Source organism: Tiliqua scincoides, chromosome 3 (genome assembly GCF_035046505.1).
Source record: "Tiliqua scincoides isolate rTilSci1 chromosome 3, rTilSci1.hap2, whole genome shotgun sequence".
Lineage (NCBI taxonomy): Eukaryota > Metazoa > Chordata > Lepidosauria > Squamata > Scincidae > Tiliqua > Tiliqua scincoides.
The window spans coordinates 13,790,077-13,934,255 of NC_089823.1; the positions used below are offsets into that span (position 1 = coordinate 13,790,077).

The 144,179-nt window shown below is 45.2% G+C and overlaps 1 protein-coding gene across 1 annotated transcript; it reads left to right on the forward strand.

Moving 5' to 3' along the window:
- The first annotated feature begins 4,637 nt into the window (after positions 1–4,637).
- On the forward strand, positions 4,638–68,994 carry DEUP1 (deuterosome assembly protein 1). Its single transcript, XM_066621880.1, has 12 exons — positions 4,638–4,699; positions 10,357–10,528; positions 13,409–13,504; positions 16,657–16,791; positions 20,804–20,917; positions 23,697–23,951; positions 31,981–32,126; positions 33,903–34,008; positions 40,719–40,916; positions 53,384–53,583; positions 65,656–65,941; positions 68,662–68,994. The coding sequence occupies exons 1-12, from the start codon at positions 4,647–4,649 to the stop codon at positions 68,833–68,835; spliced, it is 1,935 nt and encodes a 644-aa protein (XP_066477977.1). The 5' UTR covers positions 4,638–4,646; the 3' UTR covers positions 68,836–68,994.
- Positions 68,995–144,179: the final 75,185 nt, after the last annotated feature.

Consider the following 144,179-nt stretch of genomic DNA (forward strand, 5'->3'; position numbering starts at 1 on the left):
TTGCTGTTATTTGGTGCAGGGATGGAAGAGTTTGGCTTCCTTGCTTTTGGGAAAGACACTCTTATCTTGGGTTACCAGATACGAAGGAGGACAGAGTGCCTCCATCTTTAATCATTGTATAGAAGAGGGAATTCTGGCAGGTGCCACTAAGCATGTAAGGGTTTCAAAAGTTGCACCTGCCAGAATTCTTTCTTCTATACAGTGGTTAAAAGTACAGGCATTCTGTCTGTCCCCCTTTATACCTGGTCACCTTGAATTTGGGGTCTCAGTGCTGTCGTAGGAGTGCAAGGGCTGCTGTGGTTGGAGGCCTCAGGATTTTGGCCTTCTCAATGGACTAGTCCTCAGTGAGCAGCTGAGTAGGGGGGGACATCCACTAAAATTGAGTGTTGGGCGGGTTAGGACAGACAAAAGAAAATATTTCTTTACTCAGCGCGTGGTCGGTCTGTGGAACTCCTTGCCACAGGATGTGGTACTGGCGTCTAGCCTAGACGCCTTTAAAAGGGGATTGGACGAGTTTCTGGAGGAAAAATCCATTATGGGGTACAAGCCATGATGTGTATGCGCAACCTCCTGATTTTAGGAATGGGTTAAGTCAGAATGCCAGATGTAGGGGAGAGCACCAGGATGAGGTCTCTTGTTATCTGGTGTGCTCCCCGGGGCATTTGGTGGGCCGCTGTGAGATACAGGAAGCTGGACTAGATGGGCCTATGGCCTGATCCAGTGGGGCTGTTCTTATGTTCTTATGTTCTTATGTTCACTGCCTTGAACCACTATATAGGAGAGGGGATGCTGGCAGGTGCAGCTCAACGTGGAGGTTTGAAAAAGCAGCACCTGCCCTCATTCCCTCCTCTACACAGTGGGTAAAGGCAGAGGCACTTTGCATCTGGTCACCCGATGCTGAGAGTCAGTGCTTGTGTGCCTGCCACGGTGGCAGTGCTTTCGAAGGACTCCAGTGGGAAGGCTCTGCCTCCCCCCCCCTGTGCATCCCTGTTGTGTGTGTGTGGAGTGGGGACTCTACACTGTCGTCGGAGCGCAAGGGGTGCTGTGCTTGGAGGCCTCAGGACTTTGGCCTTCTCAATGGACTAGTCCTCAGTGAGGAGCTGAGCCTCTGTGTGTGTCTGTGTGGGGTGACCAGGGGCAAAGGGGACCAGAGGGCAGCCTCTGCCTTTGCCCCCTGTGCAGGAGAGGGGGTGCTGGCAGGTGCTGCTCAGCGTGGAGAGTTTGGAAAGCTGCACCTGCCACCATCCCCTCTCCTGCACAGGGGGCAAAGGCAGAGGCGCTCTGGTCCCCCTCCTCTTGGCCACTGCTGCAGCGAGGCCTGACTTGGGCAGCAGCAGGGATACTCGCAGACTCCAGACTAGCAACCCCGTTGCCAGGCAAGCGGAGGCCGTGGCCCCGCCTCCCTTCTTCCATTGGTCCCCGCATTATCAGGCCCCGCCCCCTCAAGGCTCCTCCGACCCTCCGCGCTTTGAGGCGCTCCGAGAGGCGCCGCCGCCGCCGCCGCCTCCTCCGAGTTGTTATGGCGACGGGAGAAGCCTCGCAGGCCTCTCCTGCAACCGCTGCGAGGGCCGGCGGGGGCGGGCGATGGGGAACGGCGGTCGCCGAGGCGGGAGGGCAGGAGGGTGACTGGGCTGCTGCTGCTGCCGCCGCCGCCTGTAGGCGCCCGGCCCACCGGAGAGCGCACGCAGGGAGCCGCCGCGCGCAGCAGCAGGCGCCACCGCCCGGCAGGTAACCGCCTCCCTCCCTCGCCCGCCTGGCCGGTCTCGTTAGACCCCGACCCCGGCCTGGCTCCTCTGAAGTAAGTCCCATTAAGTCAGTGGGCTTCCGCCTGAGAAGGGTGGCTGGGATGGCGTCCTCACTGGAGTCTGCCCTGCTTCACAGGCAGTCATACAACCCCTCTCTTCTGGGGTGCCCGTCCTGCCTGCCTGCTCTGCACGTGCTCAGAGGCACTCTTGTCCCCCCTGCCTGCTCTGCACGTGCTCAGAGGCACTCTTGTTCCCCCTCTCTTATTGCTCCACATGTTCCAGGGCATGGAAGACAGGGGCTGGAACTCAAATGGAGCTCTTTAACCCCCCCCTTCCAACCCCCTATATCCTTTTCCCTTTCACACAACACCAGAACCAGGGGACATCTACTAAAGTTGAGTGTTGGGAGAGTTAGGACAGACAAAAGGAAGTATTTCTTTATCCAGCATGCAGTTAGTCTGTAGAACTCCTTGCCACTGGATTGGGGAATGTTCTTTTTCCTCTCACACAACACCAGAACCAGGGGACATCCACTAAACTTAAGTGTTGGGAGAGTTAGGACAGACAAAAGGAAGTGTTTCTTTATCTAGCATGTAATTAGTCTGTGGAACTCTTTACCACTGGATGTGGTGATGGCATCTTGCCTGGATACCTTTAAAAGGGGATTGGACAGGTTTCTGGAGAAAAACTACATCACAGGTTACAGGCCGTGATGGGTACGTGGAACCTCCTGGTTTTAGAAGTAGGCTACCTCAGAATGCCAGATGCAAGGGAGGGCACTTGGATGCAGGTCTCCTGTTGTAAGGTCTCCCAGGTAAGGTGTGCATGTACAGAAATAAATGTAATAATAAGTAGGATGCAGAAGTAGGAATGTTTTTTTATAAATTGAGAGCAATAGGCCAGGATTTCTGTGTAGCAAATGAGTCTGGCCCCAAAAGCTAAAGGGCTCATCAGCACATGTGTGATGCACTCCCAACTGAGGATGAATGGGTAAAGCAAAATGACTGGCACCCCAGGCGCAAACCATATGAAGATGAATTCTGAACCAGCGGGATGCAGCTCCTTGCCCTATCATAATCTTACTCTTCCTTCATCTTTAAACATCACTGTCAGGTTTTTGGCATCCCAGGCTTGAGATTGTTATTAGCCAGGAAGTGGCAGGAGGCCCTGATATCTGGGCCTGCTGTGAAGCAATCAACATTGCATCAGCTGTGCTGCTATCAACTGTACCTGTTGCAGGTGGGAGTCATGTGACTTGGGGAGAGATGAGTGCTGGGTCATGTAGGCTATGGAGGAATGGTGCAATGCACCACTGGACAGCCAATCAGAGTGGGTCACAAGACTATCTTGTGACTCTGAGGTCGCCCTACTCTGATTGGCTGGCCCTAGTATATATGGGGGCAAGCAAGGCTCCACGTGTGTGTTGTGTACTGTGCCTCTCTGTATCTCTGACTTCTGGACTGTATGACTGACTACTCTTCTGCCTGCTCCTTTTACCAGTACATGCTTCTGCACCAAACAAGCCTGTGTCTGCTGACCTGACAGTCACTTTGAGTAGGAAGCAGAGCAACTTTAAGAGCCAATCTAGTGATCAATATTCAGAGAGATAGCTGTGTCCTACCCAGTCCTATCCAACTTTCCAGCACCAATGCAGCCACAATGTAGCCCTGAAGCAAGGGTACAAATGTTCCCTTACCTTGAGGAGACCTCCCCACAGCAGGATGCATCACATACCTTGTTGGCACTGCTGTATCAGTGCTGGAAATTGGATAGGATTGGGCCCTTAATCCATTACAGCAAACACAAGTCTAATGTACTGCAGGATTCTGTGGTGTTCATGATCTATATTGTGACTTACATTGCAGCGCAGAGCTGATGCCATGTACCATGTTCCCATTGTGCCTTTTCCCATGACACAAATCCAGAAGTATATAAGGTTGTGTACTGCCAACCGTGTTTGAAAGTACAAAAGGTTGTTTAAAATGTGTTAAAATAGTAATCTATGTGCAATTATCATGAATATACTATAGTAACTCATTTTTGCCCAGCCCACGGTATACGCATTTGATCCCTGTTGCGTATATGCAACATTGAGCCGAAATGGCTTAAATAACTTATTATACTTATTATATTACTTACTAATAATACTATATCATTAATAACTTTGCTCTCTATATAATTGCTGTCTATTCTACCTAATGTTCATTATAACTTGAAAGTTTGCATATCAGTGCAGTAAGATACAATAATGATTTCAGGCCTAATCCTATCCAACTTTTCAGAATCAATGCAGCTGCAAAGCAGCCCCAAAGTAAGGGAACAAACTTTCAACTTACCTTTACTGACCCCCCAGTGCAGGATGCAGTGTATGTCCTATTGGCATGGCTGTATCAGTGTTGGAAAGTTGGATAGGATTGGCCCCTTAATCTTTTCTTGCTTTGGTGGCAGTGGTTTAATACGTGTGGCCATACACCAAACAGCATACCATGCAAGTATACTGGCAGACAGTAAGCAGGTTATGTATCATGTTTAGCAACGTAATGAAAGGTAATTATTTTATCTCTCTTCTACTTTGCTCAACTTCTAATCCAGTGTAGATGATAACATTGGCTGGATATTATAGCCACCTGGATATTGCAGGTGACTAGTTAAATCATGTTGCATATGCACCCTCATTTTAAGTTATAACTTGTTCTACAGTTGTTCTGAGCCATGATCAGCGAAAGTAGGCTGGTAGAACAAATAACTCTTTGCTCGCCTTAATGACTCAGGCTTGTTTACGCCTGGTAATCTTCCTCAGAAATCTCTAAACAGTCTCTCCTTTTAATGGTGTGTCTGATTTTTTTTTTTAAAGAGTAAATAAAAAGCTTCCCCCTCCCCTCTTTTAAATAGATCCAATAAATGCTCAAAATGGAGAAGAAGATAGAAGCACTGCAGGAACAAATGATGACTAGGTAAGGTGATGGTTAAAAATCTGCTAGTAGTTCTTGATATGTGTGTTTGTTCAAAATAACATAGAATAGTTTCAAGATGTTAAAATGCTTTCATTTTTGTTGCCGCTTCTACCATAACGAAGCACCAGGCCTGGATGATCCCTGGGGCATCTGTCTGACAAAGACAACTCATATGTTCTCTAGGGATGGGTTGCTCTGCTCTGCAGACAGCATACGAGGGGCCAGAGGTGTATTTAACCACTCAGTCTGATTCCTGCACATGTTGTCAAACTGTATAATAAAGGGGGTGCTGTCTGGCACAAAAGGTTTCACTATTGAACTGCAGAGGCTTTCAGACGCTCTATCTTCATGGAATGCTTTCCAAGTCAACTTGACTGCCTGGGACCCCCTAAGCATCTTCTTTGCAAACCTGTTTTTCATTAGAGAGGATTCTGGGGCATATTCTAGGGCAGGGGTCTCCAAACCCCCGCCCATGGCCAGATGCCTTCGGCCAGCCTCTGGTCCCCTGAGAGCCTCTGGCCACCTGACAAAATACGACGAATGAGCACAGCCTCCCCAGCCCTCCGAAAACAGCCTTGAAAGGCCTAAAAAACATCACTTTCTGGTTTTCCGGAAAAACCAGAAGTAACTTTGTGTGCACTCTGAAAGCCTTAGAAGGTTTTCTGAGGTCAAGGAGGCCTCCCCATCCCTCAGAACATGCTCTGGGTGTTTCATGTGATGTACTGGTTCTGAGGTATTTACTTCTGTATATTTAAGTAAGCTGCTTGGGACATTAGGGAATGGGGGTCTGATTGAATGTGTGCTTTATTTCTGTGGTGGTGCTTAGAGAAATCCTGGAAATTTAAGCCCATTCATTCATTTAGGGCGCAATCCTAACCAACTTTCCAGCACTGGCATAGCTGTGCCAGTGGGGCATGTGCTCCATTCTGCAGTTGGGGGGCAGTCATGAAGGCTTCCTCAATGTAGGGCAATGTTTGTTCCCTTACGTCGGAGCTGCATTGTCCTTATGTCAAGTGCTGGAAAATTGGTTAGGATTGCGACCTTATTCATTCAAGTTTCATCTCTAATGTGTTTATTTAAATTTTATATTTAAAAAATTTTTCCCGGCCCTTGACACTGTGCCAGATATTTGATGTGGCCCTCTGGCTGAAAAATTTGGAGACCCCTGTTCTAGAGCACACATACTCTGTTCACCCAGGGCTCTGCTTTACTGATCTTACTGAGGAACTCTAATCCTGATCAGCTTCATTCAGAGGAACTTCAGAGTTCCCTGAGACAGTTTGAGAACCGCAGCTACAACACAGGTGCTCTCTAGAAGCATGCTGGAGGATGGGGCCTAAGAATTGGGTGAGGAAGGGGCCTTTCTCACAGCCCCTTGTAAATTGACACTGGTTCTGTGCCTTTCCAGAACATGCATGAGAGGGCAGATGGTAATGTTTATATAACAAGCACAAGGCATCTCATTGCTTCTCTGTTTATTGGATAGGTGCAAGAGGTGGGTTTTTTGGATAGATACGTTATTGCAAGAGGAGGGTTTGTTGTTTTTTGTTTTTCTTAAAAACACAAAACACTGCATTTTGTTTTTAGAATATCCGGATAAAAACACAAAACACCACATTTTGATGTTTAAGGTATTTTTCCATAATTTAAAATAAATAACTGTTCCAATTAGAAATAATACTGCATCTGCTGACACTGTATCGCCTATATCACCTACCTAGTTCACTTTTAAAGTGCTTAAAATTAATAATAAAATGAGAACTTGGAATGCAAACACATAACACAGCTTTCTGCCTTTCAAATTACAAAATCTGCAAAAAAAAAAAGCATTTTCAAACAACCTTAGCTATAGCATTACATTCAAAACGCCAATTATGGAATCTCCCTTCTCCATCTCAAACTTTTGAAGACAATTTTCATTTCCTTAGAAGTTGTCTAGTTAAGATTTGTGTCCTTCATGTTATGGAGCTAAGAGCAAATGGCTTGCTCAAGTCACCCAGTATGTTTGTAGCTGAAGTGGGGTTTGAACTGGCTCATAGCTTGTGCTTTCATCCATGATGCTAACAGTGTAATGGTCACTGCTGAACATGGCCTTGACCAACCTTTAAATTTATTCTTCTCTAAACAGGATATAATCTTTAAGTGTCTGTAAATTAAGCATGAAAAGTGGCTCAGAAGGCGGAATAAAATCAAATAGTCCCAGCTCTATTGATTAAACAGTGTTTTCATGATCTATAATCTTATTAACCTCAGTGGCATTGCATAGGTTTAGCTGCTGTCTGTGTGAAAAGCTAAATAGGATCAAATGAGAAAATAATGTGAAGTAGCTGTCCTTGTTGTTGGCATCCTTCAGTCTCGGAAGACTATGGTATCGCGCTCTTAATAGTGGTGGAACAGAGTGTCCTCTCCAGTGCGTGAAGCCTAGGTAAAGTAGATATGGAGGATAGACTGTTACCCATGCAGCAAATCCCCCCTCTCCACGTCGCTGAAATGGTCCAATGGAAAGGCAGAGGCCAATACGGTTGGTTCCAGCGGCGTCACAGGAGTTGCCAGAACGTGACTGTGTTCAGCCATGAAATGCCTCAGGGACTCCGGCTCCAGATTTTGCCTCGAGGTTGACTCCTGAAGCCTTTTCCATAACTGGATGTAGCCACAAGGCAGTGGAGGTTTGGGATCAGAGTTTTCCTTCTCTCAGATGAGCTGCCTTCCCAGGCTATTGAGTCCCATCTACCCGGTCGCTGTTTAGTTGCCTCTTACAAGTACAGCCAAACTGAGGGCCTATTCTTATCCCCAGCCCCCCGGGGTAAGTAGCTGTCCATATACCTAATATCTTAAGTAGCCCCTTAGGATCAAGGCAGCAGGAATCCCAAAGAGGTTCCAGAAGACTAGAAGGAAGGAACTTCATGCTGTTATTTCAAACTGAGATAAATCTGTTAACCATAACCGCAACACTTGACACTGAGGAGTTTAAGCTTCCATTTATTAGTCAAGCCATGAAGCTGTAATGTGACTTACTGCTTTAATGAAGAGAGCAATTCTAATTGACCCACATTTCTTGTTGAAATGACTTTGCAAAACAGAAGAGGCTTCTATTGTTTAAACCCTTTGGTGTGAATAACCTTCCTAATTAGGAAATGTTATGATCTGGAAATTGCACTGTAAAATGCTCACCCCTGTCAAAAGAATCTTGTTGAAAAGATTTTTTTTTAATCATTGCCTAATTAGAGTACTTCAGGAGTTTCACTGCAAATGCATAAGATTAGTGTGAGATTAAGAAGACACCTCAGGATTTAAATTTTAAAAAAACAAAACAAATCTGTAGTGATTCAGCCACTGACCCTATGGTTGCTGCTTCTTTCACATTGATTAGCTTCATTGCACAGTCCTATGCGTGTTTACTCAGAAGTAAGCCCAGCTGAGAAAACTTGGGAGGCATCTAAGGGAACCAGTACACAAAAAGCTTTTGGAGAAGTTGAGAAGCACAAACATGTGGAAGGAGGGCCAGTTAACAAGGGTATAGTACAGAAGGGTAGCCTGCTCCTTAAAGGGCTGGCCTGGCCTCTGCTTCTCTCTAAGGCCTGAGCAGCTTGAGCATTGGTGAGCAGAGCCCCTTCTGCCTGCACTGCCCCTTAGCCAGTTACTTCAGTTACTGTTGTCACTACCACATCACTGAAGACAAAGTGGTCCATCCCTCCTAACCTGCTCAGCCCAACGTGCTCCAAATCCGAACACTGAAAATTTACAGACAAGTTGACCTAATGTCAGTGGCGTCACCAGGGTTTATGTTACCTGGTGCAGGAGGCCAGTGCATCACCCCCATGATGCACCTCCACCCATGCAATGGGTGGGGCAACACACCAGGCGGTGGGCATTGTAATGCACCATTGCCCCACCTCGCTGGTTTTGTGGCTATATCTTCTGATCGAATAAATAACTTTCAGCGTGGTTTGTTTCATTGCATTCTGCCTGAAATTACACATTGAATGATACATAACATGATTCAAAAATACCAAAATTTTAAAAATTTGGGCCAGTAGTGGTGTCAACCTCCCATGCGCATCACTTGGTGCGGCCCACACCCCCCTAGCAGTGCCCCTGTCTAATTTCACTAGTGTGAGAACTGCTGCAGCAAGCTGTGGCCACCTTTGCTCTAGCTCTGGAGGAATTTTCTGCTGTGAGTCAGGAAATTACCACAGAAGCAACTTTGGAAGCAGTAGAATAATCTCAGCAGTGATATTTTCCTCAGGGAAGAGTCCCGTCTTTAACCTGCATGAGTGCTTGAATTCGTGTCCTTCAACAATTCTGCTGTCAGATTTTCATAGCAGACCTTGCCTGAGCACAGCTTATTGTTTGACCTGGTGCACAGAGTATCCCCATCACTGTTAAGAGCTTAAGGCCCGATCCTGTCCAACTTTCCAGCACTGGTGTAACCACAATACAGGCCTGAGATAATGGAACAAACATTCCCTTACCTTAAGGAGGCCTTTGTGACTGCCTCCTCACCACAGGAAGCAGTGCACACCCCATTCGCACAGCTGCACCAGCACTGGAAAATTGGATAGAATGGGCCCTAAGCTAAGGAGTGCTGAGAAAAAAATGCTCCAGAGTTTTGGTTCAAGGACCCAGCTTCATTTTACTTTGCTCTTTAGGGTAGCGCTTTCAGGTCTCCACCATCAGGGCTGTCAATCAAGGCACAAGGCTGGATGCCAAGATGCAGGTACGCCTTGTAAGGTGAAACCGTGCGGGCGGTGAGCAGGTGACTGGGTACATCTAATCTGACAGCAGCTTGATCTTCTTGCTTAAAACAAACGGTTCAGACTGAAGAGTGAGGCCAGAGACAGGCTTTGGCAGATCAACCTCTGCAGAGGCTTGCAGGTCAACCTCTGTCGCCGGACAACCATTTAGTATCTCCTTCTGTCCTGCTGTAATGGTGGCATCCAAACACAGTGGACAACAGCCCAGGGACTCTTTCTTTTGCCAAGCTACTGTAGTGATGCAAAGAGTCAGGGTCAAACTTATATGATACTACATACTGAGATACTTGATTTTTTTAAACCACATCGGTCCCTCATAGATTGGGTCCACAGTTGGCGTGGGCTTTAACCCCACCATATCATAGTCCCTATCTAGGTTGGAGTCTCTTGCAGCTGTTGTTTGCCTTGGGTAAAAGCTCCCATTGGCTCCAAAGGTAACACAGGAAGTTGCCTTATACCGTTGCCTTATACCGTGTCAGACGATTGGTCCATCCAGCTCAGTATTGTTGCTACTGACTGCAACCACTCTCCAGGGAGGAATTTTCCTGTTCCCAGGGATCTTTGGCAGGCAAAGCAGACAATCTTCCACTGACCCATGACCCCTCCCTTTTCGATGGCAAATACCAACCACAAGTTCAGAGGGGAATTCAGCTTGGAGTCATATACTGGACACAGTCTCAAGCCATGGGGGTCCCTACGTGGCTGCTATTTAGTCCGAAGAAACACGCTTGTCAGCCTTAAGCATGCGCTTCACATTTAGTCTGAATTATTCCAAAGCTGAAGGGATAAAAACCAAATAAAAATCAACTTGTTTGAGAAAAGATGTGCCATGACTTAGATAAGAACATTTACTTCTGTGCTGTGCTTCACAATAAATAAATAAATAAATGTGTTTATTTTTAGATCTAACCCATGCGATGCTGAACTTCAAGAACTGATGCGTCAAATTGACATAATGGTAAACAACAAGAAACTAGAATGGGAAAAGAAGATGCAAGCTTTAGAGGCGAGGATGACTATCCGGGATCAAGAATTAGCAAATGCCCAAAACAAATTAGATCAGAAAGGTCAAGAGGTACTGTATACCGTCTGTTGCGTGAATACAGCATTGAACTGGAGGAGCTAATAAATGTTTTCTGGGTATACAGTACTTGTTTAATATAGCTAATCAAAGTGCAGGTCAAGGCTACCATCCTGTATCTATTTGTGCACATCGTCCCTTTGAAACCAGTGGCACTGAAGTGCCATCCACTGGAGCCTTTATACACAACAGTGGCATAGCTACAGGGGGTGGTGCGGTATGTACTGTGGATGCCGCAACGTGCCGTGTAAGCATGCCCTCCCACTCGCCATCGGAGCCATTACAGGCAGCGACAGAAACACGCTCCTGCACTTTGCTGTTGCTGCCTGGAATGGCTTGCTTACATGGCACGTTGCGGTACCCACAGTATGCACCGCACCACCCCCTGTAGCTATGCCACTGTTGTGTATAAAGGCAGCGAGTGGGAGGGGCTGCTTATGCAGCAAGTTTCTGCACCTGCAGTACTTATTGTGCTACTGCTCCTCTAGCTATGTCATAGATACACAGTGAGATCAGAATTGGATCTCCAGCTTCCATGCTTTCTCAGTGTGTCACATCAACTGGGAAATTTAATATTATTTTGAACTCTGCAGTTCAGAGCACTTTTGCAAGTCTGAGATCCATGCTCAGTCTCACTGAGTTCGAGGACTCTCATAGCAGTTCGAGGAGTGGGGGATTAGGTAGACCTCAATGCTTTGTATGTGTGTACGTGGTATACCCTAACCAAAAAACCAGGATAGGGCTATGCAAGTTGGGGAGAGGGATAGCTTGACCCTCCTTCTCCCAGAAAGGATTGCTGTGAAGTGCACACACCCTCATTGCTCTGAGGTGTGTCTGAAGGGATTCCTTTGCACTGTGCAATAAATAGTCATATATTCTTTTAGGATTTGACTTGAACACGGCTCATGTCTTTATACAGTGGCTTAGTCCAAAGTTTTGTGATACACCAGACTCTGGCTGCAGACCTATGCACACTGACCTGGGAGCAAGTCCCACTGAATTCAGTGAGACTTACTTCTGAATAGACATGTCTACACTTGGCCTGTGAGTGCTGGAGGCAACTCTGTCTGTGCATTGGAGCTTTGGCATACACAAGGAGACTTTCTATCAGGGTGAAGGTCTACAGATGTACTTTGGATTTAGTACATCATTTGAAATAGGATGATCCCTTTGGCTATTTAACTGTGTAGCATTAGCTGAACTAGAGATGAGTGCAAATTCATTTTTGCAGCTAGTAAAATTGATAGAATTTGTAGTGTCACCTAAAAAGAAGACATAAGATACATTTATTAGATTGCTACCCATGCTTGCTGTTCATATAATCTTAGTCATACTCTTACATCTTCTTCTCAATATGTCATTCTACGCCTTCAGGACACAAGCCTCAAACCAGTTATTAAGGAATGGTCTCTTTGAGTATGGTCGGACAGTTTCACTGTAAGATATTTAACAAGTTCAGACTTAATCGGATATAAAAGGGTAATATAAAAAGTGGAAACATTTCAGGAAGTTCACACTTGCCTTTTATGATCAAGCGGCACTAAAATACTCACAGTTTCTCTCAGATAATGGAATCTGAGTCTCTGCTGAGTGATAAAAAGTCACATTCATACGATTCTTCATAAACAGAGTAGTATGTCCTCTGTCCTCTCTGATTTAAATCTAATGTTACATGCAGAATAAACTAAACACGTGTTTTGCATTGTTTATCTTACTTCTAAGATAGAGGCTTTTATCAATGAGCTATTTGAGGAAAGGACACCGGCTCACTTTCTGGTCTTTGAGATTTCAGCTTTGTATTAAAGGGCTGTATGCACATAGTCCAGGCAGTTGCATTAGTTCTAGGAAGTGCATGCACAGGACCAATTTCTGTGCATGTTTTCCCATCCCACTAATGATATGCATGGGGAAGGCTGCTTCTATACACACAGTTTGAATGTATTCAGGGCAATTGTAAAACAGAACTTTTCACCTAGCTGCCCAAATGTGCAGGGAGTGCATGCAAACAGGGAGCCATATAACAGATGAAAATTCCCTATTTATCCCCCTACAAATAGAGGTTCTGCACAACCCATTCTGTCTTGTAAAACTTCACCAACATCACCCATGAATTGTCACATAATAAAGAATTCCTCAGTCCATTCCCATAGAACAATCAAAGAAATGCAAATGTTAACATGCATTAAACTTCTGTTGATTTATATATCCTTCCCTAATGATGGTGAAAGTTAATTTTATGGCTCATTTTTAATAAAGGGCGCAGTCCTACTCCCCCCCCCCACTGTTGTAGCTGTACCAAAAAAGCATGTACTATTTGGGGGGGGGGGGGGAGAGATCAGGAGAGATCAGGAGGCTTCTGAGGAGAAGGGAAATCCCCTTACCCCTCTGTAAGCCTCCTGCTCCCCAGTGGATCTCCGTGGACCTGTGCCAGCTCTTTTGCTGGCACAAGTCCAAGGAGGGAAAGGGGGGGGAGACAACCGAAAGGGAGGATAGGATCTGGTGCATGCCATCACCACCAGATCTGCCCATCCCTACTCTGCCTCCTTCCTTCTCAATTTTGCCCCCTCCCTACTGCTGCCTTACCAACTCCAGCAAGTGTGACAAGGTCCAGTGATGTCCTGGAGCACTGCTGTCTGTTGCGGCAGTGCTCCCATAATGGCCATCAACGCTCACTCCATTGGCAGCCATTTTGCAATAGGGGAACTCAGTTTTGCTGTCACAAAGTACTATGGTCAGTAGCCCAATCCAGCATAGGATTGGGCTGCCCACTAACGATGTTATTATCTTGCTTTATTATTGTTTAGTGATGGTATTTTTGTACTTTTGGTTTTTTGATGCTTTGGAGAATTGAAAATATGCCCATTTCGAAAACAGGTTGGGTTGCTAAGACAGAAGCTGGACAGCTTACAGAAGACAAAATATGAGATGGCTCAGAACTATGATGCGCAACTTCAGGCTCTGAAAATTCAAGTAAGGAAAACCACAGGTTCCTATTTTACATTCCTATCATTAGTTCAAGGTTAGTTCTGTAAACGTTGGGCTGTTTTATAATTAACAGTGACTGTCTACTCCAGAGGTGTCAAACATGTTTCATACAGTGGGCCAAATATCATATGTGGTGTCTGCTAAGGACCAGAAGTAACATCATTAAACAGGAAGTGATGTCATTAAGCAGATGACAGTCAGAAATTAGCACTTTATTCTCACAGAGGAATTCATTAGTTGCAAATGACAGAAGAGAAAATATGCAAATCTTGATCATATTTTCAAGATTGAGGGGAGCCCAATCATCATGCTGGGAGAGCTCAATTATTAAGCAGGCCACCCTTTCAGCTGTGCCGCTTCTTTTGTGGCATCACTTTGCAGCTTAGGTGCTCCAATAAATGATGGCAGAAGCAGTGTGCTGAAAGGGCAGCCCATGTAATAATTGGGCTGTCCCATCGCCTTGGCAGCATATCCCTTTCTCTCCTGTCTTGATCTTCCCCTTGTCCTGTTGTGTGAATTGACTTCTGAGGTCTTCTTCTATCTCTCCCTCCTATAGGTTTCACAGAAGTAGTGTTTCTGAAAAGGTGGCATTGGGAGAGCCCAGTTATCATCAGGGTTGGGGTGGAGAAAGAGCTTCTGCAAGGTGGATCTGGCAGTAAGGGATTTTTTTTAATGCTGGAGGTAGTGATGGAACCTCTGACAGCATTTAGCTCAGTTTTCTTCCTGTTGCAAAATGGCTGGGCAGTCATAAGGGCCTCAGACCGTGTTTTGCCAAATTCCCTTTTCAAACTTGTTCTAGAGAACATATGCCCACTTTTAGCTAATTAATTCCTCTGGCTCAAATACAGCTGGCTCTAGCAGCATACAAAACTACCACTGTACCCCAGCACCAACAGGAAGGTAACTAGTAGGTAGCTTGCCTGTGGGTCTTTAGGGTCTCTCCTCACAGTCCTCAGAGCAGCAGCACTCCTAGGAACAGCAGCATCCCCTCAGCTCTCCACCACTTAGCAGTCTCTGTTCACCTAATTTGCCAGCCGGTCAGTTAGTCTATTATTCAGTTCATTAGTCAGTTAGCTAGTTCGTGAGTCAGTCCACCAGTTCGTTGTTCATCCACCAGTTTATCGGTCCATCAGTCAGTTTTCCGTCTTCATCACCCTTCTACTACCCACCAACTTTCCTTTCTCGCTTGCTGCTTTTATCCTTGAGGACCTCGTTGCTTCTAGTGGCTGCAGCTGTGCAGTACACCCACTGCTGAAAGCCTAGGTTTTGCTTCTTGGGCCTGTCTGGGCAAAGGGCCTCTGTTGACATCACACCCTATCTCTTCAAGGAATCTTGTGTGTTTCCACTTGTTGTTGGCATCCTTTAGTCTCGGAAGACTATGGTATCGCGCTCTGAATGGTGGCTCTGGAACAGAGTGTCCTCTCCAGTGCGCAAAGCCTGGGTAAATTAGATATGGAGGATAGACTGTTACCCATGCAGCAAATCCCCCCTCTCCACGTCACTGGAATAGTCCAATGGAAAGGCAGAGGCCAATATGGTTGGTTCCAATGGCGTCGCAGGAGTTGCCAGAACATGACTGTGTTCAGCCATGAACTGCCTCAGGGACTCCGGCTCCGGATTTTGCCTCGAGGTTGACTCCTGAAGCCTCTTCCATAACTGGATGTAGCCACAAGGCAGTGGAGGTTTGGGATCAGAGTTTTCCTTCTCTCAGATGAGCTGCCTTCCCAGGCTGACGAGTCCCATCTACCCAGTGGCTGTTTAGTCACCTCTTACGACAAGTACAGCCAGACTGAGGGCCTATTCTTATCCCCAGCCCCCAGCGTTTCCACTACAGACTGCCATTATCTGAGTTGTTCCTTCCTAAGAAACACTGCTTATGTTGTCTCAGCTACTCTGAGGCTGCCATCCTATATACACTTTCCTGAGAATAAACGTCACTGAGCAAAATGGGACTTGCTTCTGTGTAGTCATGCATAAGATTGCATTGTGAGCCTCTGTCTGCCATTGGCTGTGTTACTCAGATATCAGAGGGAGGCAAGAATGGCAAAGCATTTGAGCAAAGAGGAATAGATCAAGCAGGGGTCTAGGAAAGAAGTATGAAAAGGCCTAAGAAAGCAGCAGACCGAGTGAAAGCCTAGAACAGGAGAGCTGGGAGTAATCTAGAATAATGGAAGGCACAGTGAGAGGAAATGTTAGAGAGAAGAGGCAGAGGGGTGCACATAATCAAGAGATGCAGAAGCATTGAATATATATTTTCATTTCCTTCTTACATTTCATAAGCACCCTGAGCGCATCGCTAATCTGTAATAGAGATGTGCACATTTTATCAGCCTTTCTGAAAGCCTTCTGCATGCCTAAATTCCTCTTCCCTTTTTCTTCATTGGCATTTCTTGCCTGGATAGGATCAGCAGGAAGATTCTGATAATGACTCCTATTCGCTTGCCCACAGTTTGGCCGTAGTAATCCTGCCATGATTGTGAATAAGCTTTGTCATTTGTGGAACTGAAGCATTATCATGGGTTTTTGTGTTTTAGTTATCCAAACCTCCGTACTGTTCCAATCTGTTGAAAATAATCTCCCTAGCCTTCTGAGTAAAATAAGTTACACCATTTTCAAACGGCTCTAGTCATGGCTTCAGTAACATAGCTTCTATGAAGAGCCGCTATTTGGCTCCTTGTGCGTTCAAAGAAATTAAGTTATTGCATCTCTAACAATGTCACATTTTCATTTTAACGGAATGCTGCTTTTAATCTACATGATGTTTCCAAGGCTGTGTGAAGAATATAAACCAGTTAATCCAGCATCTGTTTCTGAAGAACCGTAAACACAAGATGGCACTAAGCAAATGCAAAACAATTCTTACAAATATTGGGCAAGCAATTTCTTTACCCAGCAGCTTGAAACAGCTATCAAGTCAATCCATGTTTAACTGTGCAATTAATTAACACCACAAGCTATGTGAAAACTCAGCCTTGTTCGTCCTTAACCACTTAGTTGAAATAACTGGGCATGTTTTTTTTGTTGTTTTTTTTACAGAAGTTGGCTAATTAGTATTGTTAAGCTTAACTGCCTTTGCCAATTATGTCTTCAGTACTGAGGAAGAAATAAAATATCCCTGACATTCATTTCATTTTCAGTTTTCCAAGCTGACACAAAGCTATGAAAAATTGCAACTGCACCAATTAAAGCAAAATAAAGCTTATGGGAAGGGAATATGTACAGAAGACCAAGAAGCACCTTGTCAACTGAGCAGTTTAAACCAGAAACTGGAAGTAAGTATACTTATCTGCAGGACCTTCTTTTACCTCATGTTTGTCTCTGTGCTCTGAGATAATCTCAAACCAAGATATGCTATGTCCAAGCCTGCATATGCCATGTGGTTGCACAGGCTAGGACCTACTCGCCTGCGGCACCGCAGCACCTGTGGAACTCGCTTTCTGGTTAAATGTGTCTTTGCATTTTGCAAAATGGGTTCTCAACCAGAGGGCCTTTGATTTTCCCAACTCAAGAAGATTTGATGGAATTTTGGTGTTGTTTTTGTGGCATGAATTTTTGGCTAAGAGGTGGCCTAATAAATTTATTGGCCTAATAAATTTTTGTTGAGGATGCCTGATAAATTAATTTTTCACTAAGGGCACAATCCTAATCACCTTTCCAGCACCAAGGTAAGGGAAATGCAACTCTGAGGTAAGGGAACAAGCATTCCCTTAACGAGGAGACCGCCTTGCCTGCCACCCAACTGCAGGATGCGGTACATGCTTCATTGCCACAGCTGTGTCAATACAGGAAAGTTGGTTAGGATTTGGGCCTAATATATGAATGACAAAACCTGTAGCACAAGTGGGTAAAGAAAGGAGTAGGATTTGTTCTTTGACTGTAGGGCACATTAGAGAGGCACTTTGCATGGCAAACAAGTTGGCCACTACTGCATGAATATCTCCTACCTATTGAGTCTTAACACAGTCTTTTTGAGAGTTAAATGTGTCTTGAGAACAGTGTTATTTCCATAGTGTGCATACAAATTACTTTGGCCCTGCTTTCACCTCTGCTCAAACAGATGTTTGAAAAGCATTCAAAACCCACTGAGTCTGTTCTTCAGAGGCAAAGGTGGGATGAGTGTGCTCACCACAAGCAGCGAATATTCTTTCAAACCACCTTCTGCTCTCTGGGGGGAAAAATTGTCCTTTAGTTTAAATTTAGTTTGCAATGATTGACAATAGCAATACGGAGTAGAAAGAATTTTATTTTTTATCTTAATTTACTCATTCGTATTCCATTTTTCTTTAAATACAAGCCAGCCCTCTGTATCCACGGATTCAGGACCCATGGATTTCACTGGTCAGCCCAACTCCTACCTCCAGAGGCAACTGGATCTGTGCTTCTGTTGCCTGCAGAGGGGTTTTTGAGGCCTTGGAACAGGGAACATAAGAACTGCCCCACTAGATCAGGCCATAGGCCCATCTAGTCCAGCTTCCTGTATCTCACAGCGGTCCACCAAATGCCCCAGGTGGCACACCAGATAACAAGAGACCTGCATCCTGGTGCCCTCCCTTGCATCTGGCATTCTGACTTAGCCCATTTCTAAAATCAGGAGGTTGCACATACACATCACAGCTTGTAACCCGTAATGAGTTTTTCCTCCAGAAACTTGTCCAATCCCCTTTTAAAGGTGTCCAGGCCAGATGCTGTCACCACATCCGGTGGTGGTGGTGGGCAAACATTTTGGCTGGCAGGCCACATCATCTCTCTGACACTGTGTCAGGGGCCGGGGAAAAAAGAAGTAATTCACATTTCAAATTTGAATATATTTACATAAATTTACAAAAATGAATACATTAGAGACAAAACTTATATGAATGAATGAATGAATTTTACTGAGCTTATTTACACATGAGAACTATGAACTCTTTGCCACACACCTCTTCCACAGTAAAAACATATAGACCAAGCCAGAAATGCATGGAGACATAAGTTGGAGAGGGGAATTGGGGGGTTAAAATAATGCTCAGGGAAAAGCAGAAAACACATGGAGACTATAAATAGCCTTGCTCTAACTCAGCCTGCAGCTCATGTGTGTCACGGGCTCCAACCGTCTCCAGTGGGCCAGAGGCTCATTAGAGACTGGGCTTCCTGTGAACTGGATTGGGGGTCCCTGAGGGCTGCAAATGGCCCCTGGACCATGGTTTGCTGGGGTTTGCTACCTTGTTTTAAAGGTCAGACCTTTATAATCTTCTGAGGCCTGGGGAAGCCATGGGCGCACAGCCTCCGTGGACCTCAGAACACCTTCTAGAGGTGACAGGAGCATAGTCTGAAGCATAGCTCCTGTCACCCCTGGAGGGTTAAAGGTACCAAGACCCATGGATTTGATTAGCTGCAGATTTGATTTCAGGAACCAAACCCCTGCAGATAACGTGACCAGCAGGAGCTTCCTGTTGTTTCCACCAGGCTGCTTGAAAGAGACAAGGGTTCTGAAGTAATTATTGCTATTTCCGTCCTCCTGGCAGAAAGAGTTGAATAAAGTGACCTTTTCAAAATCAGCCTCTTCCTCTAGTCAATATGAGGGAATAGGAAATAGCAATTGTGTTTCTCTGTTGCCTGTAACAATGCAGAGAACATCTGCCTTGTTTACTTCCCTCTGACATTGCTGTGGAAGAGTTCAAGTGAAGACCTTTACTGCTGGTATTAATGTGAGAGTATGCTGCTGCTGTTTGAAAATGTAGGCTTGTACACACTGGGTTTCATGGGATACACTCATCATCCGGCATCACTAACATGAGAAGAGCCCTGTTGGATCACCCCAAGAGTCCATCCAGTTCTGTTTCCAGTAGTAGCCAACCAGATGTCTCTGGGAAGCCCCTAAGAAGGAAACCTTTCCCAGATTGCTTGTCCCCGATATCTGGTATTAGATACTCTAAACATGGGAGATCCAATTAGCTATAGAATTGCTTGTAGGAAGGAACCTACAAGAATATGAAGCCCAACCCGCTGGTAATGCAGACAGTCTACAATTGCAACATCACTGACAGATGGCTATCCAGCCCCTGCCTGTAGATCTTGAACAACAGAGAATCTACTTCTTTGCAAAGCAGACTGTTCTGCTGCCAAAAAGTTCTTAACATCAGTAAATTCTTCCAGCTATTTAATTGAAATCTCCCTTGTTGTCATTTAAATCAATTTATCTGGGTTCTACCCTTCAGAGCAGTTGAAAACAGATCCATCTTCCAGATGACAGCCCCTCAGATACTTGTAGACAGTGATCATGTCACATGTTAGCCATCTCTTCTCCTCACATGTCTTCCTGTGCTGACCCTGCCCCCTCCCAGGCCTGATCTGTCCCTGTTCTGGCCTTCCACCCCAGTTATATGCCCTCCTGCTGCCCACCCTCAGCCCCTGCACCACTCTGTACTTACCCCTGCTAACAGCCAGAGCCTTGGATGCAGCTTTGGTGGAAGGCGCAGGTCTTCCTGCTGGTGCTGCTTACGCTAGAGAGAGTCATCACAGACATGCTTTAAGGCACATTTGCAACGCTCTAGGTGGGTGTAGCAGTCACTGCACCAGCGGACTGGGTAAATACGAGAATTGCACTCTCACTTTTATACCATCTGAGCTTTACCAATGCTGCAACCTGGAGTGCTCTCAGACTTTCTTAAGGCTTATCCGAATTAAGGTTTATCCTCCATGCACTTACCTAATTCCCTCTAAAATAATTTTAAGTCATTTTCTCTTACAGGAGGCTCCCAGGCTCCTATTTGGATCTTGGATCAAGCCTACACCCACTAAGAGTTTACACATGCACTTAAATGCACAACTTATGCCAGTAGGGGCTGAAGTCTAATTGTAATAGTGGGAGAGGAGTAAAATGGGGCAAAACCACGGGTAGTACGGGTAGGTGGCTTTAGGAGTGCCCCCCTCACATGGTTTTGATTGCTACTGTACTTCTCCTTGTGCCATTGTTAAATGAAAAAAGTTTCAATTGAAAGCTATAAGCAGTACTAATAAAATCTAATACAATCTTAAGTGCTCCCAGTGTTTCACTTGAATAATTATTTCTATCAATAAATTTACTTACAACAGCATGTTTTTCCAGTTCTTTTCTTTGTGTTTTACCGTATTCTTTTATTCCCTCTCCCTCCCTTAGATTTGCCTCTTGTGAGTAATAAATATGTATTGTTAATTACCAAAAGAGTTTTTATACTTGAAATAGCACCATTCCATCTTTTTAGGATGTATAAGCGGAACATAGACATTCTGTGATGTGATTTGTGCTGCTTTTTTGTTTTATAGGAATTTAAAGCAAAATCCAGAGAATGGGATAAACAAGAAACACTATATCAAAACCATCTAGTTTCCTTAGATGCTCAGCGAAAATTGTTGTCTGAGAAATGTAATCTCTTTCAGGTACTGTTATTTCTGTTTTGAAAGAGAAATTAATTAAATGAACTGTGAGGTTTGGATAAATATTTAACTAAAATCACATTGTTTTCAGAATCTTTTCTAGATCTTAGAATTGATTATATGGATATCATTGCAAATCCAGTGCCCCAGTCCTATCCCTCGCCAGTCTACATAATACAGAGGCACTGACAGAGTGTGCACTGCATCCTATGGTGGGGGGGGTGTAATCAGAAGGCTTGGGACAGATCAGTAAAAATATCTCTTACTTACCTCCCTGTAAACCATCTGGCCACCAATGAGTCCCCTTGGACCTATGCCAGTTATTTAGCTGGTCTGAATTCAAGGAGCCTCATGGAGCATGTTAGGCTAGAAGAAGGGGGATTGGATCCTAGCATGTAACTGCCACTGAGATCTACCCCGTGCTTTCCCCACCCCATTCCCTGCCCCATTCTCTCCAAACGTCCCATGACTTTCCCCCACTACCACCTTACCTGCTCCAGCGCAGCCTGAGTGAGCTGTTGGCATGTTTGTGGGGCTGGTGGTCCCACAGCACATGACAGTGGTGAACCTTTTGTGAGGTTCACTGGTGTAAGCCCCAGGTAGAACGTTAGCAGCCTATTCATATTGTAGAGTAATCTCCACTGAGTTTGGAGACGTAACAAAACCAGAACTCGGTGGTACCGTGTTCTCTCTACTTGATACCATTAAATAATTTTCCCATATTGGTAAATAAGCTATTACGTAAAGTATAGAAGTATCTCTCAGCAAACCCAGCTCCAGACTGATGGAAGCATAGCAGGAAGTCTCTGGTGAACACCCTTCCACTTTGTGGGACCCCTTTCTCTTTACTTTGGCAGTGCAGTTGGTTTTTCTTTAACTGGGCTGTCAGTGAAAAGATTCATTACATTTGGCTTGCCCCATTCCAGTCTACCACATCTCTGCATCAGGGATGACTATATAAGTCATATATTGGACTACTCCCAATACAGAGAGACAGCAGAATTACCTGCTTTCAGAGTTGGTGTGAACAGTGATTTTTTTCATAAAAACATTGAAGGTGGGTTGTTATGTAGCCAAGTAGTTTTTTGAGTCATACTCAAAGGAGGAATGTAAAAAATGTCCTGCCAGGTCAGGTCAAAAGGCCATCTAGTCTAGCATTCTGTTTCCCACAGTGGTCCACCAGCTGCCTCTGAGAAGCCCACAAGTAGGAGAGAATTGGTGGGTTTTTTTGAAAAGTTATTTTTTTTAAAAGCATGTTTCTATAAGGAGGTTTTGCAAGACATCATTTGAAAGATACACACTCCTTGCCACCTTGTTCAGACCCTGTCATGCAAAAATATGTTACTATAGGCCAAAAGGTCCATTGACATCTGTACACTTGAGGCCAAACTAGGCATGATGATTAGCATGATGGTGAGCATGCTGCCTTATACCAAGTCAGCAATTATTGGCTCATTCACTACTGCCTATGTTCTGTGCTGGCTGGTAGCAGCTCTCCAAAGTCTTGGATAAGGGTCTTTCCCAGTCGTATCTGGGGTTGCTCAACATCATTAAACCCAGGATCTTTTACTGTAAACTATGTGCTCTACTACTGAGTTACATCTCTTCACTGGCAGACCTGTATATTGGATCACCACCAATTCCCTACAAAACAAGGGTGAGGTAGAGATTTCAAGCGTAGTATGGATAAGCAAGAGACCACTTTCCCAGTTTTCCCAGTTTTTCCCTAGAAAGAGAAAAACATCTGGAAAGGAGCTACTTTGAGAAGAAAAAAACAAAGGGTACTCAACTCAGCCATCCTGCCTACTCATGCTTCTTCCTGTGCCTCCCAGTCTGGATCATGTCACTGTTGCATCCAGCTGTGTCCTTTTATATCCCCTTTCATTGTTTATTTGGGGCTAAAGGACAGTTAATATCAGATAGTAAGAAAGTTTTAATGTCAATGGGACAACACAATATGGCTATATATAGTTAAACACACATGACCTTTAGGCTCTCTCTTAGATTGTTTAATTGGATTATGTTCCATTCACCAAAATGCCTTGCATGTCTTTTAAGGACAGCAATGCACTGGTGACTAGTTGATTAACACCAGACACAAAAATGATGTTACTATGGTAATTATGTTTCCAGAGAACATTAGGCATCTGCATTCCCCACATCAAAAGCAGAATGCATTAAATCAGACAAAACATGAAAATGTGAATGACCCAGCCCATTATTTTCTAGCTTGTTCTTCTCGATTTAGTACTCCAAAACTCAGTAATCCCTACCGAGTGCCTTGAAAAAATAAGGTGTGAGAGAAGGCTAACTGTATCCCAAGTATCAGAAGTATCTAATACATTTTAGGGTGTTTAAAGAACACATCTCTGTGACTTTTTTCCCTGTCTCCTCATGCAATGCTCTTATTCCAATAAAGGTCATTGTACTTGTGCTGGTGTTTCCTAAACTTGCCATATTTTTTTTGTTTTTTTTAATTAAACTGAATGCAGACATTCCTAGACTATAAAAGGATTACTTTAGAATACTAGTTGCAGGGGAATAGTGGTGGGAGAGGTACACCATTGTCAGACACTGAATTTTAGTACCCTTCTAAGGCTGCAATCCTTAACATGTTTTCCTGGGAGTAAGCCCCATTGGACACAGTGGAACTGAGTTGTCAGTGCATAGAATTGTGCTGTAAATTTCTTCATAAAAACCCACAGATGCAGATTCACAGAAGAGAAGGCATGCTTCTGGCCAAAGAAACAAATTCCACATAGCCTGTTTCGTTGTTTTCTAGAAACAAGCGCAGAATTGTCAAATCCAGATTGGCTGTCAAAAGCTGAAACTTGGAGAGGATGGTACCTGCAGCCAATGCAAAACAGAGCACCTCGGCATTCAGCAGGATGTTTTCACAGAGCACACTGGCAAGAGCGAACTCTTTATGGAAAAACTGAAGTCAACTGTGAGTGAAATAGCTGTAAGCAGGAACAGACTGCAAGAGGAAAACCTAAAGCTTCAACAGGAAGTGAAAACGTACCAAAGGAAGTGCCAGGTAAAGAACCAGCAACTGTCATAGTCAGGGCCAGTCCAAGACCTCCTGAATACCTGAAGTGATGTGCCAATCACACATCAGAATCATCTGATGTGACATGTGAGTGTGCAAATCCATTAATGCAGGGGTTCTCAAACTTCCCCCTGTTGCAACCCACCTGTTCTGTAGTGGAGGACACTTCAACCCACCTCCTTCTCCAGTGCCAGTGGTCCAATTGGGAGCCAACCAGACACGAGCGGTTGCGAGGGTCCAACCCAGGATCTACTGGACATCAGGTCATGACCCACAATTTGAGACGCCCTGCATTAATGAGAAGGTGAAGTCAATCACTTAGAGTGTATTAATGTGGCAGGCAGTTACATAGGCTTGGTAGAGAATAGAGGGCTTGGTAATACCTCTGTTATGCTCATCAGTGATTTTATGTCTCTTCTTTCCCCCAAAGCAACTCACTCATGAAATAACAAACAGATGAAATAATGATAAACGTTACAAATGCAATGCAAAATGTGGATGAGAAACTTGTCTCCTGTTAGCAGATCTGTCCTGTGAAGCAATGTGGTCTTTGCATTTCAAGCTACAAGAATTTTCATATGTTTCTGTGGAAGAAAAGAGGCATGTAGGACCAGCTTGTTGTCAGGGATCACCCTGGTTGGAGCCTGATCTTTTTAAAAACTGCTCCTTTGTCTCTCATTACTCTTGCTGTGTCCCTGATCTGTGCCATCTGTCTTTTGTTCTTCTATATTTCCTGCAACTGTGTGAAATCTCTACTAAAGATCACTGTGTTGCCTGCCAAGTTTACAGCAAAAGGGTCTTTGCTCAGCTGTTTTTTGCAGTCAGATACAACAGAAGGAACAGCAGAAAGAAAAGAAATAGCAGTTGCCTAAAACATTGTCTGGTACAGATGGTCAAAGAGGCTGAGGCTGCAACTAGATGTTACGGCAGACCTGGGGCTGCCACCAAAAATAGCAGCAACTCCTCTCTTCCCCATAAGTTCAAGAAATACAAAATATGTGACTAAGGACGCAATCCTAACCCCTTATGTCAGTGCTTTCCAGCACTGGCATAGCAGTTCCAATGGGTCATGTGCTGCATCCTGCCATTGGGTGTCACCCACGGAGGCCTCCTCAAAGTAAGGGAATGTTTGTTCCCTTACCTCAGAGTAGGGGAACAAAGTAGAGTAGACCTGGTTAGGATTGTGCCCATAATATCATGGCATTGCAAATTCCCTGGCTTAACTTCATTGCCTTCTGTTTCCAGGGCAGGAAAAAAAAAATACAGTGCCCTGTCGTGGCTTTGGTATCTATAGATGTTATAGATGAGGGTTAACAAGCTGAAATTAAAGCCAGGCAAGACAGAGAAGCTATTAGTAAGGAGATTTACAGCCCAGGAATTGGATTGTCAACTTGTTCTGTATGGCAGTGCACTTCCCTTGTATTCACAAGGATTGGATTCATGCTCTTAGACCCTAGATTGTCTGTGAAGAATGTGACTTGGAGTACTTTGTTGGCTTTCTTGAATGAGTCAGACCATGCTGTGGCTACCCATGCACTGGTGAACATAAGAACATAAGAACAGCCCCACTGGATCAGGCCATAGGCCCATCTAGTCCAGCTTCCTGTATCTCACAGCGGCCCACCAAATGCCCCAGGGAGCACACCAGATAACAAGAGACCTGCATCCTGGTGCCCTCCCTTGCATTGGCATTCTAACATAGCCCATTTCTAAAATCAGAAGTTTGCACAGCCACATCATGGCTTGTAACCCATAATGGATTTTTCCTCCAGAAACTTCTCCAATCCCCTTTTAAAGGCATCCAGGCCAGACGCCATCACCACATCCTGCAGCAGGGAGTTCCACAGACCGACCACACGCTGAGTAAGGAAATATTTTCTTTTGTCTGTCCTAACCTTCCCAACACTCAATTTTAGTGGATGTCCCCTGGTTCTGGTGTTATGTGAGAGTGTAAAGAGCATCTCTTTATCCTTCCCATGCATAATCTTTTATGTCTCAATCATGTCCCCCCTCAGGCGTCTCTTTTCTAGGCTGAAGAGGCCCAAACGCCATAGCCTTTCCTCATAAGGAAGGTGCCCCAGCCCCGTAATCATCTTAGTCGCTCTCTTTTGCACCTTTTCCATTTCCACTATGTCTTTTTTGAGATGCGGCGACCAGAACTGGACACAATACTCCAGGTGTGGCCTTACCATAGATTTGTACAACGGCATTATAATATTAGCCGTTTTGTTCTCAATACCCTTCCTAATGATCCCAAGCATAGAATTGGCCTTCTTCACTGCCGCCGCACATTGGGTCGACACTTTCATCGACCTGTCCACCACCACCCCAAGATCTCTCCCCTGATCTGTCACAGACAGCTCAGAACCCATCAGCCTATATCTAAAGTTTTGATTTTTTGCCCCGGTGTGCATGACTTTATACTTACTGACATTGAAGCGCATCTGCCATTTTGCTGCCCATTCTGCCAGTCTGGAGAGATCCTTCTGGAGCTCCTCACAATCACTTCTGGTCTTTACCACTCGGAAAAGTTTGGTGTCATCTGCAAACTTAGCCACTTCACTGCTCAACCCTGTCTCCAGGTCATTTATGAAGAGGTTGAAAAGCACCGGTCCCAGGACAGATCCTTGGGGCACACCGCTTTTCACCTCTCTCCATTGTGAAAATTGCCCATTGACACCCACTCTCTGCTTCCTGGCCCCCAACCAGTTCTCAATCCACGAGAGGACCTGTCCTCTAATTCCCTGATTGTGGAGTTTTTTCAGTAGCCTTTGGTGAGGGACCGTGTCAAACGCCTTCTGAAAGTCCAGATATATAATGTCCACCGGTTCTCCCGCATCCACATGCCTGTTGACCTTTTCAAAGAATTCTATAAGGTTTGTGAGGCAAGACTTACCCTTACAGAAGCCATGCTGACTCTCCCTCAGCAAGGCCTGTTCGTCTATGTGTTTTGAGATCCTATCTTTGATGAGGCATTCCACCATCTTACCCGGTATGGATGTTAGGCTGACCGGCCTATAGTTTCCCGGGTCCCCCCTCTTTCCCTTTTTAAAAATAGGCATGACATTTGCTATCCTCCAATCTTCTGGCACTGTGGCCGTTTTGAGGGACAAGTTGCATACCTTAGTCAAGAGATCTGCAACTTCATTCTTCAATTCCTTAATAACCCTTGGGTGTATGCCATCAGGGCCCGGTGACTTATTGATCTTTAATTTATCCATGAGGTCTGAAACATCTTCTCTTTTAACCTCTATCTGACTTAACTCCTCGGTTAGGAGGGGCCGTTCGGGCAGTGGTATCTGCCCGAGGTCTTCTGCCGTGAAGACAGATGCAAAGAACTCATTTAATTTCTCTGCCATCTCTAAGTCTCCTTTTATCTCCCCTTTCCCTCCCTCACCATCCAGAGGGCCAACCGCTTCTCTGGCGGGTTTCCTGCTTCTAACATATTTGAAGAAGCTTTTATTATTCCCCTTAATGCTGCTGGCCATGCGTTCCTCATAGTCTCTCTTGGCCTCCCATATCACCTTCTTACATTTCTTTTGCCACAGTTTATGGTCCTTTTTATTCTCCTCATTAGGGCAAGACTTCCATTTACGGAAGGAAGCTTCCTTGCCCTTCACAGCCTCTCTAACTTGGCTGGTTAGCCATGCGGGCACCCTCCTGGATTTAGTGGAACTCTTCTTTCTTTGCGGTATACACCTCTGCTGGGCCTCTATTACTGTTGTTTGAAGCAGCCTCCATGCACTCTGGAGAGACTGGACTCTTTTTACCCTCCCTTTCAACCTCCTTCTAACCAGCCTCCTCATTTGAGGGAAGTCCGCCCGTCGGAAGTCAAGGGTTTTTGTTAGAGATTTGCCTGGTATTCTTCCCCCAACGTGCACGTCAAAACGGATCGCAGCATGATCACTGTTCCCCAATGGCTCAGTAACGTTTACATCTCTAACCAGGTCCTGCGTACCGCACAAAATTAAATCCAGAGTCACCTGTCCTCTGGTGGGCTCCGTGACTAGCTGATCTAAGCCACAGTCATTTAGCACGTCAAGAAATCCGGTTTCCTTATCGTGACCAGAACACAAATTGACCCAGTCAATATGAGGATAATTGAAGTCCCCATATGAATATGAATATGAATATGAGGATAATTGAAGTCCCAATATGAAGATAATTGAATATGAGGATAATTGAAGTGGTGACATCGGAATTGGACAATTTTTAATGTACTCTGTTGTGAGGCTGCTTATGAAGACTGCCAAGAAACAGTAATTAGTACAGAGTGCAGCTACCAGACTGTTGACTGGAACGAGAGATCATAATCATGTCACACCCCTATTAATTGGCTGCCTGTACATTTACAGGCACAATAGAAAGTGCTAGTAATGATCTACAATGATATAAGCAACTTAGGATCTTAATATTTGAAAGACTGTCTTTCCCCATATCAATCTTCCCACCCTGTGAGATTATCTAGGGAGACTTCATTGAGAGGGCCATCAACTTTGGCAATGTGACTGGTGTTGCCTCATAACAATTCCTTTCCTGTTGTGGTCCCCAGCCTGTGGAATTATCTCGTGACAGAGGTTAGAACTAGGAAGATTGGGTCTCAACTGTTGAGGACAGTCTAGACTTTTTGTGAGGTGTAGCCAGGGTTGATGTCAGAACTCATCCAGGCCATTCTTTTTTATCATAATCCACACAATTTTGTTGCTAATCTGTTGTATTCCAAGGTTTTCTGCATTTCCTGTTTGTCTTCCTCCTCTCCTCTTCTAGGGCAGTTTTTTGAAGTTATAACACAATTGCTCTAATGGTCTGGATGGGCAAAACACTATTGATCCACCTGGCTTGTCCTGTCATTTCCAGGTTGTCATTAAATATTCTGTATTCTGTTCCATGCTCCACTACTTTTAAGCAGATCTATTATTACTTCCCCCAACAGTATAGCACAAGTGCGGGAAGTGATCTTGAGCTTGCATGCTTCTCTCGCCCCTCTTCCTCAACCTGAGGAGAAGGGAACAGCTGGGTCAGGTAATCCCACTTTTACATAATCTGCCCTGACTCTGAGGGTAAACTTCCTTTAAAGATATATTTTGTGAACAAGACCACTTTGGAACAGTCAGTGGTACACTGACATATGTAACAGTGATGTTCAAGTGAGGCAAAAATAGAATGGAGTTATCCCTGTGGAACTGTACAAGAGTGGCTTGCTTCTTTGCTCAGTTGCAGGAAGGATCATGGCCTACTCATTCCATGTAGCTAGCTCCATTTCCCTAGGGGAATTGTCTTCTACCATTTTAAGAAGACAATTCTTAAAATGCTTTGTCTCAAGGCAGGCTTGCTTTCTGTGCTCATAGCAGATCTTTTTGAAGTTGTGAGTCACCATGACTATTTCGGAAGCTTTTAAAAGCTTGGCATTTAAGTTTGAAATGTACTCAAATAAACGGAAGCTATAACTCACACACTTACAAAACCTGAACCTCTGATGCTGAAATCTCCAACATTTATCTATCTGTTGTTGATGGATGGTGTAGTTGTTGATACAATTTAATTTGTTGCTATCAGATGATATGCCTTGCGTTGGGATACCATGGTTGTCGCATATCATAGGAGTGTAATACATATCTTCAAGTACAGTGAATGGATTTTTGATTCTGGGGGTCAGGGTGAGGTATCTACAGACCAAACTGATCTAATAGTCATTTTCCCTTCCCCCCACCGAAACCATAGGAACGATTGTTCTGTGAAGGGGTGTAAGGAGTCTGTAACGGATAAATCTCAGCACCAAACTATGCTTTCCGGGATTCTTTTCAAAAAACCATGACAAACTGGTACAACACATAAAGTTAGTTGTAGTGTATGTGAGTTGAATGTTGTATTTTGTAGCTGAGAATAGTCTCAGGAAGTTTTCAGACAACAGGCCCAAGACCTATATGTTGGATGGTGACCAAGATTTGTATGTACAGGCTGTGGTTTTCAGCATGAGGGAAAGCTTCAAGGAATCGCTGTTGCGTGAGGCTTCTGAGCTAATTGCCTGGTGATGATGTCATCACTGGGTGCTGAAGCCTTGCAAGACCCAGCCTGCAAGGCAACCAGCCATGGTTGTGGGAGAGAAACCAGGAGCAAGGAGATTTAAAAGGAAAAAAGAAAGGTTCAGGTGGGGATGCAGAAGAGGCAAGAATGGAAAATGGGAAGGGAGCCAGGAATGCAAATACTGGAATGCAAAGAAGTACAACTGGGAGGAAGGTGAAGAAGAGAGCTGGAACATAGTGGAAAGGAGGCAGGATGGAACTGGGGCAGGACGTGGAAGGTATGTTATAGGAGGGGAAGAAAGGTGGAGAAGGCTGGAGGGGGAGGCCAAAAAAAAGAGAGAAGAAGACAGAAAAAGAAACAAGGAAGGGAGAACCCCTCGGTCCTACCCTGTTGGATGTGCAGGGTCAGATCCACATGGTCCAGAGCCAGCACTCACGTGGACCTTTGCTCCAAGGGGCATGCTCATATTCCCAAGCAGGGACATCCAGGGAAACCAAGCCTGGGACCTGAACAGAGACTCCATTTCAGCTAAGCTAGGGTCTGTGCCCCAACAGGTGAAAAGGAATGACAGTGAGGGAAGCCAACAGTCCAGGGCGCTACAATTCTGCTCTTGCTACAGGGCTGCCTTTGCCTTATTCACTTCTGTACATATTCCCCTCTAATAATCCCCTCTTCTGCATCAATTTCAAGCTTATGTGTCTCTGTGTCTCATCATCAGCCCAATCCTATCAGTGCCTAATTCCACTGGAACAAGCATTTTGGTGGCTTTAGGCGCTTTCCAGCTGTTACAAGTGCAACACACGGGAGTGCACAGTCTAGCTGCTGCCACAAGTGGTAAGCAGCTGTCTCCACATATCAGCAGCCACCAGATGCCCACCAGCCAAGTGTGCACAAAGGTTGAAAGGGAGGCAGGGGTGGATGGAACTGTGTAGGGCGTGGGTTGAACAGGGTGGTGATGGGGGCAGGGGGGATGGTGAATCAGGACCAGGAAGGGGGCAGGGGTGGTTGCAGCTGGGTTCCAGCCTCCTTCCTAGACTTCCCAGGCCTCAACTCCCTTCACAGCCTCAATTACCCTACTTGGGTCCATATGAACTTGCACCAGCTATGAAGCTGGCACAGGTTTGAGTGGACTTGACAACCCGGCATGGGCTTATCCCAGAGCAAGGGGAAAAGTACCCTGAGGAGGCCTCCAGAGACTGAAACTCCCTTGCAAGATACAACAAGGACTACAGTGGCAGCACTGCATTGCCATGCAGGGAGATACTTAGGATTGGGCTGTCAGTCTTACAGCCCTCACTATGTCATTCCCTAACCCCTCTGGTGTTGGGCTTCCTAAGTGGGATGAGCAAGGGAGGGGCATGGTTTCCTATAACCATGACACAGAATAGCATTGAGAACCTAACAACCTGAATCCTATGCATGATTACTCTGTTTTAATCCTGTGTGGGCAGCAAGACCAGGTGAGATTGGAAGTGTAAGATCCCTGGAAATTTCCAGGGCCCCTCCTTGGGCTCCCAGGCCCCCTTTTTGACCCTGGACTCAAGTACAAATTACCCCCTGCACACACACACAAATGGACCCTGGTGGGTATGCAAGGTAGAGTCATCCCTGCAATAACACATGAACTTCAAAACTCCTTACTTGGTTGACCATCTTTTGAATGACACCAAAGTGTCAAAGACATGAGAGACTGTTCTAGCAGGGATATGTGCTTTCCGCTTTCCTTTGTCACATTATTTTGTAGCAGGCTATTTTTATTTTTGAATGACTTTTTTGAAGAGAGAGACTTGCAAGTAAAAATTTTTGGGAAAGAATCCAAACAGAAGGAGAGTGAAATTAAATTTAAAAACTGTGTTTCAAATAAAAGGTTTCCTTACCTTCGATGGAATGTTAGAATTAGTGTCCATGCCAGAATGGTGAATGCTATGCAGCCATGGACTTTCAAGCTGTTGCTGGATGAACTATTTTCATTGCAGTGTTTCAATTTCTTTAGAACATCGAAGCCAGATTTACAGAAGTGAGGAACGAACTGCAAACACGCAATGATCTCGTGAAAATGCTTGAACTGGAATGCCAACAGCTGCGGAAAGAAGTAGCCAAAATTGAAGCGTATAAACATAAAGAAGAAAATCAAGTGAAGTATGTTCTGGAGGTGTTGCCCTAATTCCTTTGCATCTGGCAGATCTTCTAGAGCAGAGGTTCCCAAACTGGTGGATCACGACCCACCAGAGCAACCTGAAGAGGGCCATTCCTCCTTATGAGAAGTGGCCCAGAAATGAGTGCCCAATGGCGCCACAACAGTCATGCCACTGCCAGGACCAAAGGGCTTTTAAACCTACCTGGGGGATTGTTCTGGCCTCCGGCAGGGTGTAGGAGGCTTACAGCCCCCTCTGTGGGCCTCCCTGCTGCTGCAAATAGCAACCTGAAGTGGCAATTTCCCTTTGGGAGCAAATTCCTGCTTCATAGGGGTGGTTTTTGGAATAAAATTAACACTTGGAGAAGTCCCCCTCCCAGCATTCCCTGGTTCCAATCGGAATTGACCTGCTCCATATCAGCTGTATTTAAGAAAAAAGAGGTATTTCTGGTTGGAAGCATGCCTCTGTGACATGTGCTCATGAAGCTTAAACCTCAGGCAGCACTGCTGGGAAACAGGCTAGACCAGTGTTTCTCAAACTGTGGGTTGGGACCCACTCGGGACCCATTGCTCTTAACAATGATAGTCAATGGTGCATACTCCCAAGTAATTTTGGACAGGATTACAACCTTTGGGATGTTTGGGGAATTTTTTTTTTTTTAAAAAAGATCAGCAACTGCTTGGGACTGTTAGGAGTGTTCTTCTTTATTTTAAATAAATTTTTAAACTTATACTTGTAAATTTTAAATTTACTTTCTTAATTAGATTTGATTTTGTCATATGGAGGTGTTAAAAATTCTCCTGCTTGATAATGTCACTTCTGGCCATGATGTCACTTCTGCCAGGTCCTGAGATTGTCATTCTAAAAAGTGGGTCCCAGTGCTAAAAAGTCTGAGAACCACTGGGCTAGATAAACCAATAGTTTGATTTAGTATAAATCTATCCAAGTTTTAATAATCACTACATGCTTAGCAATGTGCCCATTGTCTGATTCATGGAATAGTCTTAGGCACAGTTCAATGGGTAGTTCTCCTGCACATGCCCCTTTGAAACACAAAACAAGGCTTTCACAGCCTTATCTGGCTCTGTGAAGGTGAGGGGCATGGCCACTTTACACCAGTGTTTGGGAAGACTGCAGAATTTAGTGTTTTGTGCCCCCCCTCCAGGAATGCCAGTGCTTTGAAATGAAAGGCCCATTGAAATGAATGGGAGCATGCAAGAACTTCTTTTGTCATTCACAGCTCAAGATTATTATTATTATTATTAACCAAAGTTTACCATTCCGATTAGCAGCAGATAATTGGCCTATTGTGTGACTGCAGCCTGTGTGCTTGTTTTTTTTAACAGCAAATAGCTGCTCCTGATTAATACTGGAACCACAGCAGGCAGGGTCTTTAACCTTCTCTCCCTGCCACAGTCCTGATCCAGACCAGCTCCCCCCACCCCCCCAAAAATAAACACCTTCTCAGAAAGGAGTCAATGGGAGCTTTCTTCCTGCCGCACACGGCAGCTGCAGGAGTGGGGGTAGACTCCAGATTGGTACCCTGGCAGGGGCAAAGGATTATAGCTCCCTTCTGTCTGGCTCATGTCTTAGTCCCCCAAAATAAGAGTTTGTAAGAACAACTTTGCAGAGTGTTGTTTAATATACCTGATCATCTTTATTTTCTTTTACAGAGATGTACTGTCCAACATGGTATTTACTGTTCACTTGCTCTTATTTGGATTTCTTTTTTTAAGCATGAGAGTGGGATTGTAATGTTGTAATGATTCTTGCTTTGAAGGCCTCAGATGACTTATGCACAATGTATCAAGGACTTGGAAACCAAAACAGCCCAGATATTCATCTTGGAACAACAGCAGGAAAATCAACAGAAAGAGCTCCATCAGGTATTTTCCCCTAGAAGTATTTTGAAATTGGATTGTTCCAAAACAAATTGGAACACGGTTAAGGCAAAATTATGATCTAGGCTAAGGAAACACATTGATGTGGCATATCCAGAGATGAGACCAGAAAGATGCTTTCTGCGCTAATTGTGTGTCTGGTATATATCCAGCAATTTGAGACTAGTTACTTCAGGTTCCAAATCAGTAGTTTTCAGTCTTCCTATTCCCAGCAAACTGGCATTTTCTCAGAACTGGAACCCCTTCAATCCAAGGGGAAGACCCATGGAGAAGGCAGGGAAGGGGAGTTCACTCAGGGCAAACCATGATATCCCCTAGCCTGCCTGAACCCCTCATACTGGGGAAACTTCAAGAGGCAGGTTCACCACTGCCACTCTAGCCCAAGGACATTGCTCTGTCCCTCTTTGTCTCTGCCCCTGCTCTGTCCTCTCCAAGGACTCCCTTAAGGGTCCTGCAGTAGAACCAACACTTACAAAGTTGCATAAAGGTCCTTTAAGGCCTAAGGCCCTTTGGAGGAAAGATACAGAGCCAACCTACCTAAGTAGCTGACACAGGCATAAATTCTTCAGTGAGCTCAAGGTCTTTACTGGAGAAACATCTGAGCCCTTCAGATCACACCATCCAACTGCATTCCTTTGAGTCCTCTTGACAGACTACGGAGGCTCTGCCTCCAGTTGAATCTGTGTGTCTGATAGGTTACTGACCTGGAACAGGATGGAATCATAACCACATCAATTTGTATCATGGAAACGCAACATGTTGCAGATAATTCTGAGGCCGCACATCCAAATTGAGCGAAGTATGGTTTCTGCAAACTTGTTTGCTTCCAAAGCAGAATTGGAAAACATTAATTGAAGTCTGCCTGGTTCTGATGTAATGGAAAACTATGTTTTGGCTAAGGCTGCAATCTCAACCAACTTTCTAGCACTGACATAAGGGCAATGCAGCTCTGATGTAAGTGAACAAACATTGCCTTACCTTGAGGGGGCCTTCATGACCACCCCCCAACTGCAGGATGCAGCACATGCTCCACTGGCACAAATATGTCAGTGCTGGAAAGTTGGTTAGGATTGCGTCCTGGTTGGCAACCTTCAGTCTCGAAAGACTATTGTATAAGCCTACAGCACCCGGTATTCCCAGGCAGTCTCCCATCCAAGTACTAACCAGGCCTGACCCTGCTTAGCTTCCAAGATCAGATGAGATCAGGCATGTGCAGGGATTGCATCCTTAACTATTGCCTAAACATGAGAGAGAGAAAGAAGTGGAACAGGCCAGGACTGGGGAGGATTTGTGCACCCAAAGCACATGCTGTGGCTAAACAATGGTTTGGCTTTTACATGTGATGGACAAGCAATGGTTTGGCCCTCAGTCCAAGGAAAAGACCCATGGAGAAGGCAGATGAGGGTAGGGGAGTTCACTCAGGGCAGACCGTGATCTCCCCTAGCCTGCCAGAACCCCTCTTCCCAGTATGAGAACTTCTGGAGGCGTGTCCACCACTGCCACTCTAGCCCAAGGATGTTGCTCTATCCCTCTCAGCAGGTTCCAAGGACTCCCTTAAGGGTCTGCAGTAGAGCCAGCACCCCCAGCCTATGCTGTTGGAGCCAGCACTTACAGCACTTGCTTTGGGCTCTCTTGCTCCTTCCTTTTCCTCCTACATCCTCCTCCATGTTCCAATTCAGCCAGTGCCTCATCAGAATAAAAGCTGAAATTGTAATGGCCAGAGTAAGGCAAAACATTCTGCAGGGACTAAACTATAAAATACCTTACATAATTAAGAATTCATTTGCAATTACATTTTATCAGAAGTGGTTAAGTAATTATTGTATGAACTCTGTGATATGTAGACTGCATCCTATGTGCAGGTGTATTGTCATAAGAGTTGTAAACTGTCTAAGGGCTAAGGGCCCAATCCTTAACTGTAAACTGTCTAAGGACTAAGGGCCCAATCCTATCCAAATTTCCAGCACTGGTGCAGCTGCAGTGCAGCTCCAAGGTAAGGAAACAAATGTTTCCACACCTTCAGGAGGCCTCTGTGACTACCTTCCCACCAAAGGATGCAGCACATGCCCCATTGGATAGGATTGGGCCCTAACTCCCTTCTTCTCATAAGCATAGGAACGTGCTGAAGATGTAAGAAGAGGAATGTACAAGTACTGTATCCATTACAACTTCCATTACTGATTTTAGAAACAGAAGAAGCTTCCTTATACTGAGTCAGACCCTGGGTTCATTTAGCTCCACATTGTCTGATTGACTGGCAGCAGCTTTCCAGAATTTCAGAGTGGGGTCTTTCCAGCCCCACTTCAACATCTCAGGTATTGAACCTGAGACTATGCAGGCAAAGCAGGTGCTCTCACACTGATTTCCCACCTCTTCTCATTGAGGAACTCAGAGAATTCTCTAAGAATTCTTTCCGGCACTGACATAAGGGCAATGCAGCTCTGAGGTAAGGGGACAAACATTCCCTTACTTTGAGGAGGCCTCCGTGAGTGACACCCAACTGCAGGATGCAGCACACGTCCCATTGGCACCGCTATGGCAGTGTTGGAAAGCACTGACATAAGGGGGTTAGGATTACGCCCTAAGTCAGAGATGTCAAAACCATTTCATACAGTGGGCTGAATAGGCATTCGTGGTGTCAGCTAAGGGCCAGAAGTTATGTCATAAGCAGGACATGACATCTCTAAGCAGGTGATGACCAGAAATAAACCCTTTTTTCTTACTTGGGAACTCATTAGTTATAAATAGAAGAGAAAATAGGTGATAGGTGCTCTGCAAAGTGACACCTCAGCAGAAGCGGTGCTGCTGAAAGGGTAGGCTGCATGATAATTGAGCTGTCCCAGAGCCTCAGCAGCCTCTCCCTTTCACACCCTTCTTGGTCTTTCTCTTCCCCAGTCCTGTTCCTCATCTTCTGAGGCCTCCTTATTTCTCTCCCTCCCAAAGCCTTGGCAGAAGTGGCACTGCTGAAAGGACGGGGCTGGGATAGTCAATTATAATGCCGTCCCCCTTTCAGCAAAGACCAGCAGAAGTAATGCTACTGGAAAGGTGGCCAGCATGATAATTGGGCTCTCCCAACACTGCCCTTTCAGAAGTGCCACTTCTGCCAATGCATCACTTCACAGGTCAGCAGCTGATGATGGTGGTGGGAGAACCCAGTTATTACGTGGGCCAGATAAAGAGCTTCTGTGGGCTGTATCCAGCCCATGGGCCTTATGTTTGATACCCCTGCTCTAAATAATAATAATAATAATAATAATAATAATAATAATAATAATACAGGTATTTATATACCGCCTTTCTTGGTCGTCAGATTTCTCCTCAGACTTTATTCAAGGCGGTTTACAAAGGCAGGCTGTTCTAAATCCCCGTAGGGATTTTTACAATTGAAAGGTTCTATCTTTCAAGAACCACAACATTTCAGATGTATCTTTCTGATCTGGTATCACATTCTGGCCTCCAGTTTTCCTTCCACGCCAGCTGACAAGCAGCTCCTTCATCTCATATGGAGGGCAGCCAAGACGCTTCTTCGCTCACACCGAAGAGCAGGTGGAATAACTCGGCTGCTCTAAGGAATCTGAGCCAGGTTTCCTGGGGTTTTAGTTTGAAAACCACAGCTTCAGGTGGATGGGCAAGCATGGTACATTGTGCCAACTGCAAAGAGAGCCTTGACAACATGTGAAGGAGAATGAAGCTCTTTCTTTCCAATCCAGTCTTTACATGTTACCTCTGCCTTGTAGGTGCCACTATAAATCCCCTCTCCTGTGGTTGTGTGGACAGCTTTGAAAGTGGTCTGAGCCTCAGAGTCCTCTTAAAATGTGCCAATATTTAATTGCTGTGCAGCGCAATCCTATCTTGTGCTGGAACAGGCAAGCCAGGAGGCTTTCACTATATCCAGTAAGAGATAGGGTGCCAAAGTGGCTCAGCCAGAGGTAAGGGGAAACTCTTCCCCTTACCCCTGGGAAAGCCACTGCAGTCCCTATGGGTCTCCTCAGACTTGCACCACCTCCGGAGGTGGCACGAGTCCAAGGAGAGCGAAGCGGCTTGAAGCCGTTTCACGCTGCTTGAGAACAGGGGTTGGGATCCGGCATAACAGAGGATCCCAGTCCTGCCTCCTGATCCCCACCCGCCCCTGGGACCACCCTCTGCCTGCCCTCCCCCCACCCCAGAACACCTCCCTCCCGCCTCCTCCCAAGCTCAGCCAACACAAGGCTCCATCCACAAGCTACCACAGAGGCTGGATGCAGCCTTTATGTGCCAGCGCACCTTGCGCCCGAGGAGGCGCAAACATGCTTTACGGCACGTTTGTGACCCTCCTAGGCTGGTGCAAGGGAATCCTAACTCATGGATTCCTTTTACCCACTCCTAAATCTCTCATTTGAAGTAGAACTTTCTTTTAAGTAGCTTAGAATTGCAACTTCACTGTTCTATCCTCACTATAAAGCATGTGTATAATACCTCTTAATCCTGGTATTTATAGCCTTCCAAATCTCCAGTGATAGTGAAGAAATGAATTGTATGTAATCGTAAAGAAATGCCATGGAAAGATCAATATAATGGCATAAGAAAGCAAAACACAATTGAGGGTAATTCTGTTGGCTTAGCATTCAAAAGGGTAATATTGTTCAAAGTTATTTGAGAATTTATTGGTATCTCTGTATTTGTTATTGGCAGGAAAATTGTGGAAAACCACAGTCTTCTTCAAACTCTTAGGAGAGAGCTGAACAGTACAGAAAATGTGACCTTCAAGGTTATGTCTAATAGCTTAGAGAACAACCCATTAAATGACACTGGCAGCTTCTTCTCTTTGAGAGCCTTTTAAAAAAAAATGCCGTATGAACATTTCATTATTTTGTCATAGTTTCTCTTTTGCAGGCTTCTCAGAGTGTTTTCCAATAAAGAAGACCCAGCTGCAAACCTTCACTGGGCAGTGAAATGGGGGGTAGCCAGAGAATCTTGTGCACCACCCTGATTGTCCAATCTGAGCTACCCAACACAAAAGGCTGCAGAGGTGCCAAAAATGGCTGCTGCAGCATCCTAAGTGCACCAGGCAGCCACCAGACGCTGTAGCCAACTATATATGTAGAACTGTAGCCACCTGTATATCTCCCCACCTCTCTGAATTGACCTTGGACAGTGATGAGGAGCAAACTCTAAAGTTTGCCACCAATATTTGCCACCAATATTTGCCACCAATATTGGTTTTGTGCAAGCTCCCCTGGCCCCTTTCCACTATCTTCACTGCAGTGAGTGCATGAACTGTATAATGTCACAGAAGACCCTGCATTCCAGTAATTGTGGGATCTTTCTTTTCAGGTGTTCCCCACCCTGAGAAGTGCTGGGGGAGGAACAAGGCCTGAGGCCCACTCTTAATCTCTTCTTAGGGTGAATCCCTAGGAGTGAGAGAAAGCAGTATCCAAACAGGTTATATTGGTATAACATTGTGTTTTTTACGTTACCAGAGTACAGCCATTGGCACGGCTCATCATAAGCATTGTCTTTGCTGGCATAGGAGCCCATTAATGTTTTTCTTTTGAGTTTTCGAAGACAATGGATTTTTTAAAATTTTGTATTTTTGAAACCCTTTACAAAACTGATCTTCAAATCCGTTTGCTGTATAATAGTTGCACTGCAGTAAAACAGGCTAGGGATTCAGAGTACACAGCTAGCTTTCTACCTTATCAACCACTTTCTCCTTGCTATTAATTTCAATTTAAAATATAACAATATAATAATATAAAAAATTTAGACGGTTGCTTCCACTGAAGTTGACAGACAACTTGTGTTAATGTTTCACTCCAAGCACCCATTCACATTCACATTTAAATAGGACAGTATAAATAAAAGTGTAAACTAAAAGCAGAAGAAAGTAATAAAACTATGTAGTCCTTGGAATCCTAAGATATTTTGAATCTCTTCATTATCACTAATGTGATTGGAAGGAGACCTTGGTCTAAAATGCAGTGGTGCCCAAAGTAGTGATCTGATGTTCTGGCCAGTAGTGCAGCCGGGGGTGGGTGGCATGGTAAGTACAGCAGGTTCCTCAATGTGCCATGTAAGTGGCCCCTCCCATTTATCATTGGAGCCATTCAGGGCATTGACGGCAACATGCAGGCACCCACCAGTGAGCGCGCGCACATTGCCATCGCTGCCCCAAATGTCTGATGGTGAGTGGGAGGGGCTAATTCCACTGCGTGTTGCAGCGTCTGCTGCCCTTACTGCAGCCCCCCTGACTATCCTGATGGTTCTAGCTCCTCTTATTTTTGTGTGTGCCCATTGGCGCGCACACATCCCGACCCACCTCCACTGCCACCGCTTGGCTGCCTTGCCACCCAGTCGCTTCTTTAAAACAGGCTGAGCAGAGCATACTGGGCATATTCTGCCTGGCCCATTTTGAAGGAGAAGCTGGATGGTTATGGTGGTAACCATAATCATCCAGCTTCTATTTATTTAAAAATGGGTAGCAGCAGCAGCAGCAGGGCAATTCCAGAGCACCCCATTCCCTTTGCCTCTTCCAGCATGTTTTGAATAAGCTTGTCAAAGCAGCCACTTCACCGGACGTCCCAGGTGGGCCAGCCCCACTTGAAAGATTTAAAACATTGGAACCAGAGAGCCCCAGAAGTTAGAGGTAGGTGAAAAATGATACAATCCAAAATGCTGGCTCTCAGTTGCTCTTTTTTGGACCACGTTTTCTGCAGATAAGGGACCATCTTTATCGAGAAGAGCAGTTCCATCGCTCTGAGGTGGAAAGAATGAGGACAGAAATCTCTGACCTGACAGAGGAGCTTCATCAGAAGGAGATCACTATAGCAACTATCACGGAGAAAGCTGCTCTTCTGGAAAGGCAGTTACAAATGAAGTTGGAGATAAAAGAGAAAATGTTAGGAAAACAACAGGTATGCAAACAGAATAAAAAGTGGCTCAGGTCATTTGGTCATTGCAGAGATTAGCACCTATTGATGGCACAGAAAGCTAGTGCCTTATAGAATATACGGAAAACAATCTGGCCAGAGCAGAAAATCAGGCAATTCCTTCAAATGCTAATCTTACTATAATATACCAAGGACTTTATATTATAACAGTGCATTGAAACCTTTCCAACCTTCCAGTCTGAGTTTCTATCTAGAACTGTAAGATTACAGTTTTTCCTAAGATACGTAACTCATCTAAAAGTCATTTTAAGACTATTTGGATGTAGCATCAAGAAGTCAATGTGGTGTAGGAGTTAGAGGGCTGACCAGTGAGACTTTCATTCAATTTCTCCCTCCACCAAGAAGTTCACTGGATGGTCTTGGCCCAGTCACTATTTTTCAGCCTAACCTGCCTCACAGTGTGATTGTGAGGATAAAAGAAGGAACCATGTATGCTGCACTGAGGGTGAGTGTCAAGGAAGAACACAGGGAGAAAGCTGGCTGACTGTGGAGAGTAGTACCTAGTGGTTAGTGTGTGCACACCCCTTCCTGCTCCTCACTTTCCCTTCACTGAATCAGCAGTTGAACAGGGAGAACCTTGGGAATTTTTGTCCACTGCCACTATCCCAGGCTACAGAGACAAGGCATGGGGAGCATCTGGGAAAACAACCTCTCCAAGGACAGCACAGAACTCCAGAATCTGTATTAAAAGTTAAACCCACAATAGCATCAGTTGTGCAAAGAGGCATGTCAGCATACTGTAGCAGCATAGCTAAGGAGGTTTAGGAGGTAGCAGCTGCACTGGGCAACAAGCTTTAGAGGGGCAATAAGCTGACCTTAACACTAGTGACCAAAATCGTGAAAAACTTGGTATGTACAAATAATACCATTATGTTATATATAACTGGAAAGGTAATTTAATACTGAATACAATGACAAGCCATGCTGAAATATCTATATTCTATCAAAAGTTATGGCCAATTAACCAGAAAACTTTTTATTTATGTATCTATTTATTTAATAAATTAAATTTGATTTTGCCATTGAGGGGGCAGGCTACAAAACCTTCTTTGATGCCAGGTAGCAGATACCTTAGCTATGCTAATGCCCCATTTTTCACTGTTTTAAAAGCCTGGGTATGACTTCATTGCTGGAAGTGACATCACTTCTGGTGCATCATTTTGTTCTCAGCACCTTTCATTAGCTGTGCCACTGGCCTACTGATTTAACCATTAACATGGCCCAGGCAGGCAAATAAGTCAATATGTAGCTAGTTAATTAAAAATCAAAAAGAAAAGGAATTTTAAAAAAATGTGTGGAAGGTGGATAGCAAATGTACAAACAGGCTGATGAAAAATGCCTGAACTTGGCTGAATGAGCACAAAGAAAAAGAACAGTAATCAGTAATACCCAGCAGATGGAGATGGGATGCTACTTAAGAACAAAACCCACAAGCCCCCCAACTTATCATACTTCTACTCACTGGAAGTTTGCAATCTAGCTTTGAATAAGAAAAGCAAACAGAGAACAGAGCATAATAAAAATTAATTCCTGATGCTGTAGCTAGGATTACAGGTTTGATAATATCATCAAGTTACTTGATTGGAAGACTGACCCCCCCACCTGGCCTCTCCATCCCAACCCTTTATCAGGATAGACAGGTTTGCTGCCCAGTTGGTCTATATCTACACTTTCTAATACTCTAGACAGCAAAGAATTTATCTGAATTCATGTTTAAAAGAGTTGTGGGGGGCAGTTTTGCACAGGGCAACCCCCAGTGCTCGTGCATGTTTGAGATGATCTTCACACACAAACTCAGCAGCATTGGACTACTAAGCAGGTATGGATCTGGCCAGCACCAAGATGGAAGACCACCTTGGAACTCTATACATGGAGAAAAGGTGGGCTACAATGATAATAAATTCAAATTCCTCACCTCAGCAATCTGGGACGCCACCATGTTGAAGTAGCTCTTACACACTGCTGGGAGCATGTGAAAGATGTGAACAACAGTCTAGTGGTATATTTTGCAGGAGCTCATGATGACATAGCCCCCCTCCCCGCTATGCCCACTAAGATTTTTTTTTTTAAATCAACTTTAAATTTTTTCATCTGAATGTTTATTCTCCTGTTGCTTATTTCTCCTTTGAAACTCATTATGCTGCATTTAAAGACCTAGCTCATTTCATCCCAAATTCTTAGAGTGGGTGGCAGTAGTTTAAAGCAAAAGTATAAAAGTTGAAAAATGTAATTAGAAAAGATGCCACATAATATAAAACATGCATTAGAGTGCTACCCATGTATGTTTACTCAGAACTAAGCTCCACTGTGTTCAGTAGGGCTTATTTCTGGGACATATTACATAGGACTGTAACAATGTACCATGAATTACATATTGTTTCTCAGGCAGCCCCTGGGAAAGATTATGTCCTAGATTATGTCTGGGGCCTAGACCAGCCATTTTCAACCTTTTTTTAGCACACTAGAAGCACACTAAAATTTTAGTGTCAAGGCACTAAAATTGTCAAGGCACACTCCCAGTTTTTTACTTACATTAAATTACTACATTGCAATTAATTTTTAATTAATACAATTAAATCATTACATGACAAAGGGCACAATCCTAGCCAGGTCTACTCAGAAGTAAGTCCTATTTTGGTCAATGGGGCTTACTCTTAGGAAAGTGTGGTTAGGATTGCAGCCAAAGACTGGGGCGGACATTGGGGGGGAATGTGCCTGTGGGACTTACTTCTGAGTAGATATGCCTAGGTTTGGGCTTTTGGTTGTACTCTTTTTCTCAAATACAGGAGCAGGCAATTGGCACTTCTGTCTCCTCCTCTCCCCCACCCCACCTCCTCCCACAGGCACATTTCCCCCATCTCATAATTGCAGTTAGCACCTCTCCTACTGTCCCTCCCCTCACCTTCCAAAGGTCCAGAATCACTTTCTCCCTCCCCCCATTACCTGCCCTGTATTTCAGGAAAAAAGTGTGACCAAAAGCCCAATCCTAGGCATGTCTACTCAGAAGTAAGTCCCATTATAGTCAATGGGGCTTACTCCCAGGAGAGTGGGGCTAGGAGAGGATCCTGAGAGCTCAGCCCAGCTCAGGCATGTATAAGAACATAAGAACAGCCCCACTGGATCAGGCCATAGGCCCATCTAGTCCAGCTTCCTGTATCTCACAGCGGCCCACCAAATGCCCCAGGGAGCACACCAGATAACAAGAGACCTGCATCCTGGTGCCCTCCCTTGCATCTGGCATTCTGACATAGCCCATTTCTAAAATCAGGAGTTTGCACATACACATCATGGCTTGTACCCTGTAATGGATTTTTCCTCCAGAAACTTGTCCAATCCCCTTTAAAGTCATCCAGGCCAGATGCCGTCACTACTTCTTGTGGCAAGGAGTTCCACAGACCAACCACATGTGGAGCAAAGAAATATTTTCTTCTGTCTGTCCTAACTCTCCCAACCCTCCATTTTAGTGGATGTCCCCTTGTTCTGGTGTTATGTGAGAGTGTAAAGAGCATCTCCCTATCCACTCTGTCCATCCCCTGCATAATTTTGTATGTCTCAGTCATGTCCCCCCTCAGGCGTCTCTTTTCTAGGCTGAAGAGGCTCAAACGCCATAGCCTTTCCTCATAAGGAAGGTGCCCCAGCCCCGCAATCATCTTAGTCACTCTCTTTTGCACCTTTTCCATTTCCAATATGTCCTTTCTGAGATGTGGCAACCAGAACTGGACACAATACTCCAGGTGTGGCCTTACCATAGATTTGTACAACGGCATTATAATATTAGCTGTTTTGTTCTCAATACCCTTCCTAATGATCCCAAGCATAGAATTGGCCTTCTTCAGTGCCGCCGCACATTGGGTCAACACTTTCATTGATCTGTCCACCACCACCCCAAGATCTCTCTCCTGATCTGTCACAGACAGCTCAGAACCCATCAACCTATATATGAATTTTTGATTTTTTGCCCCAATGTGCATGACTTTACACTTACTGACATTGAAACGCATCTGCCATTTTGCTGTGCATTCTACCAGTTTGGAGAGATCCTTCTGGAGCTCCTCACAATCACTTCTGGTCTTCACCACTTGGAAAAGTTTGGTGTCGTCTGCAAACTTAGCCACCTCACTGCTCAACCCTGTCCCCAGGTCATTTATGAAGAGGTTGAAAAGCACCAGTCCCAGGACAGATCCTTGGGGTACATCACTTTTCACCTCTCTCCTTTGTGAAAATTGCCCATTGACACCCACTCTCTGTTTCCTGGTCTTCTACCAGTTTCTCAGTCCATGAGAGGACTTGTCCTCTAATTCTCTGACTGTGGAGTTCTTCAGCAGCCTTTGGTGAGGGACTGTGTTAAACACCTTCTGAAAGTCCACATATATAATGTCCATGGGTTCTCCCGCATTCATATGCCAGTTGACCTTTCAAAAAATACTAAAAGGTTCGTGAGGCAAGACTTACCCTTATAGAAGCTATGATGATTCTCCCTCAGCAAGGCTTGTTCATCTATGTGTTTTGAGATTCTATCTTTGATGAGGCATTCCACCATCTTACCTGGTATAGATGTTAGGCTGACCGGCCTATAGTTTCCCAGGTCCCCCCTCCTTCCCTTTTTAAAAATAGGTGTCACATTTGCTATCCTCCAATCCTCTGGCACCGTGGCTGTTTTGAGGGACAAGTTGCATATTTTAGTCAAGAGATCAGCAACTTCATTCTTCAATTCCTTAATAACTCTTGGGTGGATGCCATTAGGGCCCGGTGACTTATTGATCTTTAATTTATCAATGAGGGCTGAAACATCTTCTCTTTTAACCTCTATCTGACTTAATTCCTCGGTCAGGAGGGGTCGTTCGGGCAGCGGTATCTGCCGGAGGTCTTCTGCCGTGAAGACAGATGCAAATAACTCATTTAATTTCTCTGCCATCTCTAAGTCTCCTTTTATCTCGCCTTTCCTTCCCTCACCATCCAGAGGGCCAACCGCTTCTCTGGCGGTTTTCCTGCTTCTAACATATGTGAAGAAGCTTTTATTATTCCCCTTAATGCGGCTGGCCATGTGTTCCTCATAGTCTGTCTTGGCCTCCTGTATCACCTTCTTACATTTCTTTTGCCACAGTTTATGTTCCTTTTTATTTTCCTCATTAAGGCAAGACTTCCATTTATGGAAGGAAGCTTCCTTGCCTTTTACGGCCTCTCTAACTTGGCTCATTAGCCAGGTAGGGACCCTCTTGAACTTCCACTGGGCCTCTATTACTGTTGTTTTAAGCAGCCTCCATGCACTCTGAAGAGATTGGACTCTTTTTACCTTCCCTTTCAACCTCCTTCTAACCAGCCTCCTAATTTGAGGGAAGTCCGCTCGTTGGAAGTCAAGGGTTTTTGTGAGAGATTTGCCCAGTATTCTTCCCCCGGTGTGCATGTTGAAAAGGATCGCAGCATGATCACTGTTCCCCAATGGTCCAGTAACATTTACATCTCTAAGTAGGTCCTGAGTACCGCACAATATTAAATCCAGAGTCACCTGTCCTCTGGTGGGCTCCATGACTAGCTGCTCTAAGGCACAGTCATTTAGCAAGTCAAGGAATCCAGTCTCCTTTTCATGACCAGAACACAAATTGACCCAGTCTATATGAGGATAAATGAAGTCCCCCATGATTACAACCCTGTCCCTCCTTGTCACCTCCGTGATCTGTTTCCTCATTTCAAGGTCCCCTTCCAGTTTCTGGTCTAGAGGACGATAGTACGCCCCCAGTATTACATCACTCCTCAGGCCTCAGGGTGCATCGCGGCACATTAGTGTGCCGCGGCACAGCGGTTGAAAAACGCTGGCCTAGACATTAATATATGCCCTTAGGCAAATGTCTCAGTTTCCTCCTGTTGAGCCTGATGTTTCTTTTTCACAAAGGTCCTTTGAAAAACGTTTCAAAGGTAGCACCTGACCTGATTATGTCACCTCTCCTGCTGTGAAAGAAGTCCCAGATCTCCATTCCACTCAGTTTCCTTTTAACTATATCCCTGCATGTGCATCACCTCTCAAAGAAGAGATGAGAAATCAGGGATCTGTGGGAGAGACGCTATTATCAACTTGAACTTATTCAACTGCCTCATATGTCAATTTGTCCATCTAGCTCAGTACTGTCTTCTGGCAGTGGCTGCCCAACCAAAACTGGTCTTTCCCTGCTGTACTTAAAGATGCCAGGGGTTGAACTGGATACCTTCTGTGCACAGAGCATGTCCTCTACCATTGAGCCACAACACAGTCCCCAAATTGAATACTGTATATTTTTCATGGGTGACGGCGCTTCAGAGATTAACAGAAGGACTACTTGCAGCATCTGTCATACTATTATTTACTGTATCAGTCGTAAGAAAGCACCCTGCAGGTATTCAGGGAGGCAGTTGCAGGCATAAGAGGTGGCAAGGAAGAAAGGACAGAGTCATTTGAGGCAAAAGGGGACCTTTGGAAGGTTGATGGTGGTGCAACCAAAAGAAAGAAAGTCATGGGCAGTGCAGTGGGATATAAGCAGACAGGTAGGAAAGGATGAGGCCATGGAAGACTTTGAATGTAAGCGCTTGTGCTGGATTCTCAAGCAAACAAGACCAGTGAAGGGATTTCAGGAGGACTGTTTCATGATTATGAACAAGGTGAATCACCTTAGCAGCAGAGTGTTGAAGAGAGATGTGGAAGCCAAGATGGCCAATGGAAGACCAGCAAGGCAGAGGTTGCAGTAGTAAGACAAGAGACAATCATAGTGTGAACTAGAATTTTTGCCAAGGGACCAGAGGAAGAGTCGAATTCTTGCAAGATTTTGAAGGGAGAAGCAACACAGTTTGCCAACAGATTGAATGTGGGAATCAGAGGTGAGACAGGAGTCAAAGATATAGCCAAGCCTATGTGTGTGGTCTGTGAGGTGCATGGTGACTTTGTCAGTGGCTAAGGAGAGGTGCAAGGGAGGGGAACTTGATGAAGGGAAGATAAGGATTTCAGTCTTGGATATATAGAACTTTAGATGATGCTGCTGCATCCAATCTATGTCAGACAGGCAGATTAAGATACAGGATTAGAGAAATGGAGAAAGCTCCGGGGTGGAAAGATATTGTCTTCATAATTGTGGTACTGAAAGCAGTGGGATTTGATAAGGTCACCCAGGGACATTGTGTAAAGGAAGAAGAAACCGAGGCAAAGAAAAGAGCACTGAAGCACCCCAACAGAGAGAGGAAAAGAGGAGGAGTTTCTTGCTGTGGAAGTGTTGAGTGATTAGACAGGTAGGAAGTGAATGTTTGAGGAGAAAATCACAGAGGCCTAACTGCCCAATCCTGAACAGTGTGCACTGGCTTACCGCTGGCGTGCACTGTTGCAAAAGTGCCCTAAGGCACATTTGTGGACCCTACCGCAGGACAAGCGCTGGTGCTAGCCCAGTGCTAGCTGGTGCTGGGTTCATGCCAAGTGGCCACCAGAGCTCTGCCGCTCAGCGGTCATGCAGACCGCCAAGCAGTGGAGAGGTAAGTGGGGGCATGGAGGGAGGCGGGGAGAAGGCATTCCAGGGAGGAGGGAGGCAGAGAGGAGGGGAGAGGGTGGGAAGAGGTGTTCTGGGGAGGAGGAGGCAGGGAGGGGGAGGGGAGGAGTCGTTCCAGGGAGGAGGGAGGCAGAGAGGAGGGGAGAGGGTGGGAAGAGGTGTTCTGGGGAGGGGGAGGCAGGGATGGGGAGGGGAGGAGGCGTTCCAGGGAGGAGGGAGGCAGAGAGGGGGGAGGAGGTGTTCTGGGGAGGGGGAGGCAGGGATAGGGAGGGGAGGAGGCTTCCAGGGGGAGGGAGCAGGGCCAGTGGAGTAAAGCTCCACCAAATCCAGAGCCTCCAAGCTGGGCTCACTTCCCGACACGGAGGCTCTTGATTCTCTGCCAACCTTTGGGTCAGCAGAGAATTGAGTAGCCCAATTGCGGGGATACTCGCTTTATCTGGGGGAAAGAGACAAAAGTCCCCTTCTCCCAAGGAGTTGCCATTGGCTGCCTGGAGTGTGCCGGATGTGGCAGTAGCCATTTTCAATGCCACTGCAGCCCCGCACCCCAGGCAGCTCAGGATTGGGCTGTGGGTCATAAAGAGGGTTGAACAACAAAGAGTGAACAACTACACAGCCACAGCAGAGAGGTCCCAAAGAATGAGAACAGAGTGGAGACCTTTTGATTCAGCAATTGAGGGCAGTAAGGATTGGTGGTTTTTGTGAGGGCAGTTTCCACAGACTGCAATGAGTAGAAGCCAGATTGGAAGTGGTCAAGAGTGGAATTGGTGTCAAGAAAGTTAAGGCAGCAGGTGTGAGCAGCTTGATCTAGGAGCTTGGATACCAAGAGTAGAAGTAGTTGGACAGAGAGGATAGGTAAAGGAATAGCTTTCTGAGAATAGGGGAGACAGTGCTGTGGGAAAGGAGCCTGAGGAGAGGGACAGTTTGATGATATGTAGGAGAGCAGAGATGACTGTGAAGGAGCTGGCAGTCAGGAGTCAAGGGGATGGATTCGGTGGAGCAAGTTAATGACTTCAGTGAGGATAACAGAATAGTATCAAGTGAGACGGAGGGGAAAGAGGACAGGACAGACCATGTTGCAAGGAGGCCCATAAGAGAGAAGGAGATAGAGGTGGCACGATCAGAAGGGACGGTTTCAGTGTTGTAGTTAAAGAAAGAAGCAAAATCTTGTGCAGATAAGATAATAGAGATTCTCAAGCACGTTGATAGCCAATCAAGCATATTGTTTCCCACGCATGGAGGATTCAGATTTATATTGATCTAGCAACAATTTTCTCATTTTTGAGAGGAGAATTCTATGGAGAGAATACACAGCAGCACTTTCACCAAACTGCAATTCCCAGAACTCTTTGAGGGAAGGCATGACATGAAACTGGAAAAATCCAGAAAAATCAGGAGTGAACCCATATCCCAAACCTGCCAGAAGGCGATTATTATGTCCCCTTCTGCACTCACGTAGACACTTCACTACCTCCAATGCATGTTGCAAAATTGTTCATAGGGCTAAATTTGTGAATTATGAAAGTACCTATAGTCAATGGTGCTTCTCTAAAGCCGTTTGTAGGTTACTATGGCCATGACTTAAAATAGAATAGTATAGCCTGAAACAGAACTTTTATTGGGGCAAAGTATGCAGATAGAATCTTTTTAACTTGGAGGTGAAATGCAGACTCAAAATACAGTGAACCCTCAACTTAACAAACTTCAATTTAACGGACTTTGGAAATAACAGATATTGTCTGCTTATTTAAGAACTAGTCATGTATATTTTGTGTATGTGTGTGTCCATTGTCATAGTTGTTTAATGGACTTTGGGCACTATTGAACACCCTTTCCCCCTATTAGTCCATTAAATTAAGGGCTCACTGTAGTACATTCATCTGCAGCACTCACAAAGTTTTGGGCACCATACACATAGTCATATTTTTAGTCTATTATTTGATAAAAGTACCACTGATCAGATAAAGTGCAAGATTCGGCAAAAAATGGTTTTATCTGAAGTGCATTTTAGTTAATGCAACTCTTGCTCTAAAGACTGAATCTGTTGTACAAGCCATTTATGAAGGAGACTTTGGATCTGAAGTAAATGGGATTAAATCAGTTTTTTTAAAAATTCACGTAATCCAGTTTAAGTATATCGTGGATTAGGTTATTTGTTATTCAAACTGCTTGAAGTTCAGATCCAGCATTTTATTGTAATTGAATGATAATGGGGTATATGAGCACAGAATTCAAGCTATTTAACTCCCACAGAGGTTTGAGAAGTTCACTGCAGTACAAAGTAGATACATAAACATGTATTTTATATCCTGTCCTATGAAAAATAATATCTTCACTACACTGCAAACTTGCATTGATTTTTTACCAGTTTAATGGTTATGACTTCCCCCAAAGGATCCTGTGAAGAGTAAATTGTTCAAAGTGCTGAAAATTGTCTGTTGGAGATTTCTGCCCACCCCCACTGCAGCCACCAAAACTGTCTGGGGAGAGGGACTTGATAGAACTGTTGGGTAGTTGCTTTTTAAAAACAAGGAGAGAAAGAGAGAGAGAGAAGGGCGGATGGGGAGAGATACAAACTTCCATTTATGGAACTGGGCTGGAGTGTCATTTTCAAGAGCGGAGTTGTCTGCATACTCTTAATTAGTGTAAAGAAGTATGGGATTTTTTTTATTCTTCTTAACCAGAAGTCAGAGCAGAGAGGACTAGCAGTAATTGACCATCCATTGAAGTTGCAGTATAGGAATCCCTTATTTTCAGAACTGAATAAAATCCCCTCTGGTTCAAATCTGAACTAGGATTTGAAATTGGTTAGCAAACCGTGGTTCAGCCTTAGCGTCAAACCATAGTTAACATTGGCTTTGTTATAACATTTTACCACAGTCAAGACTACTGGGTAGGGCAGGAGGTGATGAAAACGTGTCAGAGAGGTTCCAGTGAGAGCCTGTAGATCACACTCTTGAGCCAAAAAGAAGAAATTTTTAGCACCATGTCTGCACCAGCCTGTTAACTCTACCTGCTAATGCCCTGCACCCAAGACCCAGTTTCCCTATTTTTGCCACCCCATACCTCTCATCTGACGTTACTTTCCAACCTAACCCACTATAAGATTAGTAGCACATTAGATGTTATTTTTCAAGGATGTTAATCTTTTTTAATCAACAAAGTTCTTTAGCATATTAAGCAGTTCCCTGTTGGGTACTGAGCACCCAGTGGTTGATCTGAAGAACATTTTCTGTGTATTTGTGCAGTTTTGCCCTCTCACTTCTAATTCTAAGGATATAACAACAGAGCTGATGAGTATAGTTAGTTATACTTTTCTTTTGTAATTCAGCAAAAGTGCTTCAGCTTGAACTTGGAGCTCCCTGTCTCACAAGTGGTTCACCATGCATTTTAAAGGAAGGAGCCAATCTCCATGGGCATCCTTTGTGCATGTGGATCCACTGTCTTCATTAGAAAGAACAGGGATATCTGTGTGTGTGTGTGTGTGTGTGTGTGTGTGTGTGTGTGTGTGTTCCCATTTATCATGGGGTTGATATTGTGTCATCCTTATGAGCAAAGGGCTATGTGCACAGAGGTACTCTGGGAAACTGGTTAGCAATTTAACAAACTTCAATTTAACAGACTTTAGAAATAACAGACATTGTCTGCTTGTTTAAAACTGGTCTGGGACATCATCTCTGTTGCAGAATATTATACATTACGTGATTTGTTCAATAGTAGGTGCCTCCATAGAGTTGTGGTTCAAAGTTAATTATTGGAGTTCTCCTATCTTGGTCAGACCAGTCTGGGAAAGATGGGGGATCCCGCTCAAGAAGGAGTCGACCAGCATCTGGTCCTGCCTCTTGATGAGGGGGGAAGGAATATTCTGAAGGACATGGAATGCCCTCCTGCTGTCCTTAGGAACAGGAACATGCAGGTAAGTATAAATAAAAATTCTGGTTTTTTAATGGTGTGCTTAACATAATGTGTAGATCTTTAATGCAATGACTTGATACAGACTTGCAGTTTTCTGTTGTCAGACAAATAGGATTTTGACCCCTGTGGGTTTCCTTCCCAGTGCACATTTTTAAAGCCAAAAAATTCCTAGGCATTCTCCAGCCAAAATCAAACATTTACAAGTCCCAACGATTTCCACAGGAGAGAGACGTGAGCACACAAATCTATTCCATCTTAGTCAGTGGGACTTTCCTTGGGCTGGATCCTGTCTTCTGCTTAGAGCAGCCTCTTCCAAGATTTGGCTCAGCAGCAGCCGCTCTTTGCCCAGTACAGTGAAAATAGTATTTAAAATACTTTTTTTTTTCTCTTTGAGACCATTACATCGTAATTTTTATATAGAGATTTTGAATGGTAATGTGGTAATGACTTCAGCATTTTTCTACATTTTGTGGGAACATGACTTGAGGGAGCGCTGCAGCGGACATATTTACATCTCTGGCAGCGAAGGATCTTTTATTCAGGGACGTGCGGTGGGTGGGGGGCACATGAGGCACGCTCTGCTCATGGGTTGTGAGTGCTTGAGCAGCTCACATGGTGGAGGTGCTTTTTGAAGGACTCCAGTGGGGGGGCTCTGCCTCACCTGCCTCCCCACCCACTCCACATCCCTGCTTTTATTCCTCTGTAAGACTCTTAATCCAAGAATGCTCAGTGATTTAAAAAAAACAACGGTCACTGCCTTGAACACAGGGTTCACTGAGCAATTGTAATATGATATTTTTGTGTTATAAAGGCTATTATCCTTCCTTGCCTGTTTGTTTCGTTTGCTGTTTCTAGAGGCAGTTCCACTGGCATTTTCATTTGCTATAAATGCTATATGATTACATATGGTAACTGTGTCGCACAATAATGCCTGTTTCTTGGCTGAATTGCATGAATTCAATTATGACAGAGTTGTAAATAAACTGTTTTGTTGTTTTTTTTTAATTCCTCCAGCAGATGATAGATTTTTCTAAAAAAGAACACAGACCCGATTTGGATCCCATGGATAAGTTGGAGCAGAAGAATGAAAGGTTATACAGCAAACTTGTCAAATTGCCAAAGGACGCCGAAATACCCTTGCTAGTGAACTCCATTACATACTTCGGAACAAATCATGCCAAGCAAGGCTCAATAAAAATGCAAGGAAAGGAAGAGAGGTACATGACTGTGCACAAAATAACTATACTTTATCTCTTCGTAGCTGTTTTCCGGTGTCTTCATAGGAAGTAGGAAAAATGAGTTCTGTGATTAGCATAAGAACTGACCCTGCTGGAGAAAACCAAAGAGGCCAACTAATCTAGCATTCTGTTTACAATACTGTTTCCAACCAAATGCCCCTGGCATGTTTGCAAGCAGGACATGAAAGCAACAGCCCTCCCCTCTTGTTTCTCTGACCCCCAGAGCCTGGCAATCAGAGGTATATCGCTTCTGAATCTGGAGGCTTTGTTTTCAGTTATCATAGAGCTATCTTCCATGTATTTGTCTAATCCATTTTTAAAAGCATTAAATTTAGTAGCCATCACCAAATCTTATGACAGAGGTGTTTGTTTAAGTCTTATGCCCCTGTTTCTGAGTCAAACAACACAATTTCCAAACACCTGCCGTGAAAGAGAATGTCATATGTTAATGTGCCTAGTGTGTAACTCAGCTCCCAATCCTATCCAACTTTCCAATGCCAATGCAGCCTTGCCAGCAGGCCATGCACTGCATCCTGCTGTTGGAGGACAGTCACAGAGGCTTCCTCAAGAGAATGGAACATTTGTTCCCTTAGGGCTGCACTGTGCAGGAAAATTGGACAGGATTTGGCCCTCAGATTTGCAAATAATGCCATGCATTTATCTTTGAAAATTCACAAAATATGACAGAAAGGAAACCGAAAAGCTAAGGCTGCTGAAAGATTGGTGAATGGGGCCAGCACTGGCATTTGGGTATCTTGGAGGGAGATCCCCTGTTCCATGTTGCTTCTCCTTATTTGCTTAAGTTTTTGGCTGGTTTATGGCAAGAAGGAAGGGATATAAATATCTTAATCCATTTCTGCCCAGCCCACAGATGTACACATTTGAACCCTGTTGCATATTTGCACATTGGTCAGAAATGGTTTAAAATAATATCCCCAGTAATTGGGCTCACTCCAGAGAGGAGGAAGGATATCAGAGGGTGCCCTCCCCCCACTTTTTTCCCCTTCTTGAGGCAGCTACTACCCTTTCTGGGACTGTCTATGTCACCCCAGAAGAAACCAAGGGAAAGTCAAGTGCATGTGTTGTTTGGTGGCCTCATTGGATCACCACAGTCCGATAAGCTCCTGATCGCCACTAATCAGAGAATGCCAATAAATGTGTTTTTGATCACATAGGGATCATTTAGTGGACACATCTTCCATTCTGTGGCATTTTTTTTAAATTGGCACTTCATGATATTTCTTAGGTGCCGAAATTATTATTGACATGGGTCAATATAACTGACATGGGTACAGTCTTTGTCCTTACAGTTTGACAGTTGCAGTTCTGTTCTGTACAGCTCTATAGGGTCTCTAAGGTCAATTACAAAGGTTGTCAAACTGTTATTTAATGGTGGCAGTAGTTGTGCCTTTAGTTTGGAGTAGGATATTAGGGCCCACTGATAGTGTCTTGCTCAGGACCCACACATTCTGGTGTTTGACCTGGTATCTTGCAGGAACTCATTTTGACATAATATAATTGCATGGGGGTGGGGGTTTGCTGGCTTCAGTCTGGTCGCATCCTCTCACACAACAACAAATGTTGCTTTAAAGGGTCTCTGACCTTCAGGATTGGCTTTTCTGGTGGGTTCTGGCTACTTTGGAAGTCCCAGTCTGTGCATCACATAGCCCTTTGGATCTTGGCCATTGTGCACAAATCCCCTGGATGCAGTTTACCTTGAAGTGCAATTACAGAATCTGACCTGAAAGAGCTAGCATTTAGACACAAGTGATCTTTAGAACTAGGGCTTTCTTAATCTTCGGAGTGATAAGAAATAATTTATTTCATTAATCGCATGGCATTTAAAGTGTGACTTGAGATCCTCTGCAAAATGCCATGACCCTAATACGCAGGCAAATTATAAAAATTTGTTCCATGGGCAACAAGGCCTCTGTGCCAGGATGTTGTCAAATTCTTCTTTATCCCTGGAACTCTTGGTCAAGCAGCACATACAGAGGGAACTTGACTACAGTTGCTTTTCTAGAATGACACTTTAGGGCACTGTTGTTTATTGGAGGATCTCTGAAGCACAGTTCCAATTATATCAATTATTGCTGGGGCAAACCATTGATGCTGAGCATGTTGCCATTCTTCCCGTGTTAAACCAAGGGAGCAGCCTGTTCTATAACTGTCCAGGAACAATTATAATGTGGCCATAATGAGTTCCATGACCTGAAAGAAAATGCATCATTGAAGGGCTTACTCAGCTCTAGACCTCTGCCAAAAAGAAAAATAGTCCTTGTCCCTATTAAATTGCTCACCACTTATGGGCTTCTTCCAAACCAGAAAGAGTAGAAGCATGTGGAAAAGAGAGAAAGCAAATCTCACAATAGTTGAATGCATTGATACTTCCACATTTATTGTCATTCTCACAACTCTATCAAGATCAGACTCATAGTAAGTACAACAGACCCTAATTTTACAATAGAAATCTTTTGGAGACATGGAGACACCATTGTATTGTGAAAATATTGTAGTGTGAACCAAATAATGCTTTTTTTTATTTCAAGACCCTGAAAGTTGGTGTTTGTGCCTCAGAACTAAGCTATTTCCCTCTGTTAAAGGTGCCTATTGTGCTCTTTTGGGAACATGGTTATCAGTTTACACAGTGTTGTAATTATAAAGCACAAATTACAAGGCTGTATCCTTTCCTCATTTCACACAGCCGCAACATTAAAAATGCTGTTACTGGCTGAGGGCCCAATCCTGTCCAGATTTTCAGCACCGGTGCAGCCACAATGCAGCCCAGGATAAGGGAACAAACGTTCCCATACCTTGAGGAGGCCTCTGTGACTGCCTCTCCACCACAGGATGCAATGCACACCCCATGGGCATGGTTGCACCGGCACTGGAAAATTGGATAGGATTGGGTCCTGAGAACTACCTAGAAGGTTTGTGTTTGCATCAGCATTTACATTGGCTATATTCTTCCTTCCAAACATACAGCCATGTTAGAAACACTGCTATTGGTGGAGACATTACCAAGCACATGTATTTGCATCACTGATTGACTTATCGATCACCCACAGCTCCTGTGGGTGGGAACCATGAACCCATAATAATGTGAATAACCTATTAAATAGAGAAGTTCGTTTTACTATGGAGAGTCTATTGTAAGGTGTTTCTATAAAATGAACCCATTGTAAAATGGGGGTCCACTGTAATAATATACAAATGGGTTAATAAAGAGGATAGGAGAACACCTAAGGCTGACCCTTCCATGACATGAATGAGCCCATTTGCATGGGGCAGGAAAATTGGGTCCCAGGTAGAGGGGTGGTGAACAGATGCCTGCTGCCGCCCTCCACGGTGCTGTAGACAGAGCCATCCTCCTTACTGGCCCCTTCCTCCATGCAGCCCTTTAATGAAGCGCCCTACAGGAGCAAGGAGCCCATGCAGAGGGATAGCTGCATACCTTCTCAGAGCACAGGAATCTCATTCTCTCACGCTCCCTGCAGGGGAAGGGAGCAAGGTCTCTTTAAACAAAGGAGGAAATGCTGAGGCTCAGGGAATGATTCCTATTTCCTGCTTTGATTCATAAGAAGGAGCCAGGTGAGGGAGGTGGTGCAGCTGGTGGGGGTTCAGGGGGTGGTGATACTCCATGCTGCTTCAGGCAGCCCAATAGCTTCAGCCGGTCCTGAACTTACCTCATGAGTTGTAAACATAGACGTATCACAAGGCATATGGAAAATGACATACACAGACTGATTGCGAAATCAAACAGTGAAACTCCTCTCATATACTCTGATGATGAGCAAATATAAAATGCATTGGGACATATGTTTTATTCTTAAATTGCTTTTGTCTTTTAAACACCTGTCGCTTCTTGTCTCTGGCATCCTGCAAGAACTTCTGCTAAATGATTGTTCATTTTTCTTATGCCTGTGAGTGGTCAGCCTTCTGTTCAGGTGATACAGAACACTTAGCCCCTGCAGCTTCAGCAGTACAGTGCTGGAAAAGAGTTTTGTGGCCTGAGTCCAAGCAGTTATTGAATTTAGTGCTAAATGCATAGGCGACGTTTCCTGGTTTTGTGAACTTTTAATGGTATTTTTTTTCTTAGTCTCCCAAAATAGTAACTTTCTATTTATTCATGAAGGTACCAGTATCACAGTTATTATAACCATAGGTCTCACAGTACACTTCTGGAATTATTAAAGGCCATTTCTGCCCAACATTGCATATACGCAATAGGGATCAAATGTGTACACATGTGGGCAGAAATGGGTTATTAAAGCCTGCTAACTGGGCTCCTTGGGGGGTATATTTGATGCAGGGCCCCCTCAGAAGATCTTAAGGGTCAGGTTGTAATGTACAGGATTACACAGTCCCAAAAGTCTTGGTCCCAGGACATTAAGGGCTTTAAATGTTAAAACCAGTACCTTGAATTGGGCTCAGAATCAAATGGGCAGCCAGTGAAGCCACAGGAGCAGCAGCCTGGCAGAATCAAACCACCAAGCTGTTTTGCCAGATTCCTGGTCTAAGCTTTGCTTAGAGAATTATGCCCACTTTATGCTAATTAGCTCCCCTTCTTTCCCCAGCAGTGGCCTTATTTCTGCCCTGCAGCACTGCTAGACCCCACCACCGGGGTAGCTCGCCTGTTCAACCTGCCGAGGTCCTCCATCCTCCCCTCTCCTGCCAGCAGCTCTTCCCACCACTACAGCAGCACCTTGGTCCTCAGCAGGTCTTGGGTATGGCAGCCACACACCAATCTCAGTGTCTCCAGCAGTCCCTGTTCCAGCAGTCTCCAAAGTCCATTCACCCATCAGTTAATCAGCAGTTCCAGTAGTCCATTAGCCATTAGTTTGCTTTGGTAGTTTGCCACTGCAGCCAGATCTGACTGACTTATACCCACAACTGGTACACTAGCCAAAACTGGCCGAAAGGTCCCCTGGCCACGACCATCCCCTGGCTATCCAGGAGTAGGTGCTGATCCAGGTATACACGCAGGCTGTGCAACTCTTCCTTCAGAGGGAATGCAGTCAGAACAGATAAACAATATCATACCTGCATCATGGTTTTCTGAACTAGCAGGACTTGAGTATTATTGGGATTTAGTTTCAGTTTATCAACCCAGATCCAGTTCCCTGCTGCCACCAGACAATTCTCCAGGATTCCAACAGCCTCCTGAGGATGGGATGAACAGGAGATGGGATGAACATCAGGCATACTGATGATATTCAACTCCAAACCCCTGGATGACCTCTCCCAGCAGTTTCATGCATGGGGGACAGAATGAAACTGTGAGGTACACCAGAGGCCATTGACCAGAGTGCCAAAGAGGATTGGCACTCCTAACATTACATTTTGGGACTGTCAGCCAAGGAGGAGCAGAACCAGCAGAATAGTGCCTCCCTGCTGCAACAGCCAACTGCTTCAGGGGGACACCATGGGCATTGGTGTCAAAAGCAGCTGAGGAGTCCTGCAGGAATGCATTCACCCTGTCCAGTCCCCAGCGTAGGTTATCTGCCAAGGCAACCATATCTGTCCTGAAGCCAAACTGAAAGGGATCAAGACAAATTGTCCCCCAGAATCCTCTGAAGCCTAGATGCCACAACCTGCTCAATCACCTTGCCCAGAACAGGGAGGTACAAAACTGCCCCATAATTGTCTAAAATGGTAGTGTCTAAGGAAGGCCATTTCAGAAGGGTTCATCACCATTTTAATGGTACTTGGAATAGAATAACAGTGATACACAAGTGTGAGCAGTTGCCCCTTCCTGTTCTAACTGGGCTTTGCAACATTGTAAAGTCAAGTAGGATAGCATAAATGCCTTTATGACATTGCAAGCTGCACAACACCAGCAGCTGTTTGGGGGCTGCCACTGCAAATGGTGGCAGCAGCCCCGGCGTCCTGCCACAGAGGGTGACCTGCACTAAGCCATTGTGGGAGACAGGCAATGGGCAGGGAGGGAGAACGGGGGGGGGGGAGGAATGAGAAAGAGTCTGGGTGGGGAGGGGAGCAGATGGGAGGCAGAAGGTAGAAGGTGGATCCTGGCAGCACCAGTGTACGCCAGGATCATATCCCTGTTCCTTCTCCCTTACTCCCTTAGTAGTATGCCAGCAAAATGGCTGGTACAGACCTGAGGAGACCATTGGGCTTACCCCAAAGTAAGGGAACAAAAGTTTCCTTACTCAAGGAAATCTCTGGAACTGCCCCCCTCCTCCACAAGATGCAACACATGCTCAGTCGGCACGACTGCATTAGTGAGGGGAGGGTAAGAGGATTGGGTTGAAATTATCTTATCCTGGAAATATGTCTTCCATAAACTTCCTGTTCTGAATCTGTTCATATTGCCATTTTTTCAAGTGCTGTCATCTAAGAATCTGAATCCAGATCTGGGCATGGTATTCTAGAGAAGGCTATACCGTACCAGTGTGGAGTCTGGTGGTCTTTATGTCTTCCCAGATCTTGGAAAACTGACCCTGTTAATACAAACAGTTGCTGTGGCTGACTGTGGCATAGTGTCACATTTTACAACCCTTCGTAATATTGCGCTTTCGCTTTATTCTTGCTATTCATTTTACAAACGAGACTGAATATGTTCATACTGTCTGATAATAAAAAAAAGAAAGCAGCAAGTGGGGAGGATGGAGATACTGGTGTGAGGCATAAACTGCTCTGCAGGAGATTATTTTAATAAGCAGTCTGAACTGCCGTCCGTCTCGTATCTCTCTCTCCTGCCAGTTGCAATTCTTAGAAGTTTCATTAAAAGTGTTGCAAAGCTTTTTGTGACTTTGGTGTTCTTCGTTGACTCGAAATGAAAAAGCTGCAGCATTTCAGATGGTAATGAATAAATTAATATCACATTAAATTCAAAATGTGAGTGGAAAGAAAACCATGAGATATGAAGATATCTTGAGCTCAATGGGAAGAAATAATTTGTAAATGTATCTCTGGCTGTCAGTCAGTTTTAGCCAGACATACTGAATTACCACATATGCGTAATAAAAAGTGGCATACAATATTTAAACAAGAATCTGGAACGTTTACTGAAAATGGCAGAGAACCAGATACCGTTCAGGTAGAATGAAATATTTTAAATGATGATACAAAGGCGAGTTCATACTCCGGCACATTGAGGCAGTTCTGGGAATCTGGTCTTGGATGCCACCCAAAGATTTTATGATAATTAGTTTGTAGCCATCAAATCTACCTTTGCGGTCAACTGAAATTTGTTTCAAAGATCGCAGATTATTAAAGCAAATGATAGGCTGGGGCCTTTTGCCTCCTCTTTATTGCTACATATGGTTGGATGGCTTAGGGGCCAAATTCATTATGCAGTGGGTCTGTGATTGGATTTCATAACAGTTCAGCTTTCACTTAAAAGCAGTTGCTGGGGGATGGACTGGGTTAGGAAAGAGCAGCTGCACTAAGGGAGAGTATGTCCTTCTCCGCTGTTTTTAAGTCACACACATACTCATCCCAGCAGCTAATTTCCCCATGGGGAAGCTGGGGGGGGGGTGTTTATATGAAGGAAAAGGAATTAAGAGAAAGGATTAAATGTACCTCTTTCCAAAGCACTATAGTTCTGATCCAATTCACATACACATGCCTGCTTTTAAGCAAAAAGAAAAAATTGGTTGAGAGTTGAGAACACAGGTCTCCCATGTAATATGTAGTTTAGCCCTAAGAGTCATGTTTACTAGTCAACTTTGGCCAGTCCATGCACCTCCATTCAGCGTGTGCCTCCATGACAAATGCCATGCAAACACATGAAATAGTGCCCCACCAGCACTTGCAAACAAAATTGGCTTTGTGGGGTGTTGGGAGGCCAAACCTGGCTCAAGACTGTCGCTTGCAAGGAAGGAGGTGCCCTCAGCCCTATGCCATATTTCTGCAAAGTCAGAAGAGCTGATTGCAGCAACACATTAACTTACCAACGCTTCTCTTGATACAGATCCTCTGATCCCTGTTGTCAGACCTCAGTGACTTCTTGCCCTCCGAGATTGCTTACCTTCCTGATTCTTACTCCTTCCTCACTGGTGCCATTGGTTGTTTCCCTCACAGGGTAGCTGCACATGAGACACTGATCTGGGCTGGGGCCATGTTGGAGGCAAAAGGTTAAATCCCTTCTCCCCCCTACCCACCCCTGCCATAGTCCTAATCTGGATTGGACTCCCTTGGTACCTAAATGCACCCCCTCCCCCCCAAAAAACACACCAAACAACTGTGTGTAAAGTCAAGTCTTTTTGGTTCTCAGTGCTTATTCAGCACTGGTTGGATTGATTTGTTACCTGATTGGTAACAGAGATCTATTAGGTAGTATTGTAGAGAGCTGGTGCAGCATAGTAGTTAAGAGAATGAGCTGCCAATCGGGATTTGCCTAATTTGAAACTTACCTCAGTTCCCCCTTGCAGTGTGAGGATAATAACACAGGCCTGCAAAAGAGTGAGTTAGAAAAACTTTTTACAAAATGTATGGTGGTTTTATATTAATTTGGGGTGCTGATTCAAAAAAAATGGCCATGGTTTCCTCATGAGGAAGTTGTTTGAACCCTTCACTAACAAAGCTATACTGTATCTTTGTTTGTATCTTAGTTTATATCTTAATTTGGCTGTACTTGTCGTAAGAGGCGACTAAACAGCCACCGGGTAGATGGAACTCATTAGTCTGGGAAGGCAGCTCATCTGAGAGAAGGAAAACTCTGATCCCAAACCTCCACTGCCTTGTGGCTACATCCAGTTATGGAAAAGGCTTCAGGAGTCAACCTCGAGGCAAAATCCGGAGCCGGAGTCCCTAAGGCAGTTCATGGCTGAACACAGTCACGTTCTGGCAACTCCTGCGACGCCACTGGAACTAACCGTACTGGCTTCTGCCTTTCCATTGGACCATTTCAGCGACGTGGAGAAGGGGGATTTGCTGCATGGGTAACAGTCTATCCTCCATATCTGCCTTACCCAGGCTTCGCGCACTGGAGAGGACACTGTTCCGGAACCACTATTCAAAGTGCGATATCATAGTCTTCCGAGACTGAAGGATGCCAACAGTAACTGTATCTCCAAAACTAGATGTGCTGGGGCAAAACTGATACCATTTTTAGAATCAGCATCCCAAATATACCAAGGTCTAATTTTTAAGACAGCAAAATGTGTATTGGCCTGTGTAATACTTACCTTCACAGAGTTGTTGCCAGGATAATATCAAGCCAATCAATGTGAAGCTCTTTGCACATTCAGATTGTGCAAGAGAAGGGTTAAATTACAATTTATCTTCCAAATGCAACCAGTAAATCTTGCTGGAATTCAATGTTGCTTAGACTTCCTACAGATATACCCCCAGACCAGGGCCCTCCAAATTCATATAGCAAAACATATGAATTAGTTGTCAAAAATTGCTATGCTTTATGATGTCCTAAGGCAGGAACTCTTAACTGGGGGTATCCATACCCCTTGGGCATATGGGAACCAAGTAATGGAGATGTGGAACTTGATCTCTGAATCATTTTCTAAAAATTGTTGTTAGATTAGATTACTGTCACCTTTATCAGTACAGATTGAGATGTTCTGTTCCTAGCTATCCATATGTAAAGTAAAACCAAACTATTGGCATCTTTTGAAATACTGGTACCTAACAGGACTGGTGATGATAATGATTTCGACTCTGGCAATGGGGACATATTGGGCAATCCATTGGGGGGTTTGTAAAAAGGTTAAGAATCTCTGTCCTTAGGTGACTCCTATCTCATTCTCCATTCTAAGGATTGCAAAACTTGTACTAAAATAGTTGGTTGGCAGAAAGGGCAAAGTGGCAAGTTCTGTTACTTGGCTCACTACACATGGTATACAGTTCAGAGATAGCAAACTGTTTTGCCTAGTTGTCAGAATACCTCTGTGTTAGTATCTCCTAAGAGGGGTTACCAACCCTTTTGCAATTTGAGGAACTGTCTCAGTTTGGGTGGTTTGAGGTTTGGGTGGTTGGGTTCAAGAGCTGAGATGCAGGTTTGGTGCCATAACTCATTGTTGATGGAACATACATCCCAGGTTTGGTCATTTAAAAGCACAGCAAATACTAAATAGGGAAATATGAACTTGAATTGATATAATGCAAGTGTGCAGGACAAATATCACTTATCCATAACTAGTGACGTCATGAACATGAAAACAAATGTGTGCTTCATACACAGCTTTAACCATGTGCCAGAAATCCAAAGAATTCATTCCATTGGGTGATGCTGGTTTTGACTTTGTGAATAGGAGAGGCAACAGTTGTTTCCTCCTTAAACCCCTGGTATATCACAAAGCATCAGGCAGAAACAGATGAACCAAGCAAGCTATTGTTGCTGCCTCACTTTGACTCTAGGGTACGTTTTATTTTATTGTGAGCGTAAACCATGTTTTTCTATTTTAATTTGCTGTTCTGTTTCCATGGCAATTATGCCGCAAAATGAAGGGCAAAAGGATATCTTTGAGAGAGTAAAAATAGAAAACATGTGGTAGCATTTTTAAAAAATCTTTTTTGGTAATTGGCAATTTCCAGATGACATGCTAATGTGTTCCTGCTATTTATGTTCATGAGTCTTCGTAATATTTACCCAGTAAAAAGAAAAGAAAAGCAAAGTAATTCACTTGTGTGTGCTCCAGATTCCGGCTGTATAGAATTTAAGAATGTTTACCCTCCTGGAGAGCCTCAGTAGGAGTCATGCTGATAAGCAAGGAGGAACCTGGTGTTGCTGAAGGCTGCTTCTTCCCCAGGGATGTTCATGGGCAGTCAATGCAGGACAAGCAAAATAAAGGACATTTTCACCCAAGAGAACTTATGGAATTCATTGCCACAAGATGTGCTGATGGGCACTGGCTTAGATGGCTTTAAAAAAGGATTGGACAAATTAATGGAGGATCGATCTTTGATAGCTGTTAGCCAGGACAGCTAATGGAAGGTGGGCTGTCTGTCTTTGAAGGTGTAGGGTAAAAAAATGAAAATGGTTTCCTTCACGCCCTGTTTGAGAGCTTTCTAGGATCATCCAGCTAGCCACTGAGGGAAACAGGAGCTAGACTAGATGGACTGCTGGTGTGGTAAAGCTAGGTTCTAAATATGTTCTTGCATTTTTTTACGCTCACAAGACAAGAGGCCCACATGTGCAAATGTTTGATATTAGACCAAGAATGGCTACCTAAGTAATTCACGCAGACCAGGGCCCTCAAGCAAATTTAGGTCCCTGGAAATGGCACCATTTGTGGCCATCCTACTCACTCCATAATGCAAGGACAACAGACCCATCCGCCGTAAATCAGGACCTGCCAGGTTGACCCCAGTGGGTGGATAGTGTCACTATAGATTTACAGCCCAATCCTATGTAACTCCCCGCATTGCGATGCAGCGGCACCAACATGGCTTCCACCTTTTCACACAGTGGAGTTTTGACATGTTGAGGCCTCCTTGGGGTTAAGGGAACAGTTGCCATGGGTCAGCTCGGACCAGTTCTATAGCTGGCTCAAGCCTGCATGAACCTGTGAAGGCAAATCAGGCCCAAGAAGGATTCGGCGTGTGCCACTACGCTGCCCTCCTGCCTGCCTTGTTGCCTGCCCATGCCACCCACCCACATCCTGTTCCACCCCCCTCTCTGTCTCCCTCCCGAACCCTGTACGAACTTACCAGCGGTGGTGGGCATCTGCTCCCCATCATCACATGGACTCAGCCACTCACCACTTACAGCAGTGTCCAGGCTGCATTCACAGGCACTGGCACATTTGCAACTGCCGTAAAACTATTTACACTGCTGGAATGCTTGTTCCAGTGGTTTAAATGGCCCTTAGGATTGGGCTGCTGGTTGCTCAAAATTCCAAGCAGGCTTTCAAAAGTTAAGAGTCAAAATATCTTATTTTGGCTTTGTTATACCAAACATCGTAAGAAGAGCCCTGCTGCATCAGGCCAAAGGCCCAACTAGTCCAGCTTCCTGTATCTCACAGTGGCCCACCAGATTCCTCAGGAGGCACAATCGTGGGGATTGTTTTGACCAAATGTATGAATTTTGGAAATTAATTTTTGAAATAAAGTTTTTGATTGATCTTGTAGACCTGTGCAGAATGAAAGCGAATGGGCAGGGCAGTGTGCAACTTACGAAAACTTCAGGTGCTACAGATCCCAAATTCCTATCTGGCTTGGCCAAGGCAATGTCGTCAGAACTGAAAGCAGCAGCAGTGTACCTCAAAGACCTAGCAGAGATCGTGAACCCATCGCAGATGGTAGATCTCCATCACCACTAGATGTGCATGCAGCATATTACAGCAGCTTTTTTCCTGAAAGGAATACATCTGATGCGCTGTTGAACCACGTCTGTGCTCTGGAAGAAAATCAGATGGTAAGTAACTATTGATTTTATTTTTTTTAACAGCATGATCAAAACTCAGTTTACAAGCTTTCCATGCTCATGTTTCACTTACTGTCCTAATCCTCTTCTTACACTTTACCCTGCCCATGTAACAGTGCAGCACAACCTACTGTTGACACCAATTTTTTAATTAGAAAAATCTCCTAAGGGGAATGCTACTTCCCTATCCATTCTAGGGACTGCAAACCTAAACGAGATACTCTTGTGCCCAACTAATGAGCAGCTAGAAATAGCTACCATACAGACATATCTCTTGATGCTATTTAAAAAAAAGAAAAAGATTATCATACGTATGTGAACTAACCCTTGGCTTCAAACCCTTCTGGAGAGTGAAAAAGCAACTACAGCAATGCACACGGCAATATTTTCCGAAACAAGAATCACATAAACAGTGTCAGAATTTTAAAATCATTTATGTTAAGACTACAGCTTCAAACTTCAATCAATTAATAGGTAACATTAACCCATTTTTGCCTGTCCCTGTTGCATATATGCAACATTGGGCAGAAATGGCTTAATAGATTGAAAACCTCTATATTCAACTAAAAAGGCACTCCCAATTAACTGAGCAACAAATTAAAGAAAATAACTATTTTCAATATTTAAAAATTGTAAGTGTAAAAACTCTAGATGGCAAGTATCATTTTATAAGAGGCATCCTATCTGACTTTGGGCAAGATGCTTCTTCTAAGATGGCACCAGCTGTGACAACTACAGTCACCATCTAAAAACAAAAAAATATGCTTACTGCTTTAAAAAAAAAAAAGTATTTTAGGGCACAATCTTAACCCCTTATGTCAGTGCTGGAAGCACTGACAAGGGCAGTGCAGCTCTGAGCTAAGGGAACAAACATTCCCTTACTTTGAGGAGGCCTCCTTGAGTGCCATCCAACTGCAGGATGCAGCACATGCCCTATTGGCACTGCTATGCCAGTGCTGGAAAGCACTGACATAAGGGGTTAGGATTGCACCCTAAGTCATATGCACATTCTGTCAGTATAAGATGATCTCTGCCTGTCACAAAAGGTAACACATGGAGTGTGTGGCCTGTCCACTACTGCAAGCGGTGAGCAGCTGGTTCCGCAAACCAGCAGACAACAGACACAAACCAGCACTAGTCCTGCGCATGTGTGGCAGGAAGGTTGGGTGGGTGGAATGGGATGGCAATGGGGCGAGGATAAGGACCGGGAATGCTTCAGTGGCAGTGGCATCCACCATATCCTAACCCTCTTCCTGTCAGTCTCCTGTCTGGGTCCATGCAGACTTGTGCCAGTGATATCACTGACACAGGTCCAATAGCCCCAGTGGGCCAGCACGTCCTTATCCAAGGACGTGCAAGCAAATCAATGTTCCTTTGTCCCATGGAAGCCTCCAGAGGCTGAAGCTCCCCCATGGGATGCAAGAGTTGCCGTGTTGGTGTCACTGCATTGCCACACAGGGAGTTGCGATGGATTGGGCTATAACAGTGAAATTCTGTGTGTGTTTACTGAGAAATTCCACTGTGTTCACTGGGGCTTACTCCCATGTATGTATGTATAGGTTTACCACTTAAAATTCATTTGATTAATAGTCGGGCAGCCCAATCCTGAGCTTCCTGCAGTGCACACGCCCGGCGGCCCTGAAAAGGGCTGTCACCGAATCCTGCGCCTCCCACGCTACCGCGGGAGGCACCTCAGGAAAAGGGAATGTTCGTCCCCTTCCCCCAAGTCAGGTAAGCAGCCCCGCAATGGGGCTACTCTCTTTAGCGCCGACCAAAAGGTCAGTGCTAAAGTAAAGGCGCTCGTGTAGGGTGCGCAGCCCTGCACGAGCGCCCTGGATCCTGTGGAGCACAGTTCCACAAATCCGCCTCTCTCCCTCCCCCCAACAAGCTGCCCACCCGCCCCCGCCGGCCTCCCCCCACCCCAGAATGCCTCCCCACGCCCCCGTCCACACCCCCACCTCCCGTTCCACAGCCTGACAGTCAGGGAGACCACCGAGCTGCAGAACTTGGGCCACCACCTGGCAGGAGCCCAGCAGTGAGCCCCACAAACGTGCCTTACAGCATGTTTGCAACTGCGGTCCGCGGCACGGAGCCATGCCACGGACCACAGGATTGGGCTCTAAGGGCCCGATTCTATCCAGCTTTCCAGTACTAATGCAGCCATGCCAACAGGGCTTGAGCTGCATCCTGAGTTGGGAGGAGCAGTCGCAGAGGCCCCCTCAAGGTAAGGGAACATTTGTTCCCTTATCTCAGGGCTGCATTGCAGCTGCATCGGTGCTGGAAAGTTGCATAGAATTGGGCCCTAAGGCTGCAATCCTGTGTGCACTTACTTGGGAATAAGGTCCATTGAACTCAATGGGACTTACTGCTGAGTAGACATGCATACAATTATGCTGTAAGGTGTCTTTAATTGGATGACAACTGTAATTAAACACTGTTGTACTTGCATTTCTGTTCTAAGAAAATTTAAATCCCGAGTCCATCCCCAAACATTGACCCTGTAGCTTTGATTGTTACTGTAGCTTTCAGTGATATTGTAATATAGACTGGGACCCAATTCAGCTAGATGTAATACCACTGAGGGGTTAACTATTCTGCAAAATGGAATGCATATTCAAGCATAAAAGGAGATCCAGACACCAATGGAATATTGTTGGAAAAGCTGGCTAATTATCCGCGTCCTAATTGTGCCAGTCCTTTGTATTGTTCAGTCTTCCCCAGGGAGCCCATTTCCTGAGACGGCAACAGAGAAGTTCCTACAAGAGGAAGAGAAGCGAGCGAGAGACTTTGAAAAGGTTTTAAACTCTCACATCGATGAATTGAAAAGGCAGTCGGAAAACACCCTGAAGAAATACACCAGTCTCAAGCAAAGCCGACACCGATGAGCCTGGAAAAGGAAGCCAGAAATTCTAGTGGCAGTCACAGCACCAATCATCTGCTAACCTTTTAAGAAAGAAAAAGATTTGTTTGGGGAAATTTTGTAAATAGTTTGGCTGTGGATTTCATTTCAACATAAATTAGAATCTTGTGTATTGCAGAGTGTATGGGGGGTCTAAAAAAATCTGGAAATTAAATATGAACACTTTTTAACCTTAAGTGCCCACAGAATGTTCATATACTGTACTCCTTTTGAGAACACATCCTTTTCACAAAGCCCAGCCCACTGTAGTACGCGCTGCAATGAAAAACAGAAAACTTAAACGCTGGGAGTTAAAGAGGTTCCTAGACCTACCCTTCCGCTCCTTGGACCCTTTCCTCTCTCTTCCTACAGTGAAAAGCAATGTAGCCAAGACAGCAAACACAAATTAGGCACAGTCTAATAAAAAAATAATTATTTACAAATAATAAATATTTGCATAGGCCACGAATCCCAGAGCTGTGTCACTTCACAATAAGGCAGCCGGGTTAAGAAATAAGTCATAAGAAATACCCCCCCCCCCCCCGCGGTAATAGTTCAGCATTTGGTGGGAGGATACAGAGCACTAGGTTGGTGTTTTTGGAGGCTGAAGCAACTTCAGGACTTTGTGTACTTGCTATCTACTCAACCTGCAAATAAGCAGACAACACAAAACACCATTTACATTTGCTGAAAGTGACTCTCTTATACTTTCATAGAGCTTCTTACTACTTGGAGAAATGGGAAACATCATTGGAATTAGGGTGTCAGGTTATATTTTCCCCAATTTGTATTGCATTGGCACTATAGTTACAATTTACTTGACTGGAGGTCAGCAAGAACAAAATCTTCCTAAAAGTTTAATTCATTTAAACTGCCAAAGAAAAGAATTTACGTAAAAAGGACTGTTTCTTGAAAGGAGAGTTTGTATTTGAAGAACACTGACCTACTTAACACCAGAATGTAGGGTGCACTCATAAACCCTTAATTGTAAGAGTGCAAAATGGTTCACTTGTATCAATGGTGTAGCTAGAGCGGGAGTGCAAAGCACTTTTGCTGGGAGCCTTACTGTGGCATGCAAGTGGCCCTTCCCCTCTGGAGACGTTGGGAGCAAAATGCAGGTGTATGTCTCAGTTTTGCTCCCCCTATCCAGAAGGGGAGGAACCGCATGCACACCATGGTGAGGCTCCCTGCAAAACTTAGTGCTTTGCAACCCCGCTCTAGCTACGCCACTGGACATGACAGTATTTTTCCTCCACAGAACAAATAGTATGGAACTTGGTTGTGGGTCAGATTTTTATTGGGACAAAAGCATGCAAGGAAAAGGCCCTACTTTTTGGAAGCAAAACAAAATCCATCACTACTACTGACAGGCTTTGCACAGCAACAGACTTGGCCCCTAGGTAGCTTCCTCAGTCTATGCATGTGAAATTCTTTCAACGTTAGCAAAAGCACAATGAAGAATATTAAGTAGTATCATTTTTCTGCCTTGCAATATTTAGGGAAGGGGGTTCAAAGCAGGCTATCAAAGAGGCAGATTTTCAATGAAAGGGAAGGGGAAAGCATTTTTGTAAGCACTTAGAATTTTTTTCATATGTGCCAAGTTCCTTTTGGAAAATGGGAAAGTTTCAGCTACATTTAGATTTGTACAAAATGAATTGTGGTAATGTGGACATCAAAGACCCCCACTCAGGAAAACTCCAGGAGTTAATTAGGATCTGAAGCCACCGGAGAAGAACGGAAGTCCAAGGGAAGAGAACATGAAGTATCTGAACATCGCAAAGCCAGAAATTTTCATAAGAAGACATGATACATCTGGGAGTTTTCAGTGAGCCAGCACAGAAATTTAGGAACACTTTCAGTAAATTATGGGAGATCTCAAGAGGTTGGCTCCAAGCAACATTTCATTAGGGTACAACATTTCAAGAAAGTGCAGGGGGGGAAAAACCGGGAAGCTATTATTTTAACTTGTGGATGAGTTATAGCATTTTTTTTTCTAGCTCACTGTTCAGCCAGTTAACTGCCTTTGTAAATACTTCCCCCCCCAAAAAAAAAATGTTTTGTGGTTTACAAGTAGGGTACCCACCCTATTTTTCCTGACATGAATCCAGGGCTTAAGGGCCAAATCCTATCCAGTACCAGTGTAGCTGTGCCAATAGGGCGTGCACTGCATCCTGTAGTGGGGAGGCAGTCACAGAGGCCCCCTCAAGGTATGGGAACATTTGTTCCATTTCGGGCTGGATTGTGCCTGTACTGGTGCTGGAAAGTTGGATAGGATTGGGCCCTAAGACTGCCACGTGTTTGCCCCCCACACCTGTAACACCTACATAGCAGGCAACAATTCAGTGAATGTAATGTGCCCATGATGGAAATGCATTGATGGGTGTGCATCACCTATTGAATGTTTGCCCATCCTGCAGCTATTGCCTAGTGCAGGGGTGCCCAAACCCCGGCCCGGGGGCCACTTGCGGCCCTCAAGGTCTCTTAATGCGGCCTTCAGGGAGCCCCCAGTCTCCAATGAGCCTCTGGCCCTCCGGAGATTTGTTGAAGCCCACACTGGCCCAACGCAACTTCTCTCAGATTGACGGCGACTGTTTGACCTCTCGTGTGAGCTGTGGGATGAGGGCTCCCTCCACTGCTTGCTCTTTCACATCTGTGATGCAGCAGCGGCAGCAAAGGAAAGGCCAGCCTTGCTTTGTGCAAGGCCTTTTATAGGCCTTGAGCTATTGCAAGACCTTCATTCGTTCATATAAGTTCATCTTTAATATATTCATTTATGTAAATTTATTCAAATTTGAAATGTAAATTAATTCTTTTTTTTCCCTGGCCCCTGACACAATGTCAGAGAGCTGATGTGGCCCTCCTGCCAAAAACTTTGGACACCCCTGGCCTAGTGCGACAAGGAAAAAAGGCGACAACCCAAATTACTTTCTAGAGTTAATTGAAAAGCAGTTCCCTACCTTCATATTCTTCATTCTCCAGAATGGTGTCGCAAGCACCTTTGTGTCTTTCCATCTTGTGCGCTCCCCGAAGCATTTGATGGGTTATGATGGAGGTTATGATGGAGACAGAATACCTGCCTTGTGTGCAGAAAGTTCTTACTACATTTCAGGACCTCTGCATGAGGTCTTGGAGAACTGCAGCATACATTGTCGGCAACCTTCAGTCTTGAAAGACTATGGTATTACGCTCTGAATTGTGGTTCTGGAACAGCGTCTAGTGTGGCTGAAAAGGCCAATTCGGGAGTGACAATCCCTTCCACACTGGGAGCAAGTGCAGTCTGTCCCTGGTCTGTCTCCCTGGCTATGGGCCTTCCTTCTTTGCCTCTTTGCCTCAGTCTGTTGGCCAAGTGTCTCTTCAAACTGGGAAAGGCCATGCTGCACAGCCTGCCTCCAAGCGGGCCGCTTAGAGGCCAGGGCTTCCCACCTGTTGAGGTTCACTCCTAAAGGTCTTCAGATCCCTCTTGCAGATGTCCTTGTATCGCAGCTGTGGTCTACCTGTAGGGCGCTTTCTTTGCATGAGTTCTCCATAGAGGAGATACTTTGGGACCCAGCCATCATCCATTCTCATGACATGACCGAGCCAACGCAGGCGTCTCTGTTTCAGCAGTGCATACATGCTAGGGATTCCAGTACGTTCCAGGACTGTGTTGTTTGGAACTTTGTCCTGCCAAGTGATGCCAAGGATGCGTCGGAGGCAGCGCATGTGGAAAGCATTCAGTTTCCTCTCCTGTTGTGAGCAAAGAGTCCATGACTCGCTGCAGTATAGAAGTGTACTCAGGACGCAAGCTCTGTAGACCTGGATCTTGGTATGTTCCGTCAGCTTCTTGTTGGACCAGACTCTCTTTGTGAGTCTGGAAAACGTGGTAGCTGCTTTACCGATGCGTTTGTTTTGCTCGGTATCAAGAGAGAGAGAGTGTTGGAGATCGTTGAACCAAGGTACACAAAGTCATGGACAACCTCCAGTTCATGTGCACTGCAGAACTGCAGCAGCTAGGCAGAAAGGGCAGTATTGGGTTCAATAGATAAATGAGGGCCCAATCCTATCCAATTTTCCAGTGCCAGTGCTGCTGTGCCAATGGGGCATGCACTGTGTCATGTTGTGGGGCAGCAGTCACAGAGGTCACCTTAAAATATGGGAACATTTGTTCCCTTACCACGGGCCTACATTGTGACTGCACCGGTGCTGGAAAATTGGATAGGATTGGGCCCTAAGTCAGTACTGTATAAGATAGCTTCATATGAGAACATGTTTTCTTATGCCTGGCCATCAATGGATCTCCTCAAACGTACACCAGCCATTTTGCTGGCATAAGTTAGAGAAGAGGCAGGGGACATCTCAGGCCAGGGAAATAGAGACAGCATCCCAGCTTGCGCTGTTGCCACTCACCTTCACTCTGTCCCACCCTTGAAACTTCCCCTGCCCATCCCACTCCTCCCCTACTCCTGCCCCCACCCTCTAACACCCCCCCCCCTCCATCATCTTACCTGCTGCAATGTGGCATCCAGGAGCCACTGCCAAGCACTCAGTGTCTTTGGCCAGCAGCCACAGCAGGTGTGCAGCAGCATGTGGTGGCATAGCTAGAGGAAGTGCAAAGCACTAAGTTTTGCAGAAAAACCTCACCATGGGGTGTAAGCGTCCCTCCCCTCTCCCTTTCAGAGCCATTCCGGGTGGGGGGAGCAAAATGAAGGCATATGCATGGAATGGCTGTGAAGGGGAGGGGAAGGGGCTGCTTGCATGCTCCCTGCAAAACTTAGTACTCTCACTCCCTCTAGCTACACCACTGGTAGCATGCCTTGTATAATGCCACTGCAACACTTACAGCAGTGGACTGGGAGTCGCACCACCACAAGTACCCAATAAGATTGGGCCGTAAGACCTAATTAAAGGAATTCAATTTTTTTTAAAAAACAGGAATTAAGGACAATGGTTAATAAAAATCAATGAAAATACAGCAGGGCTAATAACCCGCTAGTCTAAGTTAAAATCTTTGCCAGACAAAAATGTTTTGATACCTGCCAAAACGCCCGCTGGGAAGGGGTCAAACAAGCCTCCTTAGGGAGGAAATTCTAGTCTGGACGTGACTCATTTCTAGTTCTTCAATGTCTTCTTTGAGGTGGGGCAACCAGAACCATCCACAGTGTTCCAAACGCAACTACACCCCAGAGTTAGTCGAACACTGACAACTAGACCTTATTGCCAGTGCACTGAAGAATTAAACAAGAATTTGGGTACGGGGCAGGCAATTGTCTGCTAGTCTCTGGATTTTCTCAAGGCCTGATGGGAAGGTATTCAGAGGCCATCATCACATTCTGTGGCAAGGAGTTCCACAAACTAATTACATGTTGGGTAAAGAAATATTTTCTTTTGTCCTAACTCTCCCAACACTCAATTAGAGGATGTCCCCTGATTCTGGTGTCGTATGAGAGGGAAAAGAACATCCCCCTCTTCATCCCCTGCATAATTTTGTATGTCTCAATCCTGTTCCCCCTCAAGCACCTTTTTTCTAGGCTGAAGAGACCCAAACGCTGTAGCCTTTCCTCATAAGGGAGGTGCCCCTTACCAGTCTGCTCTGCCTGAGTCTACTGAAAAAAGGTTTGTAAAATCCATATAAATGAATTTAACTGTTTTCCACTATTGATGTAACAATACACGTAACCGATGTGGAGCAATTTGGCTGGATGGTGTTAGCAAAGGACAACGTGCAGCCCCTGAGCTATTTGACAATCCGAAACGTGATGTATTTTTGACAACATTTAGCCACTCTCCTGAGAAAATGATTTCTGCTATACCGAATTAATAACGGAGAGATAAAAATAATGAGTACCTGCAGGAGATACCTTTTGCAGTCAAGGAGAGATGTACTCAGACAGGGATGTGACCAGCTTCAATGGACACCTGAAGGGTACTACAGAAAATGCAAGTATTGTATTATTAATTTAGAGGTTGATCGGCAAGGAACAATAACCTGGAGCTGAAACTGACTTTTGGTGTGAAGGAGACTTGAATAGAAGCAAATGAGCAAAACAGAGAATACACCAGCCATTATGACTACTCACCCCTGGTCCCAGCTACAATATTGGGTTAGTATGACTCCGTTTCCTTACAGTTTGTGGTAAGGATTCCATCAAGACACTACATTGAAGCACTTTGAACATTCCAAGTGTTAAACAAATGGAAAGTATGATTTGTTGTCATTAATCCCTGGCATCTCCAGGGTTTATGCAAGGATCAGGGAGACCCCTTCCTTGCTTGAGAACAAGTAGTCAGTACTGGGGGAGACAGATGGGCCAATGGTCTGACTCAGTAGAAACCAGAACATAATAAGAAGAGCCCTACTAGATCAGGCTAAAGGCCCATCTAGTCCAGCTTCCTGGATCTCACAGTAGCCCACCAGATGCCTCCGGGAGCACACAAGACAACAAGATACCTGCATCCTGGTGCCTTCCCTTGCATTTTTGCCAAATAAGTGCCCAAGTAGCCACTCACACACAGCTACCTCCCTTCCTCCATAAGTCAACAAAGTCACTTGTCCAGAACAAGGACTCGTGCAGAAATGCAAGGGGTAGGCTCCTCTGAGACTGGCCAATTCTTCCTTCTAACAGTAAATCTTCTAGGATGTAAGAGTGAAGTGAGCCTCTGATTTTAACCCAGAAAAAAATATATGCTCCTATGTCAAAAGTTTGCAAAACACACTGGAAGAGACTTTTTAAAAGCAGACATGGCTGTAGAAATCCCCAAAAGTCTTCCATTCAAAATACTGTCAGTTGCCAAAGGTTTTTTTTTCCTTAAAATATTATGCAATGTACATTATGAGTGTAAAAGTACATTATGAGAAGTACATGATGTGGAAAGTATATTCTCTTGTACAGTACAAGCTTGTCTGACATTATTTTAGTCATTACGACACTATCCCCAGACATCCACAAAAATTAAAAAAAAAAACATGAAACCTTCACACCCACGGAATGTTAACTTCTTCCATTCCATAATATTTATATACCGTATTTCTATCCGGCCTTTCTCCCTCTCTAAGCAGCTAATACAGGTGTGTGCCACTTAACAATGGGGATACATTCTCTAATCCCTGTTGTTATGTGATTAGGTCATTAAGTGAACATTCAATTCAATCTATTGCCTTTGTGGTGTAAACAGACACTCCCTGCCAGACACTTGCTGGCTGCACAGGCTACTGGAGGTAGACTACCTCTTCTTTGTATTAAGAGTCTCTCTGTTGTGTAAACAGACTCTCTGCTGCAGTATATGGGAGATGCGATTGCCTCATTAAGAGCATCTTTATTGTGCTTTTACCACTGTCATATATGTGGTCCGTTGTTAAGCAAACGGTTGTGAAGCAGCACACGCCTGTATTCTAAATGTTAACAGCTCAGGCTTGGGCTGAGATCCAAAGAACCATGGGGGGAGACTTTAGGTGGTGTTTCTTGATCAGAGCCCCTCTGCTCCAAAACTGCTTGGGAAATCTCTTCTGAAACCGAGACTGCAATCCTATGCAGATTTTCCTTGGAGTACGTCCCCTGAACACAACACAGAGGATTGTGCTGTCAAATCCCAAGAGTAATTTAGACACAGATATGGAGGGGGGGTGCTACTAAAAGAGGAGGAAACAGTTACAAATCCCACTGGGTCTGTCCAAGCATTTGGGGGTGTACCTAAATTAACCCTTCAAATCTCAGTCCTCATATTTATATTCCCAGAGAGGCTGTTGGATCCCTCCGAACTTCGGTTTCTTGCAGTGTCTCATGGGAAGCAATGGCCTGTGTTAGCAGCAAAATCTGGTCTTCTCTGTATTTCAGAAGACGAAGAGTGTGTGTCTTGGTGAAACCAGGCACTAGGCTGTCTCAGAATGTATAGCTATCATTGCCCTTTTGAAGCTTGGAGTCTTTCATTCAAAGACAGCCCAGTGCCAATTATAATGACTTTTCCATCACCTCAACCTTTTGATGACCGAGTAATTGGGCGAGCTGGAGTGTGTTTGAGAGTTACCCCGGGTCAGAACAAGCTTCTTATCTGATATTCTATAAGAGTTAGAAATAATTGGGGTGCCTCTCTCAATCAAGTGACAGTTCGCCTCCCCAAGTATGATATAGGGCAGTGTTTCTCAGACTGTGGGTCGGGACCCACTAGTCATGAGCCAATTTCAGGTGGGTTCCCGTTCATTTCAATATTTTATTATTAACGTATTGGACTTGATGCTTTCGTGATATATGACTGCATTTGGGGAAATGTTACAGACCTGTGCTTTTAATAAATTACTATGTATATTCTTTTAACAATGATAGTAAATGGGACTTACTCCTGGGGAAGTGTGGGTAGGATTGCAGCCTAGGATTGTTAAAAAGCTTCCTATTGATGATGACACTTCTGGTTGTGACATTACTTCTGGTGGGTCCTGACAGATTCTCATTCTAAAAAGTGGGTCCCGGTGCTAAATGTGTGAGCACCACTGATATAGGGCATATTGCTGAGGCTCCTCAGACAAGTGTCAGGATAAACAAACGTTTTTTGCTTTTTTATTAGTAAAAGGTTAATTGCAAATGCACATTTAGGTCTATGGTAGACTTTGATGCCCCCCCCCCTTCCCAGATAGCCTGAAAGCCCTACAAAAGAATAACAACCCTTCTCCAAAAATGCAAGGGTTTGAGCCAAGATGCAAGTAACAGGAGCCCTTCAACCAACTTCTCCTTGGAGCCAAGTTGGCTCCCACTTCAAGAACAGGTAACAACATAGCTTTGTGCCACCCTTAATTTTTCCTGCCTTCTTTCCTCCTCCTGTTGAGTGCTTCCTCTGCCACTTTTGTTTTTCATCATTTATCACCTTTCTGGCTTTCAATTACAATTATGAACTGTTTTCATAATTAACAATTATGAAATTAACTTCTAATTAGCATTTTGTTATGTGTGTATCATTGCTGTATAAACAGCAATCACCATTTCCAACAGCTTTATAATTATAAGGTGTTCCTTTTTTATTGTTTTGTATCCTTAATATTTCTCACTAAACTAGCTGTTCTGAACTGAGGGGACTCTATGTAATGTTCTATTTCCCCTTTTATTTTTATGGTGACAGTTGTGGGGTGTGGCTATGAAGTCCCTGGAGATGCATGTTTGGGGGGGTACATATAAATGCGCAGTGCGTGTGTCACTGGAGTAGTTTCCTTAATATATTTGAAAAACAACATTCATGTTTTTCTGGCTGCTTTAGCTGCTGTTGCTAAGTGCCAGACTTATTTGTGGCCTTTCAGATTAACAGAACCTTGAAAGAGAATTTAAATGAACCTCAATGATTTCTGGCACTAAGGGCCAGTTCAAGTAGCGCACGGCAACATCTAGCAGTGACTTGCATCCGTGAACCAGCTATCACTGTTGTAACATCACAGACAGAACTTCCATATCAGCCCAAAGCACCTCAAATGCAACAATTTATACTGAGGTCAATGTTCAGAAGCTTGCAAACATACTTTTCAAAGCATAAGAGGAAGGATATCATTATAGGGTGAAGCTGATTTGGAGCAAAAAAATCAATGGCTAGGTCAAGGTTTAAGTATTCTTTGTTCCACTGCTTCTCTACTCTATATTCCCCTCACCTGGAAATGCTTTCCATTAAAAAAAAAAAAAAAAAGCATCATCATCATATTCGGACTCAGTTAAGTATATGAGGGCATAACATGCAGTTATCTCCTTCGTAGTTAGTGATAAAGTGTAGAGAAATCATGTGATGTACATCTGTGTGTGAACTACCCAGTGGCATTGCTAGTGGTGTGTGGGCCGCACCGGGTGATGTGCACAGTGGGGGTGACATCACTACTGGCCAAAACTTTTAAAATCTTGGGATTTTCAAATAATCATGTTATATATCATTCAATGTGTAATTTCATGCAGAATGCACTGAAACAAACCATATTGAAATATCTCTGTTCCATCAAAAGGTGTAGCCCCACCTCCATAGCCAAAAATCATCAGTGGGGTGATGTGCTGACCCTCCTTCACCGGCTGATGCAAGCCCTAGCGACACCACTGGAACTACCTCCAAGGATACTCTGTGTACAGTATCATCATATACTGTCTCAGCAGTTTACTCAATAGGTTTCCATACATGCACACAAACAACAAAATCAGTATAATCAGTATAATCACCAGGGATTCCCAGCACAAATTTAGGACCAAACTACAAGCAAGATTAGATGCATAATCGGCTTGATGTACGAGTACTTCATTTTTCCACACTATGTAGCAGCTATAGGGGAGCACAATCGTGACTGGGATTGTGTTGGGGAGAAAGGGTTAAAGCTCCTGCCCCATGCTGTAGTCCTGATCTGGGTCAACCCCATCACGGCTGTAAATTAGTAAGCATGTTGGGGACAAGAAAATCTTTAATATAACGGGTGGTTTGTATTAACATAATTTAATGTAATGGGGTAGTTGAGCTGATGCACATTTTTTGCAACCTGATTACTATCTAGGAGTAGTTTTGCGAAGTTTTCCCTCCTGTTCATAGATGGGGTTGAGTAATTGAGCCAATCCTCCTTGGAAACAAAAATTGCTTGTTGCTTACAAGTGGAGAATCTGCAAAGCAGGGGTGGGGGGGACTGTCTTGTTGTGAAGCAGCACAGAGAGGGAGCACATTGGACAGGAAATGGGAAAATGATGCTTAAACTTCCCTCCAAGCTGCCACCCAGTTCATGTAATTAGCATATGATTTGCATAAATAGGCTTCATAAATCTGACGAACTGGAATAAGTAAAGGTGCGATATTTGGGTGAAAACGAAATAAAAACACAAGACACTGCTTTCTGCACTTCTCATTTTTATAAACAAAGAACAAAACAAAAAACCCCAAAATCTGCAAAAAACAAACAACCAACCTTTTTCTAACACCGAACGGACTGTGTAATGGCTGTGGGTGCATCTGCTGACTATATACCGTATATCACCTACCTACTACACTTCTAAAGCTATAAAATTTATAATTATAATTCATAAAAATGCACCATTGGAACAAAAACTTTCTGCACTTTTTCCTTGGGAAAAAACCAAATCTGCAAAAAAATAAAAACCGTTAAGAACATCTTTAGAAACAAGGCAGCTTTAATCGTGTAAGTGTTCTGGGGTCCACAATAGGTGAAGTCCTTTAAGGCAGTAGTCTTCAACCTTTTTTGTGCCATAACTCCAATAAAAAAATATGAGACTGGAGACCCACTGCCAATTCCAGTTGCCTCCCAGGACCCAATTCACTGAACCCCTGCCCCCACCCACCCTGTTTCCCCCTACCTCTTGTGTCTTCGCAACAACCCTGCCAGGCCAGGTAGCAGCCTTAATAGAGCTGTCCTTTAGGAGCTGTGGGCCAAGATAGCAAAACTGTGCAGGATTATATAAAGAACTCAGTTTTGATAAGGCAGTACTAAGTGCTCTCTTGCACAGGTTTTGAAAGGTTGCCACGACCCCCCCCCCCAAAATGAGGCTTTGCAACCCCACTGGGTCATGACCCTCAGGTTGAATACCACTGCCTTAAAGGATCAGGAGATCTAAATAGTTTTAGGGCCAATCCTAGCCAACGTTCTAGTGCCAATGCAGCCACAATGCAGCCCCAAGGTAAGAGAACAAACATTCCCTTACTTTGAGGATTTCTCCATGACCACCAACCCCCCTCTGTAGGATGCAGCGCATGCCCTGTTTTCACAGCTGCATCAGTGCTGGAAAGCTGGATAGGATTGGACTCTCAGTCATCTTTCACCAGTGGGAGATTTGTACTGCAGCCAATTTCCACTGCTGCTGTTCCTCCAGTGAGGAAGGGGCCATAAAAAATGATCACCGAGTTAGCATTCTGGTGACTATCTTCTCTGAGCAAGCCTATTGATTTCACTGCATGTACAGCAATTACCAAAGAGGTTACTTCCTCGGGCACCGTTTCTGGAAAAAACACTTTCCCCCAGCAATAACCAACAGTAAAAACAACTGTGGCTCCCCCCCCCTTTTTACAAAAAAGGCTGCCTGCATGAGTTTGTTAACATGGCACAGAATGCCCCAGAACTCCATATGCTCCCCAGACACTGTCATTAATACACAGCCTCCAGGAGCATAAATATATTAAACAAAAACAAATTAAGCGGAAAGCAGTTTGCATAGGTACTTGTGCTCTGAGCTCTGGATGGCAAGGATCTTCCCATATACACATCCACTAGCTAAGGAACATGGTGAGCAATCTTGTTTCACTACAAAAGAGACCAGAGTTTTGTTCCAATAGACCCCCCTCCCCCCCAAAAAAATTGAGAGCGGCAACCCACTAAAGATGCAGGAATGAGGTCGAACTGGGTCCATTCCCTCCTGCTGAGATGTTGCCCTTCCACCCTCAACCAGAAATGGAATTAAACCTGTAGCTCTATATGACATTTAATACGTGGCTATATATAATCAATACAATTATAATTTAATTCACATATAATTGTAATTATTTTGCATGTTAAAAATCCCTTAATTCCTGTCCTCCCAGATACATCATAAGGATTTTTTTATGCAGGGTTATGCCCCACTTGAATCAATGAGAATTACTTGAGAATAATTTATTCAATGAGAATAATGTTGGAGGAGAAATCCAATGGCAAGAAAGGCAGTATATAAACACTGATATTATTATTTGTTTTTCACATTTTTTATACCGCCCTTCCTCCAAAGAGCTCAGGATGGTGTACGTAGCTCCCTCCTTTTGTCCTCACAACAACCCTGTGAGGTGGGTGAGGCTTGAGAGTGACTGACCCAAGGTCACCCAGGAAACTTTGTGGCTGAGCAGGGATTTGAACCCAGATCTTCCAGGCCTGAGACCAATTCCCAAACCACTACCACAGCCTGGCTCTCTCTGTGGAAAATGTGCTTTTTGAGAGCAGCATTCAGTAGCAAAGGCTGACCTCCCTTTGAGGTGGATTAAAAAAAAAAATTATAGGAATATTTTAAAAATTGGATCAGCAATAACTACACAAGCTAAAAGGGAGGACGGAACGAGAGTTGCACATTTATGGTATGTAAAGTAGGTACTGGTTCTCCTAGCTTTTGGCCCTTGATTTAATTGCTCTGCAGTGTGGCCCTTCAGAGTGGCCCTCCATCTGCAAGAGGGATCTGAAGGCCTTAGGAGTGGACCTCAACAAGTGGGAAACCCTGGCCTCTGAGCAGCCCGCTTGGAGGCAGGCTGTGCAGCATGGCCTTTCCCAGTTTGAAGAGACACTTGGCCAACAGACTGAGGCAAAGAAGGCAGGCCCATAGCCAGGGAGACAGACCAGGGACAGACTGCACTTGCTCCCAGTGTGGAAGGGATTGTCATTCCCGAATCGGCCTTTTCAGCCACACTAGACGCTGTTCCAGAACCACCTTTCAGAGCGCGATACCATAGTCTTTCGAGACTGAAGGTTGCCAACTATTAGTGTGGCCCTTCATTCAGTCAGTAAAGCGTATGGTCCAGAGATCCTCCTTCTCTTGGCTACTGGCCCTTTAATTTGTTGTTTCCTGATTGCAGCCTTTAGTTAGCAATGGTCTCCCTAATGGTATATTTAAAATTCCTCTTATTTCCCTTAGCTACTGGCCTTTTAATTAGTCATTTCAGGAAATGACTGATTAAAAAGCCAGTAGCTGGGAAAAGCAGGCGTCATTTTAAACCAGAGAACCCTTTCTTTGGTCTTTTTACCAGCGGTCCTTTCTACCAGTTGTTCTGCACACCCATTCTGGGCATGCCTTAAATGAGCCCTTTTTTCATTCTTTTATTTTGTATTTCTGCAGCTGCATTTTGGGGGGGGGGGAGGAGTAAATTCAATGGGATTTACTACCTAGACCAGGGGTGCCCAAACCCCAGCCCTGGGGCCACTTGCGGCCCTCGAGGACTCTCAATGCGGCACTCAGGGAGCCCCCAGTCTCCAATGAGCCTCTGGCCCTCCGGTGATTTGTTGGAGCCCACAGTGGCCCGATGCAACTGCTCTCAGTGTGAGGACAACTGTTTGACGTCTCGGTGAGCTGTGGGATGAGGGCTCCCTCCACTGCTTGCTGTTTCACATCTGTGATGCAGTAGTGGCAGCAAAGGAAAGGCCAGCCTGGCTTTGTGCAAGGCCTTTTATAGGCCTTGAGCTATTGCAAGACCTTCATTCATTCATATAAGTTCATCTTTAATATATTCATTTATGTAAACATATGTAAATTTATTCAAATTTGAAATGTAAATTAATTCTTCCCCCCCCCCGGCCCCCTACACAGTATCAGAGAGACAATGTGGCCCTCCTGCCAAAAACTTTGGACAGCCCTGACCTAGACAGAATGTTTAGAATTGCTGCATTCAATTAGAAAGGGATCCCTATGGAACAGGACCCCTTTACTTTGCATGAATTGACTGTGTCAGAGAACATCCACAGAGCTGTGCAAGGTGCAGGTGTTCCTTAGCAGATGCACTGATGTGGAATGGCTCCCCAGAGAGAAGAAAGTTTGAAAATCATTGATTTAGACTACAGCAACAGTTCTTAGCGTGCAAATCTTAAGGAATCTGGTCAGAGATGCAGATGCTCCTAATAAATTATCTCATTGTAGGGGAGTCAATGTACCCCTAGAAGATTAGGACAATCAATTGCCAGCAGTAGCATAGCTAGAGGGGGTACAAAGCACTAAGTTTTGCAGGGAACCTCACCGCACTGTGCAAGCAGCCCCTCTCCTTTAGAGCCATTCTAGGAGGGGGGAGCAAAATGGAAATGTATGTCTCCATTTTGCTTCCCCTGTCCAGAATGGCTCCAAAGGGGAGGGGGAGAGGCCACCTGCAAGCTGCTGCGAGACTCCCTGCAAAACTTAGTGCTTTGCACCCCCTCTAGCTACGCCACTGATTGCCAGTGACTGTGGTGGGTGTGGAATAGGAAAGATTCTGCATGGGACTTTTTTCCTCTCCATCCACATTATGATGCTTTGCAGTGAGGTCATACTTGGGTATCTTCTTTACTTGAAGGCTGCACAGAAAAGCCCACATGGAGTTCTGCATATATGAGTTGACACAGGATACCCACTGCTGCTTAATATGCACACAGATGCACTCAGGCCCATGTGCCAGGCCACTAGCATGTACGTCAACACACTGCAATATACTTCTTGGCATCCCTCACAGGGGCAGCAGGAAACAACTAAGGTCTGAGAAATTTTCGTTGTCCCCACCCAGAGCTTAATGCATTAATCCTGCTACCAGGAAGAGCCAGGAGCTGTAGACTGTCATCAACCTGGGTGAAGAAATGCCCACCCTCTAGGGACCAAAACATCTAGTGCAACCTGCCTTGGATTCCTCTGTAGCACACTTCAGCTAGGTGTGTGTGTGGCTATTTTCTTCCATGCATCAGCAGGGAAGCTGCAACAAGCAGAAGCAAGAGCTGCCCCAGCAGACACACAAAAGGACGCTGATGCTTCACACTGTTTGAAGTACCCTGTTGATGCTTCTCTTTGGCAGCCCTCCAGAGTTTTCACTTTAAAAAAAAAAAAAGGTTTTTACCTTCTGTTTATTATATATTCATGTTCTCTTATTGCCAACTGACTTGGAGGCAGAAAGATAGCAAATAAATATTTTAAATGAACAGCCCTAAAGTGAGCAGAGATACATGGCATTTTTCATTAGAGGTGGGATGAACAAATTTTTTAATTAAAGTGTGGTCCCGGTCATATCAATATCACCGGGAATGTTTCTTCACAGCATACACAGCAAGCCCCTTCCTACCCCCAATGAAGAAGCAACCACTTCTTCACCACTTAGAATTCATCTTCTCCTTTCTTCCCCCCTTTCTTCTTTTAAACCAAGGGTGTTCAAACATTTTGGCAGGAGGGCCACATCATCTCTCTGACACTGTGTCCTGGGCCAGGAAAAAAAAGAATTAATTCACATTTCAAATTTGAATAAATCTACACAAATCTACATAAATGAATATGAGGTGGAATCTGTATGAATGAATGAAGGTCTTGCAATAGCTCAAGGCCTATAAAAGGCCTTGCACAAAGCAAAGCCGGTCTTTCCTTTGCTGCTGTAGCTGCATCACAGACGTGAAACAGCAAGCAGTGGAGGGAGCCCTCGTCCCACAGCTCAGGTGAGAGGGCAATACAGTTTCCTGTATAAGGAAATCCGCAGTTTCGGCCCCATTAAATCCTCCAAAGTCGACCACAGCTGTGCTCCAGTTGCCTCTGGAGGGCTTTCTGAAGCCTGCAGAGGCCACATGTGTCCACCCACAGCCTCTGCAGGCTTCAGAACAGCCCTGTAGTGCAACAAAAATGTTACTTCTGGTTTCCCTCAGGAAACTGGAAGTCACTTTTTTATGCCTTTTAAGGCATTCTTCGGAGACGACTGGAGCAGAGCTCCAGTTGCCTTTGGGGGGTTCAGGCTGCTCCAAGTCTTGCTCAGTGTCAGTCAGGGGATCCCCGTTGAGCCAGATCCACAGATATAAAATCCATGGATAAGTAGGCTCAACCTGTAACACCATTTTCTAACACTGCTAGTTATGCCAATATTTAGATTGTCTGAATCTTTGGCCAGGGGATTCTTTCCCAATTTACTTCTCTGTGCAGCCCTCCCTTTAAAGTACAATTGAAATAATACTAATATTGAGGTATGATTACCTGAGACTGTATTTAGAGTCTTTTCCAATTACCCTGCTATATGTCCTCCCCTGCCAGTCCCCAGCTCAGTACTTTAAAAGGTACATCCATCTCACCCCGCTTTATTCTCACTAGTGCTTTTTGAAAATGTCCTGCAATAACAAGGTTCACTGGGGAAGGCAGCTCTGTTGGCATGATCCGTTCATGCCAACCGGTCACAGCATGTCCAGAGGTCAAATATTTTGACACCTCAGGAACGCAGACCCCTTTGGCATTCAAACTGCTTCACCCTTTTCTTAAAGCAGTTTGAAAAAGTCAGATATTTTTCAGTCACCACCAGAAGAAATGCTGAACTCAATTCTCCCCGTCTTTTCTTTTCTTCCCAGATGAGAAGCAAATACACTGAAACTCCACTCAAAGCCTTGTTGCAGAAAACAGGTCGAGCCGATATGAGCCTGGCGCTTAAGACATTTTGCTTGCAATAAAAGCGCTGCTATAAATGGGGCTGTGCAAAAGGGGGAAAGCTGGATATAATGTATGTAGAACAGGTTACTTGAGTGACAAGCACCTTTGGTGGCTCTTACCACATGATGCTGGTGAAAGAAACAGCTCGGTGTGATTCTTCTGCTAAAACGATTCTAATAAATCATCCAGTTCTTTATGCCACTTCATGCCCTGAAACCGTTTGAAATCCAATTGCTGAACCAATTTTTTTTTAAGTTTGCCACTGAAATTATACGTATATACAGCTTATTTTTAAATAAAGAGACCTTTGACCAGCTAATTTGGAGGCCCCTATTTGTGTTATTATCATTCTATTTTGGTACGGCTTTACTCTCCAAGCGCTGCCTTCCAGGACACATCACAAGGGCAGGTGATATACAACCACATGCTTTCTTTTGGAGAGACAGGCCACCACTCAGTGGCAGAGCAGATGCTTCTCATTTTGGTTGCCCACGCTTCAGTATTTAGCATCATCGGTGTAAATAAAATGATTTCAGGTAGCTGTGCAGGAGAAGACCTCTAAGATTCTGGAAAGTCACTGACAACTAATGTACACTGAAAAGGCCCCACAGGTAACTCATGGGCCCCAGGAAAATTGCATCTAGCCCCTCATGTACAATCAATTTTTAAAAAATCAAGCTACAATAAAAAGCTTGCCTCTAGGAAAGAAAACCATGGCATAAGATATTCCGTACCTTAAACTTACATGTTCCCTTTCCACATAAATACAGGTGGAACCTCGGTATCCACTGATTTGGTATCCACTGATTTGACTCACCACTGATATCGAGGTCCACCTTTAAATGCCTTGTAACAAGGAAAAAAAAACACCAAAATCCAATTTCACACCTTTGGGCCGTTAAATAATTATAATTTCATTCCATTAGATTCCATTATTCACCCTATCTAGTGGCTGAATGTAGTACAGCATCTCATATATTAATGCATTCTGAGGCAACAAAGGAGGAACAAGAAGTGGGTCTTCAAAGTTATTTTTCCACTGATTTGGTATCCACTTTATCCATTTTTTGGTATTTTTTTATCCATTAGGGGTTCCAGAACGGAACGCCCATGGATAACAAGGCATGACCTGTATGCCATGTACGTAATATGCTGGAATACATACATATTTGTACAGTATGTACACCTTATATTATACACAGATAGCCCTTTCTGAGAGTACCAATTCTATTATGAAGCTGAGCGTTGCCAGCCCCAGAGAGCTGGCTCTGGCAGGACAAATCAGTTCCTGAGAATGCAGTTTGGTCATCCCTGTTGAAGATGATACTGGACTGCATAGCTTCATGTGCAGAATCTAGAACAAAATCTAAAAAGGTCCCAGGTTTCAGGCTCCAAAGAGGGTAGGAGCTATACCCCAGCATACCTAACTGAGCAAAAACTAACTGATAGACATTAATCCTGTGCTAAAGAAGTTCTTCAGCAGGAAACGTTTTGACCAGCAGCGGTCGTCCTGGGAGGAGGAGGGGAGCAAAAGCCCCAGGCGCCATGCCTATGGCCCCTTGGGGGGCAGCACTGCCGCACGTATCACAGCACCACCTCCACCTGCCATGCCGCCTGCCCTCCAGAGCTGTTTCAGTGCCAGGTGAAGCTCCACTCTGCATCTGAAAGCCTTCGGTATCCACTGATTTGACTCACCACTGATATTGAGGTCCACCTTTAAATGCCTTGTAACAAGGAAAAAAAACACCAAAATCCAATTTCACACCTTTGGGCCGTTTCACACCTTTGGGCTCTGGAGAGCCCTTAAACAGGATTTCCAGTTTCCTTCAGAGACTAGGAAGTACTGTTAACGGCACTCCAGAAGCCTCAGAAAGCTTTTGGAGTGCTCCAGAACATTGTGCAAGGCCCCATACAGAGCCAGATAAGTATTTGGGGGTATAGGACAGTGTGTTGTGGGGGGGATGGTGGTCCTGTACCCCAGGGCAGCACAGAGGCCAGGTCCGCAATGGTTGACCATTATCTCTCAGCAAAGCCAATCCAAGACTTCCTGATGCCTGAAGTGGCATGCTGCCCCCCCATCTGATGACATACCATTCTCTGCTCCTCCCACTCTTACTGGGAGCAATCCCCACATATTCTGTACTTCCTGGTCTATTTACAGCAGTGGCTCCCAAACTTTTTTGACTGGTGGTTGCCTTGACCTACTGGGTCACTGACTGGGTCACTGCCACCTGCCCACAGGCGCTACAACCCTATATAGGGCTACAACCCTATATAGTGTGAATAAGGCAGCGAGTTTTTGGTGAGGATTCCGCAGCTCCCCTGGCTGGTTTCCATAGCTCCCCAGAGAGATCCTGTTCAGGGAGAGCCTTTTCTCATGTAGTGAAGGACATATTTCAAGATTTTCCAAACTGGCTTTGCTCTGAGTCCAATGACTGTGGGAAGCAAAGCAACTGCACAGAGTAAAGGTTTTTCTGAAATGGTAGCAGAGCTATGAAATAACCTCCCTAGGGATATCTACCTTATTCTGCCAGGACTTTCTGGTTTGATTTAGCCCAGCTCCTAACACCTTGGCCTTCTTCTGATCTTTGCCAAATGTGCTTCAGTTCCCAACCAATGAAAAGTTGGTTTCATTCTATGCTGCTCTGTTGTCCTCTGTTTTGTTTCACAGTATTTAGTTTTGTTGTAAATAGCTCTCAGTACATGGTGTCGGAATAGCAGATTAGAATATTTTTTAAAAGAGGTATACCTGGTATACCTCTGCAAGAGGGTATACATCTGGTATACATATGGTATACATCTGCAAGAGGTATACATCTGGTATACATCTGCAAGAAGGATCTGAAGGCCTTAGGAGTGGACCTCATCAGGTGGAAAACCCTGGCCTCTGAGCGGCCCGCTTGGAGGCAGGCTGTGCAGCATGGCCTTTCCCAGTTTGAAGAGACACTTGGCCAACAGGCTAAGGCAAAGAGGCAAAGAAGGAAGGCCCACAGCCAGGGAGACAGACCAGGGACAGACTGCACTTGCTCCCAGTGTGGAAGGGACTGTCACTCCCGAATCGGCCTTTTCAGCCACACTAGACACTGTTCCAGAACCACCATCCAGAGCGCGATACCATAGTCTTCCGAGACTGAAGGTTGCCAACAATGACCTGGTATGCTTTTTAAAAAGAAGTATACTTTTTTTTAATTGCCATGTCTTGTTAACAGTTCAAAATTTAAGAAAGATTACCTAACTACCGTTGAAGCAGAATGATTTCCTAGGAGTTAGGACAAGCTGTTATGCAAGGACAGCACAGTCTGGTAAAATCTTAAAATTATCTTAAATTATTCATTGCTTAAGCCTCACCAGGAAGAAAGGCATCTTTTGTTTGCACCCAGGCTAGTTTCTAATGGAAAGCATTACACAATCTAGATCATATTCCACAATGAAGTCATTTTTAGGGGCAACACATGATGGGAAGCGTTTATGTAAGACTTTTCTTTATTCCAAAAATAAATATTTGTTTTAGTTAAAGGATCTCAAATGCCATTGTATAGTCACATAGGGTGGGATAATTCATTTCTTTGGAAGTCATGAAACCAACATACAGGAATGACACTAGTGACCTTGCCAATAGCTTGAAGAGCTAAAAGCCAATGTAGACGAATTTAGATAGCAATTTTATGACACAGGGATTTAAAAAAAAGGGAGAATCCCCCACCACTGAAGTCTAAAAGGCACATAAGCTGGACCAGGAAACTTCTATATCACATTCCAAGAGAGAAACCAGAGTTTGGATCAAGTCAAAGAAAGTAGATAAAATAAGATTCCTTTGCAAAAGGCTTATTAATAACCTTGAAATGGGGGGGGGGGGAGATTTCTTTCTTCATGGACTTTTTTTGGCTCTTGTCAGAGTAGTGGGTGAGCAGGACTGCCCAAAGTTGCAGAGTTCCAGCACATCATTCGGTCGTATTGGGCCGGGTTGCCACGTACACAAATACTACGATCAAAAGTACAACCACAGCCAGTGTTGGAAGTACCACAGTCATCACTTGCTGCCGGGCTTCTTGCATCGCTTGTTTCCTCTCTTTTTTGTCTTTGGAAGTCTCTTTCTTGGGCTTCCCTTTCAGCTGTCTCATTCTTCCTCTATTTCTTTGGACCTTTTGTCTGCCAAAATCAAAAGTCGATTTCTGAAAAGGACAACCAAGGTCACCTTCTTCAAGTCAAAAGCGGATCCTTTCTGGTTTCAATAGATTCCTGGGTGGCAACCTGCAAAGCAAAAGACAGAAAAATGATTCTCTGGCAGAACTAATGTTAAGTGTTGGACAAGTAGGACAACATTCTATGGCTTTACTTCAGCTGAATTTATACTGTAATCCTATCCACATGTACTAAGTACCACTGTTTTCAGTCAGGCTTACTTCTAGGAGAGTATGTACAGCAGGAGTCAGCAACCATTTTGTTTAAAGGGGCCAGACCTTTGCAGTGACGCCAAACAACACTACTGAACTTTTGGATTGCCGAGCACCTGGAAGTAACTGCACAGAACTTGGCTTGGGAGATTAAGCCTCCCGTCCAGCTTGCTGCGCCCTGGACAAGGCATGGCGAGCGGCTCCACTGTGTCCTGTCCAACATGAGGCAAACTGGGTGGGAGGCTTCACCTCCCAAGCCAAGCTCTGAGGAGGTCAAACAACTTCGGTCAGCAAGCCAGATTCGGCCTGCAGGCCGTAGTTTGTTGACCCCTGATGCACAGGACTGCACCAAAAGGGTCTGCTGCAGGGAAAACAATGAAGGGTTTTATAGCACCTTAAAGACTGAGGGTGATAATGCTTTCAGGAACAGAAATACACTTTGACTGAAAGCTCCCTTTGAGAAGGAGTGCTCTATTTTCAGGAGACTGGGTTTGTGGAGCAGACTTCTGTTCTTGGAAGCATTACTCTGGATGTCACCCCAACAGATTTATTGTGGAATAAATTAGTCTTCAAGGCGCCCAAAAACATTCTAATTTTTCCTGCGACACATGAACATGATTGCTTCCTCATTGGAAGATGCACTTAAATGAGAAGTAAAGCTAGGCCTGACGATCCATGGTAGAGAGAAGCAGGCAAGGATAGAGATCCTTTACTATGAATCCTTGTGCAGAAGAGTTTCTACGTATCATGCAGGGTGGAGAAAAGCTGCTCTTGCTGAAGATCCATCTTCAGCTCAGCTCTTCAAGCTGTCCAAATTTGCAAATAGGCACACTATACTGAGGTGGTTTAATACCTCACAAAACCTGCAGCTTTCGTCCACAGCACTCCCAGAGAAGCCTGCAACTCCCTGAGAAACCAGGCTTCAGAAGGGTCTGGAACTACTGTGAATTCTCTCCCTGTGAAAAATTACAGCTATTCATCATGCCCCTAGACACTTCTCCAAGGCCACCAAACTTGTGTTCAGTTTAATTCAACCACAAGACAGGATACTGAGTGTTCCAGGCAGCCAGGCAAACAAGATAACACCGCTAAAGACTTAATGGGAATAACGAGAATTAAGTGCTCTGTCGATACAGAGCCCCAACTGCCATCTCTTGTACACAAGACTCCAGCCGTAGGTCTACAGCCACCCTGCTGATGCTCAAGGCAGACTGCCCAAGGAGAAAGCATGCGTCTTGTCACTGCAGTCAGGCCCGAGGCACATTCATTATCTCTGCAAGATATCAGGAGAATAAAAAGGGCTTCCTACAGATTGAGCCACTCAAAAAGCCTGTCTTGCATTCACCTGGAAAGGACAGCAGGATGAAAGCTCTCAGAAAATAAGTTATGTCTGTGTTTCATTAAATCTGGCATTATCACGAAAACCTGTTAGCACTTGGATGTCTTCAGTGAACTGAGCTGTTCCCTTGAACTTGAAGTACTGGGCAGGTACTTATCCCAGGATTATCCCAGGTAGAGTGAGGATATTCTTATTCTCTCTCTCTCTCTCTCTCTCACACACACACACACAGAAATGATACAAAAGAGCAGCCAAATGCAGTACAGAGGTGCCCCCATCCATGGATCCTGTATCCGTGGATTCAACTTTCCTGGCAGAAGACCCTGCATTGGTTGGTTGTACAGCAGTAAGATAAGAACTGAGCAGGAAAGCACGTAAGCTGAAGATGATATGGCCATCATGGGAGTAGAACCCTCCAATCCAGCTGCAATTCAAGAAGGCTCCCTGCTATGCCGTTGCAAACTCTATGTGAAGAGTGCCAAGGCCACAAAGAAGAATTTTCAGTTCTTTAACATATAATGTGGAATGTTTAAATGCAGAATGTTGGTTATATTCCTGTGGGAACAGGTATACATTCTCTCCTCTTTTTTTTTTTTTTTTTGCTCTCTTAGTGAGGAGGAGATTTGTGATCAGTTCATCAAGACACCATGGTGGGAGGGGCAGAACACTATTACAGGTCAGTTCTTGGAACTCCCACAGATGCAAAAAACTGTGGATAATGAAATTCGCTATCTAAGCCCTTTTCTGAAGCACAGTGAGGTCGCGCAACTCGGAACGCCTGCCAGAGCCTTCTGACAGGCACTTCTGGTTTTTGAAGCTTTGTCTGGGATGTCCTCTGGGGGATCTCCCATAGGTTTGGAAACCGCAGGGGGTTAAATCTGCGGGTTCTGAAGCCATGGATAAAGAGGACCTCCTGTATTACATTCCACCCCCTTTTTATTTGCTGTACAGCACACACGGCCATAGTGGATGGATCCCTGTTGTCAACCTTCAGTCTTGAAAGACTATGGTATTGCGCTCTGAATTGTGGTTCTGGGACAGCGTCTAGTGTGGCTGAAAAGGCCAATTCGGGAGTGACAATCCCTTCCACACTGGGAGCAAGTGCAGTCTGTCCCTGGTCTGTCTCCCTGGCTATGGGCCTTCCTTCTTTGCCTCTTTGCCTCAGCCTGTTGGCCAAGTGTCTCTTCAAACTGGGAAAGGCCATGCTGCACAGCCTGCCTCCAAGCGGGCCGCTCAGAGGCCAGGGTTTCCCACTTGTTGAGGTCCACTCCTAAGGCCTTCAGATCCACTTGCAGATGTCCTTGTATCGCAGCTGTGGTCTACCTGTAGGGCGCTTTCCTAGCACGAGTTCTCCATAGAGGAGATCCTTTGGGATCCGGCCTTTGGATACCTACCAATGAATGCATAAACAATCTCCACTGACAAGAAAACATGGCAAGTTAAGAAACAAATAATTTATTTTAGACCAGGTTTAAAAAAAATCATCTGGACATGGCAATATCTTGGCAGGGGAAAGACAAGAAAACTAAAGACTCAGTCCTATCCAACTTTCCAGCATGGATGCAGCGACAATGCAGACCCAAGGGAACAAACATTCCCTTACTACGAGGAGATCTCCCTGTCCCCCCCCCCCCCACCTCACATGCAGCACTTGCCCCATCAGCACAGATGCATCCTTGCTGGAACATTGGACAGGACCGGGTTCTAAAATTGCTAAGATTTATAAAGGGTGGGTCACAAGATCTCTCCATATGAAAAGGCCGCATCTGAAGGAATCTCTTCCAGCCGACTCCGTAATAAACAGTATTGCTGATTTTGTTTGCACATGTGCCAAGCCTCCCTATTTTGTGTGAAAGTCAGTGGCAAATGTTGCTATGCTTGACTTGGATTTCCATACAACACAACACATCGTGAAAATTGGATCAAAGAAAATTAAGGAAAACCAAACACACCAACTGCTCAACAACTGGCCGTTGATTTTTCCTAAAACAATCCTTGTAATTAAAATGACATCTCTGTGGTGGTGTTGGCAACCTTCAGTTTCGAAAGACTATGGTATCGTGCTCTGAATGGTGGTTCTGGAACAGTGTCTAGTGTGGCTGAAAAGGCCAATTCGGGAGTGACAATCCCTTCCACACCGGGAGCAAGTGCAGTCTGTCCCTGGTTTGTCTCCCTGGCTATGGGCCTTCCTTCTTTGCCTCTTTGCCTCAGACTGTTGGCCAAGTGTCTCTTCAAACTGGGAAAGGCCATGCTGCACAGCCTGCCTCCAAGCGGGCCGCCCAGAGGCCAGGGTTTCCCACCTGTTGAGGTCCACTCCTAAGGCCTTCAGATCCCTCTTGCAGATGTCCTTGTATCGCAGCTGTGGTCTACCTCTATGCATTTATAAAAGGAAATCCACACACAAGAAGGAACCTGCAGCACACTGGAACTTAAAACATTCAAGGACAACATGTTTTATCTTATACCAGGGGTGCCCAAACCCCGGCCCTGGGGCCACTTGCGGCCCTCGAGGCCTCTCAATGCGGCCCTCAGAGACCTCCCAGTCTCCAATGAGCCTCTGGCCCTCTGGTGATTTGTTGGAGCCCACACTGGCCGGATGCAACTGCTCTCAGTGTGAGGGCAACTGTTTGACCTCTCACGTGAGCTGTGGGATGAGAGCTCCCTCCACTGCTTGCTGTTTCACATCTGTGATGCAGTAGCAGCAGTAAAGGAAAGGCCAGCCTTGCTTTGTGCAAGGTCTTTTATAGGCCTTGAGCTATTGCAAGACCTTCATTCATTCATATAAGTTCATCTTTAATATATTAATTTATGTAAACATACGTAAATTTATTCAAATTTGAAATATAAATTAATTCTTCCCCCCCGGCCCCCGACACAGTGTCAGAGAGACAATGTGGCCCTCCTGCCAAAAACTTTGGACACCCCTGTCTTATACTAATCTATATCTATTTTATAAATAAAGTTAGTGGGGGTTACATCATCCTTAGTGATACCACTGCATTTAGGCTATGTGTAGGATACTGTGGATTATTCTGCATGGTCTGGTACAGGAGGACGTCCATCATGGGGGTAATGCAGTGAGCCAGGCAAAGAAAACCCTAGTGATGCCTCTGGTAGTTTCTAATACTTCTCCACTTTCTTCTTGCCTCCTAGCCTCTGCCTTTTCAAAAATGCAGACAGCGCAGAAAGAAGGTGGACCTGGAGTTATCCCAGTGGTGATGCTCCACTTTGCGTACTGACACCTTTACCCCGCTTCTGGTAGAAATAGCAGGGTGCCATCCCAACCCACCTCACTTCCACAACACCTATGCGCAGCAACAGAACCTTACAAACAACTAGGAGTCTCCAAATGCTCTCCAAAGGACACGGACTCTAAAGCCGTTGCTTCCCACTGCTAGGGGGAAGAACAAGACAAACCGCGACCCTACTCACTGGACTGTCATAATGACAAGTAAAAAAGCACTTTGCCTACTAAAAGCATATATTACACAGATATAGAATAGCGTATTTACATAAACTTCCGAGCTTAACTGCTGGCACACAAACACTAACTGAAGTACTGTTGCCTTGTAATTATCCCACCTCTAGCATTTCTATCTGTTAAACACAGTCCCTTCTCCGAGAACAGCAGCAGGCCCACTGTAGTAGCCAGGGATCTGGCCTTTCTTGTGTCTTGCCAATTGGCATGGTTTGGAAAAGAGTATTTCTGCCATTGCCTTCGCCAGCTGAGACCTGGCCTTTGGAAGCAAAGCTGCTTTTTATGCAACTGGCAGTAGCAAGGTCCTGCAAATCTATTCAAGTCCTCACTTGACTCCCTGCTACCCAGCATAGCTTCCAAAGATGCAGCTTGAGAGGCAATTGTGTCAACCAGCTGACTTTTGCTTTAAAAGCCAGAGGAATAATCAAATTCATCAGCTGGGGGCTGAGACCCTATCTTGCTGGTGATGAGAGGACCCAGTTGCTCAAAGCAGAAGAAATCTTCTGTACGAGTGTGCCTGCATCAGCGAGAACCATGATGAAGTTGAAGATGTGCCACTGAAACATAACAAGAGAGTTACCACCTAAGCATCTATCTCCTCCCCCAGCTCTCATAAAAATCCACAAGCAGCTCTGCAGTCATTAATTTGTGCAGTGTCATCTCCGTACATGGCACCCTGTGTGTCTGACACAGACATAAGGCTGGATCCCTGCAATTCATGGCTTGCAAACTAAAAGCCAATCCCAGGACCATATCCCCCTTACCTCCCAGGAGGAATTATTTCTCTCTGTCAGACTAATATTTCACAGCACTGATACAGCTGTAATAACCATCACCAATGCCAATCAGGTTTCCTCTTACACAGGGACTTGCAAATTCACCTCTAACCCTGATCTTTTTACCCAGAAGGTGTCCGACTTTGACCAACTGGCTTTTACCTGGGATCATTCACAAGGAAAAGACTGTGGTATGATGCAAAGGCGTCAGCTTTATTGATGATTAACACAAATAACCAAAGCAGCTACACTTGCACAGATGTTCCAATTCATTCATCCGTTCACTCCATGCATATCTCAGACTGCGGTTCTACACATGCTCACCGGGGAGTAAATCCCATTGAACTCCATGGGACTTACTTCTGGGTAGACATGCATGCGTAAGATTGTTCTCAGGCAGCCCAATCCTAAATGCAACTTGAGCTGGCCCAAGGAGGTACGTTTGCTCTGGGAGGAATAGGGTGTGAGAGAAGATGGTAGAAGAGCACACTGGGGAGTGGTGAAGGGGCATTTTTAGGCAGCGGGAGGATGGAAAGGGGAGAGGATCAGTTCCGGGAAAGGGGCGGGATCAACGGTAGAAGTAGCACACACCATATCCTAATCCCTGCTCCTTACACAGGCTGCTCAGAATTGCACCCACTAACTAACTGACATAGATCTGAGTAGCCACACAGGCTGGGGCTTGACACAGGATAAAGGGAAAAATATCCCCTTACTCCGAGGTGACCTCCAGGCTGCTCTTAATATGTGATGGATCCAGCACAGGCCACTGTGGCCAGGCTGTACCAGTGCAGGTTAAGATTGTGCCCTAAGTAGCTCAATTCAAAGGATAGCATCAATTCTTTTGGCATGTACTGGCCAGGCTAAAACAAAAAAATGTGATGGAACCATGACTTTCAATAATTACAGGGTGCTCTGAAATGGGTTAGTTGTGCTAAATTTCAGCTGTTCATTGCGATCAAAGGAAAGTTTATTAGAGTCAAAATGGATTTAAAGTAGTTAAATACTGCAGCAAAGTACGACATCAGGGACTACAACAATATAGTATCTGATAGAAATCAGTAATACCTGTAATATTCAGTATCATAAGGCAGTGATTTCCAACATTTTTCTTCTCATGGCACACTGACCTCTATGGTCTTCGCCTCTTGTGATGTCACTTCTGGAAGACTCTTTCAGGTTTTGTGGTGTTGTTTCTAGGGCAGAACCAGTGGAGGAAAAGGGACAATTTGTTACTACAGACAGTTGCCCTAGAAACAGAGCCACAGAACCCAGAAGAGTTTTCAGTGATTTTCAACCACTGTGCTCTGAACTCCCACAGCACACTTTCGGACCTTTCGCCACGACACATCGGTTGAAAATTGCTGCAATAAGACATGCCATATATGAATTGGTGTAGTGTATGAGATGATGAAATATGGGATAATAGCATTACAACATTCTCAAACTCTAGTTCAAATGGCAACCCTAGTAAAGCATGATACAGGTGAAAATTCTCCTTTACAGAGGAGAACATTCAAGAGGAAGTAGAGCATGTTCTCAAGGATGAGTTGCAAACCATGGTTTCGTGGGATCCAGCAATATGTGGACCACAAAGTGGCATAAAAGGGGGAGGGGTTCCAATTACAGACTTTCTTGCACTGTGCTTAAGTCTCAGCGTACCAACAGATTTCCCATGTCTATATACTATGGTCTCTGCGATCACCCAAGGCCACTCTCATAATGATACCATCGGTGTAAGAGGTTTTGTTAACAAGGCTTCAGAATGGGGCCTTTTCAATGGCCATATTCATTTATTGAATAAGCCATTGGAAGCAGTTCCGCGACCATTAAATTTGCCCTACAGATATGTTACAAAGAGTCTATGCAAGTCTCGCACTCTTCTGAGGATTTAGGGTCACTCTTCACATCAACTTGAAGCTTGAATCCACATCATTCGTACATGCCAAAATGTCACCTTGTCTGAAAATACAATGCAAATTGGATAGGTCTACAAGACTCATGGAACACCTAACTGGCTCAGGGTACTTAGAGGGGGGGGGGGAAGGACACATTTCTTCATCATTATGTAGAAAGAGCTATTTAAATTTGGTGTTATCCAGGGCAGTAGGGAATATGGGATTTTCAAAAGTTTGAAGCCAGCCTGTCCCTCCACATTAAACAAACAGGCTGCAATAAAGCTAATTTGTTCTTTCAAAAATTAAAACAGAAACAAGGTAGGCAGGGGGGGAAAGCCCACTCAGTTCTCTGTTGCAAAGCCATCATTAGCTACCTAGAGACTGGGAAAGGTAATTGTTTAGAGCCTCTTCAGAATAAATATTCCAGCCTAGAACTTAATTATGGTAAGTTAATTATATACACAAGCCAACTGCTGAAATACTGCACCAACAACAAAAAGATATTGCTCCATGAAAGCAAGGGGGCTGTTGCAGCCATGAGCTTGGCTTCCCAAGTTTGACTTTGATGTCTCAATACGAAATTTGTTTTCCAAAGGTGTCTCTTATCACTCGATTTCCACAGATGAAGATTTAAATAACTTGGAAGCAATTTCTTGAGCCATTTGAGCCAGACTACATCCAGATAGCACAACTCGAGAGCTTGGCTAAAATTGTGGACCGTGAGCCAGAAAGCCCCTGGTTCAGATCCAATCATCTAACAAGCCGCTGTGGCATAGCAGCTGGAAAAGAAATGTTCAACCTTTTTCCATCGCACGGCACACTGACAAGGCACTAAAATTGTCAAGGCACACCACCTGTTTTTTGACAACTGACAAGGCACACCGCACTGCTGGCAGAGGGCTCCCATCCCCCAATGGCCCTAATAAATGACCCTCCCCCAAACTCCTGAGGCACACCTGCAGAACATTCGCGGCACACCGGTGTGCTGCAGCACACTGGTTGAAAATCACTGGGTTAGACTGTGTCAAACCAGGACTGGGCAGACCCAGGTTAAAATCCCCACTCAGCCATGTGTGCTTACTGAATGACCATGGGTTCAGTCACCATTTCTCAGCCTACCTTATTACATGAGCATAAGATAGGGAAGGAGAAGAACTGCATGTGCTACACAGAGCTCCTTAATTAGTGGGAATTGAAAAAATATCAGCATTGGCTTCTGCAAGCACATTCAGCCTGAACTACCCCCACGCTGCCCTACAGGGATGTTGTCAAACTAGCACCTGCAAGAGAGTGAGATGAAGGGGCAGGGCTCTGAATGGTCTGTATGATTTCAAATTGCAGGTAAGAGATCTCATTTTCATATGCTTTGTTTATAAAAACCAACACAAATTTCCTGCACGGAGAAAATTAGCACAGCAGAGAGTAGGCTGGGATCAAACTGTCTTGTGAATGTGCTATATTTGGAAGTTTTAAATTTGCTGAAAGTTTTTAACAGGCAATAGCATGAACAAAGGTCATTTTCCACTTGTAGACTGCAGCAGTATAATCCACTCTACCATGTCAATATCTGATCACCTGTAAACCATGCCTGAGACAATGCATAGGAAGCATTCTGAACATTCAAAAAAGCATCAATATAATTGCCAATAAATAAAAATTAGGCTGCCACAAAAGCATAAGAATTAGTTTGCCGTCTAGATCAGGGGTGGGCAAACCCTGGCCCAGGGACCCTCTGTGTCCCCCAATCCAGCCCACAGGGAGACTCTATCTCCAATCAGCCTGTGGCCCATCAGAGACTGTTGGCCCATGACTGCCGGTCACGACCACCAGATGGGAGCTGAGGGTCAAGTTGGACCAAGGCTTTTTATAATCTCCATGCGTTTTCTGCTTTTCTATGGGCATTATTTTAAATTCCCCCCCCCCTCCAATGCCTCTAAACAACTTATCTCTCCATGTGCTTCTGGCATGGTTTGTATGTTTTCACTGTGCAAGAGGTGGGTGGCAAACAGTTCATAGTTGTCATGTGGTTCTACATGCCTGTATTATAGTTCTCATGTGTAATATAAATAAGCTCAGTAAAATTCATTCATTCATATAAGTTCTGTCTCTAATGTATTTATGTAAATTTATTCAAGTTTGAAATGTAAATTCATCCTTTTTTTCCCCAGCCTCCAACACAGTGTCAGAAAGATGATGTGGCCCTCCTGCCAAAATGTTTGCCCACCCCTGATCTAGACTGAGGATGGGACCATGATGGGACCATCTTGTTTCCAATCAGACGGAGTTACATGGATGCGGTTGTCAGATAGCCCAAAGCTCTACTTTCCGACCTGCTAGGTTACCTGTACATTACCAAGAGCTATTAAGCCAGGAATGGCATGGACCGCAGAAGAGCTCCAACATCAAAGGTTCAGTTTATCCAAAAGACCAGCTCAGGCACTGGGTCTATCAAAACACTCAATGCTGTGAGGAGCTGCTTATAGACCCTCTTCTCTTTAATCTGTGTCAGCTTTTCACACATGCTCTCAACATGGTAGCCCCCACTCTTGCTTCTGCTAAATGATCTCTACTGCTGAGGGCGTAACATTAGAGACTGCCGATGCCTTCTCTAATTCCCTGCGGAGGACTGGATCCAACCAGAAACAGGTGGCTAAGTTGATCCATCCTTACTACGACAGCAACCACATGTATCCTTCATTCTTGGCACCACATCTAGCAGCTCACCTTTTGCATGTCTCCCTCCTCCCCTGCCAACATCCCACACAGTGTCATGTCCACCATCACAGTAAGGAGAGGACCCACTGTAGGTTACCTTGGTGAAACCCCTCTTAAACCTAGAGCCAGCCCTACAAAGAGTGCACACTGGGGGGGGGGAATCACCCTTCAGCATAATTATTGTAGAGCCCTCTTCTCCCATTCTTGGAAGAATATGGAACAGCTAAACCAGGGGTGCTCAATACGTCGATCGTGATCTACCAGTCGATCGCGAGGCAAAATGAGTCGATCGCAGGCTTCTCTCCCGTCCACGCATCCCTGGGAGTGAGCCCCTGGCAGGCTTGTGAGCCCAGGGAGCAAGCCCAGGGAGCGAGCCCAGGGAGCCTAGGGAGTAAGCCCAGGGAGTGAGCCCCTGGCAGGCTTCTCTCCTGTCCACGCATCCCTGGGAGTGAGCCCCGTTGACTCTACTGGGGCTGACTCATGAGTAGACCTGGAGAGGAGCCGCTGGCAGGCTTCTCTCCCAAACACGCATCCCTGGGAGTGAGCCCCGTTGACTCTACTGGGGCTGACTTACCTTTCCCCTGTTGTTGCACTGGTATGTATGGAGATCTGCCCCCCCCAACTTCCATCTGTTGGTTCTGTGTGCAAGGGGTTTTGCACTGGTCTTGCTGTGATGTCTATATAGAGATCTTCCCTCCCCCACACCTTTCCCCTGTTTTTGCACTGGTTTGTATAGAGATCTGCTCCCCCCCCCACTTGTATTGGAATCAAGGAAGATCTGGTGAGGAGGTAGATGTGGTGTCAGCAGTGGCCCCTTTAAGGGTAAGGCCTGGGCATCCAGCAGAGTGTGCTGCACAGCTGCAGCCACTTGAAGGCAATAGGGCCCTCAGGGATATAAGAGCACCTGAGGCAGGAAGGGCTCCACTTATTTATGTGAGTCAGCCTTTTCCTACATGAAGATCATTAAGTCCAAGTACTGTTCCACCATGACTGATGAACATTTGGAAGTGTGCTTGAGGCTGGCTGTCAGCAGCTACTGTCCGGACTATGCATCCTTGGCTGATTCACTTCAGTGCAAGTCATCAAAGTAAACTCAAGTAATTACAAAAAATGTTTATAGTTAATTATGTTGTGTTGTGCAATATTGGCTCATGCGGTTATGCAAGGTACACCAACATACATTGTACACATAAATGTTATATGTTATGATGGCGCGAACATTGTAAAAAAAACTCTGGTAGATCTCCGGGCCTTGCTGGGTTTCAAAGTAGCTCTCAAGCCAAAAAAGTGTGAGCACCCCTGAGCTAAACCAATTTACAGTGCTAATACAGGCATCTCTTTATACAAATTCTTGGGTGACAAGACTTATTGGGTGCAAGGATTTGCAATACCTAAATGTAGCCACTGTATGCAGAAGTTGTATAGCTCCAAAAAGCAGGTGCTGTAAAAAAAAAATAAGGGGGTGGCTAGCACATTCATGCCCATGTGCAAGCTTCCTAGAAATGTGAAATTTGCCACAGTCGGAATGATGGTTTAAAGGGGTCCTTTGTTTGATCTAACAAGACAATGTTCATGTTCTTATGCACATTTAAAAAAGAAAGCATATCACTATCCTAGCATCAGAGTTCATACATGGGACTTCCCTGATCAGTGTGTTTGGGACATCCATGCAGACATAACCTTGGTGATTCCCTGATCATAGACTGGGAGTATGCTGTGTGTTTGCATTATAGATCCGCTTGCCAGTTTTATTCCTACTTTGCCCTGAGTAGTGTTAATTAAGGTGCAGTGTCACATCTATGTCGGTGCTCCGCATGGTTAGATTTGCAATTAGTGTTCTGAACCAGAGATCAAAGTTGATTTGTAAATGCCAGTTTAACCATGGTTCGCGTTGGTGCAGGTGTGATGCTGCATCAGAGTTGATTCAAACCAAGGAAGGGAGAGAAAAATTGGCAAGGGGACCCGCAACACACTACCCATGTCCTAGCAATGGTTAGGAGATCACTGGTTTTCTGTCTTCACCGGGACACAAGAGTTGATTCTGTGGTAACTTTCAGCTTGGTGAAAAGATCATATCTTCCTTTTAGTGCACAAAGACAAATTTTCTAGCATATCATGAAAGTTTCCAGCAGCCCATTACGTGCTATTGGAGTATGATGATCTGCTCTCCCAGTTCTGTATTTTTCAAGGGTAAAAAGCTTTTAGTTATATGCAAGGCAATTCTGAGAGTATTAGAAGAGCACCTGAAATTGCTATCCTTCAGATTGCAGATGGGTATTTTTTTCCCCTGCCAAATTACAGGCCTAAATCAAAATTGACCTGCCATTAGCAAAACATCGCTTTTACAGTAAGTGTGGCTTTGAGAGTTTCTGTGCTTTCCAATTGCATTTGAAAAAATGAAAATCATCTCCATGTTCTAGCAGAATGACAGAGGTAAAAAGAGTTATTTCAATGAAGTTTTAATAATTCTGAGTGTCTCAAAACTGCTTGCAGGGTGACATTTCCTCCCCAGCTGGGTACAAGGGCACAGAAAGAAACAGAGCATCATCATGGGTGACTTGTCGTTCTGGCAGAAATAATATTTAAAATATTTATTGGCTGTCTTTCCCCTTAAAAATAAGATGTCCCAGGCAGTTCACCTTCTTCATATTCTTTTTATACTTTTGAGTATTCAAGCTTCAGAAACATCTCAATAAATCTTCCAACATCCCTATAAGGTATGCTAGTATCATTATGATGCATTCTGAGGCAAGCCTGGGCGAAGGGAAGGGCCTCTGCACGACCTACAGGGAGTTCAGAAGACTTCTTGGACCCCTCAAAAAGCAGCAGTTTCACTGTGCAATGGTAAGGGAAGCTATTTGGGGCTTTTACTTTCTATACATTTTTTTAAGTGGGCCTCCAATATCAGCAGGAACCGCGGATAACTGAAACCGCAGGTGCTGGATCCACAGATGTCAGGGGACACCTGTACTTTAACTCCTCTTTGCCCAGCCCACAGGTATAAACATCTGATCCCTGCTGAGTATATGCAGCATTGGGCAAAAATGATTTTAAAAGGAAAAAAAAAAGATACAGCAATAAAGTACAAGTTCAGCTTCCTTAGAGAACGTCTTCAAGGATAATTATTTTTCTCTAGTCATCCATTAAAGGAAATTTCCAGAAATGGCAATTGTTTTGACTCTCCAGGTTTAGGGTATATGATAGCTCTTAAGTGAACAGTCTTCGTGAATTTCTCTTCCTAATTAACACATCACTATTTATACCCCCAACTCAATATGGCATGTTCCCCAGACCAATCCGCATTCTTTTTGCAATTGTATGATTAATAGAGTCATAGCAGGGGGGAACAAGAATATCATATAAAGCAATGCTAAAAAAGACAACAGGGTAGGACTTCCTACTGTAATTGAATATTTAAAATATCTTGGTTAACAGCTTTGCTTGGCTACTTTCAGCAGCTTTGAAGATCTTTAACAGATGGCACCAGGTGGAATATGCTAAGAAATTCATTCCAAAAAAAATATTAATTCAGGTTGTGGGTGAAAGATTGGCTTTATATTTGAGTCAATTATGCCCGCTTCAGCCTTTTCAAATGAGGGCTATTAGACACATATTCATCTGAGGCCCCTTTGAAAGAGAAACACACCAATGATTTCTTTCTCAGAAATTATAACCACGTATGTATTGAGATGTACAGGTATTTATGAGATACATAAGATATTATGTACATAAGATTACTTACATAAGATACTATGAGATCATAGATCACAATTTCTTAGTTCTTGGAAGTGAAACATTTCTTAAAATGTTCTTCACAGCCAAGTAGAGATTACCAGAAAACCAATATTATTTGGAGAACTTTGTAATGATTCTCAAGGGTCTCTTTTAAGGAAAATATATTATTTATGATTGCAAAGAGTACCCAATAATCCTGTAATCAAATGCTAAAAATGTACTGACTGATACAGACACTGAAATGTACTTGCCATGGAGGTTTAAGAGGCTGTATCTAACAACCCTCAATTGTTGCAAGCAACAAGGGGAATATATAAAGTTTGGCTCAGAAGCTATTCAACACCTATAAGAACTGAAGCAAAATCATTATGTGAATGGAATGTGGACACCACATGAAAAAGTGGGGTATGTCATATGGCAGGGATGTCCAAACATTTTAGCAGGAGGGCCACATCATCTCTCTGAAACTCTGTTGGGGGGCCGGGCGAAAAAAGAATTAATTTACATTTCAAATTTGAATAAATTTACATAAATGAATATATTAGAGATGGAACATATAAATGAATGAACATCTTGCAGTAGCTCAAGGCCTATAAAAGGCCTTGCACAAAGCAAGATTGGCCTTTCCTTCACTGCCACTGCTGCATCACAGACATGAAACAGCAAATTGAGGCTCACTGGAGACTGGGGGCTCCCCGAGGGCCTGATTTGGAGCCCCCTAGGGCCGCAAGTGGCCCCCGGGCTGGGGTTTGGGCACCCCTGTTATATGGTAACAAAATTCCATCTTTGGGGAAATGGTGCACATTATACAGACAAGAAGGTAATGCCTGCTATTGAAGCCTATGATCATGTCACTAGGAGGTCTGAAAGATTTGCTGGGAAGACACTGACAATGGACTTTGAATGTAAAGCTACTGCCAGCTAGGAAGTCCTCTCCACCACCCCAAATACAGCACCTCTACCTTATCTACCATTTTCCTTCCTGACAAGCACTCAGCCAGCTGCACTTGCAATCCGTATAAATAGGTAGAAGATACCGGAATTGAGTGTGATGTGTGCACACTTTCTATACAAATATCAGTTCTGTGTAGAAAAACAGAGGTCCCTCAGGTTCACTTCACACCTAAATGAGTTGGAATATTGTTCCCTTGGAGACTGAGCCTCTTCTGTTAAAAACCTCTGAAATACAATGCTTGGACATTGTTAAACCGCAGAAGCCTTCAACTCAAGCACCTGTGCGTGGGATATTAAAAATACCTTGTTCTTTAGGCCTAACTCTGTTCTGGCAAGTTTTTGTTTGCTTTGGTATGCAAAACTGAAGCCACACAAAACACCTTGTTCAATAGGTGGCTGGGAAGGCACATCAGAAAATCACTCAGTTTCTCTTACAGCCCCAAATGCATCAGGAGAGACATTTGGTCACAGAGGCATTAAATTTGTAGGGGAAGTTGCAAAAACAAGCAAACGCAATTTGCCATTTTCTATTGATACACACCAAGATTATTAAATCTAACTGCAATATATCGCACGATATCCACTATGAGACTTGATCATATGTTTGCTCAGTGCTTGTCTCTTCAATCTATAACAGCTGTCAGGATTCTTTTCAAAGCAGGACATTTATCTTAATGGCACATTTATTTGCTCAAGTTCCGTCGGCACCTCAAAAGCAGCCAAAAGCCACTGCAGTTGACAAAAACGTATTTAAACCACATCTGACTGACAGCAGTGGCAGGCTGGGGTGGGGGGAGAAACGCACACCCTGATTTCGAAGCCGGAAATTCACAGGGATTTATCTCTACGAGACAGAACAAGAGAAAAACCAAAAAGGCAAAAAAATAAAGGCCCAATCCTATCGGGCCTGAGGCCCCACCAGCGCTGCTGGCTTGACTGTTGTGAAAAGTGCCACAGGGCACATTCACGCCAGAAGTAGAGGCGCACCTCCAGTGGCGGGCTCCGCAGCAGTCAGCACAGGGCTGCAGCACCACAGGACATGCGGCGATAGCTCTTGGCAGTAGGTTTTGCCAGTGACCAGTGGCAGAGTATTCCAGGGCAGGGGGAGGGCAGGGAGGGGCCAGAACTGGGCTGGGAAACCCAACATGGGTCTCCTCAAATTTGCTCCAAGGAGACACATTGGGGTCACCTAGGACTTGAAAGAAGGCTTGGTGGTACTTCCCTGGCCCCACTGGATGCAGTAGTCACCATTCTGGTGCTGCTGAATCCCTGGGAATCTTAGGATTGGGCTGAGAGATGCCAGTATGAATGTCTGGTTGAATTCCGAGTTACCTGCATACTCTGATCATCCCAATTCCTTGTCTCCTGAACGGTGGAACATAAGCCATCACTTACCTTGGTTCTCCACTCTTCTTTCCTCCCCAAGCCCTTCCTGCCTCCTTCAGGCCCATACAAAAAGACAGATATAGGCATCTTATACCACTGGCAATCAATCAGTACAGGTGTGATTTTTATAAAGTTGCCCTAGAATGGCGTGGACCCTTGTTCCCTAGGAGAAAAATGCCAGATCAAGCCCCTGCATGTTTCATCTCATGTATAATGAGGTTGGGCATCACTTGGCCCAGTTGCACAGGCTGCCTGCAGGTTTTAGGAAAAAACATTCTCTGTCTCCGGAGTAACATCTATTTGGGCACAATTCCAGGAAACTATTCTAGATGTCACTGAATTTATTCAAACATCCCTTTTTGGCAAAGGCTGCCTGCTCAATCCATTGTTCGTACCCAGGTGAGATCTTACTCTTCCAGTGTTCAAGTATGATGAGCTGGGCCATCCAAAAAGTTTATTAACCTTTTTACAATTAACCATGACTTTTTATTTGGGGAAAGATCCCCACCCAGCCAAAATTGCACATGTGAGTTTTATTTTTAAAAAGGGAGGTACTAAGAGCCATGTGGATCCTTATGGGTACCTCTTTACCACTCATCTCTAATACTGGTACAGAAAATTTTAATCACACTTATGCTCCTGGATCAGGGGAAGCAGAAAAGTGCTACAATTGTCCTTACCACTTAGCACAATACTACAGATGATCAGCTTACCAAGGGGTTATACACCACCAGTGACAAGTTGCCATCTGGTAAACAGTCTGCACTCATCCAATACAAACAGCACTCTGTTTCAAAACATTCCAAACAACTTCCCAAGGGGCTAAGGTAGAGCAGAAGCCTGGCCCACTGAATTTCAGCACTTTCATTCACAATTGGAGGGTAAGGTATTTAAAAGAGCTTCTGTAGCATCCTTTCTGCTATTTTCCCAACATGTTGCATGTTATTGGAAGAGTTCCAAGGCTTGACAGTTTAGAGCAGGCCAGGTAGCACGTTTCTGCTGCCTACTCAGCACATGGATCTGGCAAACAGATCCTCCATCTGACAGCGAAAGATGACCAACTAGGAAAATCAACAAAAGCTTATGCAGCACAGCAGCTGAGAGACCATGGAAGTCCCTGGTTCAAATCACACCTCTCCAGTTGGTCTTAAAGCAAGGTGCCAGCTCTCAACCCCGACACCATCTGCAGTGTGAATGAACAGTAATATAGAGAACACATGGAGACTGCCTTATGTGAAGTCAGACCATAGGCCCATTAGAACTGCCAATAGCTGACTGGCAGTGGGTAGCCTGGTTTTCAGACAAGGGGCTTTCCCAGTTCTACCTCAAGTTTTATAAACTTTATATTACCACTTTACCAAAGGGCAAAAAAGTATAAAATGCAAGAAAAAAAAAATGAAGTCACAAAATTTAAAATCCAATTTCCAAGAAATATTGGTAAATATTTGCTGGAAATCTTATAAGCAACCCAACACATACCTAGGTACATAACTGTATTCCACTGAGTAACAAACACCATACAGGCATCGTTTCCCCCTCCCATCTGTGGAGGATACATTCCCAGCCCCCCCCCCCCCCAAATCATGGATAAAAGGGAACCTTATACTTTTCTTTGTTGGCATCCTTCAGTCTTGGAAGACTATGGTGTCACGCTCTGAATGGTGGTTCTGGAACTGAGTGTCCTCTCCAGTGCGCGAAGCCTGGGTAAGGTAGGTATGGAGGATAGGCTGTTACCCATGCAGCAAATCCCCCCTCTCCACGTAGCTGAAATGGTCCAATGGAAAGGCAGAAATCAGTGTGGTTGGTTCCAGCGGCGTCGCAGGAGTTGCCAGAATGTGACTGTGTTCAGCCATTAACTGCCTCAGGGACTCTGGCTCCGGATTTTGCCTCGAGGTGGACTCCTGAAGCCTTTTCCATAACTGGATGTAGCCACAGGGCAGTGGAGGTTTGGGATCAGAGTTTTCCTTCTCTCAGATGAGCTGCCTTCCCAGGCTGACGAGTCCCATCTACCCTATACTTAATGTGGCGCCAAGCACTTATGTCTCTTCCTTTGCAGAAAGCTAGAAGAGAAACGTGCAAAGCACCCATTTGGGATGCTGGAGGAGGAAGAGAACGTAAAGAGGAAGCAGGAAGCTTCCTGTTCATCTCCCTCCTCCAGCATTTAGGATAGCTGCTTCTCATGTTCCTCCTCTAGTATTCAGCAAAGGAAGAGACGAAAGTGCTTGGTGTCCTTGTAAAGACAAATAGGTAGTGGTCATGCGCACAGAGAACTTCGGATAAGTGAATCCACAGATATGGGGGGATTATGTATGTTAAACTAATAGATATAATAGAGCACCAGATTCAACATAATGAGCTGCTAAATGAAACCTAACTGAAGACTCACTTAAGCACATTTAATATACCTAACAAAAATACTCGCAGCAGAGAACCAAGACAGCAAAAACCACAATAAAACCACATGGACAAAATTTCTCAAGCCATACCAGAAAATCAGCAAAAAGAATGACCTCAGGAATCTTTCTAAGGGCAGCAACAGAAGGGGCTAGCCAAGGACTCAGGGTGGGGAAGGAGCCCAGTAACCAGGGACTGAACCCGACGCTTGTACCTGCAAAGAACGTCTGTACCACTGAGCTGCCGGCTCTCTCCATAGCAACATCTTATAGCTCTCCAATACTTCCCTACTGCACAGGGTTCTTAAGACACAATGCTGCGGTTTTCAAACTCTCAGGGAGCTTGAAACCCGAAGTCTTTGCAGAGGTAGGGGGACGCAGCGGGGACAGGGGGAAGGCAAGGACTGGGGTGCACTCACCAGTCCCTGCAGCAGCATCCTGCGGGAGCAGGGAGCTCTGTGTGAGCGCCTGCAGGGCTCCCCAGGTCAGGGAAAGTCAAAGTGGAGTGATCGCGCTCCACTGCCGGTTTTGTGGAGGCAGAGCGCGATCGCTCCACTCTCACTTTCCCTAACCTGGAGGGCCCTGCAGGTGCTCATGCAGGTCTCCCCGCACCCCCAGGATGCTGCTGCAGAGACTGGTGAGTGCACCCCAGTCCCTGCAGCCCCATCAGAGGAGAAAGTGGAGCGATCGCGCCCCACTTCCAGTTTAGTGGAGCGGGGTGCGATTGCTCCGCTTTCACTTTCCCTGACCTGGGGAGTGCTGCAGAAGGTCGCACAGGGCTCCCCGCACCCCTAGGAGGCTGCAGGAGGCTGTGGTAAGTACAGCCAAGCCCCTGCAGCCCCGAGTGGCATGATCCTGGGGATCATGTTGCTGCCTTCTCCCTGCCTCCTGGCTACCCCTGCCCTTTAAGGGGAAAGAGGCCATGGCCCTCAGGCTGAAAAGCACTGACATAATGAATCACATGCGGTGCTCTGAATACTCTTGGTGTTTATCACTACCATCATCACCATTGAAGAATGCCTGATGACAGATACACAAAGATGCTTCAGGTCTAGGCTGTTCTTCCCTTCTCTTCCAGATGCTGCCAATTGCTATGGAGCCAGAGCAGGGAGGAGGCCGGTCAACTTTGCCCCATTCACTAGACAGTAGACCTGCCTCTTCTCAGCAAAAGGGTGGAGGACCACCCTGTCAATAATGGCAGCTGCTAGAGCTCTCCTAGTACAATGACACCTGCTTGCTATCTTCCCATAGTGGCTGGAACTAATAGAGGACCAGAAGTGCAGGACCAGATAAGCAGCCAGCAACATCTAGGGTAGAAGCAGTAGCATCCCCCTGTATCTACACATGCACATAGGTGAGAATGCACATTTCTTTGTTCTCTGTGAGTGCATAAATTCTTTAATGGTATAATGCACAACACAATTAGTAGACTTGAGTTTTGGCTCACTCACTCTCTCAAATGATTTGCTGTGTGTGTGTTTTGATATCTTTGCTGTAAATTTAAATGGGGTTGCACTCCCTCTGAAGGAGCAGTTTCGCAGCTTGGGGGTTCTCCTGGATCCGCAGCTGCTTCTGGATTCCGAGGTAGTGGCTGTGGCCAGGGGAGCTCAGCTTCAGCTGATTCACCAGCTGCGACCATACCTGAGTCGCTCAGACCTGGCCACGGTGACCCACGCCCTAGTGACATCCGGATTAGACTACTGCAACGCACTTTGCATGGGGCTGCTTCTAAAGACGGTTCAGAAACTGCAATTAGTGCAAAATGCAGCCACTCGTGTGGTTGCTGGGGCTCATCGGTTTGACTCAGTTGGGCCACTGCTTCAGCGGCTACACTGGCTGCCACTTCGTTTCCAGGCTGAATTCGAAGTGCTAGTTTTGACATTTAAAGCCCTACGCGGCTTGGATCCAGGGTATTTGAGGGACCACCTCCTTTCATACAATCTGACCTGCCCTCTCAGGTCTTCAGAAGTGGCCCTTCTGAATGTGCCGTCATCAGTGGAGGTGAAGGGGATGGCGGCAAGAAAGAGGACCTTCTTGGTGGTTGCTCCTCATTTGTGAAACTCCCTTCCCCTAGAGCTGAGAACAGCTCCCTCTCTAGAGTCCTTTCGGCGGGGGACCTAGAGACCTTTTTATTTACACAAACCTTTTAATGCTGACACAAGGGGGCATGGCCTTTTCTTCTTTTTTTGTTTTATTGTTTTTACATGTTTGATTTTTATACTTATTTATATTTTTCACGGTTTTCTTATTTTATTTGTTAGCCACCTTGAGTGCTTCTTTCTGGAGTGGAAAGGTGGGATATAAATTAAGAACATAAGAACAGCCCCACTGGATCAGGCCATAGGCCCATCTAGTCCAGCTTCCTGTATCTCACAGCAGCCCACCAAATGCCCCAGGGAGCACACCAGATAACAAGAGACCTGCATCCTGGTGCCCTCCCTTGCATTGGCATTCTGACATAGCCCACTTCTAAAATCAGGAGGTTGTACATACGCATCATGGCTTGTAACCCATAATGGATTTCTCCTCCAGAAGCTTGTCCAATCCTCTTTTAAAGACATCTAGGCCAGATGCCATCACCACATCCTGTGGCAAGGGTTTCCGCAGACCGACCACATGCTGAGTAAAGAAATATTTTCTTTTGTCTATCCTAACCCTCCCAACACTCAGTTTTAGTGGATGTCCCCTGGTTCTGGTGTTATGTGAGAGTGTAAAGAGAATCTCTCTATCCACTTTATCCTTCCCAGGTTCTACTAATTCTACTAATAAATAAATAAATTCACCAGTTGTCCTTGGCACCCAGCATCGCCTCAGTGTTCCCCTTCTGTAAAATGGGTTAATGCTTTTACACAGGCTTCTTATGCCTTGCTAATACGTATGTCTGTGGGTGCATGAGAGAAACCATGTGTGTGCCCCTTGCTTCTTGTGTTTCTGCCACATGTGCAAGGAAGTGTGAGACAGAGAGGTCTCTGTGTGCAGCTATAAAATGGTTAAATGTTTTTAGGACATCTTCCAAATACTTACTCACTTAATAATGTCTCTGCGGCGCATCTCTGTGGCGCACCTAGCCTTCCTCCCTTGGCTACAGAGAAATCCCAAGAGAGAAGACAATTTTGAGAAGAAAAACACTGAAAATGGCAGTCTTAGCAGAACAGAGCATTTTCATGAGCTCTGCCCACTGGGCATATAAGCTCTGCCCATTTATTACTGGCTCCACCCTCAAGTGCTCAGGCCCCATTCCTTCACTGTTGGACTCTGTCCTTTGTACCACTAAGGTCTTTCAACAGTTGGTGACACTGCCGTACATGGCAAGGGGAAAGGTTGCAAATACCCCAGGCGGCATTTGCCGTTTAAGGTCCTTAGAAGGATTTTGCCCTCCAAAGGCCTTCTAAGGGCCTAAAACGTCATTTCCGATTTTTACCCCAAAACTGGAAATGGGGTTAAAAGGTCCTCCAGGAGCCTCTGAAAGCTAGAGGAGGCCACACACGGCTTCCCAGCCCTCTGAAGGCTCCTCAGATGCAATAGTGAGGGGGGGAGGCATTCGGGGACGGCACAGCGGCCAGGATCGCAAGTCATTGGTAACCCTGTTTGTTGCACCAAAATTATACAACACCTCATCCACACCAAAAACAGACTTTTCAAAGTGGGGGCGTGGTTTCAAAAACTGTGTTGGCATCCTTCAGTCTTGGAAGACTATGGTATTGCGCTCTGAATGGTGGCTCTGGAACAGAGTGTCCTCTCCAGTGCGCGAAGCCTGGGTAAAGTAGGTATGGAGGATAGGCTGTTACCCATGCAGCAAATCCCCCCTCTCCACATCACTGAAATGGTCCAATGGAAAGGCAGAGGCCAATACGGTTGGTTCCAGCGGCGTCGCAGGAGTTGCCAGAACGTGACTGTGTTCAGCCATGAACTGCCTCAGGGATTCCGGCTCCGGATTTTGCCTCGAGGTTGACTCCTGAAGCCTTTTCCATAACTGGATGTAGCCACAAGGCAGTGGAGGTTTGGGATCAGAGTTTTCCTTCTCTCAGATGAGATGCCTTCCCAGGCTGATGAGCCCCATCTACCTGGTGGCTGTTTAGTCGCCTCTTACAACAAGTACAGCCAAACTGAGGGCCTATTCTTATCCCCAGCCCCAGGGGAAACTACACTTTCAAATAAAAGGAGCTTTTCCTGTATACAATCTCCCCCGCCCCATGTTTTTTTAAAGTATATTTTGGCCACAGGCACAGAACACTTTATTTGTCCTTAAGTGCGTGCTGGGTACAGACACAACTGTGTCACAACATCACAGGTATAAGTGGAAAGGGCAGAATACAGACTACAGCGCGTGGCTATGTGGCAGAGATAACACATGATACTGACACAGATGGACAAAAATACCTGCATTGCTCACATATCAGCAAGTATGCGCATAAACTCGCACATAGACTTTCACAGTTAATATAAGCACTGCAATCAAGCGATATAGCATCTGTGCAAGGAATTTACTGACCTTATTTTCCCCCTACTCGTCCCTACTTTTGCAAAGCTTCATATTGCACACTAGAACCACCATCAAACATTCTGATTAGTACCTCGGTTTTTCATTAACATTCTGGCACAGAAAACCCCATTCAGGCCCCTCGCTTGGCAGGACAGCCCCCACATGCTGCATGAAATGAATTGTTAATTCTAAAATCTCAGAACCTCAGAGGATTTTGGCAGAAGGAAACAATCCTCAGAATTAGTGGCCAAGATCCAGCAAAAGAGCTGTGACCACTGAGGACTGCCCAGATTTCCCACGCACACAAACGCTCATTTCTATTCCGCACAAATTCAGCCCAATCAAGGCACATTTCAGAAGTTACCCCTTGCCAATCGCCGACAGAATTCAAACAATATAATCCAAAGAACATAAAAACGGTCAGGCCAAGATCCCATTTAGAAGACCACTTTGGCAATGTGGTCCCTGCCAATTGTTCATTGCACATGGTCTTCTGCACATGGCCTCCCTGGGCTTCAAAAAGCCTTCTGGATGCAATCAGAAGGAACTTCTGGTCATGTCTGGGAGGTACTCTTGGGTCCTATAAATGCAGGTTCGGAACCTAGGATGGGTCAAATCTGCGGATAAAGAAGACCCACTGTAATTCTATTCTATTGCAATTCTAATAGTAAAATCTATTGTATTCACCCTTTGTGAACTTCCTTGAGTTTTTCTGTGATATGGAAAATGAATTTCAGACTTACAAAAAAATGGAGGAGGCTCTGTTTCACTGGTCTAATCAATGAAATGAAGTTCTGACCAGTGACAAGTGTTTCAGCCCTGATAAGCCAGTATGAGCTCCTTATCTTGCCCTGACTTCACCCATAACATGCCAATACCCTCACTCTGGCCGTGGCATCATGCAGGCCAGGGGTAGCATTTCCAACCTTGCGGGTGATTCACTTTGCAGACCAAACTTGCACCAGCTTCTTGGAGTAAGTCCATCTCTCTCTTATGATCAGAGGAACTATCGCTGCTAACTAGTGGGCTTCTATTTTCAATTATCGCTTGAATTTTAAAAAAAATTGAACTACAGATTTTTATTAGAAGCCCTTTTCTTTTTACAGGGCAGCTGTGTAGAGGAAGCCACTGCATTCCCTGTCTTAATCAGGCAGAGTCCTGCATTTGTTGCTTTGTTTTAAGTTTTGATGGGAACCAATTCCACTGAAGGGAGCTGAGTGTACATTTATGCTGTGCTGCCTTTATTTGAGGAAATGGAGGGGAATGAACAGAGATTTGATCAGTTGTTTCCCTCTGTTGCAATGTGCTTCCTTAAATAGTAGCAAATGGGTGCTCTATAATCTAGGCAGAGGTGGTAGATGGTCTATTCCCCGGGGTGGGACTGTTCAGTGAAATGGAACAACAAAGCTGGTTTTGTTGATGGTTAGGAGGCAGTGACTGAGCCATCCCTCTGTATAATTATATCCCTCACAGTTGGAGGGCAAAAAAAGATAGTTTCTTATTAAGCTGCTGTGATTTTGTGCAGCTATGAAATCTGGCAATAGTAGTACAGCATATCCTGAACGTAATGGAAAAAAATTCTCCAACCCCTGCTAGAAGATTCTGACGCACAGACTTATTCTGTCTCTAAACGGAATCTCTGTGTACAGAGGAGGAATCTCTCCAAGTATCAGGCAATGGGGACAAAAGAGAGAATGGCCATCACTATCAAGCTTCAAAAGTCATCTGGCTGGCCACTGCTGGAGACAGGATGCTAGTCCAGGAAGGTTGATCAAGCCAGGCAATTCATATGTTCATCTTTCTCCTAGCCCACGGTGGCAGATATTGGGAGATGCACCCATATTACTAATGAGAAAATTGGCTTACAAGAAAACAAACCAACATCTTATTTCCTAGATGCTAATGCTCAGTATAGATTAAATTAGGGGAAATGGGGAGAAGGAGATTTACAAGTTCCTCCAAGCAAATTTCTCTAGCAAAACAGTACTTGAGAACAGATGTTAGCAAGATCATAGCCAAAAGCAGATTACCTTTATTGGGTTTTTTTTAAACAGACCGATTTGTTAATAATATACATTCTACAAACCCACTCAAGCTCTGCAATGTGAAAAACGGGGGGGGGGGGGGAAAGAGAACCAACTACTATGCAAGTATCATGCTGGCCAACTCTTTTATTGTATTCGTCAAAGATAGGACCACTCTAGTTCATGTTCTAGTATAATATATGCTGTGGCGTTATTTTATTTCTCATCTACTGAGGCAATAAAACCAATCAACAGTATAGCATGGGAAGAGCAGAAAGAGAAGCAGGCATCACAAGTGAGCTTCCAGCTCAAGCACTACTATGAGTAAGTACTACCTCCTGTGGTTCCCTCACTTCCCAGTTGGAGCCACCATTTCTTGTGCCTTCCAAAACGGGGACACAGTGACTTTCACAAACCACAGCTGCTTCCAAACCAGAATTAGAGAACACCATTTGAAGTGCACTGGGTTTTTAGTTCTGGTTTGGAGTCATGAAAACTATACCCTGATCAATTTTGGACACTGCAGCAAGCGAGGCTTCTGGCAAACCAGGAAGCGAGGGAACAAACTGAAAGCGCATGATGGGAATACGGAGGAGAGCATGTGAGCTCAAGACATAGCACTGATGGCCAAACCACTATTTTCCATGATTTCTGATCGGGCCACTGTCAAAACTACGGCCTGCTGCTGTCTAGAATCCTTGTCTGTGGAATCCAGGCTGTAGGTTGGCCACTTACAAGTTAAGGCAGCCATTTTCAACCACTGTGCCATGGCACACTGATGTGCCTTGAATGGTCTGCAGGTGTGCTGCAGGAGTTGGGGGGGTGGTGGTCATTTATTAATAGGGTCATTGGGGGATGTGAGCCCCTCACCAACAGCATGGTATGCCTTGTCAATTGTCAAAAAATTGATGGTGTGCCTTGACTATTTTAGTACTTTGTCAGTGTGCCATGAGATGAAAAAGGCTGAAAATCACTGAATTAAGGCATCCTTCAAATTATACAGGTGGACCCCTGTATCTGCACAGGAGGGGGTTCTGTCTCCTCCCCTCAGAAAATGAAACCACGGGTAGGGAGGGACTTTGCAAGCACCCTTGCCCAGCCTGTTGAAAAATTGTCAGCTGGAATGCTAACCTGTGATATGAGGTTTCCCCAAATTAAAATGTCACATTTTCCAATTTTCTCTAGTAATTGGCATGCTGTAGATCACGTGTGAACCCAGTTTCATCTTTTGTCTAGCCAGAATTCCAAACTGCACATCTTGCTCTCCAGGTCAGCATTCTGGGTACCCCGGAATGACAAAAGATTTGGAGGAACAGTCCTTAAACTCCATTTCTAGGGAGAGTCTAGACCAGGGGTGTCAAAGATATGGCCCGCAGGCCGGATCCGGCCAGCAGAGCCATTTAGGGCGGCTCCCGTGATCTGCGGGAGCTTTGGGGCTGCCCCACCCCAGCTCGCTCCGACCATGACCAGAGATCTGCTCCGACCGCAGCTGGAGGAAAATTCTGAGGGCCGGGAACACGGCACACAGCATCCCCAACCCTCAGAGTTACGTTCTGAATGCCTTCAAGGGTCACTTTTTAACACCCGGAAATGACCAGAACATCATTCCGAGGGCCAGAGGCACCATGCGCGGCGTCCCCGGACATGCAACTCCCTCTGGCCGCAGCCAGAACTCACCCGGGCTCTGGTTGCGGCCAGATGGGGTCTGAGCGCAGGAGGCGCTGTGGGGTGGGGGTTGGAGGCAAGGGATGCTTTGTGGTAGAATGGGGTGGGAGTGGGGGGTTGGAGGCAGGGGATGCTTTGCTGCATGCCTGAAGAGCAGCTAAAGTGTCAGTTTCAGTGTAGGTTTAGTGTCAGCTAAATATGTCAGTTTCGTCTAGTCACTAGACGAAACTGACATATTAACAGTTTGGAGAGACAGGGCTCCGCGATCTACTCATTTTGCCTCATGATCTACCGGTAGATCGCGATCCACCTATTGAGCACCCCTGCTCAGTTTCATCAGTTTTGTGGCGCTGCATGCCGGAAGAGCAGGAGCTAAAGTGGGCGGCAGCGGGACGGGGAGCTGGGTTGCACTGGACTGAGGCGCTTCCTGGGGCTCCGTAGCAGAAGGGGGGAGGGGCGGGAGTTCAAGATGGAGTCACTCTGATGGCGGTTGCCGCGGGAGGCCCCGAGCGACCCTCCCCTTCCCTTCCAGTCAGGTCCGGCCCAACCCAGCCCAGCCATGCCCGGCCCAGCCGCCCCTGTAGGAACCCAGAGGTAAGTGCTGCGGCTGCTGCCGCTCTCAGTCAGGGCTGACAGGTGAGACAACCCCCCTGGCCCCCCTGCCGCTGCAGGAGGAGGGCCAGTGGGAGCAGTGTCTCCCCCGCCTGCTGCCTGCACGCGCAGCCCCTCTCCATGGAAACAGGGAAGCCCCCCGTCCCTTCCGAGGAGGACCTGCGACGCCTCCCTCTCCCTGCTGGTCTTGGGCGCAGCCACAAAGAGTTTGGGGGGCGGGGAGTGGGGAGCTCCTCCCCCCCGTAGTGCAACAAGGCTGGGCATGTGCCTCTTGGGGGGACCTGTGTCTGCCCCCAGTATGTGGGGTGGGGAGAGAGGAGAGGCCTCCCGTGTGCTTCCTGAAGCATCTGGTGGGCCACTGTGGGGCACAGGAAGCTGGACTTGGTGGGCCTCCTCTGACCTGGTCCAGCAGGGGCTCCATACATCAAAAGGGGTGTCTGTCAGACGCTTCCTTCCCCCCTGGTAGATCTCCGGGCCTTGCTGGGTTTCAAAGTAGCTCTCGAGCCAAAAAAGTGTGAGCACCCCTGCACTAAGTCTTTGCTGCAGGCAGCGGGAGTGGGGCGAAGGCACAGACGCGATGCTCAGCATCGCGCCTCTGACCACTCACCCAGACTGCAGCAGCCTTCCGGGGGGTTAGGGGAGCCTGGTACCAGCCTCAGCAGGGCTCCCCACACAGAGCAGAGCCCTCCAGAATACAATTGCAACCACTCCCTGTTTCACGATTGCAAAACCAGAAGTGGTTGCGATTGTCTTCTGGAAGGCTCTGTGCTGAGGCTGGGCTCCCCCAACCCCCAGGAGGCTGCTGAGTGGCAGCGCACCCCTGCGCCCAGATCAGCCTTCCCCCTGCCCCTCCCCTTAAGGGAGAACTACCCAGGGCTCTCAGGCTGGGGCGTCACAACGTTCCAGTCTGAAAACCACTGGTCTAGCGGATTGTGCTAGATTATCATTTTGAAAAGTGGGTCCCAGTGTTAAAAACTTTGGGAAGCACTGTTCTATAGAGACTAACTGGAACCAGAAACTGCTCTGCTTCCTGTTAGTCACCTTCCAGTGTGCAGGCTGGTTGCCTCCACATCGCATTGCTTTGGTTAAGCAAGTTTGAAAATAAGTAACACCCGTGCTTCCAGCATGACTACACAAAAAATAAGGCAATATAATGGGCATAGCCCCCTCCCCGTATCCACAGATAACACAGTCCGCAGATACCAGACTTGTGGATATGGGGGGCCTGTCAATACTTTAAAAGCAATTGAACCAAAAAAAAATTAATCTTTGGAGATTAATCTAGATCACAGGAGACATGCTCATCCAATCTGGGTTTGTTTTTTTAACCCCCTAAAATAGTGGTGTTGCTGGGGGGGGGGGCTGAGGACCGCACCATGTGATGCACATGGGGTGGGTGACAGCATAACTGGCCAAAATTTTAAAAGCTTGGTATTTTTGATTCATACCATCATGTCATATATCATTCAATGTGTTATTTCACGCAGAATGCAATGGAACAAACCACATTGGAATGTCTCTATTCTAACAAAAGTTATAGCCAAAAAAATCAGTGGGGGGGAATAGTGCATCACCATGCCCACTGCTACACCCCACACACTGCATTAACCAACACACTGCATGGGAGGACGTCCATCACAGGGGTGACAAGCTAGCCTCCTGCACTGAGTGACATAAGCACTAGTGACACCACTGACCTAAAACAGCTTTGGAGAACTACACAACTTTTTCCCCCCCTCCTTTGGATACAGAGTAGAAGAATTTGAAGGCTCTTCACCTTTAAAACTGTATGTTCCACTTCATCTAGCAGCACATTATATCACCTCAAAGACCTGTGACAATTTTTCTTGTTTCTATTCCGGTACCATCCCGTAAAACCACACTTAATCAGCGGTTTCTATTCCGCTGCTTTTTATTTCTGATCCCTCAAAGACCAACCTCAGGCCAACAAGAAGCATTTTTCTTAAGTTATGGTCTTGCAAAAACCTGTGCTAAATTACTGCCATTTCAACAGCTGCACCAAAAATAAAATCCAGCATTTATTACAGAACTCAAGGTGAGACCTGCCTTGCAAACAGGTTACATACAGGTTTCAGGAGGATTGAGGGAAATAATGTGTTTGATTCCCCCAGTGCCAACATCAAGAGTTGCAAGCTAGCTGGCACTGGGAACATCTCCAACCCTGCCTTGTTATAAGACATCTTTAGAGACAGACTAACCTACACACGAACCAGAGATCCCAACTTTTATCTTTGCCTTTGAAACAAGAGACATTTAATTGAGGCAGTTCTCAGCTACAAAGCAAAGACTGTACTTGGGTAGCTCCTGGGCTAATCTGTTACCTGGAATAGCAATTCCAGAATAGCAGAGATTGATAGGCAAGAACCACCTGAATAGTCCCATCCAATATCCTGCAGGTATGGACACAAAGGACACCTTTGAAGGTCTATTTGCCATATCATAAGAACATAAGAACAGCCCCACTGGATCAGGCCATAGGTCCATCTAGTCCAGCTTCCTATATCTCACAGCGGCCCACCAAATGCCCCAAGGAGCACACCAGATAACAAGAGACCTGCATCCTGGTGCCCTCCCTTGCATCTGGCCTTCTGACATAGCCCATTTCTAAAATCAGGAGGTCGCGCATACACATCATGGCTTGTAACCCATAATGGATTTTTCCTCCAAAAACTTGTCCAATCCCCTTTTAAAGGCGTCCAGGCCAGTCACTATCACCACATCCTGTGACAAAGAGTTCCACAGACCAACCACACGCTGAGTAAAGAAATATTTTCTCTTGTCTGTTCTAACTCTCCCAACACTCAATTTGAGTGGATGTCCCCTGGTTCTGGTGTTATGTGAGAGTGTAAAGAGCATCTCCCTATCCACTCTGTCCATCCCCTGCATAATTTTGTATGTCTCAATCATGTCCCCCTTCAGGCGTCTCTTTTCTAGGCTGAAGAGGCCCAAACGCCGTAGTCTTTCCTCATAAGGAAGGTGCCCCAGCCCCGTAATCATCTTAGTCGCTCTCTTTTGCACCTTTTCCATTTCCACTATGTCTTTTTTGAGATGTGGCGACCAGAACTGGACACAATACTCCAGGTGTGGCCTTACCATCGATTTGTACAATGGCATTATAATATTAGCCGTTTTGTTCTCAATACCTTTTCTAATGATCCCAAGCATAGAATTGGCCTTCTTCACTGCCGCCGCACATTATCAGGCCGCACACCGCCGCACACTGCCGCCGCACACTGCCGCCGCACATATCAGGCTCTGCTTCTTCTTTTAAGGAGACTTGTCCACCATGCATACGAACACACGCCTAAAAGCAGCATCAAGCATCAAGCAATGACTTCATGTGTGAGAACAGCCAATACAGGCAAAGTTTCCGTAAAACAGAGTTTAATTTTGTTGCGATATTTTGGTTTTTGTTTTCAAAGAAATAAAAAATTGGTGCCAGAACACTTAACAGTGAACAGCGCCCAGTCATGTCAAGTAAAGTTGCAATCCAGAGGAGGACTTGGGCGCAGGAGGGTCACAAATGTGCCGTAAAGTATGTTTGCGCCTTCTCAGGAGTAAGCCGCACTGGCGCGCATAGGTGCACCGGCACACGATGGCCAGTGTGGAAAGCCTTGCATTGGCCCAGCCAGGCCAACACAAGGCCCTGGGGTGGGCAGGGAGGAGGCGAGAGGGAGGCATACCTGGGCGGGGGGAGGGCTGGTGGTAGGCAGCCCCAAGGGTGGGTGGGTGGGAAATGGGGCTGGGATCCGGCAGTTATGCCGGATCCCAACCCCCCGTTCCCAGGACAAACGCTTGCTCAGAAGGTGGCGCAAGTCCAAGGAGACCCATAGGGGCAAGGGTGCCTTACCCGGAGGTAAGGGGAAAAGTTTCCCTTTACCTCTGGTTGAGCCGCTTTGGGCCTTATACCACGCTGGAGACAGTGCAAGCCTCTTGGCTTGCCCTTTTCCAGCACAGGGTAGGACTGCACCCTAAGATACACACATGCAGTCCTGTGACTGCAGCCCAATGCAAATATTTGGAAACGCAGCATCTGAAACGTTGATTTCTAGCTTTCAAAAGCAACACTGCACAGGCAACGTTCTGAGTTCCAAACAACTTGAAACGGCAAACGCTTGCTCTTCCTATCCATCCATAAATTAGGACTGACAACAGCAGATTATTACCCATTCAGCTCAGAGCATTTGTGTGGCCCTGGGAGAACCGGCACCATTCTAAGAGCTGGCGAACATTGGTTAATATACATGTAAATGCTTTATTTTTCTCCGAGTAGGCAATTTCGCAAAATGAAACACCAAATTAGAGACAGGCCTCGATTTTTTTTTCCTGCCTGATGTCTGCCTCAGATGCACGTACCGCTAAAAATGCTTTTGCAGTCTCCCCCCCCCCCATTGATTCAACAGGGAAAAGTCACAGCTCCCTTTGATTGAAAGACAATTTTGCTGTGGAAACATGAAAGCATTTTGTATTAATATTAATCATGGGAACTCTTTTGGTGTTAAAGGAGGACAGGCTTATGCTGGGCTCCTGTGGCGACTTCAGCTGCCCAGCGTATACTGATGAGGTGTCTCCAAGCGGGATGCTGGCACTCCAAATTAAGGTGCTGTTCAATGAAACAGCCACCAGCATCTGAAACAGGTGCAGGAATGTCACATGCAAAGCAAAAATACTCTTTTGTTTCAAAATGCTGCACACCTATAAGCCAATCAAGACATCGGCATTTCCAAACAATCTGAATAAATTCCATTAGTTTTTTGCTTTTCAATCATCGGGGTCCTCAGAGTGGCTTTCATCCTTCACCCCACATTCTCAATCTCAGCCCTCACCATGGGGTACATGAGGATTCCACTGCAGCTGATCTCTTCCCAACATCTTATAAGGTTCCCCTTCCCTGTCCTTTGCAACTGAGAATGTACAGATGATCACTGAATGTTCTCCAGTGATCCAGGATTTGGGGCATCAGGCAACAGCCTGAAGGTTGCTGTTAAAAGCGCTTTGTGGCCTCAGGGAACAACAACACTTCATATTTTTTTCCAGCCAAACCCAAAAGAGGTAGGTGCCATCCTGCTCGAAGGGTCTTCTGTTGGTAGCTATGGGCAGAAGTGTTGGAAAATGTTATTTATTTTACTCAGAAGTAACCCCATTATGTTCAGTAAGACTCTTAGGGCACAATCCTGAGGTGTCCATGGACCAGCACAAGTCCCTTGTGCCTTCCTTGGGAGGAAACCGGGTCGGTGCTCAGAGGTGCACTGGCCTGCAGTGGCTAACACAAGCCTCCTTGCCAGCTTCCTTGGTGAGGCTTGCATCAGCCTGCCTGGGCCGACGCAAGCCTCTGGGGTGGGTGGGAAGGAGGTGTTCCTGGACGGTGGGGGCGCAGGCAGTGGGAGGTCCTGGGGGAGGGCGGGAAGGGGTGGGAGGCGGGGCTGGGATTCAGCACTTATGCTGGATCCCAACCCTCATTCCCAGGAACTTGGAGCAGTGTGAAGCCACTCCGCTCTCCTCGGACTTGTGCCACCTTGCCTCTGGCAGAGCTACCCCGGCCCCTATCCTGCACTGGATAGAATGCAAGCCTCTTGGCTTGCCTGTTCCAGTGCAGGGTAGGATTGCACCCTTAGGCTGTAATCCTATTTTACTCACCAGAAACAAACACCTCTAGGTATGCAGTGTTATTTGCCTACTTAGATACCGTTCTCTCTATTCCCCTTTTCCTTTGGAATTTAATTAAGGACCTGAAGCAATTACTGCTCCCATGTGTTCCTACCTCTCCCCATACCAAGATCCAGTAGCACAGCCAGATGGGGGCGGTATGGTAAGTACTGCAGATACCGCAATCAGGGTGACCAGATACAACAGAGGACAGAGTGCCTATAACCAGTGTATAGAAGAGGGAAATTTGGCAAGTGTATCTTTTTAAACACTTCCATGTTGAACTGCACCTGCCAAAATTCCCTCTTCTAAACAGTGGTTAAAGGTGTAGGTACTCTGTCCTCCTTGTATTTGGTCACCCTGACCGCGATGTGCAGTGGCGGACCTCCCATTCAGTCTATGGGGCAAATGCCCCAGGCGCTGAGCCTTGTGCACCTTTAGGACCCCACGGAAGCTTCTCTGAGGCTCCCAACAGGGTCAGAAACTGTGCTTCCATTTTTCCGGAAGCCTCTGGAAGCTTCCCCGATGCAGCCCGAGATCACGTGAGCCTCCGTAAGCTTCAGGTAAGTTTGGGGCAGATTTGCATGGGGGGCGGTGACATCCCACGGGGGACACCATTGTGGACCTTTGCCCTGGGGTGCAGGGCTGGGGAGCTCTGCCACTGGTAATGCACCATGTAAGCAGACCTTCCCATTCGCCATTGGAACCATTCTACGATAGCCATTCTAGCCCAGAATGGCTATTGTGGAAAGTGGGAGATGCTGCTTACATGGCGCACTGGGGTGCCTGCAGTATTTACTGCGCTGCCCCCATCTGGCTACACTACTGCCAAGTTTATCTTTGGATGTCCTCCTCCAGTGTTTCTGCATTCAAAGCAAGATAGGTGATGACCAGGAAGATAGTAGTTTTGGCTGTCATCAGACGTGTTATATTATTGTCTCTGTTTTATGCTGTTAATTGTATTGTTACATTTTAGTCTCTCTTTTTTTTAATTGTAAAGTGCCTTGCCGCAGCTATGTAAAAGGCAGGGTAAAAATACAATGAAACAAAGGCAACCTTTTTTGTGTTCTGTTTGTCATCCTCTCAGAAACAACTGGCTGGTCACACCTCTGGGAACAGAATGCCAGACCAAAATGAACCTCTGATCTGATGCACAAAGCCTTTTGTCCTCAAAGTTCCTCACTGCAGCTCTCTCTAATGCCACTGAAAACCCACATATGTTGGGAGAATCCAAGTTAGTTCCCAGATCTATCACTTGACTGTGTTTATCTACTCCTCGCCAAGCCACAATCCACCTTAGACAATAAAGAGCTGAATGGACCATAGACTCGGCGTAAGACAGTTTCATATACTCTTTAAAGACACATATGAGAATATGAGATAGAGTCCGAGAGAGAGGTGCACCCATTTTCTCATTACAGGTAGATTATCCTTTAACTGGACTATTCCAAAATTCAGACATTTTTGTCCAAGACTTGTTTTCTGTGGCGTGAACATTAGAAGGTCTTGTGCTCCTTCCCACATATAGGCTGAAAGTTCTATTCTCTGCTCTGTGGTGTGTAAAGAGATTGTTGAAAAATGTCAGAGGCCAGCAGTCACCTGTATGAGTAATAGTGAAAAGAGCATGAGGAAGCATTTCTCACTGCATAAATATAATTATTCTGAAATCCAGACAAATCTGAAATCCGGATACCTTCCCATCCCAAGCAGTCTGGATAAGGGACTCATCCTATAGTTAAAAATGTGTCGCACATTGCATGTTAGGGAGTCAAGGCACAAGACTTGGGAAAGACTTGTTGTAGACTACATTCCCCCACCCATGTACCAAAGGAGAACGGCCCGCCACAATTACTTTGCAGCATTTGGTCTAAAGTGCCCGCTGGTCTAAGAGGCTTCAGCAAAGTGCACTTAGGGAATGCAAAATCAGTGAATGAAGCCTGGCTGGAAATCAAATAATGTATTGGAAATCAACAGTGGGGAAGCGGAAAGTGTTTAACGACCAACCATGGCAGCTGTAATCAAAATTCATCTCCATCAAACAACTTGTGGGCAGGAGGGAGGAGAAAGAAGAAACAGGAAACCATCAGATATGGAAAAATAAATGGCTGCAAAAGAGTCAAACAAGGTAATTGTGGAAAAGAAGGTGGATTGACAGAAGGCCCACAGAGCAACAGATAAATTCCTTCTTGAAAAAACTGGGCATTTGTATTCCTCAAGCGTCTGCATGTGTTCCCACTCTCCACATCTTCCCAAGCCCATGTATAAATAATAATTTATTATTATTTCTTTAGCAGATTTATAGCCTGCTTTTCAAAATTTGCTCTCCAAGTAGGTAACAATTAGAAGAAAAATGTATACCAACAAAATTACAACAGCAGCAACAAAACATTATAACAAGAACAGATTAAAAACAGAGAGCTGGCAATAAAACAACATCTTTGCCATTAAAGGTTTGCTTGAAGAGAAAGGTTGCTTAAAAATGCACTCCAGAAGAAAGTGCACATTCTGCCCTTTCCTCCACAGAGGAACATAACCACATAACAAATGTCTGAACACAGGTTCAGACATAACCACTAACACTGGTTTGTGGCAACGAGTATGGCTGTGGGTTTGAACATTCCCTACTCCCTCCTTCATGTACAAAAAGAAAAAAGTTCAAACTTTTTTCAGTTTCCTTTTTTTCCAGTTTCCCGATCTGTTTGAATAAGGGAAACAGTGGCTTGTACAAACCACAGTTAATTAACAAACCAGAGTAACAAACTGTGGTTTGATAAGCTGGTTTGCTCACTAATTAAGATTTGTTGAAACTAGAACTTCCCATGACATCAAAATTGGGAAACGTTTGGCCCTCACTTGCTATCCTGGTTTGTAGACAATGTTTAGACCACAGCTCAACAGTCTGGACATCACAGTGTGGTTTAACAAACCCAGAGACTTTCAATTCAGTCAAGGGAAGGACGAAGAGGAAGCAGAAGGAGGACGTATACAAGCACAAAACTTGTTTTTAGCCCAAGTTGTGGTTTGTTGAACTGGAACGTTAGACCTAAATAGAGCCCTACAAGTAGCTGCTATGATTGAGGACTATGGTTCCCAAACTCCTACCAGGGAGTTGTGAACCATATAAGTAGTTGTGGGATGGAAGAAATGGCAGTGACATGATCTCCAGGATCGTGCCGTGGCCAGGGATGGGGAAGGGGCTTCCACTTACCTTGCCTAGCAATGGCCTTATGCTACCTTAGCTAGCACCCCAGGCTTCTGGTAAACTGAAAACTGCGATCAGAAACCACTTCCAGTTTTCAATCGCAAAACCAGAAGTAGTTTCTGACTGAGATTTTCAGTTTATCCGAGGCTTGGGGGACCCTATGGAGGCATCTGCGGGGTTCCCTACACTCCCCAGAGTAAGTGGAAACTCCCCCACCTGCCCCCTGCAGCAGCATAATCCTGGGGATTGTGTTGCTGCCATTCCCCTACCTGCCACACCCCTTAAGGGTCAGGCACAGCTGCTTCCCACGCTGGTGGAACATGACCCACCAGTTTGGCAACCCCTGATCTAGGGTTATACAATCAAATCAATTTTAATGGAAATGTTTAATCCATGCTTGAATCACAGGTAGAATAACACATCTTTAGACGTTATATTGGTACGGCCCATGGATCAACCTATTCTAAATAGAAATGGGCATCAACACTGGGTAGCTGGAAGGTAGCTTCCTCTCACGTGTTTCAAATCACTGCACACCGCATCCAAGAGGGTTCACCCCATTTTAGGTGAGGGAGATGTTAAGGCAGAAATTTCTACAAGTGTTTCTTATCTGGTAGACGAAAGATTTCTTTTTCGTATACCATTGATATTTCAGGTTTGTCACAACAGAAGAAAAAGTGCTTGTTTGACAGCAAGCAGCATTCAAAGCAGGAAAGTGGTGTCACCTAACAGGTCATCTAGGTGAATCATCACCACAAGGCAACAAAAAGCATGTCACTCTTCTCTTTCATATACCCACAATGTTGCTGAACAGACATGTCTAATAAATCACACCAGGGACATGCAGAATAAAAGAGCAATAACAGGAAAAAGGGGAGGAGCAGGCAGAGGGTCACGGCAAAGAGACCAAATGATTTGAAACTTATCGTACAACTATGACTTGACGACGCAACCTTGCATGCAGCCTTGCATGCAGCCAGAATGAATAACAACCCATTTCCCTGGAAAAGTGCCTCTCAATCCAGCACTCTTAGCAGAAAAGCACTGGTTCAACAAAGCTGATCTCCAGCAAGGATTTTAACAGAACTGAAGTGCCAACAGTCTGCCTGGTTTGTTAACAAGTTTTTCAGTTATGCATATGCAGTTCCATTTAATACATATTGATTTTTTCCTGGATTTATACCCTCCCTTTCCAAACTACTCCAAGACAGTTAACATCAATTAAAACAATAAAAACTAGTAAACAATAAATCCAGTGAAAAGAATTACAACCATAAATAATCAAGGCACAACCACTCTCCTTGGTAAATTCCCAAAAGCAGTGTTTCTCAAACTGTGGCTTGAGACCCACTAGGTGGGTCTCAAGCCAATTTCAGGTGGGTCCCCATTCATTTCAATATTTTATTTTTGATATACAACTCATATTAGACTTGATGCCACCATGGGATGTGACTGCATTTGGGGCAGATGTTACAGATCTGCCCTACAGACCTGCTGCACTATCATTAACAATGATAGTAAATGGGACATACTCGTCAGTAAGTGTGGGAAGGACTGCAGCCTAGGATTGTTAAAAATCTTCCTGCTTGATGATGTTGCTCCTGGTCATGACATCACTGCCGGTGGGTCCTGATAGCTTCTCATTCTAAAAAGTGGGTCCCAGTGCTAAAAGTTTGAGAACCACTGCACAAAAGTGTTATGGAAAAGTTTTCACTGTTCATCTAAAGGCGGTCAGGGAGGGGCCTAACCAATTTCCCTGGGGAGGACACTCCAGAGCCACAACTGAAAATGCCCTGTGGCCTGTAACTGCCTAAGTGGACATCCATTAACGGAGGCACAGACAGTATTGCCTCAAAAGGTGATTTTAATACTCCAGTAAGTACATGCGCATATACACACATGGCCAGAACTGATTATGGGATTTTCCCAAGGGAAGTGCTATTCCATTGCATTCCTCACCCTTCAGATAACTAAGCATGCATTTTCATTTCTAGGAGATAGGTGGAGTAGGACGAGGTACTAAATAAATAAATGTGCATTGCTCTTTTGTTGCACAAGATCTGAAGCACACCTGTTGCATCTTCCCAACAGTTAAATCCAACAGTTGATCTTCCAAACAAGATCACATCAGCAGGAAAAATGCAGTCTCCCCCCTCCACGGTGGCGTAGCTAAGGGGGTGCAGGGGGTAGCAGTTGAACCGGGCATCAAGCTTTAGGGGGGCAACAAAATGAGCTTGACAGTAGTGACCAAAATTGTGAAAATCTTGGTATGAATGAATAATACCATCATGTTATATATCACTGGAAAGGTAATTTAATGCAGAGTGCAATGAAACTACACTGGAATATTTGTATTCTACCAAAAGCTATGGCCAATTAACCAGAATCTGTACAATGGCTCAATAAAACAAACCCTGTATCTGAATGGCATTTTATTTGTCACTTGTTTTACAACAGCATACACCAGTGGTTCCAAATTGTGGGTCGGGACCCACTGCTGGGTTGTGACCCAATTTTTGGTGGGTCGTGAAGGGTCGGGCAGAGCCTCCAACGCAAACAAAGGTAATGGCAAGATCAGATAACTAACTGCCTCAACCCCAGAGGCATTTCAAAAATCAGATAGCTGCTCCCTGCCATGCAAAGAACCTACAGCCCAATCCTATGCGTAAGCCCCATTATAGTCAATAGGGCTTATTCCGGATAAATGCAGATAGGACGGGGTTGTGAGCCCCTGCAGACACACACAAAAACCCATAATTTTTAAAAAAATTTTCTGGGGAGAAATGGGAAAGGGAGGAGAATATTTATTAAAGTTCATTAGGGCTGCTTCATTATGAGAAACGGATCAAGTTTTTTGTAAATAAACAAATAAAAATATTACTTGTAAGTAAATAAAAATATTATGCCTTTCTAGAGCTCTTTTTTGTTTTTCTGGGGACAAATGGGAAAGGGAGGAGAACGTTTATTAAAGTTCATTCGGACTGCCTCATTATGAGAAATGGATCAAATTTTTTGTAAATAAACACATAAAAATATTACTTGTAAGTAAATAAAAATATTACGCCTTTCTAGATCTCTTTTTTGTTTTTCTGGGGACAAATGGGAAAGGGAGGAGAACGTTTATTAAAGTTCATTCGGACTGCCTCATTATGAGAAATGGATAAAGTTTTTTGTAAATAAACACATAAAAATATTACTTGTCAATAAATAAAAATATTATGCCTTCCTAGAGCGCTTTTTAAAAAAAAGTTACGTAAACCTAGGTGGGCCCCAATAAGAGTGTCATTTTAACAAGTGGGTCCCAATGCTAAAAAGTTTGGGAACCAATGGAATACATCATTCCCTCTTCAAAAATTAGTATGAGCATAAGCACAATTAAAAATGAAAATATTAAAAATGAAAAAGCTCTGCTATTTTTAAATACAGGTAAGCAAAGCCACAAAACTGCAAAAACCTCTGGGTTTCCCTGAAAGCTCCCCATAAACAAGAAGGCAACTGAAACACTTGTGGGACTGGCATCAGATGAGCCTCCTCAGGCAAGAAGTTCCATAATTCTTGGGGATTCTGAATACAAGAACACCATGAGTTGGTGTTAAGAGCATACATAGCTCATTGAGGGAGCTATGAATCTCACCTCTGTCCTGACATGACTGCGGGGCCTCAGGCAAGCCATTCCTCCTCAGTTTGGGTCTACCCCACCTGTAATATGGAGGCAATAATGCTCATTTATCTTATTGGATTGTTATAAGAACTCCAAATGAATAGAAATGAAGTGCTTTAAACTCTGGAAGTATCCGAATGGCTCTGGCTAGCCCATCCATAAGCCCATCCATAACACTCAGGGCTGGCCCATCCATAAGGCGAACTGAAGCAATTGCTTCAGGGCAATGAAAGGGAGGGTGCCCATCTCTGTCCGCCTGCCTGTCCCCACTGCTTATCTTTTTCTTTCCCCTCCCTGGATTGGAAAATGAAGAGGAGAACAGAGAGAAAGAGGAAATGCAGAGGGTAAGAGAGTGCTGAAGGGGAGGCTGGCACAACATCAGGTAATGTGGGTAGCATTTGGCATGCCACCCTAGGCATCAGGGTGTCTTAGGGAAAGTAGCCTTATATTAAGTCAGACTGTTTGTTCATCTAGCTCAGGGGTTCCCAAACCCTGGCCCAGGGGCCATTTGCAGGAGCCCCCAATCTGGCCCACGGGGAGCCCCCAGTCTCCAATGAGCCCCTGGCCTGCCAAAGACTTGGTCCAATGTGACTGCTCTCAGCACAAGGGCTGACTGTTCAACTTCTCTCACGAGCTGTGGGCCGAGTGCTCTCTCCGCTGCCTGCTATTTCACTTCTGTGAAGCAGCAGAGGCAGCAAACGAAAGGTTGACCTTGTTTCGCGCAAGGTCTTTTTTAGGCCTTGAGCTATCGTGAGACCTCCAGTCATTCATATAAGTTCCATCTCTAATATATTCATTTATGTAAATTTATGTAAATTTATTCAAATTTTAAATGTAAATTTATTCTTTTTCCCCTATCAGTGTCAGACAGATGATGTGGCCCTCCAGCCAAAAAGTTGGGACACCCCTGATCAGTATTGTTCACCATACATTGCCTGGCAGTAGCTCTTTAGGCTTTCAACTAGGGAGCTTTCCCTGACCAATATCAGGTGCCAGGTATTGAAGCTGGAGCCTTCTTCATGCAAAAGCATGTGTTCTACTATTGTGCTATAGCCCCACCACAAGGTACTTCTAATGGCCTAGGACAGTGATTCACAAACCATGGGTTGGGACCCACTGGTGAGTCACGACCTGATTTCTGGTGGGTCGCCAAAGGGTGATGGAAAGATCAGATAAATAATTGCCTCAAGCCCTGAGGCTATTCAGAACTCAGATACTATAGCTGCTAATTACCCTACAAAGAGCTCTGCTCCTGCTGTTTTCAAGCAGATGTAAATAGAGGGAGATAAATGTGTGAGGATCTTTTTTCTGGTTATTATACATATTATTTCTTTCTAGATCTCCATTTGTTAAAGTCTGGTAAATCTAGGTGGATCCCCACAGAGTGTCATTTTAAAAAGTGGGTCCTGGTGCTAAAAAATTGGGAACCACCAACATAGGGTTCTAATGGCTCACATACGCACATGGCTCCTTCCTTACAGAGAACAAACGTAGCAGATAGGCAAGGACTTCAGATACCATATAGGTAAAACTCTGTGAGCTTTATTTGAAGGGCTTCATCTCAGTGAAGTGAAAGATGAACTGTGGTTTCAACTGTGGATGAAAAAATGGTTCTCTTGAGATATCAGAAAACCACAAAAACAGCTTTCCAAGTTGCCTAACTCCAGCTTGTTTACCTAGAACAACCTTGCCACAGATCATGCAAACTCAGCAACTCCAAAATCCGAGATTTCTATCAGACAGTCGTTTTTCACTTCCAGTCAGTGTCAGCAACAAATCAACTTTATAGGATACGGCAGAGCGATACCTAACACAGATAAATGTATGACAGCCACAACTACAGAACTCCGCATTATGAATAAGATGTATATCTACACAATTTACTTGCTTCACTGATTTGTAGTTAAGGAGGACGCAATAGGGTAGGGCAGAGGTTCCCAAACTGGGGTGTCACAAATAAAAAAGTCCACAAAATTCCCACTGTATATTTTTGTGTTGGGCACATGGTGGCCATGTAATAAAACGTCACAATCAGAAGGAGCAATTTTACCGCGTGTTTGAAAATATGCAACTCCCTTGCATGCTAAACCAAGGTCGACCTGCGGCAAATGCACCAAACTACCCTGTGAATATAAAACGTGAATTGGCTGACTAAACGCACTTGTTTTTTTCCCACTCAAGAATTTGCCCTTAAGGTGTTATACTCAGCACTCTGTTCTCCAAAACTCTGATAGGAAAAAGGTACAGACACCCTGCACAGACAATGGAGTTCAAGATTGCAGTCTGATTGCCCAGAACTGGAATCTGTCACAGAATGTATCAAACAAAAGAATCTGACTGATTATAAGGAAAATACCTATTGATCAACAATTGCAATTATCTGAGTTGAATTGTATGCATACTGCTCTTGTAAATTCCCCTGGTCAGTCTGAGTTGGCGAGGAGATCTTTCTTCAGATCCTGCCACCCTGGTGAAGGCACCCTTTCCTTTTTTCTTTGGGCTATTTAGTAAAGCAATTTCAATTTTCTGAGAGTGTTGCAAACACATCAGTGAGCTTAAAATGCGATCCCCGTAAACAAGGCATAAGACCAGTTTGTTGTGTACAAATATACACTGAAAACGAAAGAACTTGGCTTTGGTCAACTTTGGAGTGGAAAGAGAAATTGTTAAACAGATTATTCCTTCTCCAAACCAGTAAGCCAAGGTGAACATATGAAGTCAGTACACTGTTGGGAGTCAGCACACTGTTCAAGTATTTCTGCTCCAACTGGGAGCAACTCTACAAGGCCAAGTGCAGTGGCGTAGCTGAAGGGTGTAGGCGGTAGCAGTTGCACTGGGCAACAAGCTTTAGGGGGGCAACTAGCTGAGCTTGACACTAGAGGCCAAAATTGACTCCCGGCAAAACTTGGTGCTTTGCACCCCCTCTAGCTATGCCACTGGACTCCAAAAACGCAAAGCATCCACTGCAGTTAAAAAATAGATGATGCGCTCAGCTGAGGAAAATTAAAGACAGATACCTAGGCTGTAATTTCTCTGTGTAAAAATATCAACATTCTGTGCCAAGGAAATCCAAATTCTGTGACCTAAGTGGGCTATGAAAATTAAGCACATTTGCATACATTCGCATTGTTCGCACATTATTTCATGCCATCCCTTCAAGCACCTTGGGGCAGCACCCAAGGTTCTTCCCTCTCCCTTGATGCTCATAAACACACTGTCAGGTAATTAGGCTGAGAGGTGGTGACTAGCCCAAGGTCACCCAGGGAGCTTCAGGGATTAGCAGGGATTTGAAACCTGGTCCCAGCCTGACACTCTAACCACTACACAATGAAGGGCTAACCATGATGTGGGTAAAGCTACTCAAGGCAACAAAGCCCCACTCTCTGAAGGAATGGATATCCAGGAGGGGTAGCTGAAGTCTGGGTGTCTGCTATAGCTGTGCGACCGGCATCAGCCATTCCATCTCACTTTATTTATTAAAAGCACTTCTAACGTTCAGTCCTGGGGCTCTCAAACTGGTTCACAAATACAAGAAACAGTCACCGCATACGAATAAAATGCAAAATTGCAGACTTTAAAAAAACAACAATGCAGGTTTATGGAGTGTCAAATACCTGCTGGAACAAATATGTTTTGGCAGCTCACAGGAAAGGAAAATGTGCAGGAACCTGGTACAGGGTCAGATTTAGGGAAAGGCAACTTGGACAAGCTGGAGCACCAAACACTTGCAGAACTAAAGAGCTGCCATAAGATTCAAACTGACAACTCTGTATTTGCTTGCACGTGATGCCAATAAATAGGGATTTATGGATTCACGCGTGCAAATTAATTGCTGTCATGACAGAAATAATCATGCACACAGATAGAACATCAAAATCATGACAAGGGCTATAAATTCAGCATGGCATCTAGAAGCAGAGCAAATGAGATAGGCAGCAAAGAAACTCCTTTTCTGAGGCACCATTGAGGCGGCAATCCTAACTGATCTAACGCAGTGTTTCTCAAACTGTGGGCTGGGATCCAGTAGGTGGGTCCGCGAGCCAATTACAGGTGGGTCCCCATTCATTTCAATATTTTATTTTTGATATATTATTCTTGATGCTACCATGGTATGTGACGGCATTTGGAGAAATGTTACATACCTATACTTTAAACAAGCTACTACTATGTATATTCTTTTAACAATGATAGTCAATGGGACTTAACTCCTGGGTAAGTGTGGCTAGGGTTGTAGTCTTCGATTGTTAAAATTTTCCTGCCTGATAATGTCACTTCTGGTCATGACATCATTCCCGGTGGGTCCTGACAGATTCTCATTCTAAAAAGTGGGTCTGGGTGCTAAATGTGTGAGAATCACTGATCTAACAGGTGTGGTGTCCACAGGAACAGTGGTGCCAAAATGGCGACTGCTGTATTCCGTGGGTGCCAGAAAGCCACCACAGGTCGCCTCAGGGAAGGGGATTTCCCACGCAAGGGCACAGGCTCCACAATGGGGCTATTTTGCCAATGCAGACTTGAGAACCTCCATATCGGGTTTCTTAGCCTGACATGGAGGAAAGGATCCAGTAGAGGAGGCCTCCACCAGTCCTGGGCTGGGCTCTCCTCCCATGCCACCCTGGACTGCCTCTCCCCTGCCCCAAAAGGATGCCCCGCCACCCTCTTCCCTTGCTCTGGCAGTTCTGCAGTGTCCTCCATCCAGCGCTGGGCCAAGTGCTGACTGGTACTGGCCCAGTTCCCATGCTCCCTCCTCCCACAGTGCCATAAACATGCTTTATACATTTATAACACCTAGCGCTGGTGCTGGAGCTCAGCGCCGGCACTATGGGTGATTAGGATTGGGCCCTAAGTTCCATTAAATTCAGTGTCATTTCAGTACCTCCATAGAGGAAATATAGGTGAGTGATCATCATTCATGGGTTTGCGATTCCACAGATTTGATTCAACGCGGATCACAAGCCCACATGGGATGACCTCGGAGGACCTCCTGGACATGACCAGAGGTGGTGTCCGAGAGGTCGCATGCAACCTTCCCATGACTCAGAAGGCCTGCCGGCATCTTCTGGCAGGCACTTCTGTTTTAGCTAAAAACTTGGCTAAAAGTTTCTTCTGAGTCTTCAGGCCTTCTGAGTCACAGGGAGGTTGCACGTGACCTCCCCATGCTTCAGAATATCTCCAGACATGAGCAGAAGGCATTTCCGGTTGTGTCCAGAAGTGGGACTGTGGATTTCAATGTCTGCGGATTTCGGTATCTGCAGGGGGTCCGGGAATGGATCTCCCATGGATACTGAGGACTTATTGTAAACTCAGAGAAGTTACAGAATGGGCCACAATGGCAAGGCTTCAGGTCACACGAGGACCCTCAGAAGCAAAGCAGGGAACAAAATATGACTATGTAAACAACTGACATACAACCGAGCCAGCACCCCAACTCTATTTAGGCCACACTGTGCCCTCGAAAGGCAGAGAATAGCAGCTCCACAACACGGAGCAGTATCAGCACCATCAAGACTGAAGATTATTCCTGAAAGCACTTTATGGTCACGTCAACACTGACAGCCTTATCTGCAAGGCCTACGAGGTGCCCCCAAAGATAACAGCAGCAACATTTTTCTCCTCTCATTCTTGAACAGCTATATAGACTGGAAGACATTCAAAAGGTGTTTTTCTCCCAGCTTGGATGCGCTGCTTAAGAAAGCTTTGCCTGTTAAATTACTGCCTGCGGTGCTTCAACAGGTGCACTGTTAAGGGCACCTGCCCAAAAAGTGAATGGTAACCTTATTAGTGCAGTGCGTTGCTCTCCTCCGGCTGTGGGGGTTTCTCACAGACACGTATGTTCGGCAGTAAATAAACCCAGTGAAACCGTTTGGGTGAGATTTTTTTTCAAAAGGGTATACATTACAATGGGAACATTGTGCAGGCAACTACATCGCCCCCTCCCCCCACCGAATCACTTGGGCCCTGGAGCATAAGTTACTACATTCTCCCTTCTGTTATGACAAAGCCTTCAGCACATTGATTGAGGCAAAAACAGATTCTTTAAAAAACTGGGTTGTTGTTTTTTTTTAAACACCCTGGTATTGCTCTTTATTCTCGATTCTTTTCTTTGTGTGCTCAGAGATAATTTTCAGCAAAGTCTTTTGGGGGAGGGGGGAGAAGGAGTGTGTTATTCAGAAATCACTAGTGCTCTGTCAGAAACAATGAGAGTCAAGAATGTAAATTAGTTGCGCGTAAAGGAGGGCTGGCAATCAATAAAAGAGGGCCGGATTCAGAGCTAGTGCCGCTTCCCTGGGAGGATAACCATTGAAAGTATGTATGGGAAGGGGAGATATATATAAAAGAAATGAAAGCGAAGAAATCGAAATATAAACCAAATTAAAAAGTGGAAAAAACACACCCTCAGACTGCAAAAGCAGGGGATTAGCTATTTAAAAATAACAAAACATGAACAATACACAATAGTTGAGACAGAGGGAGAAGTTTAATACAAAGCAGGGGGGAAGAATCCCAAATACAGTGCTGAAAAATGGAACATTAGAAGATATGGACAAGGAATGCAATGCAGTGTTTGCTGGAAATAAAACTCAAGACACACTCAATACATTTAAGGAGCTCAGGGAAGGTCCACACAGGGTTCGGGGGTAAGGCGCACACATCCAGGTTCAAATCCCTGCCACAGCCAGTTCAAAAGTTTCCAGGTAGCAGGGCTGGGAAAGATCTCTGAGACACCTTTGGGAGTTACTGCCAATCAGAGCCGAGGTCAGGTACAGGGAAGCAGGACTTCTTATGGCATCTGATCCCTTGTGGCACCATCACTCTGGTCCCCTAACACAGGGAGACTAGGTTCTGAGAGTTCAGGTGTACCCTCTAGGCCAGGGGTGTCAAACTCATTTCATACAGTGGGCCAACAGCATGAGGTCTGCTGAGGACCTGAAGTGATGTCATTAAAGCAAGAACTGATGTCATTAAACAGGTGATGACCAGAAATAAGAACTTTTTTCCTCACTTGGGAACTCAGCTGCAAATAACAGAAGAGAGAATACGCAAATCTTGAACATGTTTTCAAGATGCAGGAGAGCCCAATCATCATGCGGGCTGCCCTTTCAGCAGTAGCACCTCACCACAGCTCAGCAACTAATAGCAACTGATGGTGGTGCTAGGAGAGCCCAAGGGCCAAATAAAGAGCTTCTGGGGGCCACATCTGGCCCGCGGGCCTTATTTTTGACACCCCTGCTCTAGGCTGCAGCGCAGGTCACTGCCTGAATCTGGTCAGTTGTCTCCACAGGCCAAAGAAGCCCCACACAACACCCTCCTCCAGACCAGCTCTCCCATCCAAGGAATTCAGAGCATGGGTAGCTATACACAGACAGCTGGAGGCAGAAGTTGTAGTTGTAAACATGCTGCTTCTGACCTCTCATTCATTTCCAATGGCACCTTCCATCTCTGCCCTCTGGTCTACAACTGCCAACACCAGAAGCGGCACCCCTCTGCCCCCCTGCCTATCTCAGAACTGGGCCAAGGCCTGGCAATGGACAACACTGAGCTAGCCAGATCAACGTATGGCCTGACTCTGCACAGGTAGTTTCACAGGTTGACTAATTTTCAATGAGGCTTGCCTAGCATCTGTTAAGCAAAAATACCATCACATTTCAGAGCAACATCCAACAAGAAGATGTATACATCTTCCAGCTAGATATGCGCCTCACATGCTCAAATTCCTTCTGTATGAATTTGCCTAAGTAAGGGAGGAGTGGTTTTTATGACCAACAGCAGGCACAGCCAATCAGCACTGCACACAGCTACAAACCAGAAGAACAGTTTCTCTTATCTCAAACCAGGACCATAAGCATGCAGTGGAGAGCGCTGGGGGGCAGGCCACCCACGAAGACAACCCCAGAGGAAAGCAACACACCACACCACCCTTCAATGATCTCTGGCCTGCTCCAGGCCCAGCCACTTCCCACATCCACCAGTAACTGCATTTTTGTGGCTCACTGGCGAGAACATAAAGTGACAGGGACCAAAGATCATTAAACAGAGGTGATCTATTTAATGCAATACGATAGCCTGGAAGGTCAGGGGTGATGTGATGACAAACTTCCAGGATGTGGAGCTCCTTCAGGTAAGCACCATCGTGGGTGGCACCTGCCACGTTTAGGATACCTCTGTATGCACATACGTACCCAGGACATGCTGAGTGTACTTCCACACCAGGTTTACCACTAAAATGACTTTGAACCATAAGTACATAAGGTATAGCTCCATCTGCTCACATCCAGTCATCCTGATCTGCACCCCTCCTTCCTTTCCACCCATTCTTCACATACACACCTTAGTGGTAAGTACTTCCAACAAGGGACTTGGTTTTTGTCTTAATTTTGTCAGCCTGCGTGGGAGAACTGCAGGCGAGAAGTGAGACCAAACCAGGAAGATTTTCGGTGAGACCAAACCCAACCCAAGGGCCTTTTCAGTGGTGGCACCTGCACTATGGAATTCCCTCCCCTCTGAATTGAGAGCAGCTTCCTCATTATTAGCGTTCCGGCGGGGCCTGAAGACTTTTTTATTCAGGAAAGCCTTCGAGGCACCATAAGGGCTGTTTTTATAAATTTGTCTTTTACTGCGTGCTATGTATTTTATCCATGTATTTTATTTTTGTTTTAATTGTTTTTAACTGTTTTGTATTTTTAATGTTTATCTGTTGTTTTGTATTTTTAACCTGATTGTTAGCCGCCTTGGGTGCCCTTCGGGGAGAAAGGCGGAATACAAATCAATCAATCAATCAATCAATCAAATAAATAAATAAATAACCTGTTGTAAGCCGCCTTGAGTCCCTTCAGGGAGAAAGGTGGGGTAAAAATAAAGTTATTACTATTAAATAAATAAATAAATAAATAAATAAATAAGATCCATTCTGAAATGTTGTTGGTTCTTAAAAGAGAGGACCTTTATGATTGTAAAAATCCCTTTGAGGGATTTAGAAATGCCTGCCTATGTATACCACCTTGAATAAAGTCAGGGGAGTAAACCGATGACCAGAAAGGTGGAATATCAATACCTTGTTGTTGTTGTTGTTTACTCTGCAAAGACTCATGAAGACTGTCAGTGTGACCAACTTCCACTGGGGGCATCCAAAGGAGTATTTATTTTGGAATCTGCAGGGCAAATTTCAAAATAAGTAACTAAAGCTCTGGCTGTCATTTCCTAAGCTGTGCTGAAAAATTAATCTGAAGTGAGCACTAGGCAGAGTCAATTAGGTGTCAGCACAGCCCAGAAAGAAATGATGCTGAGAACTCCAGGGACCAGACGACACCTCTGGAGCCAGATCCAGAGCATACCGAAACCCTCTTCAGGCATGTGAAGAACATGCCGAAAGGGGAGATAGCAGCACGCCAGCTACCTACACCTTCCATTCTGAAGCACCTCATTTCTCCACCTGTCTGATACATGCACAAGTGTGTACTCTCCCTGCATTCTGGAACCCTCAGCATGTGCACCCACGTACACAATGATCTCAACAGTGACAGCTCTCATGTTTGGTATTTGGATTTAATAAGAATAATAACAAATATTACTTGTGAATACTGAATACTTGTGTTCAGAGTGCTTTATCCTCTTCCAGTCCTTACAACCACTACCCTATGTTAGTTAGTTAGTTGGCAACCTTCAGTCTCGAAAGACTATGGTATCGCGCTCTGAAAGGTGGTTCTGGAACAGTGTCTAGTGTGGCTGAAAAGGCCAATTCGGGAGTGACAATCCCTTCCACACTGGGAGCAAGTGCAGTCTGTCCCTGGCCTGTCTCCCTGGCTATGGGCCTTCCTTCTTTGCCTCTTAGCCTCAGACTGTTGGCCAAGTGTCTCTTCAAACTGGGAAAGGCCATGTTGCACAGCCTGCCTCCAAGCGGGCAGCTCAGAGGCCAAGGTTTCCCACTTGTTGAGGTCCACTCCTAAGGCCTTCAGATCCCTCTTGCAGATGTCCTTGTATCGCAGCTGTGGTCTACCTGTAGGGCGCTTTCCTTGTACGAGTTCTCCATAGAGGAGATACTTTGGGATCCGGCCATCATCCATTCTCACGACATGACCAAGCCAACGCAGGCGTCTCTGTTTCAGTAGTGCATATGTGCTAGGGATTCCAGCACGTTCCAGGACTGTGTTGTTTGGAACTTTGTCCTGCCAGGTGATGCCGAGAATATGTCGGAGGCAGCGCATGTGGAAAGCATTCAGTTTCCTCTCCTGTTGTGAGTGAAGAGTCCATGACTCGCTGCAGTACAGAAGTGTACTCAGGACGCAAGCTCTGTAGACCTGGATCTTGGTATGTTCCGTCAGCTTCTTGTTGGACCACACTCTCTTTGTGAGTCTGGAAAACGTGGTAGCTGCTTTACCGATGCGTTTGTTTAGCTCGGTATCGAGAGAAAGAGTGCCGGAGATCGTTGAGCCAAGGTACACAAAGTCATGGACAACCTCCAGTTCATGCGCAGAGATTGTAATGCAGGGAGGTGAGTCCACATCCTGAACCATGACCTGTGTTTTCTTCAGGCTGATTGTCAGTCCAAAATCTTGGCAGGCCTTGCTAAAACGATCCATGAGCTGCTGGAGATCTTTGGCAGAGTGGGTAGTGATAGCTGCAATAGAAAACAGAAAACTACCCTATGATGTTGGCGTATACTACTATTCCCATATCCTGGGATGTGGGACCAAGGCTGCAGGAGAGGGTGGTTTGTCTCAGGCCACCAAAAATGTTCATGGCTGATGCAAGATTCAAGCTGGGAACTTCCTGACTTTGTAGCTCAGCTTTTTTGGAAGAAAAAAAAAAAAGATGACTAAAGGGACACATCAGCTTTCAACCCAATACTATCCTCCCACACACACACACCCTCACCCACAGGAGCATGTTGTATGATCAAGAGCATGTTGGGGGGGGGGAAGTATGTTGTATCCAGAGGGGGAGAGGGTCATGAGAGAATGAGAAAGGGAACTTAAATCCCCTTACACCTCCATAAGCCTCCTGCTCCACAGTGGATGCCCTTAGACCTGCACCTGCAATTTAGCTGTTCCAAGTCAAAGGGGGCAGGGAGGCTACTGATGGAGGAGATAGGATCCAGGCTCATCGTCACCAACAGAACCACCCCCTCTCGCAGCCTCCCTGCCACTGTTCCTCCCTCCTACCTGCCTGGTTTTTGCCCCCTCCCCAGCCCCGTTCCACTCCCCCCATTTTACCTGTCTCGATGGGTCCTCTGGGATCCACTGACACAGATTCAGCAAGCTGCCTGCTGCTGGAGCGCCCTTTATGGCTGCTTTACAGCACTCACCACCAGCAGAACATGCATTCCACTGGCAGCTAGGCCCAATAAGATTGGGCCATTATACAAACAGTGTAGAGAGGGAGATTTTTTTTCTTGCTAATACTAGATCTTAGGGTCACTCAATGGAGCCAGTTCACAGTAACTTCAGGACTGATAATGAAAGAGCTTCTGTGCCCAGTGTACAATTCACTTATGGAACGTATTTTCACAAGGCACATTGCTGGCCACTCGCTGAGATGACTTTATAAAGAATTTGCCATATTCATGGAAGGGCCCCCCAACTTCACAGATCTGACAACAGCCGTTAACCATGCTACTTAAATGAAACCTCCATGTATAGAGACAGTATACCTTCCTCAAAACCAGGTGCTGCGGACAGGGGAAAGTTATCACTTTTATGCCCTGCTTATGGGTACCCATATGTGCCTCCCTGCTGGAGACCTTAACATGATCGAGCAATGTATTTATTTTGTTACGACAGGCAGGCAATTCACATCCATAGCCCAGGAAAGCCTCTGGACTATCTCAGAGGTAGAAACATGCTTACGTTATGTCCTTATTTGTCCTCCTTCTCCCTCCTTAGATTCTGATGGATCTTCTACGCTAGCTCTGTGAGAGGCAGGATGACGACAATCAAGGGACTAATTTATTTCCAAAATAGCTCGTGAGCTCCAGCCAATCTGAAAGCCCTCATCACAATCGTTTTGGCATGGAGTCCCTGATCAGCAGGCAAAGAGTGCAGGGGAGTGCTCTGGAGTGCAGGGGGAATGGTTATACAGAGGCAGAAATGTGAATTTAAGCAGCAGGAAGACAGGTGGGAGAATGGGGATCACCAGTTATTATCTATCTATGCCAGTGATTTTCAAGCTTTTTCATCTCATGGCACAGGTACAACACCAGGTTTTTATTTAAAAAAAAATTGGCAAGGCACAACATGCTGCTGGTGGGGGGCTCACATCCCCCAATGGCCCTACTAATAAACGACCCCCAAACTCCCATGGCAAACCTGTGGACCATTCACAATAAACCAATGTGCTGAGGCACACTGGTTGAAAATCACCGATCTACGTCAACAGAATGCTAGGCACTGTGCAGGAAGACTGGTCTCTGTTCCTGCTCAGAGAGTTTACAGTCAACATTAAACAGAAGATGGAAAGACAGGTTAGGAATTTTAAAAAACAGTTGAAAGGGGAAAGGTAGGGGAAAGACAGAAGGGTATGAGTAGTGGACAATCACAAGAGGAGACCCGCTTGATTACACCAGAGGTTCATGAACTCTGGAATTCTGTTCACTACAGAAGAAGAGCTTGAAGGCATAGTCCTATGCTGCTGTAGACCCCCACATGCAACAACTGTATTGATAGATCAACACAGAAGTTCTGGCATGACCAACAGCCAGGGATAGACCCATCCTCCATGAATGTTTAATCCCTTTCCAAAGCCATCTGATCTGGTTAAGATAAATAAAGGTTGAAAATAAATTGCTGGTTTAGACAGATTATATCCAGCCTCCATCAATCATTCTACAGCAATCAGTCATGATAGTTAAATGTCCATGTACAGAGGCAGCATGCCTTTGAACACCAAATACTGGGGCTAAAGCACAAGGAAGGCCATCAGCTTCAAGCTCTGCTTGTGAGGTCCCCAGACACATTTAACTAACCTCTGTTGGAAAGAGAATACTGGGCCAGATTGTTAGAAAGTCAAGGCTGAAAAGAGGCATGTAACATGGAAAATCATTTCTTCCTCAAGCATAATTTCCTTTAGTTCCTGAATTCTCAAGCACCCAGGGGAATTCACAAAATAGCTGCAGGAAGAATCCACTGGATACAGACCCCTCCCCACTGAGATTCCAAGCAAGAACTCAGCTACAAAAGGATGGAGCTGCCCAGCTCCAACACTTCAGGCAAATGCACTGAGCTGCCACACTCACCCTGCAGTTAGGCAAGAGAAGAAGCAAGTGACAGAGAGAAGGAGATGGGAATAGCACTCACACACATTTAATGTCTATTTGCCCTGTTTCCACAACCCTTCCTATAGATGATAGATAACAGATGGGCAGGGCAAGGGTTAGGCTTCAGGACCCAGCAGAGATGGCTAGAAAAAGTAGGCTAGAAAAGCAGGTACGCGGACAAAAGTAGGGAGAAACTCTGTTCCAGAGCAGCAAACCAAAGACCAAAAAAGACAGGTGCAGCATCAAAGCCAGGTCAAACCCACAGCAGCAATAAAGACAATAGAGCGAAAGCTTTGGAAGTATCTCTACACAGGGGGAAAGTCACAAAGCAAAGAAACAAGTTCATTTATTTTGAAAGTTGGCACCTCAACTCTTTCTTCCTTAGCAAGAAATGCCCAAGGTGGCCAACAAGGCATCCTTAAAAGACTGTCAATAAAAATCAGAGCAACAACTCACACAAAGGAAGTTAAAGAAGGGGAAAATATCAGAGGGGCAATCGAACAAACAGTAGTTTCTGAGCTAGGAATCCACAGCGGACATGGGTTAAGATCTCAAGGTTGGCTGTACTCCAGCCAAGGCGGCTCCATTGAAGTGCACAGTTCAGACTGCCAGGTTTGACATGGGAGAGGACTG

What these genes read in the sequence shown, in the direction of transcription:
- DEUP1 (XM_066621880.1), top strand. Translation starts at nt 4,647, where the DNA reads ATGCTCAAAATGGAGAAGAAGATAGAAGCACTGCAGGAACAAATGATG. An exon ending in TAGATCAGAAAGGTCAAGAG is followed by an intron (nt 10,529 to 13,408) that starts GTACTGTATACC and finishes TTTCGAAAACAG; the next exon opens with GTTGGGTTGCTAAGACAGAA. An exon ending in GTTTAAACCAGAAACTGGAA is followed by an intron (nt 16,792 to 20,803) that starts GTAAGTATACTT and finishes TTTGTTTTATAG; the next exon opens with GAATTTAAAGCAAAATCCAG.